This window comes from Perca fluviatilis, chromosome 16 (assembly GCF_010015445.1).
Source record: "Perca fluviatilis chromosome 16, GENO_Pfluv_1.0, whole genome shotgun sequence".
Lineage (NCBI taxonomy): Eukaryota > Metazoa > Chordata > Actinopteri > Perciformes > Percidae > Perca > Perca fluviatilis.
Window position 1 is genome coordinate 8,172,677 of NC_053127.1, and position 144,179 is coordinate 8,316,855.

General features: G+C 40.4%; 7 protein-coding genes and 1 non-coding gene across 9 annotated transcripts in view; 5 read left to right on the top strand and 3 right to left on the bottom strand.

The window, feature by feature from the left end:
* Positions 1–25,125: 25,125 nt before the first annotated feature.
* On the top strand, positions 25,126–27,436 carry LOC120544209 (mannose-specific lectin 2-like). The gene is made up of 3 exons (XM_039777824.1): positions 25,126–25,202; positions 26,794–26,887; positions 27,045–27,436. The coding sequence occupies exons 2-3, from the start codon at positions 26,798–26,800 to the stop codon at positions 27,306–27,308; spliced, it is 354 nt and encodes a 117-aa protein (XP_039633758.1). The 5' UTR covers positions 25,126–25,202; positions 26,794–26,797; the 3' UTR covers positions 27,309–27,436.
* A 13,102-nt stretch (positions 27,437–40,538) lies between these two features.
* nsd1b (nuclear receptor binding SET domain protein 1b) lies at positions 40,539–82,863 on the top strand. The gene is given in 25 exon segments (XM_039777297.1): positions 40,539–40,659; positions 41,347–42,260; positions 47,691–47,832; positions 50,108–50,280; positions 50,459–51,345; positions 51,348–54,628; positions 57,414–57,526; positions 58,952–59,207; positions 60,372–60,472; positions 60,685–60,727; positions 60,835–61,067; positions 62,209–62,346; positions 62,946–63,069; positions 64,472–64,672; positions 64,766–64,945; positions 65,965–66,121; positions 67,238–67,443; positions 67,568–67,680; positions 68,630–68,776; positions 68,887–69,009; positions 73,735–73,851; positions 76,318–76,459; positions 78,304–78,410; positions 79,417–79,618; positions 81,983–82,863. Coding segments are annotated over 25 exon segments (8,808 nt in total). The 5' UTR covers positions 40,539–40,649; the 3' UTR covers positions 82,681–82,863.
* Positions 82,864–87,110: 4,247 nt separating this feature from the next.
* Positions 87,111–105,413, bottom strand: rab24 (RAB24, member RAS oncogene family). Of its 2 annotated transcripts, none has more exons than XM_039776923.1 (9): positions 105,003–105,413; positions 103,547–103,779; positions 102,684–102,752; positions 101,429–101,507; positions 97,745–97,812; positions 96,685–96,784; positions 95,416–95,466; positions 92,557–92,616; positions 87,111–91,502 (listed from the first exon to the last, which is right to left on the bottom strand). In XM_039776923.1, the coding sequence occupies exons 2-9, from the start codon at positions 103,661–103,663 to the stop codon at positions 91,432–91,434; spliced, it is 615 nt and encodes a 204-aa protein (XP_039632857.1). In that variant the 5' UTR covers positions 103,664–103,779; positions 105,003–105,413; the 3' UTR covers positions 87,111–91,431. The 2 variants fall into 2 exon arrangements, with proteins under 2 accessions (XP_039632857.1, XP_039632858.1); XM_039776924.1 differs by having other exon boundaries at positions 103,547–103,668; positions 105,003–105,412.
* A 4,345-nt stretch (positions 105,414–109,758) lies between these two features.
* pgrmc1 (progesterone receptor membrane component 1) lies at positions 109,759–118,362 on the top strand. The gene is made up of 3 exons (XM_039776925.1): positions 109,759–110,096; positions 113,580–113,735; positions 115,634–118,362. The coding sequence occupies exons 1-3, from the start codon at positions 109,802–109,804 to the stop codon at positions 115,726–115,728; spliced, it is 546 nt and encodes a 181-aa protein (XP_039632859.1). The 5' UTR covers positions 109,759–109,801; the 3' UTR covers positions 115,729–118,362.
* Positions 118,363–119,730: 1,368 nt separating this feature from the next.
* On the bottom strand, positions 119,731–119,842 carry trnal-caa. The gene is made up of 2 exons: positions 119,805–119,842; positions 119,731–119,776 (listed from the first exon to the last, which is right to left on the bottom strand). It is a non-coding gene; the product is annotated as a tRNA-Leu (tRNA).
* A 190-nt stretch (positions 119,843–120,032) lies between these two features.
* LOC120575583 (cytochrome c oxidase subunit 7B, mitochondrial) lies at positions 120,033–122,604 on the top strand. Its single transcript, XM_039826376.1, has 3 exons — positions 120,033–120,174; positions 121,482–121,597; positions 122,398–122,604. Exons 1-3 carry the CDS (start codon positions 120,138–120,140, stop codon positions 122,479–122,481), a joined length of 237 nt encoding a protein of 78 aa, XP_039682310.1. The 5' UTR covers positions 120,033–120,137; the 3' UTR covers positions 122,482–122,604.
* A 694-nt stretch (positions 122,605–123,298) lies between these two features.
* pgk1 (phosphoglycerate kinase 1) lies at positions 123,299–143,048 on the top strand. The gene is made up of 11 exons (XM_039777504.1): positions 123,299–123,522; positions 126,733–126,783; positions 126,895–127,050; positions 128,160–128,304; positions 132,196–132,299; positions 132,397–132,516; positions 135,920–136,034; positions 139,985–140,164; positions 140,259–140,436; positions 142,144–142,242; positions 142,341–143,048. Exons 1-11 carry the CDS (start codon positions 123,458–123,460, stop codon positions 142,379–142,381), a joined length of 1,254 nt encoding a protein of 417 aa, XP_039633438.1. The 5' UTR covers positions 123,299–123,457; the 3' UTR covers positions 142,382–143,048.
* Positions 143,049–143,101: 53 nt separating this feature from the next.
* si:dkey-183i3.6 (LAT2 domain-containing protein) overlaps positions 143,102–144,179 on the bottom strand; it is a 17,293-nt gene continuing 16,215 nt past the window's right edge. The window contains exon 12 of the mRNA XM_039776700.1: positions 143,102–143,665. Coding sequence (XP_039632634.1) covers positions 143,634–143,665 — 32 coding nt within the window. The 3' untranslated portion in view covers positions 143,102–143,633. The remainder of the gene's footprint in view (positions 143,666–144,179) is intronic.

Below are 144,179 nucleotides of genomic sequence, written 5' to 3' on the forward strand. Positions count from 1 at the left end.
GCTTTTTTGGCCACTGGTCCCTGCAGCGAAAAAGCTGTTAGTGTTAGTAAACATTTGCTAATTTACACATACACAGACATGTTTGCACATCCTGCCCTAAACAATTCCGCCTTTTTTATCTTGTTTAAACAGTCATATTGAACATATTTTGCATTTATTGTTTATTTCCTTTTAATATGTTTGTGAATGCACCATGCACCCACCAAGGCAAATTATTTGTAAGTGTTACTTACTTGGCAATAAATCCTATTATGGTTCTGATTCTGATACAGCAGTGGTGTTTGTAAGTCCATTATTCCCTCTCTTTTAGCTCTGTATTTACATTATATTTTACTGTACAAACTGTACAATGCCCCATGCAAATCCTCCCTCTTCCTCCCTCCCTTCCTCTTCCTCCCTCCCTCTCTCTCTCCCTGTCTCTCTCTCTCCTTTCAGAAGCTCTCTTTAACTTTGAATCTCAAATTCTAAGCCTGAATTTTACATTTTAAACAAATGGAATTTACATGAAACCAGACACCAGGTTCAGTGAAAAGACATACAGAAGATCAATGGCGACCTAAAACAGAAACAAAATGTTTTTTTTATGGATATGCAGTGGTGGAGGAAGTACGCAGATCCTTTACTGCAGTAAAACTATTAATGCCACACTGTAAAAAGACTTTATTACAAGTTAAAGTCCTGCATTGAAAATGATCCTTCAGTATGGATTTGTAAGTGAAATCTACTTAAAGTAAAAGTATATTGTGACTATTATACTATTATATATGATATCTTTATATTAGTATTACTCATGCATGCATTTGTACATTTTGATATTTGTTACTTTTACTTAAGTAAAGGATCTGAGAACTTCTTCCACTACTGTTTATGTTCTGATATGTTGTTTTAGCACATCATTAGTATATTCGGTGGACCGGGCATAAAATTAACTTTAAAACAAGGAAGTTAATCTTACACCAAAATCACCTGGTAGACATTAGAAAGTTTTGCATGACATGATGCCGTTACACAACAACCATCTGGAGTTGAATCCCTGAGTGAATCTAAAAGTCTTTATCATGGTTGTCAAATCAGATTGACATGTAACCTTTGAAAGAGAATCTGTCAGGATGCCAGACTGTGCGTGCACGTCTTTGTGTCTGCGTCTCTGTGACAGACAGAGACGTCAAGTCATCACGCAGGACAATGCGTCTGGTCCAGAGAGTTGAATTCTGGGAGACGGAGGCAGACAAAGAGATGGTGTGATAGGTGGAAGGAGGTGACGGAGAGCTAAAGGCCAGTGGGTGAAGCTGATTGTGTCGCCACCTGCCCCCTCGCTGTCTGAAAAACATTTCTTAATAAAGATGCAATCAGAGAATTTTCTTTACTTGTTCTCTACCTCCTGTATTTCTTGAGTGTCCTCCAGTCTTCCACAGTGACCAGCGAGCAAGCGTCCAGTGTCCTGATTGGTTCCGACCCGTTTGCTGCCTTGGCGCCCCTGGGGGGGGGGCGTATAATGGGCCGATGGGGGTGTCACTCAAACCGGTCTGTGGAGAAAAGGGAGGGAGGTGATGTAGCATTAGGTCATCCCCATCCCTCCTGTTCTCTCCCTGACAGGTCTCATCATAAGGGAGACCTGCCGGGCGGATTGACAACTCAATGAGCCGACCAGCGCCGGGCTTTAACAAGCACCATTTCACGGCTTCAGTCTTTGTATGACAAACCCCCTTGCCCCACCCGATATCGCCTCCTCTACCACCCCCCACACTCTCCCTCTTTCCTTTCTTTAGACAACCCCTCCCTGTCCTACCGCTGTCCTGTCTCTGTTGTGCTGGTTTGAGATGGGACGCAGCAGCTCCCCTTATTATTAGTGAAAATAAAACAGAGAATCAATTAGGGCTTCATAAAAAGTTTATTTTCATTCATTGGCCAGAAAGCTTTTTGTCTCTGAGCTACCTCACTAAACACTAATCTGCAGATAAAACAAAGAGAATCCCACTTTCTTTAGTCTCTGCCACACACCCAGGATGAATATGGGAAACCCTTTTGGCAACCCTATTCTGCAAAACCCTGCTACTGTTCTGTAAGTACGTTTCCATCCACCATAACCTGAGTGGAATATAGTGGATATAGAGCTAATCAGATCGTCCCCATGGCCACAGGAGGAATAAAAAAAAAAAAACATTGACGATGGGATGTGTGACTGTATGATGAGGTGACAAAGTTTAATGTTGCAGCTAAAGGTGGAGCTCATTTGAATGACTTTATATACTGCTGGGCAGTTTAATCTATAATAATACATCTTATTATTAGCTCATAATATTTTGTATTAACTGAATCTGCAAAGTAACTACAGTTATAAAATAAATGTAGTGGAGTAAAAAGTACAATATTTGCCTCCAAAATGTAGTGGGGTGGAAGTATACAGTAGCATAAAATTGCAGTACAAATACATCAAAATTGTACTTAAGTAGCCTACAGTATTCAAATAAAATGTACTTAGTTACTTCCCACCACTGAGGTTAGGGAAAGATTATTGTTATGGTTAATAAAAAGGCAAACACAGGTCTGTGACAGGACGCATACTTCACTCTCCTTCATGCTCCTGCACACCTTCACTCTCTGCTAAAATCTGAGGTGCAGAATCGCCCGACGTGAACGTACTTCTTTAGGCATCCTGGGCTGAAGGATGGACGGAAACGTGGATGCAGAAAGAGAAGGTGGAGGAGAACGAAGGAAGAAATGAAGCAAGGAGGGGAGGAAAGGAAGGAAAGTGGGAGGCATGGCAGGGGAGGGGATAACGTCACGCTTTGGTGCCTCTCAATTGAAGTCTGAACACCGGCCACAAAACCCGGCTCGCTCCATATACCTCATCTTTGCATGTGAATGGAAGGCTCCATTGTCTGGGCCTAACTGCACATTTAACCTGTCTGGACTGAGAGAAAGGGAAAATTTCTCTCCCTGTCTCTCCCCTCACACCCTCTCTCGTCCTAACAAACCAATTAGCCGGACACTTCTCTTGCAAAGACGACTTCTTTACACTTGTGCTTAGATAGCGAACAGGCCACTCTCGGATGTTTCATTTTTAGCCGGAGGGAGAAAACAGAACTTCTTCAGCTTTTCTCTCTTGTGTGCTTTGGATTTGGGCCTCTGGGTTCTTTTAAATAGTGTGTTCGGGAATATTTAAAGCCTGTATTTGACGGTCACTGCGTCCGCAGAGCAGAAATAAATCTGATGGTTGTTGTTCAGCTTCACATCCAGACTTCCAGAGTCTGACAGCGATGCACAAATGAGACTCTACCAAAATCTTATGCCATGGCTGATTTTCTTGTAATTAGTCTTTTTGAATCTGCTCTTCATACAGTTTAGGGTTTTTTGTTTTTTTTGCTGTGGTGGAAAACTGTCCAATGCTTTATCTCTGCTAAAACCCAGTACCAAAACAAGTTGGTACTAGGTAAAGTTAACCCAGTGAGATGAAGGTGAAGTTCAGCCATTTCTGTCCTTAACAGCTAAGTGAAAGCGTTGTTTGGTGCACAATGACCCCAAAGCTTGAGTCCACAGACAGTCCGCTGCTCACACTGAGAGCCCGAGTGGAGATCACTTTTTCTGCCAAGGCCTCCGGCTGTGCTTTGGGTTCGTGTTTGGCTCTGAAATGGCTGTGTGTGTGTGTGTGTGTCAGTGCTAAGCTACTGTACTCTGCTTCCATTCTGGCAGAGTTGTTGTTTTGAAATTCAGATACCACGTTCAACACCTATTTAGGTGTTGAACATGGTATCGTGGCTTGTCATTAATCATCAATAAATCATCTATTAATCCTTAATCCATCAGTCAAAAGTTTGACTTTTTAGGTTTCCCAAAATATTTAGAGGCCAATTCCATTTGTTCTTCAATAATGATCAAGGGTCACTTACGCTTTTCTGGACTGGAAAACAAATTCATCATCCAAGTTCCAACAGTGTTCTCCCCTGCCATGCAACACTGTGGGACATCGACTAAATGTAAGTTTCAATCATTTAAAGATGCAATATGTAATACTGACAGCAAGTGTTTAAAATAGTTACTGCAGTACAAATTCAAAATACTGGACAGAGTCGTCTCGAAGTTCATGGAGGTTGCCAGGCTGAGACCGCAGCATCCACAACAATGTTGCTAGATGCTAGTCTCACATAGCCAGTCATTACTTCGCAGCACAGGGGAGTAGCTAACGTTAGATGCTGGCTATATTGACAGGTATAGAATTACGGTAGGATCCGCTAAAAGCACAACAATCTCGCCGTCTTCTCCACCTGATGGACAGACACACTTCCTAGGCTTAAAATTACAGTAGGAACCACTAAAAATACTTTGCTGTCCTCTCCCCCCGACTGAACACACTTTATTGGCTTAGAATTACGGCAACAACAGCTAAACACACTGCAAACTCACGGTCCTCTCTTCCCGGTTTACAGCCCCCCTCTCTTGGCTTAAAATAACTCACCGTTGTCGGCTACGTTCCTCTGGTAACGTTAGCAGTTAGCAGGGTTAGCATGGCGGCGTTAGCCAGGACCAGTCGAGATCACTTTACTGGCTGTGTCTCAACTGTTTTTGCGCGTAACCAACTTGGGTACTCTAGCTATTTAATTCAATGGGAGTACACAAATGTTGAATTGACATAAAATGCCCGTCCCTAGTAGCTGTGATAAATTAGCCTGAAGCTAATGCTTAGCTACCTGTTCAGGAGGAAATTACCCAACTCAGCGTCCTTTTGGGCTCTAAGCTGTCTCCATCTTTCAAATACATCTCCAATATTTACCAGGGGTTGTAATGTCTCTGGTCGCATAACTGTTAGAAACGTGCCCGTTTGTCAGAAAAGATAGTATTTCAGCTTAGCATGTTTCCTTAATATCTGATGACACATTGGGGTCATTTTTTTATTTATTACAGTATATAATATATTACATACTGGACCTTTAATTCTTCTTCTTTTGGGCCAAAACTATTTCAAATATAAATAAAACAATTGGCGTCTGTTGAATTAAACTGTTTTTATCTCTCTTAAAATAGTTATTTTAGAAGTAAAACAACATCAAGATAACAGCTGAATACAAACTTTTCAGTGGTAGTGTTGAAATTGACTTTGTGTTTTGCCTCGGCACAGGTCAGCCCAAGTGGAAACCTTCTGTAAGTCACCAGTGAGCACCAAATGCTGATGGGAATGCAGATAGCTTCGGTCCCCTGATGCTCCATCATGAATGCCGGCTTCCTGAGGAGTCGAGTCCTGGAGAGAGGACGCCGTTTCTCCACCTGTGAAGCTGTCAAAAAAACAACTGGAGGTTTGTTTGTGTCGGCAACCGAGTCGATCCTCAGCAAGAGTTCTCTTAACACAATGTCCGACGCCCCGGCCCCTCTGGCTCTGAAGCTCAGCCGAGGGGGGTGTCTCCAAAGGCCTGGTGCTGGGAGGCTCTGACAGGGGCAGCTGAATCTCAGCGGCCCCTCAATTCCCCGCTCATTCTTCTTATTAGACACTTGGAGAATTAACTCCCGCTAGGGAGAGATCTGCCTCCACTTCCCTGCAATCAGAGGAGAGTGAACAGTGTTCAGTTTTTAAATTTTGCATTTCACTGACAGAGCTAAAGTGGTTTACTGCCTTCGACCTGTTTTCCAAACCTGTATTTTCTCTGGTTAGAGCAGCACAAGTTGAATTTGTCTGGTTTGCAGATCGTTAAGTGACACATCCATTTGTTGAACTGTCTGGTCATGGTCAGTTTTTTTAAATTAATCTCTCTTCAATGCCCAGCAATAGGTTATCCATGTGGGTCAGGGTCAGGAGAGTAGCGTTGTGGCTAGCATTAGCTTGTTGCTAGTTGGCTTTTTCGTTGTCTTTCCCGTCTCAAATATTAAGTTGCACAAAGTTTCAATACATATCGCCAGATATTCTCAACAATTTAGTTAGAAGTTGTGATTTACTGTCTTCAAGTACAGATTATTTAAAATATTTTGTTGTTGCACAGCGTCATTATTCTACTTGTAAGATGTTAACTTGTTGAATTTCATTCCGACCTATCCCCAACTGAAAAATGTCTTCATCAAGCTTAATCTGAGCGTTTTTTTCAGGATTCTATGAAATCAGCATTTTGTCTGGTGATAAAGTTGAAAATATAAATTTTTTTTTCATTAATATTACCATAATTAAAAAAATTTTGTCAGCCGACACACAGTAGACCAACACGCAAGCAGCGTAGAAAGTAGAGAAAGGGAAGGATTTTTGTGAAGAAAGTTTACATTTACACTGTTTTTGTTGTTGTCAAAATGTGTATTAACCTTTAAAATTAAAGAAATGCTGTATTTTCATTTTGCGTTCAAGTATGATTTGCTTGTTTGTTAGCTTTGTTGTTGTATCTTCTTATACATTAGTTATTGATGCTGTGTTAAGTATGAAAGTATAATAAGTATATTGAGAGTCAGATTCCTCATATGTGTCAATTCTAATTTTCAAAGTTGTTTACATGTTATAATGATTTCGCCTGAGAGAATCTGAATGTTGGCACATGCCATTCATCAGTGTGAATGTACAGCATCTTAATTAGTGGGGCGGGGACACTCCTCCCTGCTGAAGCCCCACTTTGTGAAGGCAGGTGCAGCTTTAAATGACTTGACATTTTTTGCAGTGTGCAGGAGGTGGCAGGTTGTGATCCTACAACCCACATCTCATATACATAATCCAGCAGGCAGGCGGGCCCCTGCTCTTGTTGAATGGGGGGACTCTGCCTTCCTCTGGGGACGTTTCAGGGCTGAAAGAGAACCCTCACCACCCGGCTACCGGGGGCCCGTGGGCGCAGTGAGAAAATGAAGACCTCTGCGCCCCTCTAAATCCCCAGGAATTTCTCATTAAGCAAGGGTCCCGGGCTGCGGAGGGCCCTCTGGGCCCTCACCCACCCCCCGTGAGCAGTCTCCCTCTCTGGCGAATGGAGCTCTCCACTCCACTTTGTGCTGGCTGCCGGCTACCAGGGCTTGTTATTCACCTTCTCCTTTCGCAGCAGCACAAGAGCTTTCTCCCAATCATGCTTTCAAAGCCCTCAGGACTTCCTCTTCCTTTTATTCAGTTTTGTACATAAGGTGTGTGTGTGTGTGTGTGTGTGTGTGTGTGTGTGCGTACATGCGTGCATGCGTGCGTGCGTTTGGCGTGCGTGCATGTGATGTCTTATAAGACCCCAGAAAGAAAGAGAGAAAGACATAATTGAGTTTGACTTTTTTTTTTTTAACGGTGTCCTGAGATATTTTTGTCTGGAGGCGCCAAAGCTGAAACGAAGCGAGCTCTCATTTCAAAGAGTGTTTTTTTTCACACGTTGTTCGTGAGTACAAGTAGGATTAATGAGGATTATGTATATGAGGCGAAGTAATGAGTTTTGATGAGAGTAGAGAGGATATTTAGTGTAAGATTTCAAAACATCTCGACATCAAGCTGTTCCCGGACTTTTGAGTCGCTTTATCCTCATATTTTTATAAATATGTAAACGAGATACTTCAAAAAAAGACAACCTATGAAAGTGATATTGTTTTTTTTAGATTAAAAATGTACGATGAAGAGACAAGACACCCTGTTCATGTATTTGGTTCTTCTTAAAGAGATGCTGTTACCTCCCCTGTGTGGAGAAGAGCTGCTGCTACAACCCAACACATGTTTTCACCTGTTTATGAGTCAAAGGTTAATAAATTAGAAATTAGCCAGTATTCTAAACACTTACAGTATATCACCATTTCATTCATTATTTTAAAACATAACACATTAAAAATACATAATATATTGTAATGGAATATATTTACCGATGTGATATTACAACTTATAGTTCATTTTTATTTAAGTGAATATGTTTTTAATTTACTTATTTCAGCTAAATAAGTAAAATTCCACTTCTTAAAACACTTTCATCCTGTTCACATGTAGGTCTGTAGCCTGTCTTTATTGAGCTATAATTTTCTGTATATGTTGGTATGTTTATTCTTTACTCTTATTCCTTGTGAAGTTATTTAATTATGTTATTTACAGAATAACTCAAACCAAACCCAATCTGATGTGTTTGCAATCAAAGTTTTTTTGTTCACTGACCTCAATGACAGATATGATTATTCAGGCAACGATAAGAGGAGACTAATGAAAACATATACAGTACTACTCCACTACATCTCAGAGGTAAATATTGTACTCTTTACTCCGCTACATTTGTCTGACAGCTTTAGTTACTTCTCAGATGACAGTTTTTCCTCCCCTCCCTGTCCAGTGAAAACCACGTATCTCCAGATGTGTTGATGTTGAATGTTTGTGATAAACTGAAGGATGAAGTCTTCCTTCATGTGTTGAGAAGATTCTCCTACTTCTTAAGTTTATTAAAGTATTTAAAAAGCCTCTCGGATCAGCTGATAAAATGCATCGTCACAAAGCTGAAAACAGGGCTGTTATTCTGACACCATGAAAAGTTTAAAACTTTTTAGAGATATGTGGTTCTCACACGACAGCGACGCTACAAACATATGATGAGCTTATAGAATATGATGCATTGCTGTAGATAAAACTCTACCCAACAGTATACAAAGGAGTTTAAATAAACCTTAAACATCTACAGCAGTAAAATGCAACATACACATGAATGCATCAGGGATATTAATCCAGAAACATCAGATAGAAGAGGAACATTTAACTGCACTATCAATACTTATATTTTGATACTTTACTAAGTTCACTTTGCTTATAATACTACTACATCATTTTACACAATTAACATTTTGAAATCAAGACTTTTACTTGTAATGAAGTATTTTTAGACTGGTATTTCTACTTTTACTTAAGTAGAGGATGTGAGTATTTCTTCAGAAGACCAATAGCTTCAGTGGAACTGAAGAGGAATGAAACTGAGACAAAAAAACGTTGATAGAGAGAGAAAGCTGTCCCATGCAGGCCAGGACAGCTGACAGCTGGGTTCAGGGTCAGAGGTCATGGATTGGCAGCAGTGGGGGAGTGAAGCGGAATCTAAAACAACAGGAAGACACACACACACACACACACACACTCTTCCGGGAGAGGAGGAGAGCGCGGGCCTCCGGATCTCTAATGTGACAGTTGACTAAAACTTCATCAGTGTGGTGTGAACACTTCCTCCCACATATCTAATCCAGGAGCTTTGTGTGTGTGTGTGTGTGTGTGTGTGTGTGTGTGTGTGTGTGTGTGTGTGTGTGTGTGTGTGTGTGTGTGTGTGTGTGTGTGTGTGTGTGTTTCTAGTTTTAGACTTTGGACAGTGACCAAGTTTTAAGTAAAGTGAGGATATTTTTTGACTAAAAAAAACAAAAAACCCAAACACATAAAGACAACTGTGTATTTTATTTTATGGTTAAAGTTAAAAGCCTGGTGGCCATGTGATTAAAGGAATAGTTCGCCCAAAAACACAGTGTTTGTCGGACGTTTTATACTTTCTTTTGGACTCTCTCAAAGTCTATTTGCACTGATATGCTGGGGACCATTGAGAGCCTATGGTGAGTATCAGTGCCTGAAATGCATCAGTACTCAGCAATACTGAGTACCTGCACTTCTGATTTTTGTCCACATGAGTACCCTTACTTCAAATATTTATTACCAGCATTATTGAAAGGTGGATATTTATAGCAAAACAGGCATATCATAATTTATTGGGAAAAACCAAACAATTCTATGTAAAATCAGACATTCAGCACCCCCATAGCCTGAATGGAATGATCTTTCGTTTCAACAACATTTTTAAACACTGAGTTGATTCGGCTGTGAGATTGGCAGTTGATACAGGCTCCTTATTGTTGAATAGTCGACTATTCGTGTCCCCCTAGTATCGCATTGCCCAGACCTTCCTCCACAGCGCTGCGGAGGAGGTTCTGGCTCCACACAGCATTCTGGGATGGGAGAGAAACGGGCTCTGGTTTATTGGCATTTCTTTAAACCAATCACAATCGTCTTGGGCGGCACTTAGCACCAGATGGAGCAACGGTGCCGCTGCAAAATCCGGAACGTCATGGATATAGACTAGTGTCCCTCCTACAGATATATGTGTAAATATAAATATATCCAAGACACATGCAATGCTCATGTCATGCAACTGCTGAATTATGGTACTGGCACCTTTTTTAACCAATTCAGGCACTGTTTACTATACAATTTATATTGTTTTTAGGTGAACTAAAACACCCAAAATAAGTTCACGCAATTTTAATGTACACAGTGCCATAGTTTGCATTACTAAACTTCTGTCCTGATTGACTGGTCGGTGTGTAGCTACGCACCTAAAGCATCTCCTGCTGCTCTGTATGGTGATGAGGTAGGAGGTCAGAATTTATTTATTTATACAATCATACAAGTACTTAATAACTATAAATCAATGGTTCCACTGGGTCTTGAAGCCAGGACCTTGTGCGTGTAAAGCAGACGTGCTGACCACTTCAGTATGGAAACACATATATCAAGACTGCTGTTAATATTAAAGTATGATTTCAAAGATGTGCAGATGTGGAAAAAATATCATATTTTTGACCCTTATTTTCATTCATGTATTCATTAAACTACATGAACCCAGATGAAATATTGTGAAGTCATTGAAGCATGTAAAAGTAAAAAAGATCCCAGCTCACACGTATTAAGATATCTGCTTTAGTCAGATGGTTGTTACAGACCTCAATCTCATTTAATGTGCAGTGCTGCCCTCTAGTGGACATTACAAGTCTTTACAAGACAATGTGGCAGGGCAGTGGTGGAAGAAGTACTCAGATAGCTTACTTTAAAAGTAGAAATAGTCGTGAATTTAAAATGTTACTTGAGTAAAAGTACAGAAGTATTATTAACAAAATGCACTTAAAGTAGGCTATTAAAAGTAAAAGTACTCATTGTGCAGAATGACTCCTTTCAAAGTGTTATTGTTATAGAATATCATATTATTTTGTCTTGATCACTAATAAATACATGTACATGTAAGAGCATTATGTAGTTTGTCATCAACATGGAACCAATTTTAGATTTCTTTGTATACTTCTGGGTAAAACAGTAGTATTTGTAGACTACTGCATCATATCATATAAGTATATCATGTGTTATTTTTATGTAAAAGGTAACTAAGTTTGGTTTATATTTATGTATTTCTTTTTGTGACAAACTTTTTACTGAACACTTTGAACATTACATTACAAACATAGTGCCATTGCCTTGCCATTAAAAAATTACGGTAAATAGAAAGAGGAGAAATAGAGGACAGGGGCCACATTTATAAAACCTGTTACGCAAGAAAAAGTTGCGTGAAGCAGGGTGAAATTTGTCGTCGCATTCCTCGCAATAGTCGGGATTTATAAAGAATTTCCATGCGTAAAAAATGTTCCCAGTTTTCCGCAACCTCTTGACCACACGTGTGATCGTGCGTAATGCTCCCAAGGTTTTTGACTGCGTTTTAGTGAACTCCGATGGTATGCTCGTTTTCCGAACCTAACCCAGTTTTTGTTTTCCTGAACCCAACAATCCTGTTCTTGCTAAACCGACCCAGAGCCGGTCGCGGCGCCCGGCGAGGGGCTGCCAGCAACGGGGAGAGGCAGGGGATCCTCCCACACCGTACAGCGGAGGAAATGCGCTTTTCCGCTTTCCGCTGCTCTCCCCTGCCTCTCCCCGTGAAATGCGTTGTTTGTTTGATGTGTATCTCTGTGTGTGTGTGTGTGTGTGTGTGTGTGTGTGTGTGTGTGTGTGTGTGTGTGTGTGTGTGTGTGTGTGTGTGTGTGTGTGTGTGTGTGTGTGTGTGTGTGTGTGTGTGTGTGTCTTTATGTGGTCGGGTCTGATTGTAGGTGTCTGTGTGTGGGAATGTTGTCTTTCTGCACCTGCTATTCCCACACAAAGTTACCAAATTGTTACATTTCAAGCACTTTCACCTGTTTTGATTAAGTTCTAAGAAATAAGCACAAATAATGATCCAAAATCTTGTTTCTATGCTTTACCTTTTTAATAATTGAATTTCCTTTCTCACAAAAAACGAAAATGATCATATGATTGTAAATGTGATCTCACAGGGGTAAATGGCAAATATGAACCATAAATGATGTATGTATCATTGGTAATTGAGCTAAATCTGTTACATTACATTATTAAGTTTGTGTAACAAAAATATGAACACTACACAAGGGTTAAGGCTTCCAAACAGGATTGTGTTTCGATGTTCTACCTCTGTTAGGAGCACATCGATCTCACAATCACTGAATCGTGTTTTTTCCCCATTTTTCCGTTTTGTGATTGGTGATCCAGGGCTCCTTTCAAGGCTGGAATATTCATTGATTGATTAACATGGACCTTATTAGGACAAATATGGGACGACCTTGGGAGGAGCGTGAGGCTCGTGCAGGACCGCATAAGGTGCTATAAATCAGAATATTGTTTTTGCATACAAAAATCAAATTTTTTGCCTACAAAGATAAAGTAAACAAAACAAAAAAGCCAAAACATACATTTTCCAGACCCACCAGTGGGAACTTGTTGCATTGGACGACAGAGAGTCTTGCAGTTACACAGCATAATTCACAGTAACACCTTATATGTGTGCAAGCAATGTTATGTCAGAAAGAGAACTGATAAGAGCGTACGCCCCAGGCCTACACAGTAGATGCTGCAACTCCTCACTCCCTAACTATAAGCTTTATCAAAGAGGAGAGTTTTAAGTTTACTCTTAAAGTGATGGTTCGGAGTAATTTCACCCTAGGGTCCTTTGCACCATGAGCTCGAGCCAAACACTCCCCCAGAAGCTTTTTTCACCTGTGTCTAACATTGGGAGAGTTAGCGTAGCGTAGCGTTATCAGCTGAATAGCTTAGCGCAGGGGCTAATGGATCCGAAGTGTCTCTTAACATTACCCAACTAATAATGCCCGAAATGATACCAAACGTCTACAGTAGTACAAATAGGTTATGCACTCATAAAACGATGGATTGTAAAGTTTGTAAGTACACCAGAAGTTTATGTAAATAACACTTGCCTGCTGGCTTCTGCTCTCTGCTGCTGCTGTTACTACCGGGCAGTAAGAGTGCTTAAGGCCGTCTACAAATTACAACACCGAAAAGAGATGCAACAAAAATATTTATTAATTTAACGATTAAATAAGGTAATGTCTCCAAACGTACCTCAATTATAACTTGTCTCCTGCTAGTTATACTACAGCACTTACTTTAAAAAATAAGTTAAATTAAAAAATATTTTTGTTGCTTCTCTTTCGGTGTAATAATTGTAGACGCTCCTAAGCACCTCGTCTTACAGCAGCAACAACAACAGCAGAGAGCAGAAGCCAGCAGCGCAAGTGTTATTTACATAAACTTCTGGTGTACTTACAAACTTTATAAACCATCGTTTATGCGAGTGCATAACCTATTTGTACTACTGTAGACGTTGTTATCATTTCGGGCATTATTAGTGGGGTAATGTTAAGAGACACTTCGGATCCATTAGCCCCTGCGCTAAGCTATTCAGCTGATAACGCTACGCTACGCTAACTCGTCCAATGTTCGACCCAGGTGAAAAAAAGCTTCTGGGGGGGTGTTTGGCTCGAGGTCATGGTGCAAAGGACCCTAGGGTGAAACTACTCCGAACCATCACTTTAAATGTGGTGACGGTGTCTGCCGCCTGGACCCAGACTGGGTCCAGCAGCTAAAGGCTCTGGCTCCCATTCTACTTTTAGAGACTCTAGGAACCACAGGTAACTCTGAATTCTGGGAGCGCAGTGCTCTAGTGGGGCAATAAGGTACTAAGAGCTCTTCTAGATATGATGGTGCTGTGGAACGATGTGACAGTTATCTAGTCATGGTATCACTTTTTCATTTAAAGGAGAACTCCGGGCAATTTTTACATTAATCTTGATTGCTATATGTATACGAGTACTGTCGATAGCAAAAAAAACGAGCCGAATCGGTGCTAGCAACACGGAGCTGCTGCAGCTAATGCCGAGAGCTCCCACTCAGCTAAAACGGCAGTTATGGGGGCATAAGATAAAGAGTGCCTTTGTGCCTCTTAACAGACACAAAATGCAATTAAAATGTCTGTGCAACATGAACAGGGACCTTACATGACAACAAGATGCATTTAGCAACTTAGCCATTATTTAAATTCACCTACCCTCTTAGCTGCTAGCTGCCGTCTGGGATGAGTGAGTGTGTTCAGCCAGGCTCCGGTAATAATCATCACGCAGCAGTTCCATGTGTATTTGTAGCATATATATCCATTTTGTGTGCTGTCGTTGGTGAATATGAGTCTCTGCAGTGGCGAATTGTGTGGTAGTTTCCTTAGCCAGGCTAGCAACCCGGACCGGCATCCTTCTACTTCCTCCCCGCCTCCCTCGCCCGCTGAGGACGACAACAATCCAACAAGCGCCCGCTGGTCTGGTGGAGGTCTTCCAGAAGACCGTTCAAGCCTTTGCGGCGAAAAATTGTATTTTATTTCTCCCTCACAAACAGGTAATTGAGCACTGTAGTGGTTATGACCATATTAGTGACTATGTAACTACATGGAAACGTACCAAATTATGTTTATGCCCTGTACAGTAAAATAGTGTTTTAGACTGCTAGCTGTAGTCTCGCGCTGAAGTCCCGTGGGAATTCAGTTGTAGCGTGAAAAAGGTAAATAGCAGTGTGTAGTTTGGAGGAGCGTAGTGTGTGAAAAGTGACGATCGGAGGTGTTCACAAGGGAAGAAGCTTAGAGTTTGAAAAACAAGGGTTGATTTACTGTGGAAAAGAAATGGTTCACGTTTGTGCCTTTCCGAATTGTGGCAACAGAATTAGAAAATACAAGAACCTAAACTTTCATCGTCTTCCTTTCCATGACCATGATATTCTGCAGTTGTGGCTAGTTGTACTTCAACTTGATGTACAAACTCCCATACAACTACTACGCGCTAAAGATCACCGCATTTGCAGCGAACACTTTGAAAAGGATGACTACACAGACACACCACAGCGGGGCCGGCTGAAGAAAAATGCCATTCCGCGGACGAAGACGGGGGCAACCACTGTGGAGGTAATGCTAACTTCATTTATCCTTCTATTTGGGCAAACACGACTTGAGGAGAGATGTGCGATACATGTTTTTGTAGTCTAATCTGCAAAACTTTAATCATCTCACCAGCTTCCAGGTCTTCAATTATATTTGTGTTGTGTTAATTTTTATGAGAATACTATGGACTTGCTAGAGAGAATAAAGTGTGTTGGAGGGTGCAGTATGGGGGGAGGGGGAGGTGTGAGATGATCACACAGGCTACACCTCTCTGGGAAAATACTGTCCGAATAACCACACTAAATGATAGATATACATAAAAATAGCAAATGTTACGGTGTTATGTAGTTGAATAAAGCTATTATTTTCTTACTACTTCCTACTTATTCAGGAGACTGGTGCTACTGGTGTGCCCCTGCATGAATCACAATTAGCTGGAGTGCCACAGTCAACTCCAAAGAAAACTCTCCAAAGACGTAGTGAATCCGGATCAAGCCGGTCTGGTCTGTCCTCCTGCTTGACCCTACTTCTCTCTAGTCCAGAGACATCATCTATAAGACCTCGCACAAAGCCTTCACTAACTGGGACATATATAGCACGACCTCCTTCATGTGAATATTCAGTGGTAAGCCTAGCAATGATCAAAGCTTTTCAAAATTTTCAAATCACATTTGCCATCACTAGAGTGTAATATTATACATTTCTAATATCAAGGACCAGGGTGCCATGGCATCATATTTGGCTGTCCCCAACACAGCCAGTGGAGATGTGGCACAAGTGAGTTGAATGGCTTTTCTTTTATGTGTCTGTACGAATGTTATTTTTTGCGTGATAATGCTTATTGTGTACTAAACAACTACATTGTAAATTTCAAAAACAGGACGATGAACATTCTGCAACGTTGGATATGAGCACAAGCTTTGGGGAAATGCTTTTATCCGACACAAGTTTTTCGCCATTAGCGACACCCCAACATCAAGCTCTGGTTCAGGTTCTGGTTCAGGAAAAGAACAGGAACACGAAAGAAAGTGGATTGTGAATGAATCCAGACTATTAGAACTGTTCAACACATGCAAGATCTGCGGCTCAGCAGTGGAAAACGAAAGGATTATAACCCATCCATCCATCCATCCATCGTCAACCACTTATCCCGCGCACAGGGTCGTGGGGGGGCTGGAGCCAATCCCAGCATACGTCGGGCGAAAGGCGGGGTACACCCTGGACAGGTCGCCAGTCCATCGCAGAGGATTATAACCCATGGCAGCTAAATCCGAGTTCTTTGGACATGCTTGAATGATCACCCTGGAAGTTGGGCTTCATGTCCTGACATCAGAGGGATGGCAGAAAATAACCTGATCATCAGCGCATCCACGTTTTTCACAGGAACCACCCATACCACCATCTCGGACTGGGCTGAGCTTCTTCATACCCCAATTCCGAAGAAAACTCAATATTATTCAATGCAATCAGTTTACCTAATACCAGTCATCCAACAAGCATACAGAGAACAACACGAGAAATTAATGGAACGTCTCGTGCAACTTAGTGCCTCAGGACAGAAAGTTGAGCTCTGTGGTGATGCTAGAAGTGACAGTCCAGGTAAGCATTTTGCTGGAAATGTAAATCGTAACTCCAGGAGTTATGATATAAATAATTCTGATTATACTGTATGACACATGGTAACCCTACAACATAGTTACCAATTCATCCCTGTTTTTTTCTCACAACAGGTTTCAGTAGCAAATACTGTACATATTCATTTCAAGATGATGCCACAAAAGAGATCATTCATTTTGAATTGGTTCAGGTAAATTATGTTCAGGTAAATGTTACGTAACACCAAATTATGTAAGTGTTTTAAAAAACAAATGTAGACATGCTCTGTCTGATCGGTCAATATTATTCTCTAGGTTACAGAAACAACCAGCTCGGTTGCTATGGAGGTGTTGGGATTTCAGAGGACTGGATTATTTGCTTGACAGGGGAGTGGTTGTTGGTGTAGTGACCACTGACCGATCGCCATCCGTCCGCAAACTCATGAAGGACAACTACACTAGTATCCAACATGAATTTGATCCCTGGCATGTGAGCAAAAGTAAGTAATTTTGTGGAAAAGATACTGAATTGTTTGTACCTCACAAGACAACCATATTCAGTTTCATTTTATCACTAACTTTTTATACCTAATTTTTGGCTGTTTTGTACAGGTGTGAAGAAGAAACTTGTACTTATTTCTAATAAGAAGTACAACAAAGACTTGCAGCCATGGATAAAGTCCATAACTAACCATCTGTACTGGTCATGCAGCACAAGCAAAGGTGACAAAGAGGTAAGAATATAAAGTTGTACATAACATAGATACAGTATTATTGTTATAGAATATTTACTGTTTTACTAATGATAACAAAACATGTTCCTGTTGCTGTAATGACAGTGGTAGTAAATATTTTTAATAGTATTTACCTGGCAAATAATGTAATATTTGCACCAGGAAAGTATTTCAACAACTATGACTTCAATCTAATCATGAAGATGGAAGTCGCTTCTGCACCACATATGTGGCATTCACCGGTGGGAGGAGGATGGTGCTCAGTACACCTGCCATCACACAACCCTGACAGAGGATGAACAGAGGCGCAAAAGGTGGCTGAGACCAGATTCATCAGCTTTTGTGGAACTGAAGGGAGTGGTGTTGGACAAAAATCTCCTTAGAGACTTGAGGCAGATGTCACTCTTCAAGCATACTGGTATCTATTTACATTGATTCAAATATTTTTCCAGTCATGATGATTATTGTTGCAACATGTATACATATTTTTGAGAGAGTTTTGTGTCATTACTGCCTACAACGCAAAAATAACAGTTACACTGGGTCATTGAGTGTGTGATATTACATTTATACAGGATCTCTGGAGGTGTACCATCAGGTCATGCTGAAGTATGCTGAGAAGCGACTTGACTTCAGTTATGACAGCATGAGGGCTCGTACCCATCTTGCAATAGTTGACCATAATTGCAACGTTGGCAGACCACAGGCGAAGACACTACAAGGTATCATATAATATATGCTCATTTATATCAATATGTTTTACATGACAACATCACATTCATTGTAATACTACATATGTCTCTTCTGGTTTTCCATGGAGATGCTGGATTTAATTTGTAATTGCATGTATTTTAGGACAACCACGGTACAAAGCTGTATACTCCAGACAGAGTCAGCAATGGGTTGCAAAACCCATTTTTGACAACACCACACAGGCCTTTCGTCATGATCTTGTTGAGCGTGTGCTGAGGAGGAGAGAGGACGATACTGTCGTCTTCTCCAACACTTTACCCCCTCGTAAACCAGGACAAAGGAAATTGCTACAGAACATCGCTCCAATTCCAAGGCCGGACAAGGCTGATCTGGTCGCTCATACAAAATCTCGCTTTTGAGCTTCGCAACGACACTATTATCTGACTATGTTTACATTTTTCATATAAGGGATACACTGTTCTGTAATTTATTATTGTAAAATAAAGTTTTGTTTATAACTGTAATACTGTGTTCTTGTAGTTTGAGTAAAGACACAGGAGCACAACAACTTAGATTTACTATCTTTATTATAATGAATGACATCATGCAATCTTTTTGAACATACACAGTGTACAATTCAGATTAAACATTTAGAATATCTCCTCTGCCTCCTGGAATCCAATGTAAGTACCAGTGGGGGAGGGATACTTTCTTCTGATCACTGATACAACACAGCTAGGTAATGGTCTTCTACTGCCACGCCCAAGGCGCTCTCCTTTTAGTGCCCATTCTAGCACAACACGGTAGGCCACCCGTCTGCATTGGCTATAAGGGGTGGGGGCAGAGAGAGCAGACGTTTGGTCAGTTCACTAGCGAAATGGCTAATGTATTTACAGCAACAACAACAAAAAAAGTACAAATAAAAGTACTAAGGAAAAGGTATATGTCATGTAATAAATCAGATATTCAACTCACTCTATGGATAGCTGCCCATTTAGTCCGGTTTTGGACGTCTCTTCCAGTTTATTTTCGGAACAAAGAAGAAAGTGTCCAGGACTGCCTTGTGGATAAGAGCAGGAAATTCCTCTGTACAGGTGACACAGTTTTCGTTACCTGGCTGTATGAGATCCCACTCTTTACAGCACAGGCTTTCTTCATCGGTAGGCATTGGGTTACAACACCCACACAAACACCACCAGTTGCCCGAAATTCGTGTCCTTGAAGCAGATGCTTCATCTGCCAGTTGCCCCTCTGTCTGTCTCCTTTCCAAATCTTGTAAGGCTAGTTCTTCGTCTGTATACTCAGGTTTGAATAAATAAGGACGACCATCAAACTCAAAAGCCTCTTCCATGTCTTCAATATCTTCTGTATTCTCCATAATTACGTTACTCTAAGCTTCTTCCCTTGTGAACACCTCCGATCGTCACTTTTCACACACTACGCTCCTCCAAACTACACACTGCTATTTACCTTTTTCACGCTACAACTGAATTCCCACGGGACTTCAGCGCGAGACTACAGCTAGCAGTCTAAAACACTATTTTACTGTACAGGGCATAAACATAATTTGGTACGTTTCCATGTAGTTACATAGTCACTAATATGGTCATAACCACTACAGTGCTCAATTACCTATTTGTGAGGGAGAAATAAAATACAATTTTTCGCCGCAAAGGCTTGAACGGTCTTCTGGAAGACCTCCACCAGACCAGCGGGCGCTTGTTGGATTGTTGTCGGCCTCAGCGGGCGAGGGAGGCGGGGAGGAAGTAGAAGGATGCCGGTCCGGGTTGCTAGCCTGGCTAAGGAAACTACCACACAATTCGCCACTGCAGAGACTCATATTCACCAACGACAGCACACAAAATGGATATATATGCTACAAATACACATGGAACTGCTGCGTGATGATTATTACCGGAGCCTGGCTGAACACACTCACTCATCCCAGACGGCAGCTAGCAGCTAAGAGGGTAGGTGAATTTAAACAATGGCTAAGTTGCTAAATGCATCTTGTTGTCATGTAAGGTCCCTGTTCATGTTGCACAGACATTTTACTTGCATTTTGTGTCTGTTAAGAGGCACAAAGGCACTCTTTATCTTATGCCCCCATAACTGCCGTTTTAGCTGAGTGGGAGCTCTCGGCATTAGCTGCAGCAGCTCCGTGATGCTAGCACCGATTCGGCTCGTTTTTTTTGCTATCGACAGTACTCATATACATATAGCAATCAAGATTAACATAAAAATTGCCCGGAGTTCTCCTTTAAAGCCAACTCCCTTTCTCCCTCTAGATAACCCTCGCCCTCTAAGCCCTCTTCTGCCGTACAGCCGTTACAGATACTGTCAGCGGTGCGGATGGTTAAGCCTATATTAAAGGAGTTATTTCAGATACTTCCCTATATTTAATACTGTAGGTATTAAAACATTATAGGTTCAAATATTATAAATATTGTATTATAAATATTAAGAGGTTCAAAGGAATTAGTTTAGATACTTCCCTATGGTTTTTAGATTATTTTTAGAGAGACACACACACCCCCGCATTCGCGGGTTCTCGCTACAGTGGAAACCCGATGACGAGACAAGAGGCTCTTGATTGACAACCTAGATGTCCCCCGTATGTGAAATACACAGCACACAGAAGATCTTTATAACCAAAAAATTGATTACTCACACTCGGACAGCTGCCTCTGCCTTGGTCACAGAGGTTTCCGATCAGCTGGAGGATCAAAGGTCTGCTTGTCAGGTCGGTCCCCGGGGTTGCTGCAAACCGCACGGTTAAAGAGGAGGCCACCACTTCCTCTTTCGGGGTGTCCCCGCTCACACGAGTAAGTGGCAAAAAAGAAGAACAAGGAAAAAAGGGGGAAAAAGTCTTCTAAAAGAGCGAAAAAAGACTCAAGGCTTTTTGGGTCATCTTGCTCAAGACGAACACAGGCGGTTTTATTATTTTTTTTAAAAAGCAAAAAGTTAACAAGCAAACAAAATAAAGTGAAAAAACGAACAGAGTTCAATCACTCAAGAAATGCTCTAAGACACAGGAGGTCCCTACACATAGGGTTTTGGTCAAAAGAGCAGAAAACGAACCCAAGGGATATGGCAAAAAGCAGAGCGAGAGCTCTTTTTATTTTATTATTTTTTTTTTTTTCTTGGTCCCCCAGGGAGGTGCCTCTCGGCCCTTTTCCTGGCCATCCAGGGAGGTACTGAACCCCTGTGCTGAGAGCACAAGGAGTCTGGTGCTGCCCTAAAAAAGAGACCCTTTGACTTGCAAAGCTTCTCTTTTTATACACAATTCATCCCCCTCCCTTCATAGATGCAGCTTGGGGGTGATCAACCACTTTATATGACCTTACATGGTAATACAGTCTTAAAGCAAGCATCAGGTTGGATAAACGTAAAAACATCTCATATGACGATATTTCCTATATGCATATGCATTTTGCTATCTAACATACAATCTAACGGCTCGGTTCATCACTAGGTCAATGCAATAACCTCTTTCACCCCTCTGTGCATCCAGAGTCTAACCCCCAAGTGCATGTATACAAGGCCCCAACAGCACTTCCTCTTTCCAGCTGTGCAGGTTCAGACAGACAGTTACACAAAGCCACTTATGCATCTGAAGCCTCTTGCAGACACTTCCTCTTCACGACTGCGGGGTCAAATAGGCAGCTTTACACAGTAACTCACACTAAAATGTCTCAAAGCATGTTTATAGTAATATCAGTAACACAAAAACTTAGCATGATCATATTTCTAAAGGCACATCAGTACTCACAAACCAAAATCAAAGGCAGTATTATAGCTTCACAAGCAGAAATATATATTTAGCTGTTTTCTGGTTAAACTCATGTCACAAGCAGAAATACAGTCTCAACTGTTCTTGAGCTAGAACATGTCAAAAGCAGAAGTGTAGGTTTGGCTGTTTTTTGGATTAATACAGATACATTTCAAAAAGCAAGAATATTTCAACAAGCAGGAGTACAGTTTTTAATTGTATTTTGGATTTTCACATACTCTCGTTCAACAGTGCTTGACCATTTAGAGCTTTGTAGGTCAGGAGAAGGCTTTTAAATTCAATCCTGGATTTTACAGGAAGCCAATGCAGAGAAACTAATACAGGAGAAATATAATCTCTTTTCTTTGTTATTGTCAGAACACGCGCTGCAGCATTCTGGATCAGCTGGAGAGTCTTAAGGGTTTTATTTGAGCATCCTGATAGTAGGGAATTACAGTAGTCCAGCCTGGAAGTAACAAATGCATTGACTAGTTTTTCAGCATCGTTTTGAGATAGGATGTTCCTAATTTTGGCAATGTTACGAAGGTGAAAAAAGGTTGTTCTTGAGGTTTGTTTTAAGTGGGCGTTAAAGGATATATCCTGATCAAAAATAACTCCTAGATTTCTGACAGTAGTGCTGGAGGTCAGGGCAATACCATCCAGAGTAGCTATATCTTTGGATAATGAGTTTCGGAGGTGTTTAGGGCCCAGCACAATAACTTCAGTTTTGTCTGAGTTTAACATCAGAAAATTGTAGGTCATCCATGCTTTTATATCTTTGATGCATGCTTGGAGTTTAGTTAACTGGCTGGTTTCATCTGGCTTAATTGATAGGTATAATTGGGTGTCATCCGCATAACAATGAAAGTTAATTGAATGTTTCCTAATAATATTGCCTAGGGGAAGCATAGGAATAGAATTGGTCCAAGCACTGAGCCTTGAGGAACAGAAAAGTTTCGCCATGGCTAACTTTAGCCTTGGCGAAACTTTTGGAGGATTTATTGTTAACATTAACAAATTGATATCAATCAGATAAATAGGACCTAAACCAGCTTAGTGCGATTCCTTTAATGCCAACTAAGTGTTCCAGTCTCTGTAGCAGGATGGTATGGTCAATAGTGTTGAATGCAGCACTAAGATCTAGTAAAACAAGTATGGAGACAAGTCCTTTGTCTGCAGCAGTTAGAAGATTGTTAGTAATTTTCACCAGTGCCGTCTCTGTGCTATGATGCTTTCTAAATCCTGACTGAAAGTCCTCAAATAAGCTATTGCTATGTAGAAAATCACATAACTGATTGGCGACTACCTTCTCAAGGATTTTGGAGAGGAAGGGGAGATTAGATATAGGTCTATAATTGGCTAAGACCTCAGGATCGAGGGTGGGTTTTTTCAGAAGAGGTTTTATTACAGCTACTTTAAATGACTGCGGTACATAACCTGTTAATAAGGACATATTGATCATATCTAGTAATGAAGTGTTAACCATGGGTAGCGCTTCTTTAAGTAGCCTCGTTGGGATGGGGTCTAAAAGTGGTTACACACCAACCAGACGGCCAACCCTCGGCAGAAAAGCCAGTGGAAATGATCAGTCGCATCCCCGAGGTCCAAAAAACTGCCTCGGCACACACTGAGGTGACACCGACTTGAGAAACGTAATACGCCTTCATAGCAGCAGGCGGCGCTACTCTGTATTGTTGCCCAAGAAATGAAAACCGGCAGCTGATTGGATGAACATGTCACATGGGTTTGTTTTCTCCGTAAATTCAAAGCCAGACTGTCATGGCGGCCGTTCAGAATACGATCTCGTATTGTACTAAAATAGTTCACCGAAACATGTTTCTGAAAACATTTTAAGGCCGTGCAGTTCTTGAATCTGTCTTCATTTCAGCTCAACAAAGGTCAGTTTAAAAGATTTTCGTCAGATTTTGAGAGACTCTAGTCACCTCATTCCGCTCGCCATTTCCCGGTGAATCCTGACTGCCCTGTCCCCGACTGAACACATCAGGTCGGCCAAAATGAACGCTGACAGCCCCCCAAATGGACGACGGCACGGGACACACTGAACAGACTCAAGTCACTGACCTCGCCAGACTGTCCAACGGCCGATAATCGGCCCTGTGTGTCCCGGGCTTAAAAGACAGGTAGATGGCTTTGCTGAAGAGATCTTTAACAGTAGTTGTTGAAGGTTTATAGGGTAAAAGCAGTCTAAGTATATGTCAGGTCTTGTCGTTCTTTCTAGCAGTCCTGCATTTAAAGGTGAACCATTAGAAGTTGAGGGCAAAAGGTGATGAATTTTGTCTCTAATTGTAACAATTTTATCATTAAAGAAGCTCATGAAGTCGTCACTACTCAGAGCTATAGGAATAGATGGCTCAGTAGAGCTGTGGCTATCTGTCAGCCTGGCAGTGCTGAAAAGAAACCTTGGGTTGTTCTTATTTTCTTCTAATAAAATACAGCGGAAGTTTGACTTGGCAGCTAGCTTGTGAATTTCATCACTGGATCAATAAAGTCTCCTCTTTATCCACTTTAATACATCATAGATTATTCATAATAGTTTGTATAATTAATATGAATATGCAAAGTAACTAAAGCTATACACATAAATAAGTAAAACGTACAATAGGCAAGTAGGAGAAAATGAAAATACTCAATTAAAAGTACCTTCTTGAGGCCTCAAGATACGATCTCGTGGCCACGAGATAATTCTTCTTCATATTTTATAGCCTATATTTATACTTTTTACATGTATATTTGTCACAAAGTGGAGCCAGGCAGCCACAGTTTTCTTATGTTGTATATAGTGTGGTGTTTCGGGTGTTTTATTTTGAGGCCTCAAGATTATCTCGTGGCCACGAGATACTATCTTGAGGCCTCAAGATACTATCTCGTGGCCACAAGATAGTTATAATACATTTTTTTGACAAAGTGGGACCAGGGGGGCTCCGTACAAAACACAAGCAAATTAAGAAAACATCTTCATTAATTTGACAACACATTGCACATGCATTCAGCAAACGCGCTGCAAATACACACAACACAACCAAATACATAAACGCAGTGCAAATAAAAAACGATGCAAAAAGAAAAGCACACAAACCCCGAAAAAAGAAGCGATGCAAAAAGAAAAACAACTTCATTAATTAGACAACACATGCGCAGCATTCCGCAAACATGCTGCAAATACACACAACACAACCAAATACATAAACGCACTGCGAATAAAAAACGTGGAGTCGAAAATCCAGCTGTTCCACTTAAGCCTGGTTCACACGGGACGATTTTAAAATTTTCGGCCGATTTTCCAATCCCGTTTTCTGAAGTTGCAGGGCGTTTGCCCCTGTTGGCCACCGTACAGATCAGATGATGTAAAGAGGATGTGCATTTCACTTCCTTCACTTCTGCTCTCTGACTGACTGGTGTGACATTCAAGACTGTAAGTACTCTGATGGATTCATATGTAGATTACTGAGCAAGAGTAGTTTAACGCAGAGTTGTTGCACGATGCTGTTAAATCTGTTTATAATAGGTACATCCAGTGGTGTAGTCTACGTGATACGCAGGTACATACGCAGTAAACCCACTAAGAAATCTCCAGGATTTCCATATACCCACTTAAAAATGTGCAATGATACGCAACAACATAGTTTTGTGAGAGAACTTTCACTTCAGATATTTGTATTCACAAATATGGGGTTAAGTAACGTGACAGCAAACTAAACTTAACACTGCAGAACATGCAGAGAGACTTTTCTCATCTTTTATCGACCCGCTGTGCGCAGTGCGTAGTGTGTGCGTAGCGACCGCGCCCAAATGCCATACTTGTGCGCTGGTGAGTGCGTCAAGCCAGCATTTGTGTGTGTGGGGAGTGGGTGAAGTGAGAGAGTGACGGCGATTAGCTTCGGAGCGAGTAGCGACTCTACAGTCATAGTGAGAGAAACAAAGTGTCTCCTCTGTGTTTTCTGACCACGGTGGGAAATGATTTCACGTTGTTTATGGAGAAGGAGAACCAGGATTTTATGCACGACTATAAAATGGGCTTACACGCAGAGGGGTCTGCGGGGCTACGCCGTTGATTTTACGCACGACTATAAAATGGCGGTATCCTCCCTTCACCGCACATTTAAGACAAATATAAGAAGCGTATTTTATTTTGTCCTTGTTGCTTTGTGGTCAACTTTTGTGATCCAGGCTGAGGTCCCTGATGTGAAAGCCCCCTTATTGCTTTATATTCCATTATATTTTTCATATATTTTGAATTTCATCTGTGTTTTCCTTCTCATAGGATAAATAAAGGTATTCCCACCATACATTGGTGCATGAAAGTGTATCAGAACGCAGGAAATTAAGTCTTTGACGTTCAAAATAACCCTGGGGGAGAAATTACTCTTAGGACGTATCATCATCAGTTTTTCTGATTGGCCTTTATAGAGAACACAAACCAATGGTTTACTACACATGTATTGGATTTTAGATACTCATTTTTAAATTTAGTTTTTCAATTAACTTTATGGATTAATACAATTTGCAGGGCACCACCTCGTTTTAAGAGCCGAAGGAGCTCAGATTGAATGGATTAAATCTAAAGTATAACTTAATGTGATATCCCTTCAATTTCTTCAGCATTGTCCCATTAAAAGATATAATGAAATGTGAGGGGTATACTCACTTTTGTGAGATACTGTGTGTGTATATATATATATATATATATATATATATACATACATACATACATATGTGGTACAGTATACCCATTACAATACATTAGACTACACCACTGGGTACATCAATGGATGGATTCATACATTTCTGTGCAAGAGTAGTTTCATGCATGAAGGAGTTATTGCAGTTTGATGTTAAATATGTGCTGTTTACTTTAAGTTTATAATTGGTGCATAATACGTATTGTGGGTATAAACAAGGGGGGAAATAACTACTATTCATATTTGGAAACCAATGCACAAAACACGTTTTCAATGCATTTTCAGTGTTGGATAGACACAGCAAAGAATTTCTTTTTGTTTCAGAATCATGAGCAGGAACTTCTTGTCCAAAAACGATGAGCTTCGCAAGGGAGACTTTCTGATTTCCAACAACGGGGAGTATAAGGCTATCTTCCAGGTGAGTAACTCCGAATATTTGTGCACTCCAAACATTTACAGTATAAATATGCATTATACATATTCACTGGTCAGTGTAAAAAGTAAATGCAAAAGGGAGCAAGTGTTTGAAGATGTACACTCTGATAGTCATCAAATGTCTCTGTTTCTGCCTGCAGGGTGATGGTAACTTTGTCATCTACGGCTGGAAGCCTGTGTGGGCGTCTGACACTTGTGGTTCAGACGCTTTCCGCCTGTGCATGCAGGGTGACTGCAACCTGGTCATGTACAACAAGGTTGGCGGTGCCAACTGGCAAACAAACTCCCACAATCCAGGAGGTTGCAACATGTGCCGTCTTCATTTGACCGATGATGGCAAACTGGTGGTGTACAGGGAAAGTGATGAAATTTGGAGCTCTGCTAACTCCACAGGCAGGAAATGATGTCATGACATGCCTATTAAAATGGAAGGCTTTGCAAAGAAAAGTCATCTCTGGATGGCAGCTTGAATTACAATAAACCTGCCAGCCATGTAATCTGTAATCAAATAAAAACACATTTTCACAATGTATAAATGTGTTTCTCTTCTCTTTGTACTTGGTTCTTGGTACTTTGTACTGGCTATGTTAAACAGTTTTACTGTGATGCAGATGTCTTGGTAAAGAGCACTAGTAGTTTTTGGGGGTTTTGTGTCCAGAAAAAAAGGGAAAGTAGAAAAAGGATGAAGAGATAAATCGGAGAACTTGAGTGCACTTCACTCAAACAAAACTTGTACTACTTTATACCTAAATGTCTTACTTTAGAAACATTCTAATAAACTAAAATATAAACAGAAAACAAAACAAAGGCATCATCGCTTAAAAGGGTTTGGTGAGTTTCCCTTCAAGTGAAAAGTTTACTTTCTGTGGTCTGTGCTTTAGAGACAGACAGACATTCATTTATTTACTTATGCACAAAATACATACATTTGATTCACTTGTCCAGAATACAAAAATGTTCTTGTTGCATGTCAGTTGAACCACCATCTACAGCAACCATAAAGAAAGATGAGCTGAAGGTGTTTGCTTATCAAATGTATAATTATAATTATTCAAATTACTGTTTAGATTACCGCGCTCAAATGCTCCACCTACACTAACGCCGGTATCCTCCCTTCACCGCACATTTAAGACAAATATAAGTAGCCTATTTTACTTTGTCCTTGTTGCTTTGTGGTCAACTTTTGTGATCCAGGCTGAGGTCCCTGATGTGAAAGCCCCCTTACTGCTTTATATTCCATTATATTTTTGATATATTTTGAATGTTATCTGTGTTTTCCTTCTCATAGGATGAATAAAGGTATTCCCACCATACATTGGTGCATGAAAGTGTATCAGAACGCAGGAAATGAAGTCTTTGACGTTCAAAATAACCCTGGGGGAGAAATTACTCTTAGCGCTGCACGTCAGCACGTATCATCATCAGTTTTTCTAATTGGCCTTTATAGAGAACACGAATGTAGCGTGAACCAATGGTTTACTATACAAACTTTATTTTTTCAATTGACTTTATGGATTAATACAATTTGCACTCGTAAAATATAGGGCACCACCTCATTTTAAGAGGCGAAGGAGCTCAGATTGAATGGATTAAATTTAAAGTATAACTTCATGTAATCACACTTTACCCAAAAGGCCCATTCTGATCCAGAATTGTTTATATACTGTATATATATAAAAACAGGTGGTTGCCAAAAGGGGGCAACCAGACACCACGAAATGCTTGCCAATTGACTCAATCTGGTTGCCAAGGGCAACAGTTACTGTCAAGCCCTGGGGAGGGAGGGATGTTGGCAGATTCCTGGGAGAGGCTGTTACTGGGCGCCTGCAGCCTCCCTCCTATTTAAGGCTATTTTAGATTTTTAGGGAGGTTGAGGATGGGCAAAACATTTATTTTAGAGCTGAAACTAATGATTATTTTCATTGTCGATTCATTTGTCGTTTATTTTCTCAATTAATTGATTAATTATTAGATCTATAAAATGTCAGAAAAATGTGGATCAGTGTTTCCCAAAGCCCAAGATAACGTCCTCAAATGTCTTGTTTGGTCCATAACTCAAAGCTATTAAGTTTACTTTCACAGAGTGAAGAAACAGAGAATTTGAAATAGTTTTTTCATAAAACAATGACTCAAACCAATTAATTGATTATCAAAATAGTTGCAGATTAATTTAATAGTTGACAAGTAATTGTTTAATCTTTGCAGCTCTAATTTATTTTAAAGTGTTCAAATTATGCTCATTTTCAGGTTCATAATTGTATTTTTTTTTCGGTGTATATATATATATATATATATATATATATATATATATATATAAAATAAATAATACATTTCAAATTTCAAACAGTAGCTCGTACTCATGCAAGCCATTTGGCTACTGCGTCCGCTTCCACACACACGCGTTTGCCTTGAAAAGATACATGCAATGCAATTAACGGCTCATGTTAAAATCCGGTGACAATATGGTACCGGTGCCCGGTATCTAGCAGACGAAATAGCAACAGTGATTTCGGTGCCTCATTATGCTGCCACCTAAATGTCTGCGCTGCTCTCTGACGCTCCGAAACCCACGTTAGAGGCTATAGAAGAATCGCTGCATGTCACGCTACTTAACACTAATAACACATTACACAGAAGGTAACGTTAGCCTAGCATTAGCTACAGTAGTAACTGGATTAAACACGGTTAAAATTCTGACAGTTAAACGGTGTAAAAGTGTGTCTGTATTTCACTGTAGAGGATTCTAACACCGGCAGTAAAGCTATGAGCTAATAGACACACACTAGCACTTGGTCACTGCTGTTGTCTGAAAAACAACACAGACGGGACAAAATGTTGTGTTTACTGGTAAACTAAACCTGTTTGAGTGGTGATTCACTCGGATCTTTCACCCGACTCTTTAAATTAACTCATTAGTTGTGAGTCTCTGGTATCATTAACTGGGATCAGTTGAGTCCTACTACAATTCAATCTAAAATGATAACAGCGTTACAACATTATCTACTACTAGTCCTAGCCATCTTAGCCGCCAAAAGCTTTATAACTTACAATTTCCTAGGCAACCACAACTCCACAAGTCAACTCAAGCGACTGAGTGAGCAGAGAGACAGTCCGAGATAACAGGTTATAGGAACTTCCCGACCTGCAGACTCAGAGCCGGAAACATCGCAAGCTCACAGACCATGGGACTCACTCGAGACTCGTGAGTTGTCGATGAGTTCTCGCATGAGTCAGTCAATCGCGCGAATCAGCCGGCTACGTTGTCATGAGTGGATCTGTAGCAGACGAGTGAGTGAAGTCTCTCCTCAAGCTCAGGGTGAAGAGCAACTCAACAACAAAAGCCATTCTTTCACTTCTGAAATAACATACAATGTTCTGCACGTAGCCTAGCTAGGCCTACTGTAGGTTTGGTGTATAAATGCAATATGTTAAAATGCAATTAGGTCGAGCAGACAGGCAAAATCATTGCAAGCTCGCTTCGGCTTGCCTATAGATGTAGCATATCAAAATTAGGTCGATCGATTAAGAAAAATAATAATAATTTATTCACTGCTGGCATTTCTCCATTCCTGTTTCTATGTCTACATTGAAAGCCTATATATTGCTTAGGCTACACTAAGTTAAGACAATACATAAACAGTCTTTCTCAAAATGCTTTCTTTCCCATGACTAAATGGCTCTCCTATGAGCAGCTGCATGAGGTGGCGAGTAGGACTGAGTTTCCATGGCGATTTAGCAATACTGACTCAAGTGACTCGCACAACCCGGATCAGTTTAGTGAGTGACTCAGAATAACCAGAATCCTTAAAAGGAATCGAGTTTGCCAGGCCTATTGGTAAACTGGTACACCTCGTGGTGCATTTAAAGTTATTGTAAAATATGTACCCTTTTCTCATCTGTTTTTTTTCTTTTAACAGCAGTTTACTGGTGAAAAAAGTTATTATTGTTAAAAGTTATTATTACATTTTTAATAATCATTTAAATTCCACACTTTTTTGTGCTGATCCAAAAATTTATCCGATTCGTGACTCAAAACAGTGATCCGATCCGTGACTTTTGTGATCCTTTTCACCCCTATTTGAGAGGGATGGGAAATTATATTTTGAGCCATTTCTTAAGGTTGCAGGAGAATGGCGAACCCAAAATGCAGAGACAGAAACAGTGGTTCGTTTGAAGATTTAATATAACGGAAAAATACAAACAAAAGGAGTCCTGAAAATGCAGGCAAAAAGTAATCCAACATGAAGACTGAGACAAAATATAAAAACAAAGCAACCAGGAACACTAAGCATAATAGGGAGGACTAAAACTCACGCAAACCAAACAGGAACACAATACACAAGGATCTGACACAAGACAAGGGGAAACACAAGAATAAATACAGAGGGCAACGAGGTAACAAGAGGCAGGTGATACAAGGGCTGGGAAACAGGTGAAAAACAGGCAATCACAAGAGCAGGAAAACCAAAAGACAGGAAGTAAAACAAGACCCGACAAGACAGAAAACCAGACCGTCAAAATAAAACAGGAAACAGAGCAAATTACAAAACAGAAAAACACCAAAACCATAACACCATTCTCTTATTGTTACATTATTCAAATGTGTGGTATAGTTTCATAAGAAATGAATTGCTCTAAATATAGGCAGTTTAAAACATGGTAACCGTATTGTCAATTTCGGCAACCAAAAGCTGATGCCTGGTTGCCAAGCCGGCAACCACTTTATAAAGTTAGCGTTGAGCCCTGCTCCCTCCTCTGCACTCTGTTCCTCTCCAGCCTCCACAGGAAGAATAAAGCCTTGTTACCAGAGAAAATAAGCAAAGGAGGCTGTTTTCGTTCGGTATCCGTACACAAACACAACACTTCAACAAGATGCATGTTAGGACATTACATAAATGGCAGATCTTCTCCTAATGACTGAATTTATTTCCTTTTTTTGTGAATGATGGCACTAGTGAGTTCCTTCAAATGTCAAAGAAATACTTTGACATTTAGGGAAATAATTATATTCTTTTATGTGATTAATGTTTGATGCTGTACTGGTTTGATTTTTCTTTTTCTTCTTTAAATGTTTTTTATAAATTTTGTAAGGCGTCCTTGAGTGTCATGAAAGGCGCCTTTAAATAAAATGTATTATTATTATTATTATTATTATTATTATTCCTTTTATTGGGTTAGATGAGAAGATTGATACCACTATGCTGAGTATGGAGCCACAGCCAGAAAGGCAGTTAGCTTAGCTTAGCATAAAGACCGGAAACAGGTGTAAACAGCTAGCCTGGCTCTTCTCAAGCTCAATAATTAACTTGTTGCATCTCCATACAAAAAACCTCAGTCTGGATTAACACAAGTACATTTCCAGGATAACTGGCTCCTGTTGCTCTCTGTGTGTTGCCGTTCTCAAAATCCCTTCGCTACGAGAAACAACAACATACTTCAAGCTAGCAAGCTACACGCTGAAAATGGCAAGTTTTGAACAAAAAAAACACACGGTGATACACTGGTAAGAGATAATGAGGTTTAACCATGTATCTAGCTAATTTAAATAGCTCACGTTACTGTTTATTATGAACAGTTAATTTAATTTAATATTGTATGTGGCGTTTTCTTTTGCAGGGTGCAAATGTTCCAAAATAAGTTCCTTCTCAAAACTATTTTGCAGAGCCACCGTCTCTGCGTCCAGAGCTTAGCGCCGCCCAGGACGATTGTGATTGATTTAAAGCAACACTAAAGCACTTTTCCCGCTCCAGTCCCCCTACAGGTTGGAAGCGGAACTGTCCATTACCGCTGTCGTAATGTCTCATTATGTCTCATTCGAACTACAGATCTGCTACCTGATCTGGCAAAACGTGCACCAAAATAATGTACCTTAAAATAATGTTTCCAAAATCGTTTTCTTTGCTCATCAACTCATAACAGGGTCAATGGCACTTCTGCATTCGCTTTGCGCCCCTCTACCGGCTATAACCGCACTATGCAAGTTTGCCACATCAGGTAGTGGATCTGTAGTTCGAAGGAGACATAATGAGACATTACGACAGCGGTAATGGAAAATTCCGCTTTCAACCTATAGGGGGACCGAAGTGCTTTAGTGTTGCTTTAAAGTGCTCATATTATGCTTTTTGGCTTTTTCCCCTTTCCTTTATTGTGGTATATATAATTTTTTAGGTTTACAAAGTGAAAAAGCCCAAAGTCCCCCCCCCAAAGGGACTTACCATCTCCAACAGAAAACACTGTTCACCAACTGCTCCAAACAGCTCTATTGTAGTCCAGCCTTTACTTCAGAGACAAACCTGGTCACTTTGTAACACACGTTATAATGCTCACCTAGCTGCTAGCGTGACACGACCTCATACTCTGCTTCTGACTGGCTAGTAGTCCTTACCTAGGTACTGTCAGGGCACGCCCTCATACTCTGCTTCTGACTGGCTAGTAGTCCTTACCTAGCTACTGCGCATGTGCGACTCCCAAAAAAGATGGAACAGAAGTGTGATGCCTCACTCTGTAGCTAAAACAGAGAGCTCAACACACAGGGTGAAAAGAGGAGCTGCAGCAATGTGCAGTACAACAATAATTTGGTGTTTTCTGAAAATTAAACCATTTAAACCTATTCTGGTACAACCTCTAAATACAATTATGAACCTGAAAATGAGCATAATATGAGCACTTTAAAGAAATGCAAACAACCCAGAGTGTTTTTTTCTCCTATCCCATGATGTATTCGTGGTGTAGCCAGACGTTACTCTACAGCGCTGTGGAGCTTCAAAAACCTAAATGTAAAAACGATAAGTTGTTGTTTTACCAGTGTTGGAAAAAGTACTCAGATATTTTACTAAAGTAAAAATATCAATCCAACAGTGTACTAATACTCTGTAAGTAAGTAAAAGCATCAAAATATACTTAAAGTTCCAAAAATGAAAGTACTCATTTTGCAGAATGGCCCATTTCATAATAAAATATATGATAATTATTGATACATTAATGTGTTCACCACTTGAATGTTGCAGCTGGTAAAGGTGGAGCTCATTTTAATTACTTGATATACTGCTGGTTTAATCTGTAATAGTACATCATACTTTATTTGTTGATTATATTTTGTAGTAATAATCTGAATCTGCAAAAGAATGGAGTAAAAAGTACAAATATGTGGCATAACCCTTGCTTGCAATAACTGCCTCAAGCCTGCGACACATCGACATCACCATACTGTTGCATTCTTCATTTTATGATGCTATTCCAGGCTTTTACCGCAGCTTTCAGTTCTTGTTTGTTTCAAGGGGGTGTCTCCCTTTAGTCTCCTCTTCAGGAGGTGAAATGCATGCTCTATTGGGTTAAGGTCAGGTGATTGACTTGGCCAGTCTAAAACTTTGCACTTTTTCCCCCTGATGAAGTCCTTTGTTTTGTTGGCTTTGGGTCATTGTCCTGCTGCATGATAAACTTCCTCCCAATTAGTTTAAATGCATTTCTCCATAAATTGGCAGACAATTTTTCAGGACATTGCCCCTTCTTTTCTCAGCTTGAAAATGGCTTGCTTTTCTCCCATAGACAGCTCTCTGGTCTTCATGCTGGTTTATCCTCTTTAACAAGAAATGCAGTCTTTACACAGTACAGGCCAAAAGTTTGGACACACCTTCTCATTCAATGCGTTTTCTTTATGTTCATGACTATTTACATTGTAGATTCTCACTGAAGGCATCAAAACTATGAATGAACACATATGGAATTATGTACTTAACAAAAAAGTGTGAAATAACTGAAAACATGTCTTATATTTTAGATTCCTCAAAGTAGCCACCCATTGCTTTTTTGATAGCGCTGCAAACCCTTGGTGTTCTCTCAATGAGCTTCATGAGGTAGTCACCTGAAATGGTTTTCACTTCACAGGTGTGCCTTGTCAGGGTTAATTAGTGGAATTTTTTGCAGTCGCAAAAACCATCAAGCGCTACAACGAAACTGGCTCACATGAGGACTGCCCCAGGAAAGGAAGACCAAGAGTCACCTCTGCTGCTGAGGATAAGTTCATCCGAGTCACCAGCCTCAGAAATCACAAGTTAACAGCAGCTCAGATTAGAGACCAGATGAATGCCACACAGAGTTCTAGCAGCAGACACATCTCTAGAACAACTGTTAAGAGGAGACTGCACGAATCAGGCCTTCATGGTCAAGTAGCTGCTAGGAAACCACTGCTAAGGAGAGGCAACAAGCAGAAGAGATTTGTTTGGGCCAAGAAACACAAGGAATGGACATTAGACCAGTGGAAATCTGTGCTTTGGTCTGATGAGTCCAAATTTGAGATCTTTTGTTCCAACCCCCGTGTCTTTGTGCGACACAGAAAAGGTGAACGGATGGATTCTACATGCCTGGTTCCCACCGTGAGGCATGGAGGAGGAGCTGTGATGGTGTGGGGGTGCTTTGCTGGTGACACTGTTGGGGATTTATTCAAAATTGAATGCATACTGAACCAGCATGGCTACCACAGCATCCTGCAGCGACATGCCATCCCATCCAGTTTGCGTTTAGTTGGACCATAATTTATTTTTCAACAAGACAATGACCCCAAACACACCTCCAGGCTGTGTAAGGGCTATTTGACCAAGAAGGAGAGTGATGGAGTGCTGCGCCAGATGACCTGGCCTCCACAGTCACCGAACCTGAACCCAGTCGAGATGGTTTGGGGTGAGCTGGACCGCAGAGTGAAGGCAAAAGGGCCAACAAGTGCTAAGCATCTCTGGGAACTCCTTCAAGACTGTTGGAAAACCATTTCAAGTGACTACCTCTTGAAGCTCATCAAGAGAATGCCAAGAGTGTGCAAAGCAGTAATCAGAGCAAAGGGTGGCTACTTTGAAGAAACTAGAATATAAGACATGTTTTCAGTTATTTCACACTTTTTTAAGTACATAATTCCATATGTGTTCATTCATAGTTTTGATGCCTTCAGTGAGAATCTACAATGTAAATAGTCATGAAAATAAAGAAAACTCATTGAATGTCCAAATTTTTGGCCTGCACTGTATGTTTAAACCAAGGATAAAAACTTAGACCAGTCATGCAGAGCTATTTAATGCTTGAATAATCAACCTAAAAAGCAACTCCTGGGCAACAAGAAACATCTGTCAGTCACATGTTCCAATACTTTTGCTCACTTGAAAAATAGGTGGGTTCAAACAAACGGTGATGTGTCCTGAGTTGTTTAACACATCTAGATGTAAATACCAGGAAATAAAAGCTGACATTCTAAACTCTTTTCTCATACTCATCTTTTGATCTTAAACCCAAATGTCTTCAGTGAACAACAAAAAACAAAGGAATTTGCCTTGCTGTTCCAATACTTTTGGAGGGGACTGTACATTATTAGCAGTGGTGGAATGTAACTAAGTATATTTACACAAGTACTGTTCTAAAGTACAATTTTGAGGTACTCCTTTAGTATTTCCATTTTATGCTACTTTATACTTCTACTCCACTACATCTCAGAGGGGAAATCTGTATTAATACAAAATATAATCAACCAATAAATGATGATGTATTATTACAGATTAAACTACCAGTATATAAAGTATTTAAAATGAGCTCCACCTTTACCAGCATTAAAGTGATGATAATGCATCAATAATTATAATATAATAATATAATATATATTATTTTTCATTTTATTTCATAATTTTTTTTACACTGTAGGGCTACTTTTACTTAAGTAAATGATGTGAGTACTTCTTCCACCACTTGCGACATGCATTACATTAGATCAGGGGTGTCAAACTCAATTTCGCTAAGGGCCGCACTGGAAAAAGAGAATCACATCAAGGGCCAGACATGTATAGTTTATTGACATGCTTTTATTTAATTGAAAAAGTCAAATATCTTTGACTGTATTATTGCATGCCTCATTTAGTCTTCTCACTTACAGTTTTGTCCACATAAAGCCCTGAAAAAGTCAGCAAAAACGTTCCAAAGCCATCCTAGAATTTAGCAAATCAAGCAAAATAATGATTACATTTTCTAAGTAGGCTACCACACAGCTGACTCACAACAACCTCTTTCACAGCCGGAATATGCAAACTCTCTGATTCTGGGGGAATTTGCCAAATTTTGCTTTGAGTGTCACATAATTGCAAGTTGAAAAACCTTTTGCCGTGCTTTTGGTTTGGCGCACAACTAGGCGGGCCAAAATGTTTTGTGAACCTAAATTGATATGCGGGCCGGATCAGAATTTGCGAGGGACCGGAGTTTGACACATGTGCATTATATGATGTTTCCAGCAGTGTTTCAGCCCTGAATCAGTATAATACCCTACCTGTGTATGTTTACATAACACAGGCTCAAGCCTGTTAAACCAAAGTAGGTCTAGAAACCATGGCCTCATATTACCAGGAAATAAACCACGGCTCGGTTCAGCCGTGTGCCATGACATGTCATGTCATAGATGTGTCTAGAGCTGCACAATTAATCGCAATGTTATCGAAATCGCAATATGAACTAGCGCAATATCCAAATCGCAGGGGGGCATAATATTTGTTAAAGGCAAAATATATGTCAAACCATTATAAAATAAAGTATTGTGGTGCTGCAGAGACGTCCCAGCCTACAAACTGTATCCTACAGACTAAAGAACAAATGTTTGGTACAGATCCTCGCAAAAAAAAAATCCCACTTTTTTTTTTCAATGAAAATGAGAATAAGATACAAAAATGATCATTCCCTCCAATATCGTGAATCATATCGCAACATCAGTCAAAATAATCACAATCAGATATTTTCCTATTATCATGCAGCCCTAGATGGTGATTGGTCAGTAATGTGTGTGGCTTTAGTAACCTAATCGCTCATCATTTTGTAATAGCCTATTTTGCATTAATGAGTACTTTTACTTTTGGTACTTTAAATAGCCTACATGTTGATGCTGATACTTGTACTTTTACTTGAGTAAGATTTTAAATGCAGGACTTTTACTTGAAAAAATATGTTTACACAGTGGTATTACTATTTGTATTATTTTATACAAGTAAAATATCTTAGTCTTCCACCAATGCTCTTTGTATTTATGTTTGCATCTCATATGACAAATTCAATACCACTATGATGTTACTATTGAGACTTAAATGCGTATTAATGAGTCATTAACAAGCTACATTTGTGGTTCTCTGTGGTATCACATAAGGGGACTTACAGATGTGTTATAAGAATTTGTTTTTCCAGGTTCAGACTCATAAAGATGCTTCGTCAAATCAAAACCCGGTTTGATGCATCAGCGGAAAGTCCGGGACGGTGGAAACTCGGCTGACACGGTTGCTCTAAATGACAATGAAACCACGTTAATGGTAATAATGACGGCGGTTCTCCGGGAGTAGCGCGCTGCTGCCGGTCCGCGGCGCTGCTCTGCTCTGCGAGCTCAATGAACCCGCAGCAGGCCCTGTCCTGTCCTGTCCGTCTGTCTGCCTGTCTCGCTCTTTTTCTCGCCAAAACCTCGTCTGATAAATCGAGGCTTAAAAAGCCAAACGCATCCTAAATCATCCGTGTTCTCAGCTGAGTGTCCAAAAAAAACAGACAAAGTGAGGAGCTGATATTCAGCGAGAGGTTGCAGGAAACGTCAAATATTCACACGAACAGTCGTGCAGAGAGTCGTCTGTTTAGCTGTGGGCTCAGCAGTGACCCAGCAGAGGAGGTGTGGGGGGGGGGATTTACTGTTTTTTTTGTCGGCCGTGTCGATCATAACCGCCGTTTTCCACATCGCCTCCCGGTGACAAGTGTGTGTGGGGAGGGGGTATTTTTACACCTGGGGGGGGGGAAACAACAACCTCTACCCGCCCTCCCTGTTCTCACTGACATATCGTCTCCAAAATCTCACCCATAAAAAATCAACCACACCAAAAGCAGAAATCTCGCAGCTCAGCTCAGCCTCAGTCTCACCGGCCGAGAAGCTGCAGTTGTTTCCCAGCTTTTACCCCTTCGTTTCTGGACTAAATAAACCGTGTTTCCCACTTCACGTGCACAAACCCAGTAACCAAAAAACCAGCACAGTCGACGTTTAATGTGATAAATCTTTGAGTTTTATTTTTTTTGCTGTTAGACGTGCTTTTGCCACAGACATAGGCTACACACACACACACACGCACACATACACCAGAGGATAACTGTGCCTCAGTCGCCCCTTGTCGTGGCACAAACGCTCATAAGACAGTGACTTTGGGAGGCATAACGTGTAAAGAAAATGTTCCTGCCGTGGCATGGCTGATTCAACACTCAACAGCCTCCAGAAAAGACCTCCATGGCACAGAAAGAGGTACGCTTTGAGGCTCAGTTCCTCCGTGGCTGGGTGAACTTTATATCGGGCATATATTAACACTTTGTGGCCTGCTTTTTTTTTATTTTTTTTTTCCTCCTCTAAGGCTGGAGGACTCCATTTTGAAGGGACCGGGTGTGCAGCCAGAGACTACACAGCAACTCGTCTCAGAAAAAGGAAACCCGTCTGTGTTTTTTTTTTTTTAGCCTGCTGAACCATTTCACTGCTTCTCAGATGTGTTAGTGGTGGGCATTTTTGAATGACTTCTATTTCTTTATTTTCGACTCCTTGGGCGCATGTGTGTGCTGCCCAAGTGCGTGTCGTGGGGTGGGGGGTTGGGTGGGTAGGGGGGCGCGAAGAAGATGCCAGTTTGTTGCCACAAGTTTGGGCACGTGACATGTCATTGGTGACGGCAGCCTGGTCTAGGTTAATAATTGATGCTTGTAATTAATGGGAGGGGCGGGGCGGGTTATTGAAGGTGTCGTGTGGTCGCCCCGTGCGTTTCTTTTGGTGGCTTGTCAGTTCAGATTTTTGAGTTATTATTTTTTTTTCTAGGAAGAGAGATTTTACGGCCCCCTTCTGCGCTCCACGCTGTGGACCGGCTGGGGAGGGAGGCAGCGGTGACGACTGGCAGTGAGTGCGCACAGCAGAGAGAGCTAGACTGACTTTCAAGGGGCAGGCAGAGTCTTCAGGCAGGAAATAGCCATTCAACAGAGCAGGAATCTATCCATACACGGCGAATTATAAAGTTGTAGTTATCACAAAGCAGAGAGGGGGAGTGCCGTTGGAGGAGCCTGAATCTCTGTTCCAGGGGCCGCTGGACCAGGTTTTAGCGCATGTAGAGAGGAGGAGGAGGGAGAAGGAGGAGGAGGAGGGAGGTGGAGGGGGCAGTGAGTGAGTACGTTTCACAGGATCCAGGCCTAGTAGTATTGCCGCTGGGACTCTCCTCATCCGCTTTCAAAAAATTGGAAATTGGCACATTTAAACGCCAAAATGAGCGGGTTGAGGGTCACGTTAGTGGTGGCCGACACCGGAATGGTAAGATTCTCGCGACAGATCCCGTGTCATTTGGTGTTTTATCCGTGATTTTGCTGTTTGATGCACACATAGCCTGCATCTGTCGGGGGAGGGGGGTATCCTATGTGTGTGTGTGCGTCTCTGCGTGTGTGTGTCAGTGTGTGTTGGTGAACTTGTTTTGTGTCGTCTCGTGTTATGTGGCGTTTAGTGTTTCTGTCTCGTGCAAAGCATGGAAGCCACTGTAAGCCACGAGCGACACACAGACACACACACACATGCAGTTGCACACACCTATGCACACTCGCGTCATGCACACACACACGCGCGCGCGCACGAACGGGTCCATTTTCTTTCCAGTTTGTGGTTGCATTGCCGGCGTGTTTCACGTCGGCTTGATATCTAACATGACGTGCTGTAATTTATTGCCTTAATTGTGTGTGACTACTGTATGCACGAGCGTGAGTTTACAGGCTGCTGACCTTATCAGTTTCATCATATCGCGATCATTTACATCAAAGGCTTTACAGCTGGGGTTGCGGTGTTTTGCGCAGAAGCTCTCCCAAAAAAATGTCACATTAGGTCGATCTGCTCGTCGTCAGTGAGTCTGTTTACGTTTTATTTTTGACATCATGTGAAGGCGGATTGTGTTGTTTATCGCGGATTTGGTGTCTGAGCTGTGTCACTTTAAAAAAAAATGTCATCACAAGCTGCCTGGGATAACTTTAGATAAGCTGCAGCAATGTTATGACAGATTGTAGATACATGATGTGCAAAAAAAAACATGGATAAAGTGTAAAATCTAAACAAATATATGTAAAATGAATGCAAAGATTTATCTATTAGTTGTCCACTATTAAATTAATTGCCAACTATTTTAATCGTTTGAGTCGTGTTTTTATGAAGAAAAAGTGAGTTGTGGACCAAACAAGACATTTGAGGACGTCATCTTGGACTTTGGGAAACACTGATCCACATTTTTCTCAATTTTCTGACATTTTATAGACCAAACGAGTAATCGACAAAATAATCAACAGATTAATCGACAATTAAAATAATCGTTAGTTGGGCCCTAAAAGTCATCCCAACTTTAATGTTTATGATTTTCTGGTAAGCTCCACTCTGATCATTTTCTGTTCATGTTTTAGGGAGGAACCATGTCAGCATGAGCGGGCCTTACCCAGGCCCTGGCAGAGAAACTCATCAGTCCAGCTGCCCTTTGACCTCCAGCCGAGACCTCTCCGCCCACTCCTGCCCCTCCAGACACCATGACCGCAGGGTCGGGCTAACCATGTCTGCCGCCGCCTCCTCCCTCAAGCATGCCTCCGTCTATGGGTTTACACAAAGGGACCACTCCTCCTCCTCCTCCTCTTCTTCTTCCTCCTACAGTCCTCTCAGGAGGCTACAACATCTCACCACCATGGTGAGCCAGCCTGACCTGGTTCTGCCGGTGAGGGAGCCAGAGAGGAGCTGGGAGTGGGGGGTGAATAAAAAGGAGAGGGGGAAGGGGATGGAGAGGGAGAGGGACTCCTGGGCTGATTGCAATAACAGTGATTATTCTGGCACCGCGAACACAAGCAGGGAGGAGAGCTTTGGTGGCTCTTCTGCTGGACAAAAACAACCTGTGGTCCAAACTAGAAGTCGAGACGTGCCAGCAGCCAATCGCAGCGATCCTATGGTCTCCGAGAAAAAGACAGAAGGTTGTTTCTCAGGCCCGCCCAGCCCGGCCTTCTCTCTCGATAGCAACAGCCCCTTCGCTAACGGCTTCCTCCACTTTGAATCCTCTTTGTTTGAGGATGACGACAACGATGCAGAGCGCGACACAGTGTCACCTCTGGGAGTAGGCTTGCAGGGCAAACCGGAGAGGGCGGGGAATGATCTTCAGTCCACTCCTGGACACTTGAATTCGGACTGCAAAGATGCTACCCTGTCGTCCGCTAAGGTGGTCACCCGGTCCCAGTCTTCGGGTCAGCGCAGGAGATACTGGGACGGCTCGGATGACGAGTGGGAGAGCGACACCGAGCTGTTCCTGTTTGGAGATAGTCCCCCAAGGCATTCAATGGCAAGTTTTATCCTTATTACGCAAAGTAAATAAAAGAACGGCTTTCTTCTTTTTCACACGCAAACCCTGAGCATGACATAGCCTACTGAACACCTGCAGTGCCTTTCACCTGTTGTAACAGAATATCAGTCATTGTGAATAATGGTTGGGCTCAGGCGAGACACGGCTCCACAACTATAGCTCTGTCATTGACAAATATGGGTGTCCTCTTTTTTTACAAGGAACTAAAAGAAAACATTTAGCTTCTCCAGAGGTTTTCAGACTGTGAGGGGAGCTGAATGGGGGCTCATGGAGGTAATTTAGGTACTTAAAAAAAACCTTAGCGCCTGAATGCAAAAATTACACTCCTTCGCTGAGTCATAACTTGGTCAAATCTGAAGACGCAGACATGATACACACATGTTTAGATTCAGTGTGACTTACACATTCTGAGGATATCAGTATCTCTGATGTACATCACAAATAAATGTCCTTACATTTGCTTAGACGTCGTAGAAAAAGAAAGACGCTCCTTTTAACTCCACAACTTGCCTGAGAATCATCACTTTTTCGAGTTTTCTTCAGTATCAAAGTGATGCAGTGATAGCTGTCTGTGCATCCATGGGTATACTGCAAACAGGAGCTGCTAATAGCTAATTCTGCATACCTTTGACAAAATGTTAACTAATAGAGGCGAAAAGAAGGGGGCTTAAGTTGTAGATGTCTTAGAAGTCAGACGAAGAATTATAATTTTGAGTGACAAAATCCAATAATTTTTTTTTTGTGTTGCATGCCTCTAAATATTTTTTGACAGCAATGAGGATCAGAATGTCCCATCAACATGGTTTATGTATTGCTGGAACACAGACACTTTCATCTATCTCTTCATATACAGATATTTACTGTGTGTTGATAACCTGTGGACATACAGACAAAAACATATTTTAAGCAATTCAAACAATCAATTCTGTGATTGATTGAATTGTCAGACTTTGAAAACACCGGACCTACTTTATTATGGGGATGACATGCAAGTAGAAATGCAGACACGACCCATAACTTGTATTCATTGTCACAGGTTCTGCTTTTGTTTCCACTGTTTTCTGCCCACTTTGGGAACACTTATTCAAAGAAACTTTTGGCACAGCCAACAAAAGCCTTCATGTGCCCACATGTGGCAACAGCAACAGTAAGGACACAATTAGCAGATTTTGATTACATTCAAAAGCGCTGATGGCAAGGTCACAAAAACACCTAATTTGTTTAAAAAATCACAGTTTTTAGTGTCCTATAGTTTAAAGAATCTTACACCCCTCCCTGACCAACGCAACTACCTGGAAAAACCTGTGTTAAGAGGTAGTTACGAATGATGCTACTCTGAATCTGTAATGTGCCTCTAATCAGACTCTGCTCGGGGCCTCTGTGTACAGAAAACGACAGGTTGTGGTTTTATAGTTAGATCCTGGAGATTGTCGGCAATGTGAGGTTACCAGGCAACCAGTGGAGACCCCAGTTTTTGTATGGATTAAACAAACATAATCTAATGTGTTAATTAGTAAGCTTTAGAAGTGTTGCTAGGTGGATTGTTTTGACTGTGTGGACAGAGCCAGGCTAGCAGTTTCCCACTGTTTCCAGTGTTTCCCCCAGTGTATTGCAAGACTAGTGGCCCACCGGGCCTAAATTGCCCCCCACCAGGCCTAAGCCACTAGGAATATTTTTTTAACATATTTTAAGATGTTTTTAAAACGGTTGGAAACTTAGAAATAGTCATATTTTCAAATCTCCAGTCAGCTTGTAGCTCTGACTTAACGTAGGGCCCTATGGAATCTGTCTTATTCTCAATTTCGCGATTCCGTCCATGATTCTGGAAGCACTGAAACTATTGGGCTCTACATTAATGCTGCCATCAGTCTATTGGCGTTTTTCCATTACATGGTACCTGCTCGACTCTACTCTACTCGGCTCGACTCAGCCGCGGTGCCCCGTCCTCTATTTTCCATTGCAGATTTAGAACCGCCTCATGCCTGAGGCGAGCGTGGCTGGCCGTCATAGCGATGCCGCTTGGTAGTGTTGCATTTCCCCCGACTCATTTCCTGGTTCTCTCTCCATAAACAACATGAAATCAAGGAGAGAGTTCACTTTTCCTGCTACAGATTTCCCACCGTGGTCAGAAAGAACAGGGGAGACACTTTTTGTTTCTCTCACTATTATGACTCTAGAGTCGGTACTCGCTCCGAAGCTAATCACCGTCACTGTCTCACTTCTCCCTGCTTCACTTCTCCCTGCTTCACCACACACTCCCCCACACACACACACACACACACACACACACACACACACACACACACCGGCTCAACGCGCACAAGTATACACATCAGGCCACTTGCGTAGGCTACGGCTACTCTTGTTTCAAAAGAAGCTGGAGGCAGCAAAAAAACCACAGCTGGCTAAACTATTTAAAAATGCCGGGTTTGTTCAGGACACCCCCGTCTGTCGCTAGCAATGCGGATTATCTCCGACCAATCAGGAGTCTGCAGGTTTTCACGTCACTTTTTGGTATTGCCTCAGCTCGCTTGGAACCTCGCCTGAGGTGGTACTAAAAAAAGTACCTGTTAGCAGGTACCAGGTACTTTTTTCTGTAATGGAAAACCAAAAAAGGCGAGTCGAGCAGGTACCATGTAATGGAAAAGCGCCATATGACTGTCCCGAACCGGGCCCTCGTAAAAAAAAAGAAAAAAAAAAAAGACACTTGCCACTAGGCTAAACAACTTTTCTGGGGGAAACCCTGGTTTTCAGTCTTTATGCTAAGCTAAGCTAAGCTAACCAGCCGCTGGCTATAGCTTCATATTTACCATACAGATGTTTCTGTCTGGTCATGAAACTCAGCCTCAAAGTTAAGTAAGTATATTTGAAACATTTCCTTAAGAAATGTGTCCGTTCTGGAACTGGGGCACATATTTCAGTACCACCATATTAGTTAGCAGTTAGCTGTGTACAATTATAACATTCTTATGCAGGTTGATTTTTAACAATTTATTCTGGCTTTGTGACATACAATGGTCAAAAATATAAAGATAAAACTTTATTGAGCTCCAGCATGAAAAAATGCATAAAGACCAGCCAGTTTGTTGCCAGTTCAAGCGGTCACGTTCAGTTCAGTACAAAACTAGGCTAGATTATAAAGTTAATAGCTAAGCAGCCTACTATTTACTACAAATATTCAGTGTTAAAGATTAATTTGTACATGTACTAAATGCCTCTACAGGCTAGCTGTTTCCCCCCGCTTCCTGTTTTAATACCAAGCTAAGCTAATCATTTTGTGGTCGTAGCTTTAGAAAGACTTGAGATTAATATTGATTTTCTAATCACACTCTCGAAAAACTGAATAAGCATATTTTTCGAAATGTTGAACTATTCCTTTAAAATGCTCCAGCCAAGGTTACATCATAGCAGCAGCCAGTATCGGCCCTCTGGCCATTCCTGCTTCATGCTGGTCATTACTCAGGCCTGCTCATGTGCCCCGCTAGTCCTCTCAACCTGCTGCTGTGAGCACTTAGTACCATTAACACAAAGGATACAGTAGCCACTAGTGCAACCAGGTTGTGACATTCTTCTACTGTGATTTGTGTTGTTGTTTGAAACCTGTTGTGGAACAAGAGAGGACTAAAATTAGATCTCAGAAAAAAGCCTGTAGAGAACATTGTTGGTCAGAAGCTAATGCAGTGTTATATGTATAAAATAAGTTTTTTTTTTTTTATAAGATTGTATTCGGATTTCTCAATATACATTTCCCACCCCAAAAGACCCAGAATCTTAACGATTAAGCAAACCAAGATAGGAAAACAAAACCTACAGCACACATTTAACCCACACATCAAACAAACAAGCTGCACCTCAGTATCCTCATATCTGATTCACTTAAACAAATTATGTTAAATATAAATAAACATACACATTCATATATAATTCTTTGAATCCTGTTAATCTCTATTGAGTACCCACATCTTTTATCCTTCACCAACTGAAGGTTTGCACACCCCAAATGTTATGAAATATTAAATCTGGGACTACGTAATAATTTTAAGCAACCAACAGTTCATGTTTTGCATGTCTTTGCCTGTTCTTCGTCTACCTCATTTATGTTTTTCACTGTTCAGTCCAGTGAAAACATATAGATGAAAAGAAAGAAAAGATTGGAGCATGAATGTTAATTTTTGACCTTTGGGAACCGTATATGGTGAAGAGAATTTAAACAAAGGTTGTAGCTAAATAGCTTTCTTGTCACAGCCTTTATCTTTGATGTTTTAATGCTGGATTCAGACTACACAATATTAGTTATATATATATATATATATATATATATATATATATATATAGTCTGTTATAATGATCACTGTGTCAGATTAGACGATGTACTCATACATTCTTGTTGTAACTCGGTCAAGAGACACGACAGACTACATGTTGGTCTCTGACCAATCAAAGCTTTCCATCATTCACGACACATGTCATTTCATGATAAAGGAGGTGCTAGCAACCGACTTACAGGAACAAGAATGTAAACGAACCAGATGAGGTCATACTCTCATTCACATGCGTGATAGTGATCATTTGCATCACAGCCTGCTGCTCACGTTGCAAAAGGAGAGGGAGAGAGACCCCATCCTGTTGGTGAAGAGCCGTGAACTGTGATTACTGTGAGCAGCATGCACAGGAATTAATTACAATATAATATATCTCGCTTTGTCTGAAGTCGATAAGTTTCTCAAAAGTTGCTTTTTATTTATTTTTTTAAATAAAGTTGCTAAGAGGGTCTGAAAAGTCACTAAATCTAGCAAAGAAGTTGCCAAGTTGGTAACACTGGTAATGAGGCGTCCCAGATGGTTGTCGTGCACTATGACACATTACACGGGATAAAACGTCTGCCGGTTTGGGATATAATAGGGCTGGTATCGTGGAGTCTGAACCTAGCATAAGGTATGCACCTCACAGTTGGTTCACATTTCCTGCCACAACAGTTAAGGGAAAAACCCAGAGAAGCTGAGACATATCAAGCGAGGTCAGAAAAATCTTACAGGTAAACAAATCCCCAGCAGTCTCCTATTTTGGCCTCGGAGCTTTAAAAATAGACATGATCTTCTTACTGGTTAGCACTGTTAAAGTAGTTACTTCTTTGGTTGATTTTCATAAATGTAATATTTATGATTTTTTTAATACACAGTCTTGGAGGATCGGCAGGTGTTTGACATAGGCTGACATGTATGATCATCAGCGGTGAAATGTCACATTATGGGTTACGCAACATTTCTATATGCAGTGGGTCACGATGTTGAAATGACAAGAGCGGCCAACACGCATGTAGTTCTGATGCAGAACATTTGGTGAGAACACAAAACCTGTCTAATTTTTATTCGTCTGATTTTTCTTTCTTCATTGTCATGTTGTTGACAGCAGAGCAGCCTCAAGAAGAAGTCTTTGCCGCCTGTAAAGTTTTTAGAGGGTGAAGTTATTTGGGCAAAGTTCAACCGAAGACCATGGTGGCCCTGTGAGGTGACCGTTGACCCTGCACAGGGAATCTATCACAGAGTAAAAGGTGGGCCTGAGACATTGTTGACTTTATGTGATTACCTACATTCTATATGGGTTGTTTTAAATTGTGTGATATGCTCTATGAATTGTTTGGTAGCCAGTTAATTGACAACCCCAGCTTGAACAGTGATTAGCAATATCTGCACGTTATCTCTAGGTTAACTAAATTGGCCACAGTACTCGAGCGCACTCTAACTCAAAGCGTTGTGTGTCAACCAAAGCGTTTTTCCTTGGCCAGTTGACCAATTACAGGGAAGGAGAGGCAGGACAAATACCAAAAAGATCAACCGTCACATCCAACATTGGAGGCTGAACAACAATGCAGAAGAAATTAATACTGCTGGCTACATAGACCGGTGGGTCCGTCCTCTCTGCCGAAGTGCTTCGGCCTTCCCTTTATCCAGAGCAAGGGCCAGAGCAAGTACTCTACCTTGTGCCAACATTTTTACTTCGGCAGATATTCCGTATCAAAGCAACTAGACAAAACCAAAGTGTTTCAGCAACAACAACAAAAATGCTGCGCCTCCAAAGCACTCTCAAGCACTCCCAGCTGGTCGTTTTCAGAAGACCGCCTGCTGTTTACAGCTTGGAAAAAAACACTTTGGTAGACACACACTGCCTTATGAGCAAAGCCTTATAGCCACCAGCTATTGTCTGACCAATCAGAATTAGGTCGACCAAGAGCATTTCGACCAACCAACCGGAAGGTGCAGCCCCAACCAATACATCAAAAAGCTGATAAAATTGTATGGGATAATAATTTAGGACATAATAAAGGATGCATGTGGAAAACACATGCAGAAATGTGTAGTTATGAATGAATAATTTTTATTATTGTGTCATGCATACAATAAAATATGCCTAGCCCACACGGGCTTACAAGACACCATTACCTAGGACAAAGGACCAGATGCCAAAGTAACCACATACCCTAAACAAATAAACCCAACTTATAAATATTAAATTTAAACAACCACTCCAATTGGTCATCATCTGTGCACCAGAACATTTCAAGATTTTGGACAGACATTTCATGTAAGATCGGTGTTCTTAACCCATCATAATACGGACCATACAAAAGAAAATACAAAATGTAGTTATAATATATGAATTATATATAATGTATGTAGTTATAATATGAACTGTTCTATTTCCTACAGTTGGCATGTCAAATGCCATATACGGTCAGGTTACCAAGTGAAGAGAACCATGATGCTCGAAAGTTGTTTTTTAAATATCCTAAAATTAGATTGTAATTTAAGCCCAGTTCAGACCAAAGATTCGCGACGAGACGAGTTGGAACTTGCAACTACTTGCAACGCACCGGTCTGCAGCGTTCTTAAACCTGCCAGTTCACACCAATGAGACGAGACGGTGTATCATCTCCATAGCAACTACTCTTCTTACTTCTGTTCTAACTTCTGACTTCCAGGCCTTTTTGTAGCTGGACGTATCGTTTGTTGCGCCTAAATATGAATGTGGATAACGTTAGTGATAGTGAGATGCTTGCTACAGTTACATTTCTAGTGATGAATCGGCGAAAACACGTTTTATTTTTCTGATTCGTGGCTTTGTCCTAGGCGCTCCCTCTCTTCAGTCATTCTCTAGCTCGCACGACCGTCTTGACTGACTTCTCTATTGGCTGTTGAAACAGGAGACGTCCCTTACGTTCTAAAACCAGCCTCTGGAGACTGGACCAGCTGAGTCGCAGGCACCACCATCAGCTGGTTTGAATCGAGCTGAGACGGGCCGGTTCAGACCGCTGGAACATTTCTCTGCGACGTTCAAAATGGTTCCGTGTCTTAGAGAATTTTTGGTCTGAACTGGGCTTTAGAATAAAATTCTTACATTTTCTCACATTGCCATCTAAAACCACATTATACTTTCAACCAATGGATCTCATCCTTCCCTTTTTGAAAGCGGTTATTTCAAGCACTTGCATCCACTGACATGTACACTGACCAAATTATGCTTTCATGCTATAAATATTTAGACTTTTTTTCAGTTTAAGTGTAGTCACAAACTCCGAGGTATGCCACAAACTGCTGAAATTGTGGGTTTAAGTTTATTTTCACTGTCTAGTAAATCACGTAGACATTTAATACCTCAATATTTTGGCCATGTAACAATATGTCATGCTCAAAATTCTGACACTAGTATGCACATTTGATTGTGAAGCTCCCTTTGCTTAGTTGATGCACTTGTGTACTTCCTGTGCACGATGATGTAGTTTAATATGCGTCTCATGAGATTGAGGCTGATGTTTGTTATTGTCTTAGAACCCAGTGACCGGCCCTGTCGGCTCTACCATGTCAGGACCTTTGGGGAGCCTGTTGAGCTAACCTGGGTGGAGGAAAAAGCAACTCACAGTTTCCACGGAGGCTTTGAATTTGAACAGCTCACCCTACTGCGCCGGAGGGGGAAGCAAAGGGAGCAGAACTACAAATACACTGTAATTACTATTTTATGAATGATGAGTCTCTACTTGCATGCCTTAAAAAAAGTTGGTCTAAAGCATCATCATTGGTGGATGATCATCGTGTTAGACAAAAGAAAGTTTGCAGTTTTTTCTGTAAGCCGGTATGTTATGTGTGCAATGATTGAGCAGTGTGCCTTTTATCTTCCTGCAGATTGCGAAGCGTTTTCAGGACTCTTGGAAATTGAGTGTGGCGGAAGCTGAATTTGTTCTCCAAGAGCGATCCAAAATGGCTTCCTCCATTACTTCGTTGATAGATGATGCCTTCCACGACACTCCCACACCGGAAAGAGAGAACAAGGCACGTCCCATCTTTCCTCTCTCTACTTCACCCAACCTTCCTGAGACTTTGCACATGACCAATGGATCCATTTTATCCCCAGTTACAACTCCAGTAAAGCCAAGCACTTTAATGAAATATTCTGGCAAAAAGAAACCAAGTAAATCAAAGGACATAAGTACTAAACACTCTAAAAAGACGTTGCGTAATAGCCCTGACCAATCAGATAGAGACAATGGAGAGTGCCCATATTCTGACCTCGACTCAATCCCTAAGATTTTGTGTCCGAATGCACTTGAGCGTCAGTCTAAGCTAGTTCCAACACAGCCATCTGTTACAGTTGTCAAAGAGGTAAAGAAGCAGCCAGAGATTCAGAGTGGTCTTTGGTTCAGTAAATCGGGCAAAGACAGACGACCTAAAACAACTAGCCCAATGCCAGACCGCACTCTCTTTAGTAAGGTCCCCTGTAAGAAAAAAAACTCATCTGTTGTAAGTAAAAAGTCACCGGTTCCTAGTGCCTCCTCTTCCAGTGGTGCATCCAGTGACCAGTCAGGATTGTCAGACAAGCATAAGACTCTGGTACCTGCTGAAACAAATATTTCACCTGAACAGTCAGTACATTTAAAGTGTAAAAACACTGCAGTTGCTAATAGGCCTTTTGGTACAACTGGCAGTCCCCTGAGCAGTCAGAATTGTCGGACAAGCATAAGACTCTGCTACCTGCTGAAACAAATATTCCACTTAAAAAATCAAGACATTTGAAGCGTAAAAACACCCCGGGTGCTAAAAGGCATTTTGGTACAACTGGCAGTCCCACTGACCAGTCAGGATTGTCAGAGAAGCATACGACTATGGGACCTGCTGAAACAAATCTTTCACCTGAACAGTCAGGACATTTGAAGTGTAAAAACACCCCGGTTGCTAAAAGACCTTTTGGTACAACTGGCAGTCCCACTGACCAGTCAGAATTGTCGGACAAGGATAAGACTCTGGCACCTGCTGAAACAAATATTCCATCTGAACAATCAAGATATTTTAAGCGTAAAAACACCCCGGTTGCTAAAAGACCTTTTGGTACAACTGGCAGTTGCACTGACCAGTCAGGATTGTCAGAGAAGCAAAAGACTCTGGTACCTGCTGAAACAAATAGTCCACCTGAACAGTCAGGACATTTGAAGCATAAAAACACCCTGGTTGCTAAAAGGCCTTTTGGTACAACTGACAGTCGCACTGACCAGTCAGGATTGTCGGACAATGATAAGACTCTGGTACCCTCTGAAACAAATATTCCACCTGAACAATCAAGATATTTTAAGCGTAAAAACACCCCAGTTGCTAAAAGACCTTTTGGTACAACTGACAGTCCCACTGACCAGTCAGGATTGTCAGATAAGCATAAGACTCGGGTACCTGCTGAAACAAATAGTCCACCTGAACAGTCAGGACATTTGAAGTGTAAAAACACCCCGGTTGCTAATAGGCCTTTTGGTACAACTAGCAGTCCCACTGACCAGTTAGAATTGTCGGACAAGCATAAGACTCTGGTACCTGCTGTAACAAATATTCCACTTAAACAATCAAGACATTTGAAGTGTAAAAACACCCCGGTTGCTAAAAGACCTTTTGGTACAACTGACAGTCACACTGACCAGTCAGGATTGCCAGAGAAGCAAAATACTCTGGTACCTGCTGAAACAAATATTCCACCTGAACAGTCAGGACATTTGAAGCGTAAAAACACCCCGGTTGCTAAAAGGCCTTTTGGTACAACTGGCAGTCCCACTGACCAGTCAGGATTGCCAGACAAACGGCAGTCGCTGGTGTCTGTTGAGACTGGTTTGCTCTTTGACAAGTGTAAATTTTCAAAGAGCAGAAAGACAGTCAGTAATACAGTTGACACTGTGTCTGAATCATTGTCTGACCAATTAAGTAGCTCAGATGATAAAAAGGCCTTGGAGCCCAGTCCAATCAGTTTCAATGACTTATCCAGGTTGAGTGTAAAGAGAGTCAGTCGAACTCAACATTCAGACACGATGGAAGATAAAAAAGTCCATGTAATTGACAGGATTTCTGACCAAGCAGAAGAAAAAGAAAGAAACAAGACTCCTGCGTCCACTTTGAATGTTGACACTACTGACCCATTAGCAAGGCTAGAAAAGCAAACAATTATTGTCTCTAAGTGTAGGCTGCCCTTTGTCAAATTAATACGCAAGGACATCAAAGGTAAGAAGTTCCTAAATTCCAGTGTAACCATTTGTCCCAATGACCAACCTAGATGTGCAAAGAATGAAAAAACACCAGATACTAATGTGAGTAAAAAGTCCTCTAAACAATCAGATTGGGTGGGTGACAAGGCAAGTGTCTCCATAGATCAGGCAGTAAGTTCAGAATCCATAAAGGTCTCAGTTAAGAAGTTGAAAGCAAGTGGTGGGACTGGTATTCTTCGTCTCTCGTCAGAATCATCACACGGTAAAACTATCATTGCCTCAGATGTGGCAAGTGTGTCTGATGAGTTAGGTAGCCCAGAAACGGAAAGGGTACCAGGTTTAAATGTAAGCCCAACTAATGTGACTTACTCATCCTCTAACCAATCAGAACAGTCTAAAGTTAAGAAGCCCCCTGCATCCAATGTAACAAGCATGTCATCTGACCAGTTGGGCAGCTCGGAGAAAAAAAAATCATCTGCCACTAGTACAGCTTTTAATACAACTCCTCTACCTTCTCACCGGCATGGGGATTTAGTATGTAAGGAAGCTCATGTGCCCGAAGGCCTGTCTTCTGCGAAATTCAAGAAAGTTGTCCACAAATCAAAGCAAGACCCAGATGAAGTAAAAAAAGTCCATGAACCACCTGCCCACCTCCCAGCCAGCAGTCGGCTGATGACCAGAGCCCTGAAGGCCATGCAGGAGGCGGAGCAGAAAAAGCGTGAAAAAGCCAGAAAGGAGTCTGAGCAGAAAGAACTCTTGAATCCATACAGAAAAGCTGAGGACCTTGTATGCAACTCTGCACACAAGTCCAAAGTGGACCTTTGCACTAAAATAGAATCTGTGAAATCATATTATAATAACGATAAGTGTGATCAGGACACTATTTCTAGCTGTAGCAGCACCCCTTTGACGTTTACTGATTCAGTTGACTTTGAAGTTGATGTCAAGAGCGAAGATGAAGACCTCTCAATCTCCTCAACTCCACCAATGGACTTCATACCCCTTACTTCTAAGGTAAAGGCAAAGAAGGAAGATCATTCCTCTGACGTACACTCCTCGTCCTCACCTTCATCACCATTTTCTTTTATGAATGCCTTTAAAAACGTGGATGAGGTATCCTTCCAGTCCCTGACAAATGAGGGAGATGGTAAACCCATCTCTTTCAAACCAGACACAAACTACAAGTTCAGCACTTTTCTCATGATGTTGAAGGACTTGCATGACACTAGAGAGCGAGAGGGGACCCCCTTAGAACTGGAAATTGGGCCACCAAGTGCACATGTTAAGGAGGAACCTGTGGTGATGCCTGGGGAGGCTACACCTGCAGTCCAAGATCCACAAATTGAACATGTAAATACAAATTCAAATTCCATTCCAGACAAAATTGAAATCAAACACAATGAGGAGAGCACAAGTCAGACATCCAAGAGGCTCTATAACAGAAGGGGCAGCTCCACTGGGGTAAAAAAGAGAGCCAACCGCCAAGTGCCTTGTCGTCCTGCCAGGTCTGGACCTGGTATTCCAGGACTGGAGTCCTTGCCAGCAATGGACTTAACATCAGGAGTGGATTGCTCATCAAGAGTCCAGTCCCTGTTAGGCATACAGACCAGCAGCTGGAAGAGGCAGGCTGGAGGTGGTGAAGGAGTAGCTGGGGAGGAGAAACAGGGGGAAAGGTGGAGCAGAGTAAATGAGAATCTACAGAACATGGTGCCTTTGGAGCAGAGGGGATGCAACACTACGCTGTGTCTGGAACAGCCGAATGGCCTTGTTGCAGACTGCACTGAGACTAACACAAGCTTGATGCACAACGCTGGAGAAGGTGACAAAGCTCCAAAAGGTAAGGACAGTCTAGTTTACTGTCTGCCAAATGTAGTACACGTTGTGTAAGCACAATCTGACCCAAATCCCGGGTGCATTCTGTTGCTCTAAAAACAACTGGAAGTTGTAGTTATTGTAGTTTGGCCTACTGATATGGCAAGCAATTTGCGTCAAAAAAGGCACTCTTTCTCAGAGTCATAACTCAGTCAAGTCTTAACACAGAAATAATGAACATATCTTTAGATTTAGTGAGACATCCACTTTCCGAGGATATTATTATCTCAGATGTCCATTAGACAATTAATGTCCATCAATCCACTTAGAAATCATAGAAAAAAGATGCTCCTTATAACTCTAGAACTTGCCTGAGAATTAGAACTCAACGGTTAATCGGTTAACCATCAAAATTATTTTTGACTGGTTAGGCGTATCAATCTATAGGTTAAAATGAGAATAGTTGATCCACCTTAAAGGTCAGTCCATCTTAAAGTGAGCTTGTGCCAAAGTTGTTGCTAGCACTTAAATCAGGTGGTAAGCAAGACACGGGAACTTGGCTTGGGTCTTGGGGAGTTGTAGCATTTATTCACCAACAAATAATCTAAACTGTAAACATACTGCAACGTTTTACAGCTATAACGTAACTGCTTTAACTAACTTTATATCTTATCTTAATCTTGATCGCTATAAATATGTGAGTACAGTCAATAGCAAAAAAAACGAACAGAATCGGTCCTAGCAAACTGGAGTTGCTGCAGCTAATGCCCCTAGCTCCCAGTTAGCTAAAACGGCAGTTTTGGGGGCATATTCTAAAGAGTGACTTTGTGCCTCTTAACAGACACAAAATGCAATTTAAATGTCTGTGCAACATGAACAGGGCTCTCACTTGACAACAAGATGCATTTTCAATTCAGACATCCTGCCGCTAGCTTGCCCTGCTAGCTGCTAGCTGCCATCCGAGAGTCTGTTCAGCCAGGCTTCTGCAATAATAATCACGCAGCAGTTCCTTGTGTATTTGTAGCTCATCTATTGTGTGTGACATCGATCTGGCATTGGTGGTAGGAGTCTTGGCAGTGGCGATCTGTTTGGTAGTTTCCTTAGCCGGGCTAGCAGGCCCGACCAGCCTCCTTGTTTCACTCTCTAGAATATGCCCCCAAAACTGCCGTTGTAGCTAACTGGGAGCTATGGGCATTAGCTGCAGCAACTCCAGTTTGCTAAGACCGATTCTGTTCGTTTTTTTTGCTATCGACTGTACTCACATATTTATAGCGATCAAGATTAACGTAAAAATTGCCCGGAGTTCTCCTTTAATTCCCCTGGCAGGGAGTGACTTGGTGGGCTGTCGGGCTTGCAATTAAACATTTTCAGCACGGAGACCTTGAGGGCAAAACACACTGGGAACTCCATAGAGCTGACGCACAAATCTTCATCTTTTACAACCCACAAGTGTTTAGATCACTTCTCAAAATAGAAAAAACAATGATTTTTATACAAAGTGCAATTCTTAGGCACATGTGACCCATATACAGCCCCCACTACGGTGTTTGTCATTTAAATGTGTGTATTTCAACTAGATAGCGCGCTAGCTAGCTATGCTGCTCTTTAACTCCTCGTTCATAACATGATATCGTAACTTACCACTGCTCATTTGAAAAGGCTGCTGCAAGAAAATGTGTTGTTTATGTTATAAAATGTGTGTTTGAATTGCATGTTGTTATGCAATTCTGTCTGCCGTCGGACACGTTTCTTGAAGGATGGCTCGCTAATATGCTAATGTTACCTACGCTAGCTAACACTAGCGGTTAGAAACAAACATCTATGATCCATTGTCTGATAATCTCCATGTTTTCTTGCTGTGGCCTTTCTAAAATTAGAAGTGGTAGAAGTTACTATAATTATGATCAAGGAGTTAATCAGCAGACAGAGTTAGCTACCATAGATAAAAGCTGAGCTGACTCGTTTGCAGACAGTGGAGGGCAGCTTCTTTTTGCCCTCCAGGCGCGTTAACATACTGCCGTGACATCACGTGAAATCTATAAATACGCTGGCGGAAACCCTGCAGCTCTGACCACCAGCTGCTGGACAGCTTTCACAAACGAAAGCTACATCACAACTACACAACTCCGTGTGTTTTTAAGAAATTAATTAAGAATAGTAGAAATCAGCAGTCATTGGTAAAGGAAACTGGAACCTTAGCATTAAATGTGCGCAGATTTCAAATCAGTGCAAATACTGAGGACTTTGGCAAGCTCTTTCTCTTCTTGGTAATGTTTTTTTTTGTGTGTGATACACAAATGGTAAATGTTGCTTCCATCTGCTAAGCTATGTAACAGTGTTTATGTGTTTGCACAGGAGTATTTTCTCCAGTTTGGGGTTTATGCGGCACAAAGGAATCGCTACTCGAAGCTAATGACAGGAAACGACACCAAAATTCACAGTACTGTGGTTGTATACAGCAGGCTGTCAAGTTGGAGTGCAGAGCATAAGAAACAGGCAGTTGTCTAAAAGGGTCCAACGGGACACCTCAAACTGTCATTTAATCATCATACTAAATATGTGTGCAAGGTATATTAAACTGCAGGTATCCATTGCAACAGTTCTTTGTATGGTTCCAGCAAACTTTCACCAATTAAACTAACCAAGGGGTTAAACAAAAATAAATATTTTTGCCTGTGTTAAGTAGCCATGGTATTAGCGTGATAAGATAGAATACATTAAAGTCTTCTCGTTTATATTACTCCATGTTACACACTATAAACAACAGGGATTAAAAAAAGATAGTGTCCTTTCTTATATATCTTTTTCAGCACATAAGCGAATAAGAAAACCAAGCAAGAGGCTGATTGAATGGACTGAAGAGTATGATCAGATTTTCTCCACCAGGAAGAAAACCAAAAAGCCTCTCCAGTCGATCGGAAAGGTAAAAACTAAAAAGTCATAAAAAGTAAGTACGGTAATGCTTTATATTTAAAATCGGTAACGTTACGTTGCTTTGTTTTGAAGTAACATTTCGGTCATTATTGGACATAAGGAGCGTTATAGTAAAGAATTGAATAACAGGTGCTTGTTGTTTTTTATTAAAAAAAAAAAATTTTATATAAATGGGCCGAGTTTGCAGAACATGGCTTACCATGTTCCGCTCAGGGGTGATGGTCAGTCAGTGTTAAGTAGCTTCGCTGCTATAAAAACTAGAGATGGTCCAATACCAGTATCGGTATCGGCTCCGATACTGCGTAAAACGCTGGTATCGGTATCGGGTAGTACTGGAGTTTACGCACCGATCCGATACCACGTGATAAAGCCCTAAAGAAAATCTACGTTAAAGTAGTTTATTTATGTTCTTTTTCCATTATAACTGACTGTCAAACTGGAGAATAAAAGAAAGTTCTGTGGCATTCATTGTCTGTGTTTGTTCATGTTTCACAAAGAGTTTAACCTGAGCCAGACCGACAACAAAGATATCATATCATATCCATACAGGGATAGTAGTATACAGTTGTTAAAACATAATAAAATATATGACACACTGGTATTGGATCGGTACTCGGTATCGGCCGATACGCAAGTTCAGGTATCGGAATCGGTATCGGGAAGCAAAAAATGATATCGGACCATCTCTAAGAAAAAACACCAATGGCATTTGTTATTGCTTTGGCCCGATCTGAATTACCATCAAAAGTCTGTTTAAATGCCGAGGGGAGGTGTGTTTGCACTACGCTCGTTTGTTTCCTTGTAGCAGCGATATTCACGTTTGTGTGGTGCCGTTTTTAGTGAGTTAACAAGTTTGACGTGTTGTCAGAAACGTACCTGATCACTAATGAGCAATGTCGGCACACTACTTTCGTCTTATCCACGTGTTTTTGTCCGTTGTTGTATTTCACCGGGAAACCGGAGTTTTCCCAAATAGGAGTCTTTAACGATAACGCAGGGTGTTCAAGCTCTGGCTTCTCTACATTGGCCTTGACGCTAGCTAACAAGAGGCTTGGCTGGTATAAGCATACTGTGTGTAAGTGCTCAAAGTGCAGGGGGGAGGCTAAACTTTTGGTCTGCCACTTAATATGTTTGTGTGGGAACTCGGAATTGAAGTATGTTCCACACGCAAAGCGAGCCTAATAATTTCTGAAGATTGCATTCTGTGTACCGTTCCGAAAATCCTGTAGTCCTACCGTTTCGAAAGTCCTGTACCGAAACGGTCCAGTACGAGTACATGTACCGTTATGCTCCTAATAATTACATGTTGTTATATATGCATATGGCATTAAGCATCCAGTATCACTTGTTTTTCAGCCACACATGAAGCTTGTATCAATGATTGACAATGAAATCACGTCATTTGTTTTCTCAGGCCACTCAGCCCATTTCGTCCATGTCCGAACCCCCGGGATCGGACAACCGCACACACGACCACCAATCCTTGAGCTTGCTTCCTGAAATACAGACGCCACCTCCTGAGGAAAATGCTGCAACAACGCCCTCTGAACTGCAAATTCCCAGCACTGAAAACACAACCCCCCAAGATGCACCGGTGCTTTCCATCGACACACTAACCCCTCCTCCTGAAGCTGACCCCTCGCCGTCAGAAGGCCTCGTCAAAGGCAACGGTGAGGAAGTGTTTGTGTTTCTTTCTTTGCTATTTTATGCGTTCAAAGTTAGACTGGGAAGCCAAAGTGAAGCCTTCTGGGTAAATGTCAATACACTACATGGCCAAGCAAATGTGGACACCTGGTATCTAATCTGCTGCTATAAAAGCCTGCACTCTTTTCCGGGAAGGCTTTCAACAAGATTTTGTATGCTGGCTCTGGGGATTTGCTCCCATTCAGCCATAAGAGCATTAATTAGGCCGGCCACTGATGTCGGGCGATAAGTCCTGGTCCAAATCTTCCACACCAAACTGGAAAAAAAACATTTCTTTATCGTCCTCGCTTTATGCATGTATTGCCATGTTGAAACAGGAAATGGATTCATCTGCTGATTATTTATTTATTTATTTATAATAGTGAAAATATTAAGAAAAGGCATTTTACAATTACCCAGAGTTGAAGGTCCTTGATGTCCCGATTAGCGTTGAGCATGCTAGTGCAGCGAGTTCTCCTAATGATCCTGTGTCGGGAGCATGTGCTTCCTCTGTGCTAGAAAAACAGGGAGAAAGTTTTGTCCAACCAACAGTCCAAACCTCAACATTATTACTAATACATTAACATTATTCAAATTATATAAAAAGGAAAAGCAGCAAATCTTCACATTTGTGAAGTTGGAACAATAAAAGGTTTTACCTGCAAAAATGACTGAGGGGGTCGTAAGATTAACTGGAGAGCAAAGAAGAAAAAACTAAAACGGGGGCGGCCTCTGGCTCACCCAGTGGGAGCGTTCGCCCCACGTTGGCTGAGTCCTGCAGCGGCGCGGGTTTGAATCCGACCTGCTGCCCTTTGCTGCGTGTCATCCCCTCTCTCTCTCTTTCCCCCTTTCCTATCTATCCACTGTCACTCTATAATGAAGGGAAAAGCCCCCAAAACATTATCTGCACAAATGTGTTTTCATTTTTTGGGACTTTTCTGTAATCTTTGCTGTTTTTGTGAAAATATATGATTATTTCACCTCGTTATTTGAATGAAGCCATCAGAAGTTTAGGAGGGATTCCCTCTGATAATGCTAACAACAACTCACTGCAATCTGTCTCTCCAGAAACACAAGCCTAAAAGACTGGGAACCACTGGTTAAATATTCAACAATGCATTAAGTCTTTTAATGTGACATTAAATCCACAGGAAACGTTCCCATGCTGGAGAAGAAGCGAAAGAGGAAACCCACTCAGAAGATCCTGGAGTACTGTCTGGAGGCTGAGGCCTCAACAGCGCCCAAGAAGAAGGTCAATATATCGGTTGTGTGTACATTTCATGTGTGGTACATCTGTAATACTTGTATTTTACTTGAGTATTCACATCAAGTATTTAACCATTATATAATATATTTCTACTCAGAGGGAAATATTGTACTTTTTACTAAATTTAAAATGTTATTCACCACGATATCATGATTTAGAAAGTTTTCTTTGACATGATCACGTTTCTCTTGTCACAGGTCAAAACACTGAAGAACAATCCAAATCCTGCTCCTCAATCAGGTTAGTGAATCATCTTTCAACATTAAATATTTAAACCAATTATATAATATCGTAAACGATAAATAATAAATATTTGTGATGCACTAACACGTCTTTCTTACACCCAGATTCTGGACCGTCATCTTTAAAGTCAAAGAGTAAGCAGCTCGCAGCTTCCAGCTCCACGCCGGCACCCACAGATGCTTCCACGTGTACCCCCACAGATCCGCCTCCCAGCTCTCCTGCACCCTCCACTCAGACACCGGCACCGGCCCCGCCCGAACCGGCCCAGGTGGAGACGGTGTCCGCAGCCGTCGATGCTCCTCAAACAGAAGACAAAAAGGACACCGCAGAGTCAGAGGTCAGCCATCTTTCTTCTTCTCTTGATCATACTGTATGAAGGAACTGTTAGTTACAATAAAGTCATTTAATGATTGATTTACTGTAGTTGTGTTGTCTTTTACCATGCTGAATTTTATATCGGGACTAGGGCCGCAACTAAGGATTATTTTCATTGTCGATCAATCTGTTGATTATGTTCTCGATTTAATCAATTAGTTGTTTGGTCGATAAAATGGTGAAAAATGTTCATCAGTGTTTTCCAAAGCCCAAGACGACGTCCTCAAATGTCTTGTTTTGTCCACAACTCAAAGATATTCAGTTGACTGTGACAGAGGAGAGAAGAAACTGGAAAATATTCACATTTAAGGAGCTGGAATTTAGCTCCAACCGATTAATTGATTATCAAATTAGTTGGCGATTAATTTAATAGTTGACGACTAATCGATTAATCTTTGCAGCTCTAATCAGGACCCATATTTATCCGCGTCAGAGTCTTTAACTGTCAACTATCAACTTTCTTAATTTAGGAAATTAATCTTATCTCAGCCAGTATTTAGGAGAGCTCCAGTGGTGACCTTACCTGTTATGAGTCGCCAGGAGATGGTGTTCAAACAAAGATAAAGAGCGCGTTCTATGGGAGGAAAGACTTATTGATGACAATTAAAAGAGACCCTTTCAACAAAGATTAAAGGTGCTGTAGGTAGGATTGTGAAGATCCAGGACTTAGCCAAAAAATTTGAACATCGACAACTTCTCAGTCCCGCCCCCATTTCCACTAAAGCCCAAACAATCTCCTAAGCCCCTCCCACCACAAGGGAGAGCTGTGCACGATAGAGCGTGTGTGAAGAGGTGGGGAAGGGGAGGAAACCTATCTGCAGCTCGTGCACAGGGAATTGGGGCAGGACGCTATGAAATGCTGTGTGCATGAGCAGTGATTGACACGCAATTCTGTGACAACTAATAGTCTTTGCGGTAATAAATCAAACTTAAATCGCTCCTGCAGCTTTCCTATCAGTTCCCGACCACTCACAAAAGTTTGGCCTCTTTGCTATAAAAGCTTGATTGGGTCCATTCAGATCAGAACTAAATGCGGGCCCTGAATTTTTATTATTATTTATTATTTTATTATTGCTGTATGAATTTGTCCTTTGGCTCTTTAGGGTGAACCATCCAGCTTGGATCACAGCTTCTCCTCCATGAAGGACGACTTATCACTGTGTGACAATCCACTTTTACCTTCGAGGAAGATCATAGGGGACCGAGGAGGTCCTGCCTCCATGAAGGAGAACATATGTCAGGTGAGCTTTCCCGCCAAGGCCCAATTTACTGATGGAATGGACGGATGGTCTCAAGAGCTGCGTCTTCTTATTTTCTAGATGCAGTTTAAAATATGATGCAGTTTATCTTGATTGGGTTCAAGCTTTAAGTTTTGTAGTAAAGTTGGAACATGAGTCGGGTGACCCTACGTACAAGTCAGGCTTTGTCCCTTCCGCTCTGTGTGTGTTGCCTTTCTCAAAATCCCTTCAAGAGGATTCTAATAAAAAGACAAATAGAGCAGAAACTTTCGGCTGAACCCCAACATCCAGCAGCGTGTAGGGCTTGTGGGTCGGGCTCCATGGTTACACCGTGTGCACGGCATACGTAATGGCAGACCTAAGACCCTATAAAAGAAGAAATGGTACCTGGCAAATTATAAGTGGCACGCAAATCATAAAACATTCTAAAGCCTTTGTCATAAGATCTCTGATTTTTTTTTTTTTATTGTATCATTTGTATCATCAACTTTTAATTATTTTACTTCCCTTTTGGCACATAAAAAGTAATTGATAGTAAAACTTGGCTACTTTGAATCACTCATGTTATGTCAGGTCTTTTACAGTAGGTTTTTCTGTCTCAGGTGTGTGAAAAGACGGGGGAGCTGCTGCTCTGTGAGGGTCAGTGCTGTGGAGCCTTCCACCTGCCCTGCATCTCTCTGGCCGAGGCCCCTAAAGGGAAGTTTGTCTGCCCGGAGTGCAAATCAGGTAAAAAAGTGTACAAGTAATACAACTGAATTAAATAAATAGATACCAAGTGTCTATTGGGCCAAACGTCTGTGTTATTGACTGTGGAAGCAAAAGAAATCTCTTTATTTATGATCTTCCAGCATTCATCTGATTGTAAACAAATACCCTACTGAGCTTCTCCAATTGTAAAAAAGAATAGTACATTAAACACAATAGAGGACTAAAACGTCACAAATATATACAGTGTGTATCTATATATATATATATATATATATATATATATATATATATATATATATGTGTGTATATGTGTGTATATGTATATTATATGTATATATATATATATATATATATTATTTTGTATATATTGTATATATATATATATATATATTATATATGTATGTATGTATGTATATGTATGTAGTATGTATGTATATATATATATATATATATATATATATACATATATATATTATATACACATATAATATATATACATATAATATATATATAAACACATATATAATTATTATATATAGTGTGTATATTATGTATATATATGTGTGTGTATATATATATATGTGTGTGTGTATATATTATATATGTGTGTGTATATATATATATATGTGTGTGTGTGTGTGTATATATATATGTATGTGTGTGTATATATATATATATATATATATATATGTGTATGTATGTATATATATGTATATATATATATATATATCTGTGTGTGTGTATATGCCTTTCTTTTGTTTCACAATTTTCCACCTTTTACATTGTTGTAATGACAAAAAAAACTGGAAAAGTTTTCATTTCTGCTCATGCATATATGTGTGTGTGTATAGATATATATGTATATGTGTATATATGCTCATACAATGTGTTTGAAAATTGTAAATATATTTAAAGGTAAAATGTTGCGTAAAAGAGTTATAAAAGATGTAAATTTTATATTTCTCTGACGAACAAAAGATACATTTATATAATAACATAGCAACCTAGGTCGTATTCAGACTCTCAGGATGTAAGACTTGTTCTTGGACCGCATTAACAATAATAAAATAATATAGTGACAATGAACTTGTAGCATGCTCAACATGTATACTTTCTGTACCGGTGTGATAAATCCAACTCTCAATGTGTGCACATTATTATTCTTACTTCATTTTTTTTATGTATTTCTGTTTGATTGTATAATATTTTTTTATTGTTTGCTCGAGAACGGGTTTAGATAATGTATTATTATCATTTGTATTGTTTTATTTATGGAGGTTTAGCGGTTGAAAGTGTAGGGAGGATTTCTGTTGAAATGGATGTCTTGGTATAAATACAAAAAACATTTGATGTTAACATGGATCGTTAAACGTACAAAAGCTGATGATTTGTAAAAAACAAAAACAAAAATTCTCCCCAGGCATCCACACCTGCTTTGTATGTAAAAAGCGCAGTGAGGACGTGCGGCGCTGTATGATTCCTGTGTGTGGGAAGTTTTATCACGGCGAGTGTATCGCCAACTTCGCCCCGACCGCGCCTGTGAACCGAGGCTTCCGCTGCTCCATCCACGTCTGTCTCACCTGCTTCATCGCCAACCCCAACAGCTCGTCCATCTCCAAAGGTAAACCAGAGGACGCTCGGATGATTTACCCTAATTGCCTGTGTTGTTTGCTGCACCTTCCGAGCTCTTGACTGTACGTTTGTTGGTCTGTAGGTCGTCTGGTTCGGTGTGTGCGCTGCCCGGTAGCCTATCACGCTACGGACCTCTGCATGGCAGCGGGCAGCGTCGTCCTCTCCAACAACAGCATCATCTGTCCCAACCACTTCACCCCCCGCCGCGGCGTCAAGAACCACGAGCACGTCAACGTCAGCTGGTGCTTCGTCTGCACTGAAGGTACGGCTTTAAGGAGCATGTGGAGTCATTTCAGCCCGACGCGGCTCGATTGATGGAAAACACAGCCCGGGTCTTCTCACAGCCTTAATCTGGCCCAAAGCCAGTAGTTTAATGTAAAGTTTGACATTTTGGGGAGTACGCTTAGTCGCTTTCGGCTGGCTATGTAAGCTTACCAATAGCAGTAACCAGTTGCCTGAAGACTGTTCCTGGCCAAGAAATTATTAGGCAATAAACCTTTTTTTTTTAAATAGCATTTTGTTGTTTTTACACCTCACTTTTTGTACAGATTAAACAAACAAGATACAACGTGTTAATAAGTGAGCTTTAGAGGTGCTGGTAGGTGGATGTTGTTACCGTTGTCGATATAAAACTTACCTGATGAGGGTCTCAGGACCAAAAACTTGTAACTAGAGTGAGTACAACTAATTAACATGCAGTATTTTTTACTTGTTCTTTCAAAGTTGTAATATTTGTGGGGGAAAAGAAATAAAACTTCTGTTGTAATGAAATAGACTGGGACCAGGATCAATTGACAGTAAAATAAAGTGACTGTACATATGATTTTAAAAACAAAAAAAAATGGGTATTAGTAGTAGAGTTACTCCTTAAAGTACTTGATTTTCCTGGCCACTAGGGGGCAAAATAACATAGCAAGATGACAGAAACACAGAACTGACGTATTATTTTCTGTTACAGTTGTTACAGCTTACGTGTTAAACAGCAGCTACTTATTTACACATCCAGCAGTTACATAGAAACATTAAAATTCATTGGGACTTGTGTTGCTGTCTACCTGATGATTGTAAGTCCAATATTCTCTCTCATTTTAGCTCTGTTTTGGTCTCCACCAACTCCTGAGGGAAATGTCTGGCTTTTTAGCTGCTAAATGTTTCACTTTGTTGACCAGCTAGTCTCAAACTTTTGTCTGTCGGACCTTAATGTAGCTCTAGCCAACCTTCACCTACTCACACTATGACAATCAACGGTTAAACAATGCAGTTCGCCCTCTCGTCCTCCAGGAGGCAGTCTGCTGTGCTGCGAGTCGTGTCCTGCTGCGTTCCACCGGGAGTGTCTGAACATGGAAATGCCTAAAGGCAGCTGGTACTGCAACGACTGCAAGGCTGGGAAGAAACCTCACTACAAGGACATCCTCTGGGTGAAGGTTGGGCGGTATAGGTCAGTTTTTCTCTTTTTAACAAAATTCTTGTGAAGAAGGACAGAAGATATTTTTTTGTCAGTCTGTGACCCAACGTTTCCTGAGCGCCACCATGAGGGTGATGTTTGTGCTTTTAAGGGGAATTATCTCAACAACTATTGAATAGATTACCATGTAATTTGGTTCAGACGTTCATGTTCCTCTCAGGATGAGTTGGCACAACTTTGGTCATTGACTTTTTATCTAGTGCCACCGTAAGGTCAACATTTTAATTCGTCCATGCTTTGGTTTAGGCAAATTCCTAAAAAACTAATGCCATTTCTTACAGCATCAGCTTTACTTTGTAATTTGTCGGCTAATGTTAGCATGCTAACACGCTAAACTAACAGGGTTGAAGATGCAGTGGAAAGTGCAAATCGGCAGAATTTGAAGTTGTGAAACCTCTTCCTGCAGCTCTCCCTCTCTGCTCTCTGTCGCACGGGCAATGCATGCGCAGAACAGCCAATAGGAACGCTCTCTCTCTGGAATGACCTGTGATTGGCCAAAGTCTCCCGTCACGGGCTAGATTATTTAAAGTGTTAAAAATAAGGCCAAGAGAATTACAATACAGTATGCTGAAAGATTATTAATGATTTTTTGCCCAACAACGCCAAAGATAAACTGTCTCCCATAGCTTTAATATGGTAAATATACTTACCTAAACATCAGCATGTAAGCATTGTCATTGTGCGTTTGTTAGCATGGTGATGTTAGCATTTAGCTCAAAGCACCACTGTGGCTAAGAACAGCCTTACAGAGCTGCTAGCATGGTCTTAGTCTTGTTCATGTTAATGACATATCTTTGTCAATGTTTCTTTATACCAAATTATTTGATTTTACCAAGACACTTCTTGTTAACAAACACAAATATTTCTTATTATCACACAAACTCAAGGCATCAATTTATATTGTAGCTTTTTAAGAATGCTGCAACACGGGCCAACAAATCCAAGCTTTGCCTTATGCTACATATAGATATATATACCGTATATATAATATTATGTTGGCTAAACAGATAATTAGATCTCTGAAACAGTCCTGTCACTCTCAAAAGTCTTTTCAAACGTATTTGTTTTTTTCTCTCCTGCTCCATAAAGGTGGTGGCCAGCGGAGGTCAGCCATCCCAAAACGATCCCCGAGAACATCCAGCGGATGAGGCACGACGTCGGGGAGTTTCCTGTTCACTTCTTCGGCTCCAACGACTACTTGTGGACCTACCAGGCCAGGGTCTTCCCTTATATGGACGTGGACGCCAACAGCAAGGAGAAGATGGGGAAAGGTGTTGACGCCACCTACAAGAAAGGTATCCAGTGTGTTCAGCAAAATGGCTTCTTCGTCTTCTACAGTTTCTGAAAGTAAAAGTTGTCACTATGTTGTAGTTTGTACCTGCTATGACTGAGTGTCTGCCTGTTGATCTCCCTCTTTAGCTTTGGAGGAGGCGGCTGTTCGATTTCGTGAGCTGCAGGCGGAGAAGGAGCTTCGCCAGCTTCAGGAGGACAGGAAGAACGACAGGAAGCCTCCTCCGTACAAACATATAAAGGTCAGGGAGAAGTATCACCTGGATTTTCCACCAGGCGCGTCTGTGATGCGTTCCGGCTGCGCCACGGTTTTGTTCAGTCCTCCGCCACGCGCCATACCACACCGGGAGCGTCTCCGAAGCAGAGCAGCTTGCCTGGCCGACTCGAAGATTTTATTGTCCCTACAAGTATTTTACAGAACAATCCCATTTTTATTAAGCTAGTATCTACCTTCCACTCCTGCCTTCTCTTTTTTGGCGTGGATCTGTGGTGTCGTATTGTGTTTTTCCCCCTCTAAGAGGAATCTCTCGACGTCCATGGTGTTGTAAAGGAGACCTAAACGATATTGGGTGTTTTGGTAAATTGAGTGGATGCTCTCGCTGTTTCACTTCCTGCCCGGCTGTCCGAACGCCCTGTTGCTCGCGTGAAAATAGACCTGGCGCGTATCTTTAGCGGAGCGCCGCTTCACGCACGCTTCTGGGACGCGCCGTGGCGCGGGTGGTGGGATATCAAACATTGACTTGAATGGCCGCGACTGCTCACGGGGGCCATCGGCGCCTCCAGAACGCAGCGCAGACACACGTGGTGGAAAACGGGTTAGTCTATACGTAGTTTTTTAACGTTAGCATTGCATATCATACCTTTTTTAAGTGAAGAAATTAGCACTAAGGAATTAAGTCCTGTCTCTAATACAGTATAAACCTGTTCCATATAAATGGCTTTGTTCTTCGTACCATGAAGGTGAGTAAATTAGAGACTTTATGTATTATTTAGGTATTTATTTATTGATTATTATTCTGGTGCTGAACATTAGTACAGTTAAAACAAAATTATAAAATCATGCTAAATAATGCTGAGCTGTGACAGACTATATTGATTTGAATAGATTATTAACTTAGTAAAGAGCCTTAAATGTGATTTAGAAATACAAACAGACGTTCATGTGTCCTTCCAACTTTCTGACTTATTCAGGTGAATCGACCAATAGGAAAGGTTCAGATTTTCACGGCCGACCTATCAGAGATCCCGCGCTGTAACTGTAAGGAGACAGATGAGAGCCCGTGTGGGATGGACTCGGAGTGCATCAACCGCATGCTGCTGTACGAGTGTCACCCGCAGGTACAGGAACCCCTTCGTCACCCTCGCAACATGTCCAATATCTTATAGAAGTGCTCCACATTCAGTGATGTTTAAAAGAGAGTAAATCTGAAAGGCTGAAATGTTTGCAGGTTTGCCCGGCAGGTGAGCGCTGCCTCAACCAGGCGTTCACCAAGCGTCAGTACAGCCAGGTGGAGATCTTCAGGACGCTGTCCCGAGGCTGGGGGCTCCGCTGTGTCCACGACATCAAGAAGGTAACTTCTAGGGTTGCACGATGTTAACAAAATGTGATATTGCGATGTCGGTTATGAATATTGCAATGTTGATTATGAATATTGCGATATCGATATTCATTTTGATATTTTCAAACCTATATAAAATTACAAAAGTTACGGGAAAACGCATCAAAATAGATTCCTAACAAATTAAACAAGTTTTCTGACAACACAAGGTTTATTTCAACTGACTGTCATATTGGACTGGTCCAACATGAATAAATAAATACCAGTCCCTCCAGAAAAACGCGATTATGCGTGATAATTCAATGCATAATCAGCCAAAGTCCGCATATTATAAATATCCTGCATCTTCCATCGCATCTTTTTAAGAAAACGTGCCACATAATCAAGGATTTTTGCCCGCAACAATCACAAAAAAACTCCGCGTTTTTCTGGAAGGACTGAAATAAGGACCATGTCTACAGAACAGGACATGTTTTACTGGTTGGACAGTATAAAATATATAAAGAGAACAGGACATGTTCTACTGGTTGGACAGTATAAAATATATAAAGAGAACAGGACATGTTCTACTGGTTGGACAGTATAAAATATATAAAGAGAACAGGACATGTTCTACTGGTTGGACAGTATAAAATAAATCAATAAAGAGAACAGGACATGTTTTACTGGTTGGACAGTATAAAATATATAAAGAGAACAGGACATGTTCTACCTTTTGGACAGTATAAAATAAATCAATAAAGAGAACAGGACATGTTCTACTGGTTGGACAGTATAAAATATATAAAGAGAACAAGACATGTTCTACTGGTTGGACAGTATAAAATATATAAAGAGAACAGGACATGTTCTACTGGTTGGACAGTATGAAATATATAAAGAGAACAGGACATGTTCTACCTTTTGGACAGTATAAAATAAATCAATAAAGAGAACAGGACATGTTCTACGGTTGGACAGTATAAAAATATATAAAGAGAACAGGACATGTTTTACTGGTTGGACAGTATAAAATATATAAAGAGAACAGGACATGTTCTACTGGTTGGACATATAAAATATATAAAGAGAACAGGACATGTTCTACTGGTTGGACAGTATAAAATATATAAAGAGAACAGGACATGTCCTACTGGTTGGACAGTATGAAATATATAAAGAGAACAGGACATGTTCTACCTTTGGACAGTATAAAATAAATCAATAAAGAGAACAGGACATGTTCTACTGGTTGGACAGTATAAAATATATAAAGAGAACAGGACATGTTCTACTGGTTGGACAGTATAAAATATATAAAGAGAACAGGACATGTTCTACCTTTTGGACAGTATAAAATAAATCAATAAAGAGAACAGGACATGTTCCTACTGGTTGGACAGTATAAAATATATAAAGAGAACAGGACATGTTCTACTGGTTGGACAGTATAAAATATATAAAGAGAACAGGACATGTTCTACTGGTTGGACAGTATAAAATATATAAAGAGAACAGGACATGTTCTACTGGTTGGACAGTATAAAATATATAAAGAGAACAGGACATGTTCTACTGGTTGGACAGTATAAAATATATAAAGAGAACAGGACATGTTCTACTGGTTGGACAGTATAAAATATATAAAGAGAACAGGACATGTTCTACTTGTTGGACAGTATAAAATATATAAAGAGAACAGGACATGTTCTACTGGTTGGACAGTATAAAATATATAAAGAGAACAGGACATGTTCTACTGGTTGGACAGTATAAAATATATAAAGAAAAACAGGACATGTTCTCACTGGTTGGAGCATTTAAAAATAAAATATAATAAAGAGAACAGGACATGTTCTACTTGTTGGACAGTATAAAATATATAAAGAGAACAGGACATGTTCTACTGGTTGGACAGTATAAAATATATAAAGAGAACAGGACATGTTCTACTTGTTGGACAGTATAAAATATATAAAGAGAACAGGACATGTTCTACTGGTTGGACAGTATAAAATATATAAAGAGAACAGGACATGTTCTACTGGTTGGACAGTATAAAATATATAAAGAGAACAAGACATGTTCTACTGGTTGGACAGTATAAAATATATAAAGAGAACAGGACATGTTCTACTGGTTGGACAGTATAAAATATATAAAGAGAACAGGACATGTTTTACTGGTTGGACAGTATAAAATATATAAAGAGAAACGGACATGTTCTACTGGTTGGACAGATAAAAAATATATAAAGAGAACAGGACATGTTCTACTGGTTGGACAGTATAAAATAAATCAATAAAGAGAACAGGACATGTTCTAACGGTTGGGACAGTATAAAATATATAAAGAGAACAGGACATGTTCTACTGGTTGGACAGTATAAAATATATAAAGAGAACAGGACATGTTCTACTGGTTGGACAGTATAAAATATATAAAGAGAACAGGACATGTTCCTACTGGTTGGACAGTATAAAATATATAAAGAGAACAGGACATGTTCTACTGGTTGGACAGTATAAAATATATAAAGAGAACAGGACATGTTCTACTGGTTGGACAGTATAAAATATATAAAGAGAACAGGACATGTTTTACTGGTTGGACAGTATAAAATATATAAAGAGAACAGGACATGTTTTACTGGTTGGACAGTATAAAATATATAAAGAGAACAGGACATGTTCTACCTTTTGGACAGTATAAAATAAATCAATAAAGAGAACAGGACATGTTCTACTGGTTGGACAGTATAAAATATATAAAGAGAACAGGACATGTTCTACTGGTTGGACAGTATAAAATATATAAAGAGAACAGGACATGTTCCTACTGGTTGGACAGTATAAAATATATAAAGAGAACAGGACATGTTCTACTGGTTGGACAGTATAAAATATATAAAGAGAACAGGACATGTTCTACTGGTTGGACAGTATAAAATATATAAAGAGAACAGGACATGTTCCTACTGGTTGGACAGTATAAAATATATAAAGAGAACAGGACATGTTCTACTTGTTGGACAGTATAAAATATATAAAGAGAACAGGACATGTTCTACTGGTTGGACAGTATAAATATATAAAGAGAACAGGACATGTTCTACTTGTTGGACAGTATAAAATATATAAAGAGAACAGGACATGTTCTACTGGTTGGACAGTATAAAATATATAAAGAAAACAGGACATGTTCTACTGGTTGGACAGTATAAAATATATAAAGAGAACAGGACATGTTCTACTTGTTGGACAGTATAAAAATATATAAAGAGAACAGGACATGTTCTACTGGTTGGACAGTATAAAATATATAAAGAGAACAGGACATGTTCTACTTGTTGGACAGTATAAAATATATAAAGAGAACAGGACATGTTCTACTGGTTGGACAGTATAAAATATATAAAGAGAACAGGACATGTTCTACTTGTTGGACAGTATAAAATATATAAAGAGAACAAGACATGTTCTACTGGTTGGACAGTATAAAATATATAAAGAGAACAGGACATGTTCTACTGGTTGGACAGTATAAAATATATAAAGAGAACAGGACATGTTTTACTGGTTGGACAGTATAAAATATATAAAGAGAAACGGACATGTTCTACTGGTTGGACAGTATAAAATATATAAAGAGAACAGGACATGTTCTACTGGTTGGACAGTATAAAATAAATCAATAAAGAGAACAGGACATGTTCTACTGGTTGGACAGTATAAAATATATAAAGAGAACAGGACATGTTCTACTGGTTGGACAGTATAAAATATATAAAGAGAACAGGACATGTTCTACTGGTTGGACAGTATAAAATATATAAAGAGAACAGGACATGTTCTACTGGTTGGACAGTATAAAATATATAAAGAGAACAGGACATGTTCTACTGGTTGGACAGTATAAAATATATAAAGAGAACAGGACATGTTCTACTGGTTGGACAGTATAAAATATATAAAGAGAACAGGACATGTTTTACTGGTTGGACAGTATAAAATATATAAAGAGAACAGGACATGTTTTACTGGTTGGACAGTATAAAATATATAAAGAGAACAGGACATGTTCTACTGGTTGGACAGTATAAAATATATAAAGAGAACAGGACATGTTTTACTGGTTGGACAGTATAAAATATATAAAGAGAACAGGACATGTTTTACTGGTTGGACAGTATAAAATATATAAAGAGAACAGGACATGTTCTACTGGTTGGACAGTATAAAATAAATCAATAAAGAGAACAGGACACAACTTTTCTTTCTCTTCTCTGATTCGTTTCGTTTTGTTGTCTCTATCTATTTCTTCACTTACACTGTCACTCTGTCGAAATATGCACACACAGTGGTACGCTCCATAGGGTTGGTCACGTAGTGGACCCGTGCGCTGACGTGCACTAACATGTGCAAGTGGCACGGTAACTGGCCAATGAAACTTGATCATTACAGCGTTTCAAGCGGGCTCTAAACTACTGAACAACTAAGCCACACAGCCACCGGACGGGACGCAGCGCTCCACAGAATAAACAGAATATTGCATACTTATCGCGACACTTTCGATATAATATTGCGCAACATGATATCGCAATAACTATATTGAGTCGCTATATCATGCACGCCTAGTAACTTCACTACCCTCAATAATAGTACTGGCCCTTCTGTACCACTGTCGCCATCCGGAGGCGTGATGCTGTTCAGAGGGGCTGGGTCAGGGGGAATAATGTCGACGGTTTTGTTCTCTCAGGGTCAGTTTGTGAGCGAGTACGTCGGGGAGGTGATTGACGAGGAGGAGTGCAGGTCCAGGATCAGACACGCCCAGGAGAACGACATCTGCAACTTCTACATGCTCACTCTGGACAAGGTGTGTCTGTGTGTGTGTGTGTGTGTGTGTTTAAATATGTACTAATCATGTTGAGAGTTTGCTCTTTTGGCAGTGTGGGGACAAGAAAGGAATGATTCAGTTATAAATAACCGTACTATCGTGTCCTTTCAAAGCGTGGTGTAAAGCAGAAGTAGATGGCCGTCGGGTCCGTGTGTTTTTTCATTCATTCAATCTGGAAAACAGAAAGATCCAAATTTTAGTTTCTTGCAAAATTGCAAAGTCTGGAAAATACCAAAACCCTCCAACATGAAAATAGTGCCTTTTTAAAAGTTTACTGAAGTACAGTACTTAAGTACAATTTTGAGGTACTTTACTTGAGTCGTTCCATGTTCTGCAGCTTTATACTTGCACTCCACTACATCTCAGAGGTAAATATTGTACTTTTTACTCCACTATATTTGTCTGACAGCTTTAGTTACTTTTCAGATTCCTGTTCAGTAAAAACCATGCGTCTCCAGATGTCTTGATGTTTAATGTTTGGGATAAACTGAAGGAAGAAGTGTTCCTTTAAGCCCAGTTCAGACCAAAGATTTGCGACGAGACAAAACCGGTTTAGACCGTCTCAGGGAAAAGTTTCAGCGGTCTGAACCGGCCCGTCTCAGCTCGACTCAAACCAGCTGATGGTTTCGCTGCGACTCAGCTGGTCCAGTCTCCAGAGGCTGGTTTTAGAACGTAAGAGACGTCTCCTGTTTCAACAGCCGATAGAGAAGTCAGCTGGTCAAGTCGGCTACAAACTATAGAAATTTATGTTACAAACAGCTGGTCGAAATGGCAGAGTTTTAGACGGAGCCTCAACAACCGCCCGAAAGCACGGTAACGTTATCTGGTGGAGAGAGAGAGAAGAGAGAGAGAGAGAGAGATAGAGACTGAAGAGGGAGAGAGCCCAGCAACGTTAGAACAAACAGTAATTTAGAGAACCTTTTTTGCCGATTCATCTCTAGAAATGCAAGGCAAGGCAAGGCAGCTTTATTTGTATAGCACATTTCAGCAACAGGGCAATTCAAAGTGCTTTACATAAAACATTAAAGAGCAGTAAGAAAACAATTTAAAAACATTAATAAACAAATTAAAAACATTAAAAGACAAGAATAAAATCGATAGTGCAGTATAAGAATAAAAGTTACAGTGCAGTATAAGAAATTAAAGTTAATAAAATAGATTATTTAAAGAAAAGCAACATCAAAAAGATAGGTCTTTAGCTTAGATTTAAAAGAACTGAGAGTTGCAGCGGACCTGCAGGTTTCTCGGAGTTTGTTCCAAATATGTGGAGCATAAAAACTGAACGCTGCTTCCCCCTGTTTAGTTCTGACTCTGGGGACAACAAGTAGACCTGTCCCAGACGACCTGAGAGGTCTGGGTGGGTCATAGTGTAGTAGCAGATCAGAAATGTATTTTGGCCCTAAGCCGTTTAGTGATTTATAAACCAGTAAAAGTATTTTGAAATCAATTCTCTGAGGCACTGGAAGCCAGTGTAGAGACTTCAGAACTGGAGTGATGTGATCCACTTTCTTGGTCTTAGTGAGGACTCGGGCAGCAGCGTTCTGAATCAGCTGCAGCTGTCTGATTGATTTTTTGGGGAGACCTGTAAAGACACCGTTACAGTAGTCAAGTCTACTGAAGATAAAAGCATGGACAAGTTTTTCCAGATCCTGCTGAGACATAAGTCCTTTATGAATGTAGGTAACGCAGTGATAGTGAGATGCAACTGCAGCAAGCATCTCACTATCACTGCGTTACCCACATTCATACTTAGACGAAACAAATGATATATCCAGCTACAAAAAAAGCCGGGAAGTCGGAGATTAGAACGGAAGTACAAAGAGGCGTTGCTATGGAGATGATACACCGTCTCATCTCGTCTCATTGGTGTGAACTAGCAGGATTCAGAACGCTGCAGACCGGCTCGTTTGCAAGAAGTTGCAAGTTTCAACTCGTCTCGTCGCGAATCTTTGGTCTGAACCGGTCTTCATGTGTTGAGGAGATTCTCCTACTTCTTAAGATAAATAAAGTCTTTAAAAAGCCTCTCGGATCAGCTGATAAAATGCATCGTCACAAAGCTGTTTTTCTGACACCACGAAAGAGATACGTGGTTCTCACAGGACAGCGACGCTACAAAGATATGATGATCTTATAGAATATGATGCATTGCTGTAGATTAAACTATCCCACAGTCTACAGCAGTAAAATGCAACACACACATGAATGCAGCAGGGATAGTAATCCAGAAACATCAGATAGAAGAGGAACACACTGACAGGGAACACTTTACTGCACAATATAGTAGTTTTACTTGAATTGCATTTTGATGATAAAACTTACACACTTTTACTTCAGTAAGGTTTTGAATGCAGGACTTTTACTTGTAGGGAAGTATTTTCAGTGTGGTAGAAGTACTTTTACTTCAGTAAAGGATCTGAATACTTCTTCCACCTCCGTGTGTGTTAGGATCGAATCATCGATGCCGGGCCGAAGGGGAACGAGGCTCGCTTCATGAACCACTGCTGTCAGCCCAACTGTGAGACGCAGAAGTGGACGGTGAGCGGAGACACCCGCGTGGGACTGTTTGCTCTCGTTGACGTCGCTGCAGGTAAACCAGATATAACCGCTGTAATCTGGGGGCTTGTTTTAGTCAAAGCACCAACCGCTTCAGGAGTCCGATTTTAAGCGTCCAGTTTTTTGAAGATCACACGCACAAGCTCCATTAAATCTTATCGTTGGTCAACAGGGAAAAAGTTAAATGGAGAAAACGTGTAAAGATTTTTATGTGGAGACATTTCATTGTTTTTAGAGATGCACCGATTGACCGGCTGGTGACCGGAATTGGCCGATTTTCACGTGATCGTCTGTGACCGGCGACCGGCCGGTCAGTCTGACATATGCCGGTTTTATGCCGGTCAAATGCTGTAAATAAATAACATTGTAAAGGCTACCATACACAATGCATATGAATTATATATATAGGCTAGCAAATAATATCAATAAACCCACTATTAATTACATTATTTTAATGCAGTGTAACTACTGTAGCATGTAAATAATGCACATAATATACTAACGTGAGCAAGGGCGTTCACCAATCGCCATTATATCGAATCATCAACAGCCACGTGCAACCTAGCTAGGTGAAGAACACAAACAACAAAATCACCAGCTAACAATGAACTGACAAAATCGGTTATACGACTTATAGTTCTCAAAGACACACACATGCAATCTCCACTGGCTAGTTATCCCCCGACAGCGGCGGTCTCTTTTTTTCTTTCCCTCCCTTTTCTGGCGGGTGGCGTGCGTGCCCGATCGTGACCGGAAGGCTTGTATCACGCGGACGCCCCAATAGTTGTGTTGTCATTACTTAGAATTCATCATGGGGGAGGCAGAAATTAATTCTTAGTCGACTAACGCATTTAATCGACAGATCTGTAAAACTCTCCACAAATAATCATCCAAAAGCACCACGTTAAATCTTGTGTTTACCAGAGATGGGCTCATAGGTTTCTTGGAAAATAGGTAATTGGGAAATGACTAATCAGCTAAAGAAATCTTAGTCGACTAAGACCAAAACGACCAATTAGTCAACTAATCGACTAAGAGGGGCAGCCCTTGATTGATGGCAAAAAAATATATATACAGTGCTGCTCATAAGTATTCATACCCATGCTAAAGTTGACTAAAAAGAGAAATAAAAATATCATCTTTTGGAAATTGATGTTAATGCCTTAATTAAAAAAATTAGGAAAAATCCAACCTTTAAGGACACCAATTTTCTTTGTGAATGAATAATGTATCGTAAATAAATAAATGTTCTTCCTTCAAATACAGGGGGCATAAGTCAGTCCACCCCTATGTTAAATTCCCATAGAGGCAGACAGATGTTTATTTTTAAAGGCCAGTTATTTCATGGATCCAGGATACTATGCATCCTGATAAAGTTCCCTTGGTCTTTGGAATTAAAATAGCCCCACATCATCACACCATGTACTTGACCATACCTAGAGATTATCTCAGTTATCTCAATTATTCATTCACAAAACAAAATTGGTGTCCTTAAAGGTTGGATTTTTCCTCATTTTTTAATTAAGGCATTAAGATCAATTTCCAAAAGATGATTTTTTTATTCCTCTTTTTAGTCAACTTTAGCATGGGTATGAATACTTATGAGCAGCACTGTATATATTTGAATTTAAAGGATCGGTTTGCATTTTCAAGTCTGTTTTAAAACAATACTCACATGCTGATATGTGCATTTGAAGAGTTATGGGTCACTGTAATGTCCCTCTTGTCCATACCGATCCCTTCCTCTTGTGATTTAAATGTAAGTGATGAAGAACAAAATCTAAAGTCCCTGAAGCAGGTTTTTCAACCATCTGATGGAGCATCCTGTCCAAACGGTTGACTATATCTTCCAAAAGTTGTTTGTGTGTTTCTGTTCAGGCACAGAGCTCACCTTCAACTACAACCTGGAGTGTTTGGGGAACGGGAAGACGGTCTGTAAATGTGGAGCGCCAAACTGCAGCGGCTTCCTGGGCGTCAGGCCAAAGGTGAGGGGCGGGACACACATAAAACACGACTCATATATTGAATATAAGTTATTCTGAAGTGCTGAATTCAGTCCATGATTGAGTACGTTTACATGCACACTAATATTTCACTAATTTTCCGAATATGACAATATTCTGAATTTGATTCAGGTCATATAAACAGTATATTTTGAATAAGGCCTTTTTCAGAATTTAACATTTTCTGATTAAGACATGTGGGATATTCTGGTATTATTCTGGTTTTAAAAGCATTCTTTGGACGTGTATACAAAGCATTCGGAATATGTGTCTCAATCAGGGCTTTTACTGCAGTTTGTAACAGTTTACGGTGCGTTGCTATGGTTGTATACACAAACCAACCAGCCAACAGTTTGCAGGGCTGCAGTAGACATGCATGCCCAAAAGAAAAGGAGGAGAAACACAGCGACTTTTAAACATTATCAAAGACTTGGATATCAACAGGTTTTTGGATATGAGCACACATTGCTACGCTGACCTTTTCAAGAAGCCGGTTGAAGGAATGAGAGAGGGACGCTGCGTTCACACGCTCCAACACGTCCTCCACCGCTGGAAAACTTTGAATAAATCGTAATTTGCACGGCTACATGTAAACAGCTGACATGGAATATTGGATATATTACTTTACTTGAAGGTATCTACATAAGAGTGACATGACACTGTCATGAACGTGTCATGAACATTATAAACAAGTCATAAACATTTATGACATAACACTTCTTTTAGTAAGTGTCATTCAGTTTTTGTCACGACAAGTTCAGGTTAGGGTTAGAGTTCATGCGTCATGACTGTGTCCATGACAGTGTCATGTGTTCCCGACAGTGTCATGTCACTATTATGTAGATACCTTCAAGTAAAGTGTTACCAAATATTGTCTTTTTTCGGAATAAAGGCAAAAACCGGAATATTATGTGCATGTAAACGTAGTGACTGAGACGTGACAATGTAAAGTGGGCTCAATTAAAACCTTCTCTCCCCTCCAAACCAGAACAACCCTCCGTCTGAAGACAAAGGCCGTAAGATGAAGAGGAGGGGCCACGGCAGGAGGAAGAAGAAGGTGGTGGTGACCAAAGAACGAGAGGACGAGTGTTTCAGCTGCGGAGACGGAGGACAAATGGTTTCCTGTAAGAGACCCGGCTGTCCCAAAGTTTACCACGCCGACTGCCTCAACCTCACCAGGAGGCCTGCCGGTCAGTCACATTTCCAACATGTTTTCTACATTTTCTTCAACCTTTTTTGAAGTTTTGAGTTGGAGCTCTTTTTAATGACCTCATCTCGACGTGTCCTCTTCTTCTGCGATGGTTGAATGGCACCTGATTGGAGAATCAGCGCCACCTAGAGCTAAACTCCTGATGTTCAAATAACAGTAGGGGTAGGAAACATACATGTATTAGTACACATTTTGATTTGCAGATAACCTGAAAATTCTGTACAATATTTGTGCTACAGTTGGATGGAAACCTGGCTAGAGAGGTAGAGAGAGAAGCGCAAAACACCAGTTTTTGTTAATCTTATTTTGTTAAATGTAACACATTAAACACAGAAGACTAGCGAAGACAGAAATACAGATGGATTTTAATGGGAGAAACTGTTTTTGTTTTTAGTAAGTATGTTTATTGGATTTATCATATATGACCACAAACAGAACAGCTCAGACAAGACCTGACCAAATGAGAGGGTAACAGTAGAAAATACAAATTTAAGATTACTGGCTCCCGACCCAGCATATAATATACGTCATCGTTCATCACCAGACGAATAGTAAGGCAGGGTGGTGATGGCGCAGTGGATATGACACATGCCTTTGGTGTGGGAGACCCGGGTTCCATTTCCACTACGATACATCAACCAATGTGTCCCTGAGCAAGACACTTAACCCCTAGTTCGCACATCTGATATGTACTTATATGGGTGTCTTAATGTGATGTTTTTGTATATGTGTTATATGTTTTATGTGTTCTATATGTGGTGCTGTGCTATGGAAAGAAGAGGAAGATGTGTGGAAATGATTATCCCTATGGGACAATAAAGACTATCTATCTATCTATCCATCCATCCATCTATCCATCCATCTATCTAGTTGCTCCAGAGGCGTGTGACCTCTGACATCTATAGCAATTGTAAGTCGTTTTGGATAAAAGCATCAGCTAAATTACATGTAATGTAATGCAATGCTACAAGATCACTCATTTTTACGTACAAACATAGGCTAGACTGTATTAGGAAACCCTTGTAATATGGAAGATTACAGAGAGCGTCCAATACTTTCCAAGTAACTTTATAGAATGTCTTCAGTGAAGAGTAAAGCATACATGTAATGTATTCATTGGGAATACACTCCATTACAGGATTGTGCCATGTGACTTTATTGTTGGATTGATGTCCTTGATCCCAAAAAAAGCCAAACGTTCTGCCTAGTGGCAAAAGTCAGTAGACTGGATAGCCTTTTGTTGTTGACCTTTGTGATGGGGCCATTTTTCTGCATTGAGTATTTTTACTTTTGATACTTTTAAGTACATTTACCTACTTTACTTAACATTTTGCTTGACTTTTACTTGTAACAGACTTTTTCTTTTCTTTTTCTTTTTTACAGTGTGGTTGTAGTACCGCCAAGGGGTCATTTTTACCTCCCTCACGTTTTCAAATGCATGTAGAAATGGTGGAAGAACACTGTTCACTTCTGAAATGTAGTGGAGCTGAAGCACAGTACTTGAGTAAATACTTGAGTTGCTTTTTCACCACTGGCTTTATGTGCTTTAAAGTGCCCATATTATGAAAAGAAATCACTTTTTCTGGGATTTGGGCTGTTATTTTGTGTCTCTGGTGATTTCACACTCATACAAACTTGGAAAAAAAAAACATCCATGCTGTTTTGAGTGAGATACGGTTTCTGAAAGTAACCTGCATTCAGTCTCCGGGTGAGCTGGTCAAAATCGGCAGGTTTTTCTACGTCACTAGCCGAAATGAGGTGGCTAACCGTAGCATGCTAGCTTGTTCTGAATTGCAAAACACCGCTACAACACACACAAGTTAATCTACAAAAGAACTACTTCCATGTCCCTGTTCTGCAGGTATTCCACGCAAAGTTGGAGGTGCGCCCTCGTTTAGAAGAAGTCTCCCGGCTAATCCTGCCTTGTACTGACTGCAGTTAGAGAAACAGCTAGCTAGCTGATGTCATCCTTACCTAGCTACTGCGCATGTGCGACTCCCAACAAAGATGGAACAGAAGTGAGATGCCTCACTCTGTAGCTAAAACAGAGAGCTCAACACACAGGGTGAAAAGAGGAGCTGCAGCAATGTGCAGTACAACAAAAATATGGTGTTCTTTGAAAGTGAAACCATGTAAACCTATTCTGGTACAACCTCTAAATACAATTATGAACCTGAAAATTAGCATAATATGAGCACTTTAAATATGTTTAAATACATTCTAGAGTGTTTTGATATTCTATAATCTAATATTAAGGTCATTTTTTACAGATTCCAAATCCCGTCCATGAAAACAAAGTTTCTTTAGACTTTCCTTGACGTTCCTGTCTGTATATTGATTGCAGGTCGTTGGGAGTGTCCGTGGCACCAGTGCGACATCTGTAATAAGGAGGCGGCGTCCTTCTGCGAGATGTGCCCCAGCTCCTACTGCAACCAGCACCGCGACGGCCTGCTCTTCATCTCCAAGCTGGACGGCAAGCTGTGCTGCAGCGAACACGACCCCTGCGGGCCCGAACCGCTGGAGCCGGGGGAGATCCGCGAGTACACGGCCGAGCCCAGAGCCCTGACCTCGGGGCTGGGCATGGCCGTCATCCCCCCTGCTGCTGCTGCTGCTGATGCTAACGGCACCGCCGCCGGTCACAACCCGAGCGCCGCCGGGAAGCTCCCGGAGGTCAGCGCTGGCGCTGGGGCGCCTGCCTCCGAGCCGCTTCCTGCTTTTTCCATCCCGGTAGCCATCAGGATTCCCGTGGCAGCGCCTGCCTCCTCGCCTCCGCCCAGCAGCTCTGACGCTCCCAGCAGCCCGCTGGCGTACGACCTCCCGCACTACTCGCCCATCTCCTCGTATGAGGAGGAGAGGGATGTCGAAGAGGAGGAGGACGAAGAAGAAGAGGAGGAGGAGCTGGAGGAAGTGGAGGAAGAGTCAGAGGAAGAGGGTGAGGTGGGGAGGCAGAAATCGGGTCCTCACGAAGAGGATGGAGAGACGGTGATGGAATACCTGGAAGAGGAAGAGGAGGAAGAGGAAGAGGACGAAGAAGAGGAGTGACGCACAGTGGATTATTATTACAATTGAAGGCAACGAGGCCTCGCAGTCACTACAGCGGTAATCTACTGTATGTCCAGGATGTTCCACTTCTGGGATTGCTCCGGTCCTGCCGGAAATTTTGCCGGATGTCCCTCTTTTCAGATGTCCGTCACCTTCCTCTTCCTTGTTGTTGGCGTTCTAACCTCCGGTGGATTTGTGAGGACTCTGGTTAACTGCTCCTCAGATCTCTGCAGGGTAAATCCAGACAGCTAGCTAGACTATCTGTCCAATCTGAGTTTTCTCTCGCACGACTAAAACTACTTTTAAACGCACACATGTTCCACCAAAACCATTTCCTTCCCGAGACTATTTTGCAGCGGCCCGGTTGCTCCGTTCGGAGCTCAGCGCCGCCCATGACGATTGTGATTGGTTTAAAGAAAAGCCAATAAACCAGAGCACGTTTTTTCTCCCATCCCAGAATGCTGTGTGGACTAGCCAGACCCTCCTGGAGGAAGGCCTGGCAGTGAGAAACTCAAAGAAGATGAACCGAACACGAGTAGCCCAGTCTGTCACTGTTTGGATGGACGGAGAAATGTATGGGACAGAACTAAATCAACACATAAATAAACTGTTCATAGATCAAATAAACAAACAGCATACAAACTGTATAGAGCCATATTTATACACAGAAGACCGATATAGACAGTATTTATTTAGTTTTGTCCTAGCACGCTAGGTTTACGACACAGTGACGTTGCACACACTGGCGCTGACTCTACCTTCATACTGTACGAGAGATCTGACAAAGACAAGTATCTGGAACTTGTACGCACAGTGGAACTTGGGATTTGTGAAACCTATTTCACTCCGTTATACTTGTTTTCTCACTGATTTTCCCCCTGCTGGTTTGTTTTGGTATCTGTTCTCGGTAGTATTTCAGCTAATCAAACTGCAAAAACGTATCTGTGTACTTGGAAGACAGTTGTTGTATCTGCGGAGCCAGCGTGTACTGTAGGTGTTTTGTGCTAGAAAAAGACTGCTCTGTAGCTTTCCTGTCAAGGCAAGGGGGGGGGGGGGACTCTTCGGCCTTCCGCCCACGTATATGACGTCCACTTGGTTACATTTGAATGAAAAGGTGGTCACGTTTTTTAAAAGAACCAGAACAACCACAAAAACCATGAATTTCCCCGTAAATAAACCAGTTCTCTGCTGTCAAACATGAACATCGCTACGAATGAAACACAACCAGCTCCAAAGTGGACGGAAAGTTGTTCCTTGTGGTCCGAGGACTTTAAAAAAAAAAATAAAATAAAAAAAATAAAATCAGTTCAATGATGTATAATGAGGATTTTACTCCCCTGCGTCTCCAGTTTCTTCTTGACGCCTCAGATCGTTTCTTTTGCCTCGAGATCAGACGATCTACGATAAAATGTGAAAGTGCCACGTGATCGGCTGCCTGGTGGAGCCTCAACATTAGTTCACACGACGAGAAGATACTGCTAGTTTTGGACCGAAGCTGCCAACAGCGAGTGTCCAGGAATTCCCTTCATTAGAAAAACTTCAAGCCAAAAGCAAAATGGATCCCAAACTGACGAGGATTCAGCGTTTTGACTGAGAGTAGTCATCACGCCTCGGCGAAAGTGTTTATACCGCCACGGGATGCAAAAGCCGTCTCGCAGGTTATTAAGCGGATCCACAGAGAGACGAGTGGACCCTCCTCAAGCTCTCGCCCTCCATCACACTCCTGTCGTGGCGGTCTGAATGCAGAGATAGCACTAGGTTTGCTCCGGTGTGTACGCGGTGCTCTGTAGTCTTTATTTATATCCTGTTCTGTGACGCGCAAATGATGAGGACAAAGAGAGTGGGGGGGGGGGGTGTTAACTCCTCTTTTCCTCCTCGTCTTGACTCTCTGTCGAGGGGAAACGAAAAGTATTCGATCAGACGCTACTACCGTGACGCTTGCACTTCAGTATGTGTTCTTGCTACATGTGTTTTCGCTCTGTCTTCAAGCTTAATATTGTCTCTGTGTTATCTGCCAATGCCTTAGAGTGTATTTCTTTGGAGATATTTTTAAGGAATGGTTTGATGCCCGTGAAAGCCACTTGTCCCTAACTAATGCCTTTTTACAGTTGCCAGACAAGCAATGTTTCATTCCAGTGTAATTATGACCTGTTAGATCTCATCGACCTGTTAAAACAACTGCTATATATATAAATATATAAATATAAATATATAAGAAAAGAAGTTATGAAATAAGCTTTGTACTGGCCTCGTTCTTTCATTTCTTGGTTCAACATAAAGCTACGTAGCAAACGTAGATCTGTGAGCGTCTCGTCAATTATTTTGATGACAAGTCAGACTTTTTTAAAATCCGTATGTGGCTTTAAAGGTGCTGTAAGCTACGTTGGGTGACGGCACTTCTCGTTGACGGTGGAAGTATTTTTATACAAAACGAGGCTAGCTTGCCCCTTCCTCCTCCTCATCCTGTCCCGTCTGCCTCCCTTCCGTGCACCCAACCCCCCACCCCCAAATCCTTCTTGTCGGATATTGGCTGGAACGCTGGAAGACTGTTTGTTACGTTTGGTGGTGCAGGTTGGCCAGTTTGTTTATGTTGCTGTTTGTGGAGACTGAGCTGTTTTTTTCCAGTGTGTTCAGGGGACAGGCAGCTCGCAGATAGTGAGGAGATGTTTGCTGTATGTGACAAAAAAATGTTGTAGCCTAAAAAACATGACATCGCTTAGAGCACCTTTAATAAGATCAAAATTCAACATAACAGGAAATAATTTCACCATCAAAGTGCTTTAAAGGGTAATTTCTGTATTTTTCCAACCCCCATTTTCCCATGCATTTGTGTCTAAGTGACTAATATGAACAAAAATATTTCCATCCACTAAAAGTGCTCGTTTTTGCCACTGACAGGCTCAGATTCTTCTTCAAAGTGTCTGACAACATTATGGAGTCTGAGTATGAGTAAGATCCTTTTAGTTTAACATTAAACATCCCAGAAAACGCTATTGCCTATCATCCCACCAGACTCCATTTAAATAAACACTTCTTTTAGTGTATAAAGAGCCAGCATTTTTTCACATGGAAATTGTAAGTTACAGTCTCTAAAAAAAAAACACAAATAAAATAAAAAAAAAAAAAAAAATAATAATAATGCCGATACAGCTGTAAGTGGCTTGGGTATTCTACGTTTTACATCGAACACATTTTCATTTCTTGCAAAACACTGACATGAGGTTGATGACTTAACAGCATCTCACAGATTCCGATTGATTCGGTCTGACTTTGACTTGGCATTCTAACACCTGGATATGTTTATTTTAACCAGTCCATTGTAGATTTTGCTATTTTGGATCATTGTTTGTTGGAAGACAAATCTCCTATCTGTCTTTAGACTCCATCATTTTCTCAAATGGTTTATTTGGCTCCATCCATCTTCCCATCAATTTTAACATTTTTCCTGCTGAAAAAAGCAGAAACATGATCTAATTTACAGTGGGATGTGCGTTCGTATATGTTTCCAAACATACGTTATTTAAAAGTTTTTACTACCACATTCATTTTTTCGGTGGCTTTGGCAAACTTTAAACACACATATACTTTAAAAATGCTCTTGACTCTAACAGATTTGTGAGTACTGATTTCCTATCAATACCTCACTGTAATCTCTGCATTCATAGAGTATCATGGGCTTTGGCTATCTTGATCATCTTCTATGTATAGCTGAAAGTTTAGAGGCGGGTCTTATTGTAGTGTCTATACCTCCCAATATTCCTACGTGCTTGGATGTAAAGCTTGGGAAATTTTGTATAATGGCTTAAACTTCTCCACACAGTACCATCTGTGTGTCTTTCATTTTGCTATCTCTAAAAAAAACTAAAATAACATTAACAACTGGAGAGTTTGTACTAACTGAATATTTGACCAGTTTATTGTTAAAAATAATAAATTTGTTCATAATGACCAAATTATTTATACTTATTTTAAAATAAAAGTGAACGTGGCGAATACTTAAGGCACTGTATGTTTATTTTGACCAAACTAGAGTGGTGATTGTTGGAACAATATAAAGACCAACCAAGATAGCTTTTGAGTTTCTGTCGACTTTGAATGAAGTGTGTTTTACAATGATAAAATGATAAGTTTATTTACATGGAGCGTGGTGGGTTTGGCGATAGTGTTTTCATGGATGTATTAATGTTAAACTAAAAGGATCTTACTCTTTAACTAAAATGTCTATCTCTGTAGGGATCCTTTCCATAATGTTGTCAGACATTTAGAATAATAATCTGAGCCTGTCAGTGGCAAAATAAAAAATAGCACTTTTGTTTGAGTATGTTATCAAGCACACTCAAACACAATACCAGACCTATTTTAATTGCTGAACAAATCTGAGATGTGAGCGACAATCTCTCATTATCAAATAACCAAACACCAGCAGGAAGTGGAGATGCTGTGGTAAACTTTATTATTCACTTTGCACAGCTTTAAGTTGTTGCCGGAGACGGCGTGCAATACCGTTTGGATTCAGCCATGAGAAAGAAGAAGGTCCCGTTTGTTCAGAGGCCAGAGAAGAGGTCTAACCAGCCACAATACGTAGAAACACCTGTGTGGGTTAGCCACAGGTGAGTAAAACAACAAAAGTAAAAGAAAAATAAGCCAGAGATTTAGTGTTGGTGAATCAACAGTGGAAAAGAAAAGGCAGCGTTGGCACTCCGAAACCCTCAGGTGTCCCTGTATTAAAGATTTAAATTAAGCTTTGCAAAGAAAATGGTCATAGTCACAAGCCAGACTGTGAAAATGAGTGCAAACATGTAGCAATACATTCACAATACATACATAGCACTCCAAAATAATGGTATTCAATAAATAGATCTGCCTTTATAACAGGAACATTGTGAATGAGCTCTCCGGTGTAAATCAGCTTGTGTAGTCATCGGTTTAGAGTCCAGAAAGTTCTTCACACCGCACCAGAACCAAGTAAGTTTTACTTCTCATTTTATCTCCTTGTTTTAAAGTTGACGTACGGTAAATCACGTGATGTACTTTTTTTTTTTTTTTTCGCAGCATCGTGAAGATGGAGAAGGTGAGACCAACACTGCTGAAAACAAAACAAAGGTGAGTTTCCACACACTTCTTTTCCCACTTATGTCACATATGTATTCTACATTTTCCAAAGCATATTTTAGGTTTATGGATTTCTAGTTTCATTATTCTTGATACACTGTTTCTGCAGTGTTCACTTCACTTAGCTTATTTTTAGACCACAGACTGCAGTCTAATACCTATTTCGCAGTCATACTGGTCAAAGAATGACGTAATACCAGTAGGGATAATAAGGCTTACAATCATTAAGAAAATTTATTAACATTTAGATCACACCTTTTTTCTATAGTTCCCAGCTGTATATAACCATCATTTCTAATATTATAATGAATCAATTCAAAAGTGATGAGCAGCAGCAAAACATAATGATTCAATTAGTTTTTTGTGAATTAAATGTCAGACTTTTTAAAAACCTAAGGCCTTTTTTAGAGGCCTTAAATGAATGCTTTTTAATATGTTAAGACCTGCAGATACTCTGTAATAAGACTGTTTTATTGGCTAATGATAATTCTAACATCAAAGCGTCCCTCAACGCACCACCGAGGACAGTTTAGAAAATGCCCACAACCTTGAAGGAAGCTGAAAAACAGATGTTCTTTCGCAATATAAAGTACAGGTGATAGGCTAAACCATTCGTGGGTTTGTTCTGTTCCCGGGGACAGTTTCGCTTTATTTGGCTTATTATAACGTCCCTTTTTGAGGCACAAGCTTTTTTTTCCTTCTTTCAGGGTGGGGAGAGATAAAACTATCTGCAAGTGGAATAAGAAAAAAACCGTCTGGAAACCCCAAACTCTGGTAGAAAGACATGTATTTCTGTTCGCCACAGATTCAGATCTGTAGGCGATGATGCATTAATGTTATGGTCTGTGATGATTTTCAATACGTTTTACAGTTTTACAAACAGTATATCGCCATTATTTTTCACTTGAATGCATAAAAAGCTCAGATTACACACAAAGGCAAAGAAATTGTAGATCAATCACTATAAAATCTATCAGAGCCTTCAGACATTAAGCTTTTATAGTGCGTTCCATTTACCGCGATGACGTCACACCCGAGTTAAATGCGTTCCACTTACAAGTCAGGTTTTCATCGTTTCCATTAGCTCTAGCCACTGTTAGCCACTGTTAGCAGTGCCAGTGGATAACAACGCATTACGCTGTTTGTTTTCACAAAAAGCACAGATAGAAGTTGGACAGGACTGTGTGAACGATTGATTTAGTGAGACACAAATAAGACAGAAGTGTTAATAACGGTATGTTACCGCAGCTTTCACAACTCTCGATGCACGGGGCAGCCATGTTGGAGTTTTAGCTCGGGGTACTCGGTGGTTGCCCGAGGTCAGGGGGGGCGCGTTTCCCACTTTGACCTCGGAAAATCCGACTGCCGAGTACAAATGAAACGCACTATAATTAACAGAAAACACATTTGTAGTTGACACTGGACAGCCCTCGTTAAATACGGTGCATCGAAACATCAACACGTGAAACATCAACACGTCAAAGCAGCAACACGGAGGAAACGGATAGTGTCTTTTTCTTTTCTTTTTTTTTTATTTCCGCACATCTTCCTGGCAGCACAACTTAAAAGGCAATAAATTAGAGTCTCATGTTAAATACAGCTGTAGATATTGTTCTGAGGACACTGAAATGACAGTCTGAGCCGTGTTCACCCACAACGTTGTCTTTTTCTGTGTTGGGAAGCAGTTTGTCACCACAGTGGGAGGGGGGGGGACTTTGATCATCTTTCTGTAGAAGAGTTTCTTAAAAAGGAACATTTCACTGCCACAAGACACCGAAAGAAAATCTGACAGTCACATTTCCACGTGTGTACTGTGCATTTAAATGTAGAAAAGTTAACGGTTGTTAAAATGTTCTTCCAGTCACCTCAGCCCATGCAATTTAATTACAGGGCGTTTTAGGAACCTTAAAATCAGAACGGTAGCTTATGCTGAAAAAGATAACGTATCAGATACATGTTGTGCTCTCTGTCACTATGGATACATTACAGCATACTCGATACCAAACTCCAAAAGATGTCCGCCATTCATTTTTGCTCGCTGGGAAAACGTTTCCCAGCTTCTACCTGCTGGCCCCTTTAAGAGGTTTTAAAGGGGTCTCTTTTAGGATGGTCGTCTATGTGGAAAAGAATTTGTGTTTTTATTGCAACTAACGATTATTTTCATTGTCTATTAATCTGTTGATTATTCGATTAGTTGTTTGGTTTATAAAATCTCCGAAACTGTTGACAAATGTCAATCGCTGCTTTCCAAAGCCCAACAGGACGTCCTCAAATGTCTCGTTTTGTCCACAACTCAAAGATATTAATTTAAAGATGCAGTAGGTGAGCCTTATAAAACTAACTTTCTGTCAGCCTATGTTCCAGTAGAACTACATGAAGCGGGTCATTTAAAAATAAACCCAGCTCCTCTGACACCACCTCCAGCCTGTAGTGCGATTTGCAAAAATCCACCGCTCCCTGTTCAGATGCACCAATCAGGGCCAGGGGGGGTGTCTACCTGCGTGTCAATCACTGCTCATGCACACACATTAATTCTCTCTTGTGGGGGGAGGGGCTTAGGAGACTGTTTTGGGCTTTAGCGGAAAGGGGGGAGAGACTGAGAAGTTGTCGATGTTCACATTTTTTGGCTAAGTCCTGGACCTTCACAATCCTTCCTACAGCACCTTCAACTGTCAGGAGAGAAGAAACTAGAACATATTCACATTTGAGGAGCTGGAATCAGAATTTCTTTTCAATAAAAATTACTCAAACCGATTAATCAATTATCAAAATAGTTGGCGATTCATTTATTAGTTGACAACTAATCGAATAATCTTTGCAGCTCTAAGTTGCAGTACCGTGAGTGGCCACTGGCTGCGTGGTGGCGCTGTATCCAGTAGCTGTATTACATCCATAATGTGGTGGTAAACGCTGAAGAGCCAACGCTCTGGGAAGTTGAATTTTGGACACACACACACACATTCCTACTGCGAGTATTAAGGCCTTTATAAAGATAATTGGTATCACTCCATTATACTAGATTTGCAAAAAAAAAAGGGAATTTATTTGAATTAAGTATGACTGGAAACACCGGAGTGTTTTGTTTTTTATATATCGTAGTTGGCTTCACTCCGTTGGCGTCATTCGTGCAGGTGTAACAGACGGGTTTCCACAGCAAGGTTAAATACGTAAACAAAAACCCAGCGCTGTAAACAAAGCATTCACCCTCCTGAGGCACTGCCCTCGCTACAACAACCAGGTTGTCTCTGCCAGTCCGTGTTCGGCGGGATCCCTCTTTTTAACTTCAGATTGATGAACTCCGCAGCTTCAGAGATAGGTTTACTTCCAGGGGCCAGCTCAGAAGAAGCTGAAGAAGAAAAGGGAGTTAACTGGGTGAGAGTTTAGGGTTTTAGGTCCCTCTCCCACCCAGGAACAGTTGCAGCAGTAGATCCTCTTCCGTGGTCTTGCAGCCGGCAGTTCTTTATGGCACTAAAGTAATGAACGTGTACAGTAAGGTATAAACAGTAAGCAGTACTGAGGTCTTCTTCCTCTCGGGAGTTGGATCCCAGCTCCAGAGCCGAGTTATCCGGCCGTCCGTCCAGGCATATCCAGGTTTTTGCTCCGGCCGAGGGAAGGTGATCCCCTTCCTGTTGCTCGGCATCAGTTGTTATGACAACAGGAGTAGAAATATGAGTCTTTCTTCTGGCCCAAGTCCACGCCTGTTTCCTCCGCTGAAACCCAGTGAGACACTCAGTTATTTCTATTTTAGGACTTCTGGTACGGATTAAACAAACAAGATATTAGGTATAGTTGTATTACTTTTGTCTTTCATTGCTCTCGTATAGTTCATTTACTTTTACTGGATGTATATACCTCTTATTTTATTTATTCATATTTTTATTCTATTTTGTATGGTGGCCAACAGGGGCAAACGCACTGCAACTCAATGAAACACACGCAAATAGACAAAACGCGAGCAAATTAAGAAAACCTCTTCATAAATTTGGCAACTAGGGTTGGGTACCGAAACGCGGTGCCAATAGGGCGCCGGTTCAGACGTAAACGGTAGTAACGAGACCGAATAAGAACGAACATTTCAGTACCTCATTTCGGTGCCTGACTTTTTATTTCAGAAGTATCGCTGCACGGGACGCTACATTACCGTTAGCTAGTAGCTGGATTAAACACAATGGTTAAAATGCTGACAGCTTACGTTAAGCGGAGTAAAGTGTGACTATTTCCCTGTAGAGGGACCTAACAGTCAGCAGCTGACGTGGTCGGAAAATCAACACAGATGGTGAGTTTACTTGAAACTCGCCAGCCTTGTGGTGCTCTTTAAGTTATTGTAAAATACCCTTTTCCCATCTGGTAGTTGTTTTTGTCGTTTACCAGCAATTTACTGGTGAAATAAGTTATTGTCATTACATGATTGATTAATCATTTAATTTTGACCATACGGCCTTAGCAATAAACAAGCAGTTCTTTAATGTCGCCAACTGTTTTTTTATATTTTATTATAAAAATATAATTAAAATCTCTCTCTCACTCTCACTCTCTCTCTCTCTCTCTGAAAGAAAACTCAAACGATTCCCAACCCTATTGGCAACACATGCGCTGCAAATACACAAACGCACTGTAAAAACAGAAACGATGCAAAAGAAAAGCACACAATCCCCGAAAACAAATGCAACAACAACAAAAAAACACTGCATATTACACAACGACAGTTCTCCAGGCCTCTAGGGGGCGCGCTGAGTGGAACAGCTTGATTTTGGAAAGACTCACCGGTCATATACTGGAGGGCAGTGCTGTTGTAATCCTCAGCAACTCTCTGGAACAACTCGTCTGTCAAGCAGAGGAAGAAGATGATGTGATTAAAACAGGCCCAGTCACATTCATAATACCTGGTTTAGAAGCAGTTTGTTCAGAGAGGCCCCATTAACCTTCGTTAGCGCTGCTCGATTATGGAAGAAATCACAATCACGATTATTTAACACGATTACAGATTGGCCTTAATACTTTTCCCGTTTGAACTATTATTATTATTTTTTTTTTTTATTCAGAACAAGACAAAATCAAAGTTAACTTGCAAAACGTAATGTGCAAAATAAGTTTTTCTCGATCATTGTTTTTGTGATCGTTAGGAGCTGAAATCGTGATCAAAATTTGATTAATTGCACAGCCCTAACCTTAGTGTACTTTAACCATTACACTATCCCAGAATACAGAGGTCAGGGACTACATTTACATGTACATAATATTACTATATTCCAACTGTTTACATGGCTAATGAAAGTGAATATTCTACTAATATTCCTGTTTACATGTAGCCGTGCAAAACAGGATTTTTTTCAGTTTTCCAACGGTGGAGGACGTGTTGGAGCGTGTGAACGCAGCTTCCCTCTCTCATTCCTTCAACTGGCTTCTTGAAAAGGTCAGCGTAGCGATGTGTGCGCATATCCAAAAACCTGTTGATGTCAAAGTCTTTGATAATGTTTAAAAGTAGCTGAGTGTCTCCTTCTTATCGGGTCTGCAGCAAACTGTTGGCTGGTTGGTTTGTGTACAGCAACCATAGCAACGCACAGAGCTGACCACAAGCCAGCGGTGAAAACCCTGATTGAGACACATATTCCGAATGCGCTGTATACACGTCCAAAGAAAGCCTCTAAAACCAGGATAATACCGGAATATCCCACATGTCTTAATCGGAAAATGATATATTTGGAAAAAGGCCTTATTCAGAATATCCATCCAGAATATGCCGTTTACATGACCTGAATCAAATTCGGAATATTGTCATATTCGGAATATTAGTGTAATATAGGTGCATGTAAACATACTAATTGTCTCAATCTGACTCATGTCTTACATTCATATACACTTCCCTTTTTTCACAATCATTCACGGGACACAGCAATATTACCGTCCTTAAAAATAGTTTAATCGAACCATTTTGTCATTTAGTTCTCTCTAATCTACTGCTGAGAAATATCTTTACTGCAAATATAAAAACGTATAGAAGTTTTAAAGCGGATTTGAATTTGTTTCAATTGGCCGACAGCAGCAGCTTCTCCGGCTCTTTTCAGACAGTGAATAAGTAACATCTGTCAAAGTAAATGTTTTGTTATCACACACAGCTGTCATAAAGTCAATATTCTTTATGGCTTCATGCAAAGTCAAAGTCAAGTTTATTTCATCCATAAAATGGAAATTAGACATGCAGACATGACTGGACCGTTAAGGAAAGAGCCTCATGCTTGCATGATATTCGGCATCTGGTGTTTGAGAGGACGGATTTTGCAGTTAAAGATGCCAAATGTTGCTCTGTACAGCACTGTGTAACCATGGTTTTGAACGGTGCTTTATAAATAAAGTTTACTTAAGTTACTTATTGGGCTGCACGGTATGAGGAAAATATCTAATTGGGATTATTTTAACTGATATTGCGATTGCGATATGATTCACGATATTGGAGGGAATTATTTTTTTTGTATCCCTCATTTTCATTGAAAATTATTAAAATTAAAATAAATTAAAATGATTAGTGTGTGATTTTTGCAAGTAACTAACTATTTTTTTTGGGGGGGGGCTTTTCAGCCTTTAATGTACAGGACAGGTGAGAGAGGAGAGAGAGAGGGGGAACACATGCAGGAAATCGTCACAGGTCGGAGTCGAACCCTGGACCTCTGCTTCGAAGGCATAAACCTCCAAATATGTGCGCCTGCGCTACCCACTGAGCCAACCCGGCCACGCGAGTAACTGTACCAAACAAAGATGTTTTCTATAGTCTGTAGGATAGGATTTGTAGGTCGGGACATCTTCAGCACCACAATACTTCATTCAGAATGGTTTGACACATATTTTGCTATTAACAAATATTGCGCCCTACCTGTGATTTGGATATTGCACTAGTCCATATTGCGATTTTCGATACAATGGCGATTAATTGTGCAGCCCAATTACTTACTCACTAATGCCCACTGTGAGCGTGAGGGACACTCATCCTCATAATGTTACTGGGACATTTTCTCACCAGTTTCGGAGCCAGGCGGCAGCGCAGGCATTTAGGTGGCACCGAAATCTGCGTTGTCCGATTGGGTCCGATAGATACCGGTCATTTAGGAACCAGTGCCATATTGATCCGAATCAGAAAGAAGTTTATTGCCACAGTAGTTACCCTATGAATTTGCCTTGGTGATGGGTGTATACATACAAAGACATATTAAAACATAAATAAACAATACTGAAACAAATAAGCACTGGTTTTCGGTACCCAACCGTACGCTCGACAGTAGAATGAAAAGATGTTAACTCAGCATGAATGAAGTTCGAAAATATACAGAGGAAGTAGTGGTCTGATTATTTTGAGGTTGTAAGAGCGGTTTTTCCCTCTACACCGTGAGGTTCTGAAGAATCTCAACTATCTGGTCTTTTTAAAACCGTGTCTTCCCTGAAGAACTATCTGCCATGTTGGGTTGGATGTTCTCTTACAATATAGTGCGTTTACGTACGTGAAAAGGTGCCCAGATTTGTCAATATCAGAGTTCCAAAGGGAAACCCACTTCCTCAATTGACAGATTGTGAAAGAATACAGCGGTGATCGTAGTAAATGTGTTCTGCAGGATGACTGAAGGTGTGACTCACCCACGTTGTTTCCTGTTTTACTGGAGGTCTCAAAATGCAGCGCACCGATCTCTGTGAAAGCAAACCACACAGACACACTCTAATTATTCCTCAGTTTGGGCAGTAAATGATCTCAGAAATGTCTGTGTAGGTAGGAAACTTGGTTTCCCTTTTTTCTGCAGGTTCACCAGTTTAAATCTGAGACTTTTTAACACCACAAGGAATGCAATTGTATACCTGTAGGGACAATTTGGCCAAGTATTAGGCCTTTTCAGTCAAGTTAAATTAGATCTGGACCCCGATAAGTGGCATACAATTATTAAATTAATTGACCATTTAAAAAAAAAAGAAAATTATTTATTAAGATTCACAGTCTGATGAAACTTAAACTCCACAAAAAAAAAGGATTAAACGGCCTCCTGCTGCACAAGCCACTGTCACACCAGTCTCCCTTTCAGTTTACAGGCGAATAACGTCTCATGGCAGCTGGCAAACAGGCACGAAAACATTTCATAACCAACATTACCGCCCATGGCAGGCATCTACTTTTGTAAATCAAATTAAAGACTCCTAAAATTTCATTTAAAAAGACTTCTGACGAGGGCATCTGTGTCCCAACTACAGCTGAAACCGTCAGCGTAAACAAACTCTCCTCTCAGTCTGGAAAACTCTAAACTGATTTGCCCTCTACAGACCCTGTTTATCCACTTCATACAAGAAGCATACAAGTGCCAGCTAAATGTACAAATAAACAAAGTTTAGAGAGTCGATAGACTAATTTTTTTTTAAGCACAAATGCCAAAACTTCCCTGATCCCAGCTTCCGTCCAACAAAACGAGCAATTTGGGACATTTTATAGAGTACACAATTAATTAAATGAATAAGAAAATACAAATTAATCAATGAAAATTCCCAGTTGCAGCTATGATAAATTCTTTTCTTTTAACTAACTAAAAGATTGTGAAAATGTTAGCATAACATCACCGAACAGATTTCTTACATAGTGTATAAACAAAAGACAAAAACGACGCCAAAATATGCACACTGATCGGTTGTGTTCGGCTGGTCAGACATCTTAATGAAGGCAGCACGACAGTAGAGCATTAAAACTATTACTGTGATCAGAAACCACTGACTTTTTACATAAAACTGACCTGAGACCAGGCTGCAACATCAACACATTCCAAGGGAGTGATTATATTTACATGTAAATCATAAATCTAACCGGTGAAAGTATCAGTACAGGGACCAGTAAGAGTGGCAGGTTTATAACAGGGAGACTGTAATTACCGTCAGCAAAGTCCTGAGTATCGTGGTAGTCGATTTGCCGCAGGCTCCGGTCTCCTCCAATCAGGTCGCTCTTAGTGCCACACAGGTAGATCTTACAGTGCTGGAGTACACAGCACAGATAAAAACACGTTACTGAGTGCAGTATTGAGAGTAAGTATTTCAGAACTTCAACGAGCGGACCACGGATTGTGTATTTATACCGTGACCATAAAGAGAGCCAGACGACACGGATTCCATTTAGACAACTCTGTACAAGGCGAAATTTAAAAAGAATTTCTCCATTTCTCAAAAGAAGGAATAAAATTCTGGTATCAGTGCTCAAAACTTAGGTCTCCAATCGACAACACAACAGACTTTTCCCGCTCCTGTATGGTTTACTATAGCTTCATGAACTGGTAAGAAGCTCTGTAATGATAACTGTCCTGTAAAACCTAAAACCATTCAGCTGCTGAAAAAACAACAACCATGTCCAGGCACAGAACCGACCTAGAGTGCCTGGACATGGTTGTTTTAAAAGGAACATGCCGACTTATTGGGACTTTGTCTTATTCACCGTAACCCCCAGAGTTAGATAAGTCCATACATACCCTTCTCATCTCAGTGCGTGTTGTAACTCTGTCTGACGGCTCCACCGGTAGCTTAGCCTAGCACAGATCCTGGAGGTAACCGGCTCCATCTAGTCTACTGCTCCCAATAAGTGACAAAATAACACCAACATGTTCCTATTTACATGTTGTGATTTGTAGAGTCACAGCGTGTACAAAAAACAAGCTGGAACCGCTTACCTCCAGGATCTGTGCTAGGCTAAGCTACCGGTGGAGCCATCGGACAGAGTTACAACACACATGGAGATGAGAAGGGTATATATGGACTTATGTAACTCTGGGGGTTACGGTGAATAAGACAAAGTCCCAATAAGTCGACGTGTTCCTTTTAATGACGTACTTTATTCCCTTATATGAGCACCGGTGGTTAAAAGGATACCCGGAGCGCTCCTGCCACTTTGTTTCCTATACATTCAGCTGCTACATTTAACTTTCGACTAGAAACGCTCACTTACTTCCTCGCAGTTCTGCAGCTCCTTCACCCAGAACCGAGCTCGCTGGAAGCTGCTGCTGTCGGTCAGGTCTGAAAGTCCAAAAGTAAGAAACGTATATAAACACAACTCTGCATACAGCGATGTTAAAACTAGAATCCACAACTAGTCTACCAGTTCTTATTATTATTATTTCACAGATTTTTCACAATGGAGAGTAAAATGAAAGGAATATAAAAGAAACTGAAGTAAAGGGTTAACAGTCAAACAACAGAAACAAGGTGGAGGGTAAAGAAGAAGCAGATTTGATGGAAGATGTTAAATAAAACATGACAGCAGTGTGACTAATCCGCTGGGACATGCCATCAGCTGTTTTCTAAAAAGAGACAAAGTTCCTCTATGTGAAACAGAGTAGGCATGGGCCGGTATGATAACCTTCAGCAAAAATATCACGGTATTGCAATTACAACTTTGAAATGTATTATTTTTTAAATGCCTGAAAAAATATGAAAAATTGAAATAATGTCCCTTCTAGTGCTGCAGCCAACGATTGTCATTGTCGATTAATCGGTCAAATATTTTCTCGATTAATCGATTACTTTTGTAGTCTTTAAAATGTCAGAAAATGGTGAAAAATGTCCATCAGTGTTTCCCGAAGCCCAAGATGACCAGTGGTGGGAAAGTTCAGTTCACAAATTTTAAAATGAACTAGTTCAGTTCATACTTCAACATTTTGAACTAAGTTCACACTTCCAAAAATGAACTTAGTTCATAGTTATTTTTTTCCATATGTTGCTTCAGTTCAGCGTGCAGTTTCAGGTTCGCTGTGGATGTGACTGAAGGGCGGATTTTCTTTTTGAAAGCCAGCGGGCAAAGTTTGCACAGAAATGTCAGATTATTCCCATCCTCACCGCCCTTGTCCTAAAACTCGTTTAAATGATCACACGAAGCCTCCTTGCTGCTTCGTCTCCTCCACGCTGCTTTCTGTTTTGATGACTCATGCGGCGGTGAGACACTGGTGGCTGGTGTTGCCAGATTGGGTGTTTTTTCCGCTACATATGAAGGCCTGTTTACGGTGTGTTTTAGCCGGGTTTTGGCCTGGAAGGCTCTATAGAAATCTGTCACCCTATTGGACAAAGTTAAACTGAGAGCGTGGCGTTCACAGACACCAGAATGAAGGAGTTCAGAGTAACGTTCATCAGGCAGTAATACGGTACGTTCAGAGTTCATGAACTATCGTTCAACACTGAAGACGACGTCCTCAAATGTCTTGTTTTGTCCACAATAGGGCTGCATGATATGAGGAAAATATCTCATTGTGATTAGTTTGAATGATATTGCGATTGCGATATGATTCACGATATTGGACGGAATGATGGTTTTTGTATCATTATTCTCACATCCACTGAAAATTATTAACATTGAAAGAAATTAAAATGATTTATACTGTGATTTTTGCGCAGATCTGTACCAAACAAAGAGGTTTTCTTTAGTCTGTAGGATAGGATTTGTAGGCCGGGATGTCTCTGCAGCACCACAATACTTTATTCAGAATGGTTTGATACATATTTTGCCATTAACAAATATTGCGATTTGGATATTGCACTAGTCCATATTGCGATTTCGATACAATTGCGATTAATTGTGCAGCCCAAGTCCACAACTCAAAGAAATTCAGTTTACTGTCACAGAGGAGAGAAGAAACTAGAAAATATTCACATTTAAGAAGCTGGAATCAGAGACGTTTGACTCAAAACGATTAATCGATTATCGAACTAGTTGGCGATTGATTTATTAATTTACAACTAATCGATTCATCTTTGGAGCTCTGGGGCCTATACCATGAAGCTGGTTTAGGTGGCTAGCCAGCTATGTTTCAGTTTAGTTTCCACCAACCCTGGGTTTTAGGTACTATGAAAGTAGCTCGGCTTTAATCGGTGTTCGTTGCCATGGTATCTTACGCTGCACGGCTAACCTGCTCCGGGGCAGGTTATGTTCTGGATTTGAGATCTCAGTCTGAAGTTTGACCAATCAGCGGTGAGCAAAGAAAAATATAGGTGACGTAATTAATTCCCAGCTGCTGTTCTCTGTTGCAATCATTGCAATGGCTTCACCTTTTGCTGCAAAGAAGTGTTTGTGATAAAATATTCACAAAAATAATAAAAGGTTGTGATAAATACTCACCACTTTGAATTATATTTTTATATTTTGTCTTGATCTGCTGCCAAGAACGTTTGGAGTTGGGGTTGCATCTAAAAATCAATTAATATTAATCTTTCTTAGGATGTCAAAGCTAATACATTCACATTTTACAAACTATATATATATATATATATATATATATATATATATATATATATACACACACATTTTCATTTTATTTAATACATTTTTAATATGATTAGCCTATATTCATAATTTCACATTAATGGCCTATAGAATGTATTTCTTTAACCTCGCGTACGCAATCAGCAATCTTCCTCCAAGATTGTTCTCTTGCTTTGGCAGCAGAGACGGTATTACTGCGTTGCGAAAAACATTTTTATATTCTAAAATAATTTCTTGCTCCTTCGCAAGAAAATATATTGCTCTCGCTCTATCCATATTGAACGTGATTGGTTGTTTCGGTGCCGACGTCACTCTTTTATGTGCACGGCCGGAGTAATCAGAGTTTAAGGATCAAAGCCTGAGTTAACAGAGAAAGTTGATAAGCTGCGTCATGGTACCAATAAAGCCTGATTGCATCGGTTTGGTTTTGTCAACTCTAAACCAATCCTGCAACCCTGAGTTTGTTCAACTACCATCATGGTACAGGCCCCTGGTCCCTTCAAGTGTAAATATTGGGTTTCTGAATGTTGTGGCGGTATTTCTGGCCTTATCTTTAAAAGGCCTTGCATTATCGCTTCTGTTATAGCATGCAAAGTTGAAGCAAGATGCACTTTTGCACTGATCTAGAGGAAACGCTGTACAGCGTAGCTACAGTGGCTGTTAGCATGAGGGAACAGAATAAAGGGTTTAACCTGCTATCACCAACTATTTTGATATTGATCCATTTTTAAATGGGGCGGGAAAAAAGTAAAAATTCTCTGATTCCAGTTTCCTAAATGTGAATATTTTCTAGTTTCTTCCCTCCTCTGTGACAGTAAACTGTAAACTCAAATCGACTGTGAAAATAATCGTTAGTTGCAGCCCTAAAGCTGCGGACACTGAGTGGAGTCCAGCATCTCGGCACTAACAGATGTATCTTGAGAAGTCAGCTAAAATGTAATGTAGAGCTACAAACCAAAACCAAGACAAATTCCCTGGGTATATTTGGTATCAGTGGCACAATGCTCAGTTCCCCATTGAAAACACCACAAAAAGTAGCCTGGTGCATTCAGTTCTCTATGCTGTGAAGTTAATTTAGAAATGCATCCAGCTGTTGCAGCCCAAATACTAGCAGACCTCCCGTACTGCCACCAGAGGTTGTGGAGTAATAGTCTAAATCTTTTTGCTCCGTGCGGCGCTTAGCAACACCCAAGATGATTGTGATTGGTTTAAAGAAATGCCAATAAACCAGAGCACGTTTCTCTCCCATCCCAGAATGCTGGGCGGACTCGCCAGACCTTCCTCCGCAATGCTGTGGTGCAAGGTCTGGTAATGAGAGACTAGTGTAGTAATGACACCCGAAAGCTCTCCTTCAGATGACTAGCAAGCGAGTAGATTTACCATAGCAGACTATGGCTGCCCGGGCTCCTCTGTAGTAGATTCGGCTCATGGCTTCGTAGCGCTCGGATCCAGCTGTGTCCTGAGTGAGACAAAGAGAAAAAGAAAGAAACTGAGATCAAGCTTCCTGTTGACGTGCATGAAATGCTTCAGCCTTTGTATATCTCAGAGCTGATGTTACATAGTCGACATTCCTACAACCCCCATGCAGGCTTAAAATGCTGAGTAATCCCCAGTGTGACACGCCCTGCAGCTCCGAGCCAATTTCCCCTCAATGCTATTAAAGTTGTGGAATCACCTAAAAATCAGCTGTTTCTTTTGGCAAAAAGACGATTGTGATTGGTTTAAAGAAGTCCAAACAACCCAGAGCATTTATGTGTCCGATCCTAGAATATGTGTGTGGTGTAGCCAGACCTTAGTCCACAGCGCTGTGAAGATAGGTCTGGCAATGAGAGACTGCATTGTGGGTAAGGCTGTACCATATGAGGGAAAAATCTAATTGCGATTGCGGTATGATTGACACTATTGTAGGGAATGATCACTTTTCTATCATTATTCTCATTTTTATTGAAAAAAAAAAATTTATAGAAAATACTATTATTTATATATATATATATATATATATATATATATATATATATATATTTATATTTATATTTATATTTATATTTATATTTATATATATATATATATATATATATATATATATATAGTCTGTAGGATACGATTTGTAGACCGGGACATCTCTGCAGCACCACAATACTTCATTCAGAATAGTTTGACACATATTTTGCTTCAAACAAATATTGCGCCCTACCTGCGATCTGGATATTGCACCAGTCCATATTGCGATTTCAGAAAAATTGGGATTAATTGTGCAGCCCTAATTGTGGGTAATGTAGGCACCAGGTTTTAAAAAGGAAAAATGCGGGGAATAAAAAAAGACTTTCTGGTTCTGCTGCATCAATTTTGATATTGTTTTTAACTGTTCATCATGAGTTTAGGCTGAGTTAGTCTAGGCTGTTATTGTGGCACTGATGTAGTACAAATACTCAAATTCATATCAGGAAGCCTCTAAGATAAGTTAAGACACATTTTTATTTAACCCCAGCAGAGCAGCAGTACGACAAAGTATAGAAAGTAACAGAAATAAATAATAAGACGTACATAAACTAGAATAGAATAAAACGTAGAAACTATAAACCATACAGAGCATTTGGAGACATGATGAAGTGACAGTGGTGTAACTCTAACTCACCCATATTCCCAGGGTGATCACTTTCTCTCCCACCTGGATTGGTTTGGCAACAAAAGCAGCACCGATAGTCTGTCAGGAAGAGAAAACAAGCACCAGAAACTCAAATGAGTCCCTGTAGACTGTGGGTACTCTCAGTCAGAATATTCTTCCTTGTCCTACGTTAACATGGAGCTTCTGCTCCAAACCAGCAGTTAAGTTGTTGTTATTCACATTTTTATTGCAGTTGGCCGTGAATTGGCAGATTGGCAAAAAGTAAAAGCTGTAACGGTTAATGTATTTGTGCACGTGGAATACACAGTGCATAGATTGATGCACATAATGCTGAACTAAAGCAGATTTAACTCGCCGGTCCTCATCGGTATAGTTTCATGAGTCACGTAGCTCTCCACAAGCAGAAAAAAAGAAGAGCTTAAAACGCAACTTGCTGGTTCAAAGTTAGGACTAACAAGTTAATTAGCAGTTAAGATTGATTGTATAGCCTATTTACATTTTTATCACGCAAAAGACATTTTTCAAAACTTTATAAAAAAAAATTTAAATGCAGTGTTCGTCGTCGAATCACAAAAAAATGTAATTATTGTTATTGAGGTAAAATGTGCATTTAATCATTATTTTGATTTGAGGTCATATTGTGCAGCCCTACGAGAGAGGCATGTCTGAATAACTTCCACGTGACGTTAATATGAACGGCCCGCAAAATGCTTGTCTAATATAACATCTGCTTAAAGAAACATACCGAAACATTACTGCATCAGTTACTTTGAAGCTTAAAGATGATCACAGATTTGAGCCTGATTACCAGAACCTCTGTGTGGGCCTTTCATCGTTGACATGGAAATTAAAGCAGAGCAGCTGACACTCACGTTCTGGTACGGTCCGACCAAGAAGCGATGATGAACGTATCTCTCCACCAGGCTGGTCTTGCCCACGCTCTCCTTCCCCAGCATCACCACTTTGGCGTCCACACGCATTGCACTCATAGTTACTGGAGTGGAAAAGCACAGGATGGGACCGCAGCAGAGCAAACAGGAGGGAGGGAGGTAGGGAGGGGGGAGAGTTGAGGGATGGTGGTTAATGTACACGGCTGCTCAGTGTGCTGTGTGGTGAAAAGACAGGATACAACAATACAGGAACAAATGAGTGGCAATACTAATGATGTCATGTATACAATTTGCATGCATTTTAAACAATAAAACATGTTTTTATTTGGAGAAAAAGATCACGAAACTCCATGATAACCAAATTCTAAACGTTTGTTTGATTTAGAACTTTTTTTTTTTCACTTCCTCTTATCTTCTGTTGTTTCTGCAAAGAATCTCTTCATAATTTTGTCTTTCCAGCCAAACTGTAATAAGGACTGCCCCTAAAGAATATGTCAAATGACAATAGTAGTAGTGAAGAAGAAGTATAAAAGTAGCAGAAAAATAAAGTAAAACTACCTCAAAATTGTACTGTACAGTAAGTGAATCAATATACTTAGTTACTTTCCATCACTGGATGTGGATATGAAAAGTTTGTTCTATAATCTGTATTTCTAAATGACATGACTAAAATATTACTTATGACACTTTGATCATGGTTAATACATATTGTAATGAAATAGACCGAGGCTTTAATTGACTAAGTTTCGTTTCAGCTCTACTGTAAATGAATGAATTACACACAAAGCATTAGCTTTCGCTGTATTACCAGACGTTACACTGATTTTAAATGAAAAAATGAAATGTTAAATGTACTTCATTCCTGCTTGACTTTTTACCATGTCGCCCCTTAAGGTTAAAACTTTCATTTTCAAGATGTGATAGCTAACATGTAGCTAGCTAGCTAGCAAAGTGACTGTTGTATCTGCAATTTATCTAAAACAACTTCATAAAAACAAACATGACGTTTTATTAAATTATATAAAAACGTATTCGTCTTCAATTCACCTCACCTTTCAAGTACTGTACTTAAAGAATAAAATGTTTAGGTAATTGTACTTTACTTGAGTATTTCAATTGTCTTCTACTTTATACTTGTAACGTTACTCTATTACCCAAGTTAGTTAGCTAGCTACACCTCTGAGGTATAGCTATATTTTACGTTATCTGCATAAAGAGTAGCTAGCTAACTTACTTTTAGTAGCTATATTTTGATGCTAATGCCTTTGTACTTTTACTGAGCGCAGGACGAGTATTTCTACACTGTGGTATTACTACTTTTACTCAAGTAACGTTAGGAGGTCTGAGTAGTTGTCCCATCACTGCCTCACCGGGACAAACATGACATAGCAGCCGTTAACGTTAACGTTAGCTAAACTAGCTAACGCCAAACACTCACCTGGTAACTAGCTTGACTCAACAAATTTTCTTCAACATCTGATCTTCTCCAAGCAGGAGCCGAACCGGGGCTGTCATCCGTGCTTGTCAAACCCGTTTTAAAGTACAGCCTGTAACCGACAAACGGCTTGTCATCTCTCCTGCTGCTGCTGTTTGGAGGCTCGCAGCTAGCTAGGTTAACGTTAGTGTTGCGCAACGGCTGGAATTACAAACCGTCAGTTAAATACCGTTACAGAAAGATATCGTAACCGGCTAACAGGAGCTTGATTTTCTGATAACAAGTCCAGCTAACTGACGGGGTCAGCTGTCCGGGACACAGAGCTGTTTCTGAGGGGGGAGAAATCTCCATGAGCTTTGTTTGTTTGGGTGGGAACCAAAGAGGCGACACACGGCGGTTTCCAGGAGGCGGAAGTGCCCGGATTAAGTGAGGCAATCGCCGGATGTGTGGAACCAGTGTTTGTTTAATTGCTGTAATGGAATCAATTACATAATTTAAACATGTAAATGTCTGTCAAATAAACACTGTATATACTGTCATATCCACCTACCTAAGATATATAAGCAACATGTTATATTAATAATTCCTTCCAGAAATAATTTGTTCCAGCACCATTTTGGACTTTTGCATAGAGCTGTTTGTTTACATGTGTCGTCTATGTACATATGTGTAGGCGTATGTATGTGTATATTTATATATACACTTGTACATATATATACTCCGCTCCGCAGCATGTGGTTGGTCTGGCAAAGTGAGACTATTTATATACAAACTTACATAGTAGTCTGTACATAGTGTTTATGTTTACCATGTTCAGCTTTGTTGTCCTTGTTTTAGCCGGATGTCTATTTCTGTGTATGTACTGTGAGAGCAAAAAGCCGGAGTTAAATTCCCTGTATGCAAATTCTTAATCTGAACTGATGAAATATTATAAATGTATTTAATAACTATGCATTTAAAAAAAATGATTTGCCAATTAATGTTCATGTTCTAATTCTGTCTTTGAATGATCAATTAGTCATCAAGCATTAATACTACTTTTTACTCCACTACATTTATTTGATCACTTTAGTTACTACCTACTTTGCAGATTCAGATCATTTATACCAAATATAGTTATATTTACAACTACTGTACTACAACAGGGCTATATTTTATATTTTATTCTATTTATCATGTATTATATTTCAAGAAGAGTGGGTGCAAACTACGGGGGAGCAAGGGGGAGCTCGGCTCCCCTTAATAAGACATGGGCAATAAGATGTTTAAAATGGTTATCTGGTGTAAAGATAAATAAAATAATATATATTTGGAAATTAAATATCACAGGCACTGCACTTTTTCCACACAGAACCTGCCTGTTTTGGGAAGATGAATTTAATGAACCTATTTTGTGGAAAGATTACTTTAAAACAATCTATAGAACTACAATTGATTCATATTCCAGAATATTTCAACTTAAAATATTTTATAAAATTATTGCAACAAAAAAAGTCTCTGGTTAAATGGCAGATAGAAAAAGACCCTTGTTGCAGGTTCTGTGGGGATGAGGAGGAGGACCTGATGCATTTGTTTTATTTTTGCCCGCATGTGGCAAAATTTTGGGCCAATATACAGATATGGTTAAGGTCTATGGATATTGTTTTGCGAATCACACCTCAGAATATTTTGTTATGTGTGTTTGAGGGTAAATGCAAACACTTTTTGAATATGATTATTTTGATAGGTAAAATGTTTATTTTTAAAGCGAAAACTATATCAAATTTATGTATAAAACACTTTAAGAATTGAGTTTATCATCAGCATATGATAGAAACAATTATAGCAACAAATAACAACAGAATAACGGAGCATGAAAAGAAATGGAATGTCTGTTTACTTGATTTAGAGATATAAATATTAGGTGTACTCTCTTAAAGCTTGAAAATTGAAAAAAAATAATTGAATTAAAGGAGTACCATGTGTAATAGTATAAATGTTTTGTTAATTGTATTGTGTTTTGTCTATTTTTTGTGTATTTTAAAATTTTTTTTAGTAGTATTGATTTATGTTATTTTTTATTCTCTTTGTTATTAATTTTGTTTGCTTTGTGCTTCTTTTTATTTATAGTTTGCTTTCTTGTCAAAACACTATGAATGTGGGGTTGATTGTGGTTGTGATTGTGGTATGAATGAATGGGGGAGTGGTAGGGGCGGGTGGGGGGTTTGAAGCTTGTTTTGTGTTTTTTTGGTAATTCCTAATTTGCTGTACGTATTAGATTCTAAATAAAGTTAAAAAAAAAAATAAATAAGACATGGGCTCCCCTGAAAACGTGATTTGTGAAATTTTGGGGGGGAGGGGTCTCTAAGAATATTAACAGTGTGTCATTTTGATGTGCAATTTCTGTTTTTTGTAATGTGATCATCGTGGATTATTATGTGTAAAATTGCAAAAATAGCATTCATTCCTGCATGATGGTGATATAAACCTAATTCACCTCAGTAAAGATAACTATACATGCTATTCTTGTCATGAGCATCAAGGCGTGGCGGCGCTGCAGTGCAAATTCAACTCATGTTTAGTACATGTTAAAGTGCTCATGTTATGCTCATTTTCAGGTTCATAATTGTATTTAGAGGTTATATCAGAACAGGTTTACATGGTTTAATTTTCAAAAAACACCATATATTTGTTGTACTGCACATTGCTGCAGCTCCTCTTTTCACCCTGTGTGTTGAGCTCTCTGTTTTAGCTACAGAGTGAGGCATCACACTTCTGTTCCATCTTAGTTGGGAGTCACACATGCGCGGTAGCTAGGTAAGGACTACTAGCCAGTCAGAAGCAGAGTATGATGGCGTGCCGTGCTAGCAGTTGGGCGAGCATTATAACGTGTGTTACAAAGTCATGCAAAGGAAGTAAAGGCTGGACTACAATAGAGCTGTTTGGAGCAGTTTGTGAACAGTGTTTTCTGTTGGAGATGGGAAGTCCCTTTGGGGTGGACTTTGGGCTTTTTCACTTTGTTAACCTATAACATGCACAAAAAAGATATATAACACAATAAAGGAAAGGGAAAAGCCAAAAAGCATAATATGAGCACTTTAACTCAAAGATTTGTAGAAAAAATATAAAGGTTGGAGGCCATTCATCAGCACACAAAGTCCTTGAAATCCATTCTGCAGTTAGCATCATATAGCCATGGCAAAAAAAAAACAGGCAGTTTAATTCATTTTGGTTTTACTAAGAAATTGTGTAGCAATGATGTTAATAGCATGACTGATTCACCTGCTGCAAGCCCTGTTGGCCCACCTCCCGTCGGGGTGACAACGCAAGAAGAAGCTGAAGAAATAATGTCCTCTCTGGCTGAAGATGGAGGTGATAACCGCTCGTCAGAGGCCGGGCACGATCCTAACCCCTCTTGCTCCTCTCCCCCGTTAAATTGGAACAGCCAGCAGTGGAGAGACTGGAAGAGCCGATATACATGGCTGTTTGTTAACCCTTGTGTCGTCTTTAGAGAGATTATCTATTGATTGATGGAATAGCTGACAGTGTAACGCCTTTGCATCTTGAGCAAAGTCACACTTGGCCATTGGCTGCATCCTTTGGTTTCATTCAGAATAGATGCAAGTAACAGCTGCATGTTTTTCACTTCACCTTCTCACATTTTAATAGCAAAGTTCTAGTTGTTTATTTTCAGGCTGGAGGAAATTCCAGGTGCAACTCATAATACACTTTTTTTTGCAGAGTAAAGTTGAAGCTCAAACGGAACATGTGAGAGGCTGTTTCCCCTGCAGGGAGATCACAAACTAAAACCTAAGTGTTACTCCTCCAAAAGGCCTCAGGCAATACTGTAATTACAGTCTGCACACACTGGACACACAGCCACTTTGTTCCAATGCCAACACGCTGCAGGCAAAAAGGTTAAGGATGGAAGCTTGGGGTGCATTGCTTAGGTCTAATTGAACGGAGGAATTATGCTATTCTTCAGTAGCCTGAGTAACTCTAACCGTTGTTGGTGTGAAATCTCAAAGACAGCCTGATGCTTTGTTTATAGACTATTTGTGGTTGGCTGTTTGCTGTCCTGTCGATAAAGTTTAATAAATCCTGTATAGTGCATACACTTGTAGCTATTTTGTATCTTTGTAAGTCATCCCCCCACCCCAGTGAAAAACAAAGTGGGATCCCCAAAAGGCCACACTGAAGAAGACTGAAGAAACCAGAAGCTGGAACCAGAACATTTTGATGTTTTTTCTTTCAAATGACTCGATTAGTTGATTATGAAAATAGATATAATCGACTTATCGTTAAAGCTTCAATATAAAGTACAAGTAGGCTACATATTGCTTAGAGAACATTTAGTAATTTGGGGATTGTGCAAAAGATGAGAAAAACTGTTAGATAAGTTGTCACATTCAGTCAGCTACATATGGTTTATTTACATCAAAATACAATTAATACAGGAGGGATTTCATGTGTTTAAGTTGTTTCAGTTAGTTATATGTTTGACTATTTTCTGACACGAATAATCAACGATATATAAAACAATTTATATAGCCTACACAATCGACAATTATAATTGCAGCCCTAAATTAAGAATAGAAACAGAAATAGAAGTAGCGTATATTGTGATAGTTTAAATATAATACAATATCTGGATCTAGCTCTATCTGGATGTCGATCACTTTTTTTGGCACGCAGCGAACCTGATTGGTTTAAACCGTTACCAGACGCCTCTCAGGCTGCAGCTGTGATTGGTTTAGGATCCATGAGCTCTACCAGTCCCACCCAACACACACACACACACACGGACAGAGAGAGGACTCAACATGGCTGAAGTAGAGGGAAGCGAAATAACTTCTGGTGGTATTTTTCAGGAGATATTCACCTCCCCGCTCAACCTGACCCTGCTCAGCCTCTGTTTGTTCCTCTTGTACAAAATCTTCCGCGGGGACAAACCACAGGACTTCGGCGAGGTGGAAAAGCCGCTTCCTAAACTGAAAAAGAAAGATTTTACCCTCGCAGAGTTGAAGCCCTACGATGGTATCCAGGATCCGAGGATCCTCATGGCTGTCAACGGGAAAGTGTTCGACGTGACCAGAGGGAAGAAGTTTTACGGGCCAGGTAACTTTTACCCGAGCAGTCCGAAAATAACGGAGCAGTCACCGTTAAGGTGGTATGACCGGTTATGTCGTCACCCTCTGGTGTTTTTAACGTTACGTCAACAACGGCCCGTGACATGGCCGTTGGCTTTGATGTGGTATTTAATTGATACATTTATATTAATTCGCTGACATTATTACCGAATGTAACTCGAGTTTTTGTAACTGTCTGGAAGTTAAAGCCACACCCCCTTCAGTAAGCTAGCTGGCCCCGGTTTCACAACAGAGGAGCTGCTGTGGCCTGGAACCATAGATCGTCTATAGAGAGAAGTTGAGTTACTGCGTAGTAAACAAAATAAAATAAAAAACCGCCGCCGCCATGTTTGCAAAAGTGCAGAGGGGAAGGGTCCAGGCAAGACTACCGGAGTAGGGATTCTTCACACGCTAGCTAGGTTTATGGTGGCAGTGGTCGATGGTCGACCTTTTATCATATAAATTGCACATGAGAATGTAACTTTTTTACAATTTATAATTTATAACAATTTTTTTTATGACAGTGTTGGTCAGTTTGTCGCCTTGACAATCCCATGTTGCAGCAGTAAATATTGAAGTGAGATGAACAAACAGAGAAATTGATCTTTTCTGGTGAAACAGATCTTTGGGGACATAATTTGAAGTTCAAATAAAAGGTATTGAATTGCAATATATCGCAGAATATCGCAATATGTTTAAAATCGCATTAACATGGTATTATGCCATAAGTATCGTGATAATACCGTATCGTGGGGCCTCTGGTGATTCCCACCCCTAGTAGCACCCCTAGTTGCATGTTCAGTGGAGTTGCTGGCCTGGCACAAATGGCAAAAACGTTTCTAAGCTCTATGATATGCGGCCCACTGAATATGCGCAGTCGACTAAAGGGACGTTTTGAAAATATAAAAAGTCCATGGTTAAAAATCCAGACTAGGAAGAGTCATATTCTACCTTGTTTGCAGTTCGAGGTGTCCGGTCACCAGTTTTACAGGCGCCTCTTGCACAACGGTGGCCTATGGGGAAAATCCCTTTTGGACCACAAGGGTAACTTTTCGTTGCAACACCGCAAGTGGCCACTGGAATAAAATTGGCTGCAAGGCTAAGCGCATTTGCTGGGGGGTGCCTGGGTCAGCTGTGCAAACATCTGTATGATTATGTACAGACCACAGGGAGTCAAAAGGCCCTTTTATTCTTGGTAAGAAAGAGACACCACACTGAGAAGAGAAGAGGCATTTAGCCGAAGGGTGTGGAAAACATGAGACATCGCTTTGTCAAAGCTAAACAACGGTCTCATGGAAAGAGTGTTCGTAACATCGAGAGGCAGACAGAAATTTCAACATGAAGAAACGCGCGTCTTTCTATTAAATTTTGAATAGGGGTAGTGCGTTTATGCTGGGGAAAAATGCAGCGGCCTGCGGGGAAAAGTTGAGACGGATTCAACTTTTAGAGAGATGCAACCCGATGTCATCCTGCGGTGGCCAATCATGTAACCGCCAATCAGTCCGTCCAACCAGTAATGTCAGTCCGTTTTGAGGCGGTGTGAGAGTCCCGTACAGTAAACGGGAAACATCGCTGCCTCTTTCGCTGCCACAAGAAGGTTTTAAAGCACTATGAGGGTAAAAAATGAAACCGTCCGGGAGTTTGTGTAACAGCTGACTGTTTGCGTCTCTTTCTTTTCTCTCTTTTCCTGAAATGAAGCTTCCTTCAAGTGCGCTCGGAAATGTCAAGATCTAAAAACGATCTGACGGAACAATAATTGGGAAAATATCAACAAAAAATATAAATATATAAACTCTACGTGTGCTACATTGAGAGGTTAAAGAACATAACAGGATGTCACACAAAAAGGCCATTTAGAGACACTACTGCAGGGGATCGCTTGGCCATGTGTTGTCTGAAATACAAAAATGCACTATCATGCTTCATAGTTTCTGTAGTCTCGCATTGCCAGACCCTCCTCCAAAGCGCGCTGGAGGAGGGTCTGGCTACTCCACACAGCATTCGGGGATGGGAGGAAAACATGCCCTGGTTTATTGGCATTTCTTTAAACCAATCACAATCGTCTTGGGCGGCGCTAAGCACCGGAGAAAAGCCGTGGTGCCTCTGCAAAATAGCCTCTGGAAGGAACTTGTTTTGGTGGAACGTGTGTACGTTTAAAAGTAGTTTTAGTCGTGCAACAGAAAACTCCGATTGGACAGATAGTCTAGCTAGCTGTCTGGATTTACCCTGCAGAGATCTGAGGAGCAGTTAACCATAGTCACACAAAGGAAGCCCAAGGCAAGGGATATTCGGCCTGAGTGAGTGAAATCCAGCGGATTTTTCGGCGCCAACGAAGCAATCCCTGAATTCGAACGTCGTAGATGTAGACTCCAGTTTCTGTAACCTGGAAACAGACGCAGAGTGTGGCCTCTTTGTTTTTTTTATCTTATCTCAGAGATTGTTGTAACCTCTGTTGCCTGTAACCTCTGACCAACATATCTTACTATCATGCAAACTTTTTCAGCGCACTGCACGCCCAGTCCTCAAGCCTGAAATCCTGCTTTTGGTTTTTGGTTAATGAAAAGAATTCTACATCATTCAAAATGTGTCCATGGGAAACAGCTTTGGTGCTCAAGGACACTTTATTTTTTATTTATTTTTTTGGGGCATTTAAGGCCTTTATTGACAGGACAGCTGATGACATGAAAGGGGAGAGAGAGGGGGAATGACATGCAGCAAAGGGCCGCAGGTCGGAGTCTAACCCGGGCACGCTGCGTCGAGGAATAAACTTCTGTATATGGGCGCCTGCTCTACCAGGTGAGCTACCCGGGCACCCAAGGACACTTTAATAGCACTCATGTGCTGTTGAACCCTTTAGGACTGGCTGTTCTCCTGGTACGTGCATATAAAAGGACACAGTGATCTCACACAGTGAAGCCAAATGCCTCAAATGTTAAATACCATCTTAACACAAGCAACCATACAAGAACTTTAATTAAAATACAATCTAAAAATGTCAAAATATTTATTTAAAATCAGGAAATATTTGATCAAAGAATTTAATTTATTAAATGTAAAAAAAAAATTCAGCTTTCTATCATTTTGTGGAGTAAATGGTTATCAATAAATTGATCAAAGTAAATATTCACTGCTGCATGGTTTCTAAAAGGGTCATTATCAATTATAGATATGTGTATATTATGTAGATTTGATGCAAAAATCAAGCAGTTGTTTAGTCTAAGGCTGTGTTCATACTTGGCATCTTTTTTGACAAGAAAAAGTTTGGCTTTTTTGGTAGCGTTTTGGTTCCAAAACCAGCCAAGAGTGTCTTTTGTTGCCATAACAACAACAGCCAGCCTTATTCTTTAAATTACCTGTGTTCAGTATGCTTTTTTCAATGAAACAAGTTCATAATGATCACTTTTCAGCAGTTTTGCCTGCTGCCATTGTTGCTGCTGCAGTCGCCTCACCGTGTAGCTTTACTGTGTTGCAGACGGGCCGTATGGAGTGTTTGCAGGCAGAGATGCGTCCAGAGGTCTGGCTACGTTCTGCCTGGAGAAGGAGGCCCTGAAAGACGAACACGACGACCTGTCGGACCTGAACGCCATGCAGCAGGAGGGCCTCTCTGAGTGGGAGTCTCAGTTCACCGGTGAGTACAGACGGCGTCGTAGTAAATTATAGATCCGACGCCAAGGCCAGATTAATGGCTCGGACCCAAACACCAACTGCCCTTTTTCAAATGCTTTTCCTGTTTCTCTTCAAAGTATGACAACATCCCAAAAAGTCTGAGAAAAATCCACAAAAGTAAAAAAAAAAGAGAGAGTTTAATGTGCTTGAAAAGAGTTAAACACATAAAAAAACAGAGTAAATTCTGGAAGGCTTACCGGAGATTTCTTTGTCTAGTTCTGCCTTATATCTGCCAAAGACTTTCCCCCAAAGAAATCCTCCAATAACCATTTTCGGGACATGCTGCTTAAGAATCCAATTGGCTTCTTTGTAGTCTAAGAACCTCCTCCTTAGGAAAGTCCTCTGTTGATGTCATATTGCTGACTATGATCTTTTTTTTTTAATCGAATTCACGTTTCCCAGGCCAACCCCTGAGGCTGTTGGTCCTGTTCCAGTCTCTGAGTCTGGAGCTGTGCGGAGGTGTGACTAGGAGGAGGAAACCCTGGGGTTTCTCTCTGGCAGTGACAAAACGTCACCGGGTCTATATACCTCAGAGGCACACAGCATATATTTGCCCTCAATTTAATCATAAACCAGATTTTATCACATTTTCACACAACAACGTGACTGTAGCACAGTTAAACACTGCAGTTATTGTGGCCCAAAAAAATCACGAGAAGCGGTAATCTCACCAAAGTGTATCGCACCGTAGTAAAATGACTTCAGTCCATGTTTGCCTTGGGTTAGATCAAAGCTGAACATCCACCGAAGAGCTGAACTCATCAGATCACCTTCGTCACATCCATACCACCATGTTTCCCACATGGTTTCCTTTGACTGGCACTCTTTTAATGACCTCATTCTTCTGCGATGGTTTAATGGCGTCACCCCCTGCTGAACCAACTCCTAGTATTTGCGTAACAGCAGTGGATGGAAATGCACACAAATTCACATTTTCTATTGCAGATCTTTTTGAAAATTCAGTTGAAGTTTGGATGAATACTTGGCTAACGTCTCCAATTATCCACTTCCATTAATGTTTTCATACATGTTCTGATTTCTTGTTAAGTGTTAATGTTTAAAATTATTATTTTTGTAAAGCACTAAGATGATGTGATGGCCCACGCTCTCTCTGTTTTATTTGACATTTTGTAGACTCAATAATAATAATAAATAATATTAAAGAAGATATTAACTCCCTTTAGATCTAGTTCCAACAAATGAGGTTTCCCGGAGGACTCTTGATGGTTAACAGACATTTTGTGACTTTTTACTGGGGTTGGGCATCATTTGGATTTTAATGAGTCTGATTCTGATTCTGATTCTGATTCTTCCTTTTGATTCTGATTCTTCCTTTTGATTCTGATTCTTCCTTCTGATTCCGGTTCTTATCGATTCTCGATTCCGATTCTTTGAGCGGTGGAGTTGAAACGGGTCACATGCCTATTTCACAAATAAGAAGAAAGTTTTATTTTGATTCAGTGTTGGTTTGTAGTTTACCGGGCTTTTTCCACGTAAACTAAAGCCACACTAGAGCGCCGCTTACTGCACTCCACGGCTGCAACACAACAAGCGCCTGGCCGCTACGGAAAAACCAAAACCTGCGCATGTTGAATTTGGAACCCGTGATCAGATTTGAAACTAAATCCTGCAAAGGATCCCAATAAAGAAACGGTTCTACTGGAATCGTAATTTTTGAACCGATTCCAGAGTAGGAATCGGTTCTCGATGCCCAAGCCTTCTTTTTACTTGAAGCATACATATATACATATACAAATTCCAAAAACAATGAGAAAGCTACAAAACCTAATGCAGTGTCTCTGCCTGAGAATTTGTCATCATTGAGAGCGTAAATCCTTTTCTTTTTCTCCTCTACTGCAGTGAAGTACGACTACATCGGCAAGCTCCTGAAACCAGGAGAGGAGCCAGCCGAGTACACAGACGACGAGGAGGGAAAAGACAAAAAGACCGACTAGAAAAAACGGAGGGGAAATGATCAATGCCTTACTGTTTCCATTTATTATTCCATTTATCTCCCATTTATCTCACGGCATTAACAGTTAAAGGTGCTGCGTTCTGTTGTAGAGCTGTAGCGTTGTTAGTTTATCAGTTAACTTCCAATGGTTTTGAAGGTTGTTGTGGAGAGTCAAGAACTTGGACTAATCCAAACTGACGGTTCTCCATTACCGGTTGGTTGGGACTAGTCGGTCGTCTGAAGGAGAGGGAGATCCACAGCTCTGTCGTACACTTTGTTGTTAAATATCGCTGCTGACGTTCTGCAGGTTGTACACATTCCTTTCTTCCAAAGTTCGGCTCAGCTCACGTTGAAATAAGTGATCTCAGGAAGTAGTTTGACTCAAAATTAAAACATATGGAGCGTCTGGAGCCAGAGGGCAGATTTCAAGTATTTCTTTTTTATTTTATTTTTTTTAACCTGGGTCTTTTCCAAATAAACTTCAGAAATCATTTCAAACGCTAGTTTTTGGTTTAGCAAGTTCCACTGAAGTTAGATCTCTGTCCAGGGGACTAATATCCGTGTTTACTTTGGGTCCAACTCAGAGACAAGCGTTTGAAATGATTCATGTAAAATGGAAGTTTATTTGGAAAGCTTTAGTAGGCTTGCATTGCCTTGCCACAAATATATGTTTTGTGTAGCCTGGGAAAACCCCGACAAACTTCCGGCAAATTTGAGATTTTCTCTCTCCGTTACAACCGAGAAGCGTCTGGTGTCAACCAGGCTCTGTTTTATGGAGAATAAGACTCCATTCACACCAAATAAGGTGTTGCGGTGAAAACGCCAGTCCTCCCATCCATTTGAATGTGGCTGGCGCATTTGGCCGATGCTGAAAAGTTGAAACCAAATCAACTTTTGAGGAAAAGCAACTTGACGCGGCCAAAACGGGTAACCTGCGAACAAAACCCAAATGGCTGGCGTCTGATTTGGTGCGAATGCAGCCTGAACACCCAGGCTGAAATATCCAGGAAAATATCTTTTTAAGAGGGATGCTGATGTAAAGATTAAAGATGTCAACACATAAACACTGCTAAACAGATCTCTTTTGAGCACTTTTTCTTGATAAACATTGACTTTATTTACCGTTTATATATAAGGTGTGAACTGTCCCCAATCAAGCCAAGAGGATGACGACGTACGGATGGTTTTGTAAACCCATCCAATCTTAGGGCTGCTCGATTATGGGGAAAAAATGTAATCGATTATTTCGGTCAATATTGAAATCACGATAATTTAACACGGTTACTCGTTGACTTCTGGAAAGATGTTGCAATTATTGAACTTAAAAACCGTGGAAAAAGTTAAATAAATCAACAGTAAAAAAAACAAAACATACACAACTGTGAAAATTGCCTTAATACTTATTCTTTGTAAACTTTATTATTTCATTCAGAACACGAGACAATAAGAGTTTACTCGCAAATGTAACATGCATAATGAGCTAAATAATTGTTTTTCTCGATTATTCTGTTTTTGTGATCATTGGCAGCCGAAATCATAATCACGATTACATTTTGATTAATTGCACAGCCCTACCCCATCTGTCTGCTGTTGTAAAATCTCCTGTTTGTTGATACGTCCGTCTGATTTGATAAGTGTGGATTTCTTTTGAGCCACTTCACCACTTCTTTAATTAATACTGGGATTTGGTTTTTTTTGGCAGATTTTCTGAGTGTAATACAATGACAATCCAGGTTGTTTGCTGCAGATCCTAACTGTGTAATCCATTAACCGTTGAAGTCATTTTATCAAGCAAAAAATATTTACCATTCTCTGGTTTAAGCTTCTCAAATAATAGAATGTTTTGCATTTCTTTGCTTTACACATTTATAATGTGAATTCCTTTCAGATGTTTTTTCGAACACATAATGTGCAATGGTTTCTTGGATGCAGAAAATGATAAAATATGAAGTCCTCACTGTTTGTGCAGTACTGTTTGTAGTGCTCACAACTGTAGTTCATTACATGGTGCAAAAGGAAATGTGTCCAAAAGTTCAAAGTACAACTCCCTACACACTACAAAGGCTTAGCTGCTGCCACTTAAGGTGAATTTTAGAAGTGTGATTCTCAAAATAATAATTTCATTAAGTCCTCATTCAGTTATTGGTTTGTTCACTTTTTTTTCTTTTTTTTTACACTAAAATTATGGAAAAGAATAATTTATTATGAGGCCTCTGTTGCTTTCAAATTCTTGTCTTCAAATTCTTGTCAACTAGATAATAATTAAAAACAGAGATTGCTCTCCAGAGCATTTCTTTCAGCAATATTTTACAGTCCGTGTTCCTAGGCTGCAAATAATAATAAACCAGGAACTTATTTTTTTCCACCGATGTGTCTATGAAGTGCTGCAGAAACTTTGTTCGCAAAATAAAATATTGTTAATTTGTAATCCTTAAAGTTATATGGAAGAAGTTAGTTTTAATATTAAATGTGTTTTAATTGTCTGTTCATATTTTTTTCTTTCCCATCATCGTCCACCAGATCCACTGGAAACTTTCCATTAAAAACACATTCAATGAGGGAATATTTTCAGTATGCATGTACATACATGAACTAAATGTCAATTTTGATTAAATAAAGAAAACTCCAAAATGAAGTCAGTCTGTTTTATTTGAATACTTTTATAAGATTTGTATTATATATGTATAATGTAAGGACAGAAATTGAATGAAATAATATGACCTGTTGATGCAACTAACATACAATATTCTGGCTTGATTGGACTGACTCAAAGTACTCATACTTTATGTTGACTAATACTTTTAACTTTTACTTAAGTACAATTTTAAATTCGGGGCATTTAGTTGTAACAGAGTGTTTTTACTGGTATTACTACTTTTACTTTTTACTAAAAGATCAGAGACTTCTTCCACCGCTGTGTAATTGATGTTAGTTGTAGTTAATAACTAGTTTTGGGTTTTTTCTTTTCACCTAAATTGCATTTAGGAAATCCTTCAAAATATAAGAAATAGTCGTAAAAACTTTTCTTTACACAATTCAAATCAGATATGACCTTTGACATTTAAAGAAGTAATATTTGGTGCTTTGCATAAATGACTAGTTTTGTAATATATAATTTTTTATATTATATGATATAACATTGAACATTTGATATTCTGTGTTATACTGCTGTACTGTATTATTATTATAACGTTGCACTTCATGCATGTTAGGATAATTATTTATTAAAGAATGGACAAAATCACTGGAGTTCTCTTGAAAGTTTGTTTACTTGCAGCAAGTCGAGTCAGTTTACAGCACTTCACAGAAAACGACTGAAGATTGTTTGCAACAGTGTCTTTTTTTTAAAGGAGTTGGGAGTCAAGTTCAAGTCATTCGGTTCATGCAATCAGTAGCTTTTCTTCTTATCTCTGGTCAGGCCCGGCATCTCCTCCACATGATGCGCTCTGCCCCCAGGGATACATGTCATGTGCTCTTTGCGAGGTCACTCAGCTTTCATGATTAACACATGCAAGAAAGACAGAAATACTAAAACAACAGTTCGGATTGAAATGGTTTAACAAAGAAACTGAAGCAAAACCATTCTGAGCACAATTTTTCTAACAATGCTGTATCTTATATACCATACTATACTGTTCTAGATCATATTGTGTTAATATGTTATAGGTCTATCTTATCACATTATAGTAATATTATGTTGCATATTATGTTGCTATATTAATGCAGGCATCAGTAAGTATCATTACACATTATATATTATTCTCCCGTATGCTAACCACTGTCACTTTACCTCTTAAGTTTGTCTTTTATTATGTCTCTGTTTAGTTTTTTATTTTGCACTAGTTGTATGCCTCTTATTGTTTTTGCTTCCCTCTGTACCTGTACTTATTTCTGTCGTTGTGATGCTAAAACATATAATTTGTCCTCTGCGGATCAGTAAAGGTTTATTTTATTGCTGTTGTTATTTTTAACCATACGCGAAAACAATTTAAAAAAAAGTATGTGTCAGAAGTGGGATTCGAACCCACGCCTCCATTCGGAGACCAGAAGTCCCGTTTCAGCGGAAGGAGCTTAATCCTTGAGTCTGGCGCCTTAGACCACTCGGCCATCCTGACACGGTGCTCGTCAGGGTTATCTGTAAGCTTTTATCCACTATACAACAACAGTTAGTCATTATATATGTTGATGATTTTGTAACAGCAATGACTACGAATTACGTTATGTATGTGTTTCTTTTGTATAATGTCTGAAAGTGCGTATTTCACTTTCCTTTTCACTTTTTTCAATGTAAATTTTAGGTCGGCGGATGCTCACACTGGCAATCGTAATTTCCGCTAACGTTACGTGTGGCGGCCATATTTATTACACTTCCGTTCTTCAAGGGTATCTGAAGGCACCAAGCAAGACAACATGTACAGGTTTGCTAAAGCTGCAGTCAACATCAGCGGTAAGAAAAGTAGTGTTTATATAAATGTATGTTATCTGTGTAAATGTATGACGCTCGACAGTTTAAATATCAGGCGACTACAAGTTTTACCGGCTTTTGTTTGATGGGTGACCGAGGTCAGGCTGCTAAAGTTGCTAACCAAGCTAACATTAGCAACTCCCGCAATAGTCGTGATATGTCTTAAAAACAGTTATTTGTCTAATTAATTACCCCGAACTATCAAGTGAATCAAACGGAGTGTTTTGCACTTTAGTTTTGAGTTAAACTATCATTCGTAAAATGTAAACTAAAGGTAACAATTACATATGTTTTTAAATAAATAAAATACATAATAGAAGGAAAAACGCAAAACACTTAAAGCATACACATGCGTGTTATTATTATTATTATTATTATTATTATTATTATTATTATTATTCACATAAGTTGTGAACGCACCAGACACAAAACTGTGTGAAAGCAGTGGACATACTGCATCGGATAACAGAAATCATTTTGAAAGGATTTGGACTAATTGTCTTGCAGCGTTTTCAGCTTTGCCATTCATAATGTTAAGAAAGGGTCTAATAACAATTATGGGACATTTCACTCACTGCCCTGATTGGATATGTTTATCGCAATCCATAAATTCATACAATATTTAAATTCAGGCCCCAAAACGTGTTGCATTTACATTCTCCACATCTACGCACATCTTTTGAATTATCATCTCTGTACATTGACCATATTCATTCTTTATGCTTCACGATGTGCACCTTTGCACAAGGTTGATTGTGCAAAGGTGGTCAATGTTTTGAACATTCCTGCACAAAACGGTACAGCTTTCGTTTAAAAAAAAAAAAAATTGTACGTATTTTTACTGTTTATTTTTCTTCTTGCTGCTTGACTTTTGTAGTACTCTCTTTTTATCTGATGGTTTATGAAAACCTACTTGGCAATAAACCTGATTATGATTCCATCCTGTGTCCTTTATTATGATTTACTGTGTAACTATGTGTCTCCCAGTTTTAATTTCCACAGGACATTATTGCACTTTTTATTAATAATATATCTTGAGTTTATCAAACAGATCAGCCATTGCACAGCAGGTAAATACATATGAAAAGTAAGCATATAGCAGATACACATCAAGAGAAAATGGACTCTTTCGAGATTCTTTGTCTTTAAAAGAAAGGGGCAAGGCATTCGTAGTCAGTGTGTTGTAAAATGTTTTATTTTACCGAAAAATCATATAGTTAATACTTGTGATTGCTGTGATGTGCAGAAGGGGCGGAGGACTAATGCCACTGTGTTTTGTTGTCGTCCAGGTCAGGCCGCCAGGCAGGTGAGGCATGGATCCTCCGCCCCCCAGGACTTCCACGCCAAGTACGGCAACGGTGTGATGGCTGGTGGCGCTGTCTTCTGCGTTGCTGTGTGGTCATACGTAAGTAGTGCTGTCCCGTTAGGTCACATTCATTTATATGTATGATCTGAACACACAGCTTGCTCACAAAGTTTTACATAGAGCATCACAAGTGCAGTTTTTTTTATGTAACTTTATTTTCATTTTTGTTGGTTAACATACAGTATAAATGACAGATATTCAAATAGCACAAAGCTGCACAACCAAACAACAATAATATCCTCTATGGCAATTGTAGTTATTTGATGGAAAAATAAATGTTACTGTAAAGAACGTAATATGGCAATGAGAATAAGAAATATAAGTAATATAGTATACCTCCAGGGTTTAAGTGGTGGTGGAAAAAGAAGTTTGGAGTTCTTTAATTCAAATAAAATGCGTGGAAAATTGCAAATATTACAGCTTTTTAATGATCAAAACCTCCTTGAATTATGATGTGCTTCATAAACTACAAAATCCCCCACCAGTTACCCTACCTGAGTTGCTGCGTCCGGCGCTTATCGCTGCCCAAGACGATTGTGATTGGTTTAAAGAAATGCCAATAAACCAGAGCATGTTTTTCTCCCATCCAGAAATGTTGTGCAGATTAGCCAGACCTTCCTCCGCAGCGCTGTGGAGGAAGGTCTGGCAATGCAGGACTAGTTTGCAGTGTACTTCTGGGGACATTTCGGTTGGATACTGTTTCTTTAGTCTTTATCTTAACTTTGATGTGAACTTGGATTTATAGTTGAATTTCTTTGCAATAACAAGGTCTTTTTAAGAGTCCAGAAAGTGTGTCATTGCCCTTGGAAAAAACAATGTTCCTTCCTGTCTTTGTGCAGGTGCTGACTCAGACTGGCATCACCTGGAATCTGTCACCTGTTGGGAAGGTCATGCCCAAAGCGTGGAGAGAGGCCGAGGAGTAAAGAGCCACCATGACAGACCTGCATCCCACCTAATAAACCTTCTGGTTGTACAGATGAATAACAGTGAATGCCTGTGTTTATTCCAACATGTTACTTTGTCCAAATAAATTAAGTGTAATTCTACTGGTCATTGTTTCTTTTCTTTTTTCAAGCTGTGTGAATTCTCGGCATACAGAAGCTACCATTATCTATCACAGCTCTAAACTCAAACTCTCAGTAGGTTTTTGGTTCCCTAAGTTGACATGTTAAGATGATGATAAGAGTTGAATTCACATCTTACAAGGAAAAGCCATGCATTCAAGATTTTACCTAAATGACAGTACAGAGGTATGATCAGCCAAATGTATATAATATTATAATTCTAATGAATTATTAACACATTTAAGAGCATTTTTTGTGATTAACATTTAAGAGTTTAATGTAGTTCATTAATGTGGAACCAATTTAAGATACTTTCCAAATCCCATCGTCTTGTCGGTCTCGTCAGGTGACGAGTGAAAAGTAGTATAGTAAACTGCATCATATATAAACATGTTTTTTATGATAAAAGTAAAAGTCAAATATAATGGAGTGAAAAGTACAATTTTTGTCTCTGAGATGTAGTGAAGTAGAAGTATAAAGTAGAAGAAAATAGAAACACTCAAGTAAAGTACAAGTACTTAAGGAAAAGTACTTGTAGTCTTTAGGGGTGCAACCCCAATCCAATCTAAATTGTTATAACAGCAAAATGTCTACGTCAGAGAACAGACAGAAACCACATCCAATCGAATACAAGGCTGTCATCCCGCTGTAGCCAATCAGCAGCGGGGTGGGGGGCGTGCTCTGTGACTCGCCGCCCTGCCGCTGTTCCGCTGCGCATTAAAGGTCACTGCTGCCACTCGGTAGCTAACCACCGAAGGAAGCGGAGGATCCCCAGCAAAGGAAGGTGCAGGAAAGAACCGGCAAAAACAAGCAACAACAAACAACAACAAGCAACATGTCTCTGTCTACGAAACTCACCCTGGACAAGGTGGACGTCAAGGGGAAGCGGGTCGTTATGAGGTAAGCGGATATCGCCTAGCTGCCCTGAACCAACGCGGAAATTGGATTATTCACCGTCTGCTAAACTAGCTAAACGGTATCTGACATGTGGGAGATTCTCCGCTCTGCAAACCTTTAAATCATGTGGTGACAGACTGCGTGGTATTCCCACGGTGACCTAAAACTGATGGTTAACGGTGTTAACGTGTTGGCCGTCACGTTTGTTTGTCCTTCCCTGTTACAGTACGTGCCTGTGGGGAGATGCTGCATGGATGCAACCGCCTGCATCCGGCACGTAACGGTAGTTAGTCAATCTTTTGAGTTGCAGCCATAGACTGTTAATATTATATAATATATATATATATTACAGTCTATGGGTGCAGTAACATCATTGTAATAATCTAAATAATCCATGTAATATATTTGTGACACACAGTGCATTGATCATCTGAGGGATTTCAGTAGTAATCCAACTATTGTCTTTTTGATTAATGTGTAATGTATGTTATTTGTTAGTCTATAAAAACCTCTTAAAGTATTGACCTTTACAAATGTTACGTTACAGTACTTGAGTAGTGAGTTCTACTCTCATTACGGAGTATCTCAACATTGTATTTTAGTCAGTGGTGGAATGTAACTAAGTAAAATACTTAAGTACAAATTTGAGGTAGTTTACTTGAGTATTTCCATTTTATGCACCAGCGTTATACTTAGGTTTTCTTGCGGGATATTTCTACTAGAGCTGCTCCCTCTTAGTTGATTAGTTGACTAATCGGTCGTTTTGGTCTTAGTCAACTTAGATTTCTTTAGTCTGTTAGTCATGTTTTATGCTTTTTTCATGCTGAATGACTTATTTCCAAGAACCGTACGAGCACATCTCTGGTAAACACAAGAATTAAAGTGGTGCTTTTGCACGGCTCTTTGCGGTGAAACTCAGATTTACAGATCTGTCGATTAAATCAACTAATCGATTAGTCGATACAACTGAATGAGTGTTAGTCGACTAAGAATTTCTTCAATCGAGCACAGCCCTAGTTTCTACAGAGTGCGATGGCCATTGACGATGGAAGTGCACTTGAAACCGACACCCTGTGGAAATGTCAGAGGGCCATTTTGGTTGGCTCAGTTTGGTGTTGCAATGACAGGCAGCATAGGACAAGGTTCACCGGCAGCAGCAGCGGCCTCCAGGTCCCACCGCTCAGTGTTAAAAGGTCACATTCTCTCCATGTTGAGTTAGTCTCAGCGTAGAGCTGAACAATAATGCGATAAGTTACTTCATATCACACCCAGGGCCTGTCGCAGCATGCTGTGTATGTGTTTTATGAACTTGGAGCTGTAGATGGGGAGGCGTTTTTCTCAGCTGCTGGTCCAGATTTAAAAGGAAGAAGGCGGGACGTTGCTGTAGCGACCCGGCAGTGGCTGACAGAAATCTGTTCAGACGCCAAATCCAATAGAGGCAATGAACTGACTTCCTGGAGAAGCATCACGCCTGCTCAGCCTTCACTGTAGCAGCATTAATTTCATGTTTGTTGTTTATTTTATTTATTTTTTTTTTTTTTTGCAGCACATCAGGATTAAAGTTGTAAAAACAGAAATGATCTTATTGCTTGAGTTAATCACAAAAAATGGAGCCGAAACAGGTTTTATTTTTCTGTCCAAAGCCCAGACACATTGTTTTAAAGCCTACCATTCTGCTGCCAATAAAAAAAGTTAGGTTTTTAGTTACTTTAGTAAACAAGCAGACATGGTGAGTTCCAACTAGCCGTCCTACCCAATAGCTGCCTACGTCAGAAGGAACAAATCATCTAAAGTTTTTCCTTTTTTATTGGGATCTTAGATTTGCCATTAACTAAGCTAGGGCTGCAAAGAGTAATCAATTTTATATAACTATTAAATTAATCTGTTTTTTGGGGAGAGAGTAAAACTGATTTTCTGATTCCAGCTCCTTTTTTTTAAATGTGACTATTTTCTAGTTCCTTCACTCCTCTGTGACAGTAAACTGAATATCTTTTGAGTTGTGGACAAAACCAGACATTTGAGGACGTCATCGTGGGCTTTAGGAAACACTGATTCACATTTTAGAGACTAGACAACCGATCAATTAATCGAGAAAGTAATCGACAGATTAATCGACTATGAAAATAATCGTTAGTTGCATCCCTGAAGTTATTTCAAGGTTTAAATCATCCACTGAGCTTATTTGTGCAGCGCTCCCTCTGCCAAATATGTGAGTCGAGTGTGTGCTCGTTCAAACGATGCAGCAACAGATGGAACGATGTAAGAGTGGAAAACTACTGCAGTTGTTAGCTGGCACGGGAGCTGTTGAGCCACTGAATTGCTGACCGTCGGGATTCAGGCTAAAGACAATGAGTTGGTGTGTGTGTGTGCGTGTGTGTGTGCTGATCATGTGTCTCAGTGCATCAGGTCCTCCGACAGAGGGAGGAAGGAGGTGCCGATTATGTAACTGCCTGGAGTACGAGGGACGCAGCATGTTCTCGTGAGCTGCCAGCGTGCAGCGCTGCATGTGCAACCAGCTGAGTGGTCAGAGCAACGCTACCAGCCAAAAAGGCATTTTGGATAAAAGTATCTGAACGTGTCTGTGTTGACTGCCTTTTTGTACGGATACCCAATAATCCTACAGATACCAGAATGCAATGCAATGCAATGCAGCAACAAAACAAGCTGTGTAGTGTAAAGATTGCAGGGGTGTTTTTTTTTTTTTTTTTTGAAATGGACGCGTACAGTTGGATGCACTTGCTCAGAAATGAGTGGTAAAATGCTCTTTAACGTGGTACTCAATTTCCGTCTACTCAAAGATTTTATACTTTTTATTTTTTTTGCAGAGTTCCCGTTGTAAAAACTCCCTCCTTGATACCTTTCCTCTAATAAAGAAGTATTTCCCCTATCTTTGGATTTATAGTTTTGCTTGTGGGGGAGGGTTATTTTATTCAATGAACTGCTAACTAAACTGTTTTGGAGTAGTCTGAATACGTATTTTTATTTTTTTTAAGTAGACCTTGGATTTGATTTACATTTCTTCTTGTCAAAAAAAGCCTGGCTCTTCGCTGATTGTGTTTGACTACATGTTTACTTACTACAGCTGGAGAACACCAGATGTGCGTTGTAGAAATATGGGAAATCACAAAGACAAATAATGTCCCTAATGCATCGAACAGTATCTCAGTAGGCCGTTTCTTTCTGGTAATTAAGTCAAGTTTTCTTGTCTTTCAGGGTGGACTTCAACGTTCCAATGAAGGACAAGCAGATCACAAACAACCAGAGGTAAAGTCCTTTTTAATTTCTAAAGCATCTGTTCTCAAAATAACAATGAACAATTTATATTTGCAGCAGAGCAAACCGTTTCTTTAAGGGAAGAGTTTGTTGATTTTTCAGGATCAAGGCGGCCGTCCCCACCATCCAACACTGCCTGGACCACGGAGCCAAGTCCGTTGTGCTGATGAGCCACCTGGGCCGCCCTGACGGAAACTTTGTGCCTGAGAAATACTCGCTGCAGCCCGTCGCTGCCGAGCTCAAGACCCTGCTGGGGAGGTTAGTTGATGGTCTTAATAACACGTTTCCTTCTTTTAATTGCTTAAACTAGGGATAAATTATACATCAATTCATAATTAGAATATTCATATTTTTTTTTGTGTGTTTTAAGAAATGAAAGTTATAAAGCACTATAATAAAGTAATTATACACTGACAAAGCCCTGGGAATTAGGATTGTCTTGCTTTGTAGTGGGGATGCCACGGTGATGAAATGTGCCCCTCTGACTTTCTGGTCGAGCTTTCGCTGCGCTGCACATTTCGGCAGCCGCTGGGTTGAGACCAGAGGTGAAAGCACCGAGAAGAATATGATAACATAGATATAAAATGGGTGTTAACCAGTTGGTTTGTTCAAACCATAGGCTCGCTGTGTATTTTCCCATCCTTTTTCAAGTCCGCGAGTGAATCTGGCAACAAAATACACTGATAAGTTATTATAAATAATACAAATATGTTCTTTATTGTGTAAATCGCCTGATTCTGCACTTTGCTTTTCACTTTGACACCAAATCCTCCACCATCATCTCGTCAGGGGATGAGTGAAATCTGACTCCTGCTTGCAAAAATAATCTAAATGGGTTCAGTTTTAGAAAAGAAAAAAGCAAGCGATGGTAGGAGCAGGCATGTGAGCAAGTAAAGTAATCGGTGTATGAGTAGACACTGTAACGCCGATTACACCCACCACCACGGCAAGCCTACTTTGTGATCACTTATTTTTTTTTTTTTTTTTTTTGTGAGCAATAACCAGTAAATGCTAACATCTGTGACCAAACCATTGCATTTCCTGTGGCCTCTTCACAATAAAAGCCACCCTGTTGGTTAAAAGTTGGAACGCTTTTAATGTGAAGCAGCAGAAATTTGGGAATGTTCAGTTTGCGTTGGCAGCATGGCTGTAGTAGAGGTACCGTATCTCTCTTGAGCTTCTATCAATGAGATATAACTACAACAGCACACTGGATCCATCATCCACCAAACGCATCACACGTTGTTGGAGCAGAATGACTCATCAGAAATCGAGAGAGAGACACACACACACACACACACACACACACACACACACACACACACACACACACACACACGTCCTGAGCGTTTCCTCTGACTGTGCAGGGACGTTACCTTCCTGAAGGACTGCGTGGGTCCGGAGGTGGAGGCTGCCTGCGCCGACCCCGCCACCGGGTCCGTCATCCTGCTGGAGAACCTTCGCTTCCACGTCGCCGAGGAGGGAAAAGGCAAGGACGCCTCCGGAAACAAGGTGAGCTGTCCCCCAGCCTGTTCTGATTCTTGTATCCTGTAATATTACATCTTATTCAGTGTCCGAACAATAAATGATCATATCAGCTGTGGGTGGTTTTCCAGTCTGCTTGGGACACATCGACCCAACGCTGTTGTTGGCAGCCCGGTCTCTCAATCATCAATCTGTGTGGAGACAGTCGTTTCACACGAAGTGGTTGTGGTGCTCTGTTTTGTCAGATTGGGCCATATTCTATGCACATTTTATCAAGCCTTCATTGAGAGCTTTTTAACATTTTCTTGTTGGTTTAATGGACTATCTGTGAAAGACAAAATGAGCTTGAGCGACCTTGTTAAGGTATGCTCAAAAATTACTGGTACCCAGTTAAAAGATTTCTCTTCTTTCTGGAAAACATGAGTTGTCCAGAAAGCAGACAGAATATTGTGCCAACCTAATCATGTACTTAGTAATGGATTGGTTATCATGCAGTCAGGTCGGCGGTACCATGTGCCGATATTAAAAGCTAACCGCTATGCCAACTCATTCATTCCTTCTGCTATATACAAGACTGTCAAGTGTCTGTGTGTGGATGGGTTGGCTGTAAAACTGAATTGCCCCCTTGGGAACTAAAAGTTATTTGAAACTGAATTTTCTGCTCCATTGACCAACTTTGTATTGGATTTGTCAGGTCAAAATGGTTTTGGGCAACTTGTGATAATTCAGGTGCCTTTACTAACCCAAAGAAAAGTTAAAGGATACCTCCCAATAGATCAGCTCCTTCGGTCCTCTAGTTAGTATAGAGCAGAGATCTTCAACAGGGGGTCTGGGGCCCCTAGGGGGTCCTCAGAGTCACTGCAGGGGGGCCTTCAAATTATTGTCATTTTTTTTTTTTCTCTCTCTCTCAAATGTCTTAATAATTCCAACATATGATTAGCAAATATACGTAAATCCCCAGTGATGATAGGCTTACTGGCCTATATGTAAGGTAGTCCCTAAGATGGCTACACAATCTATTTAATCCTAAAAATTCACTGCCACATGGATGTGTAACATTAAAAGATGATTTATAAAATCATGCCAACAATTAATAATAGCTTAGTATTCTATGCAAAAAAAAAGGTATAAAGGCTTTAGGCTGCCCACATGTTATTGTAGGCCCAGTTTAATATGCAACTTCATTTTCTACAATATATGTAGTAGGGGGTCCCTGCTCAGTCCTTCTTTTAGTTAAGGGGTCCTTGGCTTAAAACAAATGTTGAAGACCACTGGTATAAAGATTGACAAAGGCACTGTCACTGTGTCTGCTACAACTTTAAGAATAGGAAGAAAAGATTGACAGGGCACTCAACTCACAATGATGATCACAGTTGACTGATTGACAAAAACGTTCCAGCTTTGTAATGGAAGCCTATTAAAGGTTACGATTTGTTCATAAAAGTAAAGATCTGTTTGATGTGAGACTTTCAATTCAGTAACATAACTGGTTTGGGATGCTTAAACGTATAGCCCTAAAGACCAGAGGTACATCTTCTGAACACCGTATTTTATTTTAGTTTTCATATTCAGCCACAGATCATAACAAAGGCTCTGAGGGGCCAAACTTGTTCACGGGACAAAACCAATAATGTTGTCAAGATGCAGACAAAGCTGCATGTGTGTTATTTTAACAAAAATATCATATTTCATTTCACACTTTGAAAAAATACAATTATTTCATACTTCATACAAAAAAAATACAATTCGAAGCACAAAAATTAGGCTGCTTTTATGTACTATGGGCAGTTTTTGGTGTTAAATCTGGTCACACTGGTTGTGCTTCTCTTTCTGCTGTGTCGCCTGGAGGAAAACGCAAAGTCACTCCAGCTGCAGCGTCCTTCTGAAATAGCTGCGTCACTGTCTGATGACATAGTGGGGAGTGGTGCAGAGACTCTGGCTGTGTCCGAAACCACTAGAGCTGTGCTCAATTGAAGAAATTCTTAGTCGACTAACACTCATTCAGTTGTATTGATTAGTTGATTTAAATCGACAGATCTGTAAATCTGAGTTTCTCCACAAGAGTCATGCAAAAGCACCACTTTAATTCTTGTGTTCAACAGAGATGTCATCTCTCAGCATGAGAAAAGCATCAAACATGACTAATGGACTAAAGAAATCTAAGTTGACTATGACCAAAACGACCCATTAGTCGACTAATCCACTAAGGGTGAGCAGCCCTAGAAACCACCTTTTTAATTCACAACCTGTTTTCTGTAACATGTTTGATTTACATTGTTTTATTTGTAAAATACATCTCAAATGGAACAAAATAGGTTGTGTCTATAGCATGTAAACTACTTTATTTTCTTTATTAGATGTATAATTTTGATGTGATTCTGCACCTGTCAATGATGCTGATTCGTAAGTGTCTGAAGTCTCAATTTACCGCTCACTATAGAGGAAACGAGTGAATGATGGAGTGATATCAGACACATTTGTGAACAAAAGATTTCAGAAGATTAACTCAAAAGAAGAACAGAGAATTTTAAACCAGGCACAGTGTTAAAATGAAATTTATTTTGTAAGGCTGCCCGCTAAGCATTGATGACTCACACCATCAATGATGCTCCATGGTGCTCTAGGATTTTATTACTTCCTAATGGATTGCTGACCTTTTTCCCCCCCTGAGGGTAAGTGTGCGTATTCAGGCTGTAGAGGATTCAGTGGTTCTGCTATGATCTTGAGAGTCTTTCTCATACATTAAGCTGAGATTCAGATGGTCTGATTAATAACTACAGATCCAGGCTCAGGACGGTCTGCGACGGATCAGCAGCTCTGACCTGCTGACATTTACCCTGAAGGTCCTGGCTGGACGTGTTACTTTTCCTGGCCTGAGCGGCCTGCTTGGTATGCGTGGGTTGGTTTCTACTGTACTGCTGTACTGTATCAGACTTTATTTTTAGTTCATTATACAAAGCTTTCTTAGAGACAGAGAGAGAGAGGCTGAAACTATCTCAGAAGAATCCCAAAGTGTCCCATCTCCATACGTACTATACGATACTATAAAGTGCATAATGCTAAGAATGCAAGCGTGGTGCCCTTTCCCTTTCGTGAAAATGGAAAAACACAGCCGTTGATTTTTAAGTGTAAAATCTGAAGGCGGGAACTGTTGCGTGCAGTACTCGTCTGACATTTGAACGACACCGAAGAGATCTCTTGACCTTTCTCTCCCCTCCAGTCACACAGTCACGACCTTAACTGTTAAAGTGCAGCAGGAACCTGATCCACAATGACCCCTACTGCCTCTCATACAGACCCACCTCGGTGGTGGCGGTAAGCCGGAGACATTTGCTGGCTCAAATTTTCCCAAAATTGTGATTTGCTTTGATAAATTAACAGGGGTCTCACGATTTTTATTTATTTTTTACTTTAAATCTAAACTTTAACAAAAGGAGCTTTTTGCTTTCGACTGTGGAATTTTCAGAGTACGATCGGTTTATTCCCGGTGGCACTATTTCACCATAAATCTGAATTAAAGTGGGAGTTAACGCACAATAATTAAGATTTTCTTTTGCCGTTAAATCAGTAGTCCCGTTAGCAACTGTTGTGATGCGAGTATGGACATTAGATATTGGTTTAGTGAAAAACAAACTCATTGCAGGCATGCTTTGGATCTTTCAGCATGATAATGCAACAGGTGCAGCAGCTGCTCACAACTATGAAATTAAAACCTGAATTAGTGCCTGAATTTCAATGTTCAACAGTGTTGTTGAAATAAAATGGAAATATAACTTTCTTTACAAAGAATAAAAAAGACAACCTCCTATACCCTTTTCATTTGTTTCCATCTGCCACTGCTTAACAGTTGCACTCATCCTCCCCTTCTTCTCTCACTTTTTGTATTAATTTTTTTTCTCTCTCGTTTTTGTCCCTCAGACGAAGGCCTCCCAGGCAGATATTGACTCCTTCAGGGCATCTCTGTCCAAACTCGGAGACGTCTACGTCAATGACGCCTTCGGCACGGCACACAGAGCCCACAGGTGAGCAGGATGGTGGTCAATGGAGGACTGCAGAAGTGATATCTGTGACGATGTGATGGTGATGTCTCCCGCTCCTCTTCCTCCTCCTCTCTCCCAGCTCCATGGTGGGAGTCAATCTGTCGCAGAAGGCGGCTGGCTTCCTGATGAAGAAGGAGCTGGACTACTTTGCCATGGCTCTGGAGAAACCTCAGAGGCCCTTCCTGGCCATCCTTGGAGGGTGAGAACGGTTAATTTAAGTTTGGATGTGTTGCCAGGAGTTCAGACTTTAAACAGACCTGCGTTAAAGAAACTATGCAAGGACATGAAACATGAAATACGATCTAGGAAGTCCAGTTGTAGCATCAGATCCATGAATTTAAAGACTTATCAGACTCCTTACCACTGCACAGAGGTTTATAATATTTTTTCCTTTTGATCAAGGTCTGTTTATTAAAGATTTTTGGTGTATTCAAGATATCCAACCCACCTACCAGACCAATGCCTCTAAATTAAAGCTGGTCACTTTGATATATTTTACCTGAAAGGAGAGAGGAATAAATTGATAAAAAAAAAAAAAAGACAAATCTTCCTGAAATTTACATAACCTTGGTAGCCATAGTTGGCACCCACTGGATTGGCTTGAAATGAGTAAGAGGGCTGCATTTATTTTATTTTATTTTGAACGCAGCCTCACAGGAACCTTTTCAACCCCAGCAGAAGCTGTATATTTTCAACCTCCTACGCTGTGTTTGACATTGTACCGGCTGGTTGTTTTCCTCCAAACCAAACCAGGCTGCAAACGTTAAACACTTCCTGTCTGGACCATTTGATTAAAAAAGAAAAAGTAAAAACCTCTTTGCCAGGGTCTTTCTTTCTTTCTTTCTCTCTTTCCCCCCCCCCCTCCTCCTCCCTCCCTGCGGTTTAGATATCATTACACTGCAGCCTCTTTTTATTTTTTCCTCAAATACCCAGGTGACCGTCCAGGAATAGAGACTATAAGCACATTATGTAATCTGGGGTGTCACGGTACTACTGCTCTCTTTAATACACGATCACGGAGTGTGCAGATGGCGAGCAGCAGACATGAGTCATACGCAGTGTTGTGTATTTTAGTTTATTGGTTAACACTTGCATTGTTATGCCAGAGATATTTTCAGGGCTGTTTGGTTGATGATCTAGTTTAAAGTTACTCTCGATAAAAGAAGCAGATGAGCTGAACTTTCTCAAATTTCTCACTTGTTTGGGGATACTGAAGGGCACTTTAGTTTGATCTAAAATACAAATATTGTGCATCTACACTAGGGCTGGGCGATATGGAGAAAATCAAATATCACTATTTTTGACCAAATACCTCCCAATATCGATACAGATTTTTGATTAATAATCATCAGTAATGTGGATACAATGACTAAGTGGGTAAAGGCAAATAACAGAAGAGCTAGACCAGTCTGGTAAGTTCAGAAAAGTAGCTACATCACTTTACTGTAATGTAGCCTTTAACACCAGGAAAAGACCACACTTATATCATATTACGATATCAAAAATCTAAGACTATATTGAGTCTTGTATCACGATATCGATATAATGCCCAGCTCTAATATACTCAGTCATAAAACTACAGCCAATGTTTATCATCAACCAAGACTTTAGTAATAAGAGCATATTCACCCCAAACTGACTGATGCATGGCATTAGGCAATGCATTACGTATTTAATTATCTATTTATTCATATTTGTACTGTATCTGAATTGTCCTTTTTTATGTGCTAATTTGTGCCTGTTTTAATAGCCCATTGGGGGCAAATAAAGTTACTTGAATTGAAATTCAATTTCTCTCTAACAATTTAGCTGAAACCATCGTATCTTGTCAGATGTTACGCAGGTTCAGTGACAGAAACTACAATATCTTAGAATTTACAATCCTGAATATATCTGTAATCAATGAGGTCAGAGGGTATAACAAAATCTTTACTTTATAATGCAATAAAAGAAACGAAATGCTGCCACCTTATACAACTTCCTGTGGTTTTATGCGTCTGTGCTGCTGCAGGTGGTTTTAGATTTGTTTTCCTGTGTTGGTCCGAGTTGTGGCGTCCCAGTTGGGTGAGTTCAGAGGCAACCGCGGGCGAAGCTGCTGCTTCAGACGCTCCGTTTAACCGAGCTGCCGGTGGCCACATGTGGGTTTTGGCCTTGTGTCAGAGTCCATTTTAAAGTGCATTGTGTAACGGTCGCTCCTGCTCGGCGTCGAGCAGCGCAACCAATCCCCTTTTTCCAGGACACCGACAGAGGACATTGATCATTAGTGTGTAATGATCAGCCAGCGAAGAGTTCGGTTCATTAGGCTGCAGAGAAACTGATATATCATGTTTGATGGCTCTAATTCAGGTCAAAGATGTTTTCATCAATGATTAGTTGATGCGCAGTTAAGAGTTGGATTGTTTTTGGGTGGACTCGTATGTGTCCGTATTTATGATCCCAAGAACATTGTTATTAATAACTGAAAGACCTGATGTTGTTCGACCCAGGAAGTCAGTTTAAGTAACAGTTTAATTCATCTGAAGGCTTATTAGAGATCAAAACCCAACTACACAACAGTTTGTAATACCATGAGACAGCATTTTACGACTTGTATCTTTTTGTTGCGACGATTGCGAGCTGAACAGCAAACGTTCATGCTACAAAGAGAAATCAATTAATCGATGAGGCTTGCCCAATCTTTTTAAATCACTTCTATTTTTGTAAAAAAAGCGCTTTTCATTATTACCACGCAATTTAATTTCCAACATATCTTTTCTGTTTTATTGTTTTAGTCGTATATCATTGTTAGGTATGCCATTTTATTATTATATTTTGTTGTAACTGATTTTATTCGCCTCATTACAATCCAGAAATGTTTTTATCCTGGTTCATCCATGTCTGAAGCACTTTGACTGTATATGATAAAGTGTTATGTGAATGTAATGAATTATGTAAAGCATTTAATAACTTTATTTTGAAAAGTGCTGAATGAAGTACAGTAGCTATTATTAATCAACGGAAAATGAATGTTTCATTAATCGCTAGATTGTTTGAGTCATTTTCAAGCAAAAATGCCAAAAACTTCATGAGTTCAAGCTCTTTATTTGTTACATTTTCTGCTTTTCTTTGTTTTATATGACAGTCAACTAAATATCTTTTGTGTTTTGGACTGTCGATCATACAAAACGATTTCAAAAGGTTACCTCTGGCTTTAGGAAACTGATGTTATTTTTCACTATTTATTAACATTTAAAATAATTATTACACCCAGACCAAAAGATTTCTCAAGCAATCGAGAAAGTAATCGGCAGAATAATCAATAACGAAATTAATTGTTGATTTCAGGTCTAAGGTCTGTCTTAGCACAGCTTTAGAGCATCACAGGAGACCCAAATATAAAGTTTAATAAGCTATTTAAGCCCAGGTCAGATTTTATTAGAAGTGTTTAAACCAGTTTAGTACTGTGTCTACGGATCAGTTTGTACAAAACACATGCCTATCTTGTCGGAACATAAATCCAACTCTGTCTATTGTTTTTACCTTGTTTTATGTTGCTCTCTCTCTATAGGTGTGTGTTTCTTATCTATACTGATGTGTGCTGCCTCTGTCCGTCTGTGTTTCAGAGCGAAGGTGAAAGATAAGATCCAGCTGATCAACAACATGTTGGATAAGGTTGACGAGATGATCATTGGCGGCGGCATGGCCTTCACCTTCCTCAAAGTCCTCAACAACATGGAGGTGAGGGGGGGGTGAGGGGGGGAACCTAGTATAAAGAGGGACAATGCTGTGCGTGTTCAGGCTGAACAACAAACGTGTAACTGAAAAACACTTAAAGTCTAGCCTCCATTTCAAGTGTTTAGAGCGCATCAATACATTAATTTGTTATCATAGTATATTTATTTTAGGAATTATGCATACAAAAATCTCACGTACGCCCCTGCAGTATTACGGAGTACCCCTAGGAGTACCCCCATTTGAGAAACTCTGCATTAAAGCTATAGTGCGTAGTTTCTGTCGGCCCCCATGAGGAATTCGAAGTAATGAAAACAACACTGTCGGCATGTCCACATGACACAAGCCTTCAGTGACACACCTCGCTTAGCATCTCCTCTCTCCACACAGCTGCTAGTAGCCAAGGAGGACACCGAGGATTAAAAAAACATGATGGAGGTCATTATCTTCACTTGAGTTGCTGCGTGGGGAGGTCACCGGACGCTACAATCGTCTGAACATAGTCATGCTGAGAAATCCAGAGAGAGTTGCAGCAACTCATTTGGCGATGGCTTGAATGTAACTGACGTTCATTAATATCAAAAAGGTACGCACCAAAGCTTTAACTTACCACCTTAAGTCCTATTCGCGTGAATCGGCCATGTCTGTCATTTGTAAAGGAAAAATTCGCCCGCAAATGACCTATCATATTTCACCAAACACCCAGCTCCTGTGATTATATTAGTTAGCTGCACATGCTACATTAAGATCACAAGGTTTATTTATTTGTCATTTTACAACACAGGATTGCACAATGGGGTTTGGAAACAAAAACAAACTATGAGCTTGCACGCTACATGCTGAAAATTATACGTTTTTTTTTTGAAGAAAATTTGGATCACACAACATGGCAGGCCTGCTTGGTCATTTCGGTGAATGATTGTTTCCTGTGCGCATTTTGTCCCTTGTCAGGAACGACTGGGCGACGGAGGATGCCAGAACCATCCGACGCTAAGCCAACGTGCTTCTCTAATAGAGCTGCTGGGCTCACTGTTGACTGTTTCTGGTGTTCAAACAGTCTTGTGAAACTGCTTTCTTTTGTTAGTTTCACAGCAGAGATTGAGAATCCCGTTCATGACCTGAATTTGACCTCCGACGAAATGATTTGAAAAGACAAGCTTTTGTTTAAAAAAAGGGTCCGTTCACTCAAATAACAAAAGAGCATATTTTCTCACTTCTCAAGCGGTATCTAGCCATGGAAATCATTTTGGTTTTATTTTTACAGATTTTGAGATATCCTCATCCACAACCGCTCCAATATAATGCTCCCAGCACTGAAACACAGGCAGCTGTTGGAGGAGCAGCAGTGTCCCAGTGAGGTACTTTAAAACCTTTAGCGCCAAGAATCGTACTCCTTCTCCGGCACATAACTCTCATACAAAAAAACATATAGACATGATGCATATATTTTTAGATTGAGTGCGACTTACACTTCCTGAGGATGTCATTATCTCTGATATACACCATGAATAAATGTTGATAGATTTGCTTAGAAATCACAAGAAAAAGATGCTCCATATACCTCAAGAAATGTATCTTCATTTTTAGGTTTTCATTACAATCAAAGTAATAGAGTGATGGCTGTCTATACACTGCAAACAGGAACTCCTAATAGCCCATTCGGAATACTTTTGACTGACTCCATGGCGACCTTATACTTCCCGTTTACATCCCCCAAAAGCTGGATCTACCCCAAAGGTCTGGAACTGTAGACTACCACAGACAAGGAAGAATAAGAATAGGAGTGACACTATCCTTTAATATCATCTTTTTGTTGGTGTGTAGGGTTGCACTATAAATATGTGGAGACATTGCTGAGGCTCAGAATGGTTTTGTCTGAAGAGTGGCCCAAAGTGTCAGACTTTGAAAACCCCCACTCTGAATAATCCACTTTTTTTTTTTTTTTTTTGTAGAAAATAGTCCCAAAAGCTAATTTTAAGTTCCTCCTAAATCGTTTCTAGAAGTTCCTTATTTTTTTTTATTTAATTTAATTTTTTTTTAAATCAAATGTCACCAAAAACTATATTCCATTCTCCTCCATTGTAGTGAGCTGGAGGCAGACATCTCAAGAGACGGCTATCTCAAAAAAATGGGACAAATTCATATTTGTATGGCTAGATAACGCTACGGTGAAGTGTGGAAATGTGTTCTTTTGTAATTTGGGTGAACTGACCCTTTTTATAAAAAGCCTATCTCTTTAAATCTTGTTTGGAGATCAAATTTAGGTCATGAACGTGACCCCAACAAAAGTACTTTTTATCTCTCCTGGGGGAGTCGAAATGTGATTGGTTAGTTTTATTGTCACCCCAGAATGTAGCTTCTTTTAGTTGAATCAGCAATGCGTTCTAGAATGTTAGAAAGACGGCCAATCGCTGAGCTTCCCAGCATGTTCCTTACCTAGCAACTGGTCAAATGAACATTCTGATTGGAGGGGACACGGGTGGTTTTGTTTCCTGGGACTTGATTTCTTTTCCTTCCATACAGATGATTTGCAAACCAAAAATGAATATAAAAAATGAAGCTGCGCTAGTCAAATGTTTTATGTAAAAATATGCCGCTTTTCTTTCTTTCTGTCTGGTTGTTGTAGCGACATTCTCATCCCCACAAACTTGTAGACCTTTTAGTACCAGAACTACAGCAAGGGCGTTTTCACACATGAAAGTTCTCTCTGTCTCTCTGTGTGTCAGCACCTTAAAAGACCTTCCCTGGTCTTGTAACACGAGGAGAGCCTGCCAGAGCTTCTTGTATTTGGTCCGAAAGTCCGAACCATCCAAAAAAATGTTTCACACTATAAACGAACCGGACCATGGTTCAGTTTGGTCCGGACCGAGACCACCTCTTTATTGGACCAAAAGTTGGTCTTTTGATCCGGTCCGGGGGAGGTTTCACACTTGTAATTTTGGTTCGGATCAAACTAAAAAGTCCGAAAGTCCGGACCAAACAAGGTATGTGTGAAAACACCCTAAGTCACTAACCGATCTCCAGGCCTTTTTTTTTAGGTTGCTTTCACACCTGCCTTGTTTGGGCTGGTGCGAAAGCTCATCTGAATGAACTCTGGTCCGCTTAAAAACAGGGGTCTCGGTTCACTTCCAAGGGAACTAGAGTTCGGTTCACTTTAGAACGCGATCCAACCCAAATACAGGTGAACCAAAAACGGAGCATTTACTAGCCTGCAATTTCAACCTTGCACACAATTTATGGACTTCTATATGATGATTTAAGGTATAACTTTCATATCCATAAGCTGTTCTGAGCACAAATCACTGGTCGTCTGTATGACATCATCATCATCTCACTCTCCTTCTCTGGCTGTCAACTGCTCATTGTTCACCTTCTTCTAAAATATTACAAACCCTAAAGCAAAACCAGGAAACCCGAGACGTTATAAATGTGGTGTTGCTCCATTATTTCTGAGACCAGAAGTGTCGGGTGAGTCTGGGATATTCTGTCCAATAAACAAACGACCGCGTCACGTGTGTTTACAGTGTTTGGTGCGTTTTAACGAAGAGCCATGTGAAACCAAACGAAAAATGCAACGATGTTGCAACTTCCAGTCCACCGAACTACAGGTGTGAAAGCACCCTTACTGTCTACAACGAACTTCATACGTCACTGCTGGAGTAATCCAAGTCTATGCTAACTATTAATCCATTATTCCTAACCCTTCCAAGCTTTAAAGACAAAATTAAACAACCATTCAGTTTGTTTGATCATCTAAACACCAGAATATTAAATATATAGAACTATCTGTTTTTCTCCTGAATATCTTTTGAATCTGCCAACCTCTAAACTCTCAACTGAAGATGTTTGCTACAAGATATAAAGAGATGATAGATACTCTCTCTCTCTCTCTCTCTCTCTCTCTCTCTCTCTCTCTCTCTCTCTCTCTCTCTCTCTCTCTCTCTCTCTCGTGTCAGATCGGTACCTCCCTGTACGATGAGGAGGGGGCTGCCATCGTCAAGGACCTGATGGCCAAAGCAGAGAAGAACGGCGTCAAGATCACGCTGCCCGTCGACTTCATCACCGCCGACAAGTTTGACGAGAAAGCGGCCACCGGCACGGCAACCGTCGCTGCCGGCATCCCCGCCGGCTGGATGGTGAGAAAACCCAAGATGTAGCTCGTTTTTTTTTTTTTCTTCTTTTCACCGTTTTCTTTGCTTCTGTTTGGGTAATGATTTCTTTCCTCTGCAGGGTTTGGACTGTGGACCAGAGAGCTGCAAGGCCAACGCGGAGGTGGTGGGCCGGGCCAAGCAGATCGTGTGGAACGGCCCGGTAGGCGTGTTCGAGTGGGACAACTTTGCCAAAGGGACGAAGAGCATGATGGACAAAGTGGTCGAGGTGACCAAATCAGGCTGCATCACAATCATCGGTAAGGAAGACGAAGCTATATTCTCGCCTGGCTGGCACGGTCAAAAACCTTGTCCTTAAAGGTCCAGTCTGTAACGTGTGTAGTTGTTCATTATCAAAATCTGAATATTTTACCACCACCATCAATTCCAAGTATTCCTATTTGCTTGGAATTTTACATTTGCATGAACTGGGGTAGACGCTCCATGTTCATGCTCCATCTTGAAATACGTTAGCCGGTAAGGGACATACAGAACATACTGCTCTCCTTTCACGTTTTTGCTGTCACATGATAAACTCCCAGGTGCTGCTAATGCTCAGATTTCAGGAACAGGAGTCTTCCTCTTCTTCGCCCAGAAAAAGAATATTGAAAAGAGCAAGAGACGGGCGTCGTCAGAAAAATGCGGAGGCTACCGGAGCTGTAATGTTTAACTTTAAACTGCGTGGCGCGAGAGAGTTGATTGCGATATATGATCTCAACGCTAGATGGGAGAAATTCCCACACATTGGCAGTGTTTCCTCTGTTGATTTTGTAGTGGCGGCCCACCATGGCAAAATTCCTGCCGCCACGGTATCAGAAATAGGGCTGTATGAAAAATGTAGTCGCGGTTGCCCTCACATTGCAATTTAACAACAAGTAGAACTATTCAGAGGTTATTAGGCCCGTCCAGTTTAACTCCACATACTGTTGTGTCGATGTAGTTTATCGTCAAAACGTTCGCTTTCTTCAGAGTCGACTATTAAACCAACAGCTCCACCAAAAACATCACCGCGGTGGGTCCGTTCTAAGTGTAGCTTGTTCGGACAGACCTGCCCCCACTGCTAAAAAAACAAAATAAATAAATCCTAAGGGAATAATGCATTGGACTTTTTAAACACTGAAATGTCCTCAAAAGTTATGCATCTCTAAATGAACAAATCACGTTATCAAATCAAGGTAAACAAAATGTCTGCTATTATTATAGATAGATAAAATAGTATTTTATTGAGCTGCAGTGGAGGGACAATAACTAACTTTTTATTTTCCAAAAACATTAGAGGTGGGAATCACCAGAGGCCTCATGATACGATATCATCACGATACTTCGTGATACGAAGATACGATCATTGCGATTTTAAACATATTTCAATGTTCTGCGATATATATTGCAATTTATTTTCCAACTTCTAATTTTTCCCAATTTTAAATGATGTCCCTAAAAGGAAACTGTTAACATTTGTTTTATCTAAAAAGATACATTTCTCTTTGTTCATCTCACTTCAGTTTTATTGCTGCAAAATGGGATTGTCAAGCAGACAAACTGACCAACACATACTGTATATAATAAAAGATCGATAAAAAATCGCGATACTATGCTGTATCGATTTTTATTTTAAAACAAACAAATATTAGCTTTTGCTGAGCTTTAAAATGCACAACGCTGTGGAGGTTTTCAGTACGTTGCTTAAAGAAGGGAACAAAATGTATTTTTAAATCAACACTTTTCAGACTGTATGTTGTACCCTGAAACACATTAGTCAGGTTTTTTTATTTTGAAGGATTTAGTTTGACGTTGGGATTTGTATTGTGACAGACTTGCTCCGACTGACGACGGCACACCGAACGGACTCGAGTCGCCGACCTCGCCAGACTCTCCGACGGCCGATTATCGGCTCGGTGTGTCTCGGGTCTTACAAGATGTTGTAATTTAACCTTTTTAAGTGGTGTATGATTTGTGTTTGTGTCCAGGCGGGGGCGACACCGCCACCTGCTGCGCCAAGTGGAACACAGAAGACAAGGTCAGCCATGTTAGCACAGGAGGCGGCGCCAGCCTGGAGCTGCTGGAGGGTGAGGCACCGAAACGCCAACATGAACCCTAACTCACCACAGTGTTTGTGTTCTTAAAGCGTGATGCTGACTGTATGTTTGCTCTCTCTCTCTTTCAGGTAAAGTCCTGCCAGGTGTGGACGCACTGAGCAGCGCCTAAACTTCCCATCAGCCCGCTGGCGTTTGTGTGAATGTGTGCGTGGAAGTGTGTGTGCGCGAGAGGTGTGTATCTACTCCGGTTTACTCCTGAAACCTTAACAACAAACACAGCTGCTTTACCAGTCATTTAATCATTTATTCAGTGATGGTTTTTAAAGTAAAACCAGAGAATAATTCACTGTCGATGCTGTCTGTAACGAGTTCTACGAGCCCTACTTCAACACGCAGAGGAAACTCTAAAAGTCAAACTGCTGCATATAGAAACCATTAGATCAAATGGTTTGTTAAGGTGGATGTTGTTGTTTGCTCAGATGATATATTTTTCTGTTGACCTGCTAAATTAAACGTCTGAAAACACATGTTACTGTCCCCTGAATCTGGGTTTATTCCAACCGTTTACCCCTTAGGCACTTAAACACCGGCTCCTGTGTGAATGTGAGTAATTGCTGTGTCACTTTTGCATACTTACCCTTTGGAAACGTCACTGCACCACCCTCCATGTGTATACATACAGGATATATATAAAGAAACGTTTGTCTTTTGTGTGTGTACGTAGACATTATGTCTTTAAATCTGGTCGTTGGTTTCTGAGCTGCTTCAGACGGACACGTGGTGTAGATCTCACCTGATCTGTTCAGATTAATAAAACCGTCTCTGTAAAAACTTAACTGTCACTGTTTCCTCATTTCAAGTCTTAATCAGAGGGTAACTCATGATACAATGGTGTCATAACACAGTTTATTATTCAAACAATCATCCGTCAACTCACTGAAAAAACTAACTGTATAATATGTAACGGATTTCATAAACAATGCATAGACTCTTATAAAAGTAACTTCACTCATTCATCACATATGACCCACTAGGAGCAGTGGTGTCTGTATCTGGGTGTCAACAAAGATTTTAAAGCTCTTACTTTTAGTTTTAGTAGGAATTAGCCACTAAAGTTCTAAATGTCACTTTTAGGAGTACTTAATACTCAGTTTCACAACTAATCCTTTGAGAAACCATAGTATTCAGTGTTCACGGTTTGTTGTAATGTATTTATCACCACTAGATGGCAGCCTCAGTTTTCACACACACAATCGAGATCATGAGCATTTTATTCACAAATCCGTCCACATCATTGGCACATGACATGGGGCAGGAATAAAAAATTTAAATTAAACAACTAAAGTTCAGTTTAACACAGCAGAACGTTCAGAGTGCAGGTTGATGTTTTCTGCCGGCGTCCACATCAGTCAGTCATGCAGTCAGCCGTTTTCATTCACATAATCCGGCTCATCTGTTACAAAAGAGTGTGGATGAATGTTTAATATTTGAGCCATGAGATACAGAACATGTCAGAAGTGTTATTGAAAGCTTATGTAATACATTGGTGTAACAGCTAGCTAGTCTCGATCAACGGAAGTACATTTTCTAGATAATTGTTTGGCTTCGGGAAACCACAAACTTCGTGCTACAAGCTTAAAATTGCATGTTTTGAAAAAAATTTGGATCAAGGAGACTAGAAAATAGGGAGGTCATCACACACTCCAAATCGACGATTCGATTCAATTTTCAGCAGTGACGGCAATGCCACAATAAGAGCCACTAGATGGCAGAAGGGTACTTTACAACAAAAGTATTTCAGTTTCTCATAATTAACGCAGTGCTGTTGAATGCACCATTAGTTTACAACCTGTACCTGAAGGCATCATGGAGTCCCGTTGGAGCACCCGTGCTTTTAACCTTCACGGTTTGTTTCCATAACTCTCACGGGAAAGGCAAAATGTTGCTACACCGGTGATCCCAGGGAA

Excerpts from the sequence above, each read along its gene's own strand:
- LOC120544209 (XM_039777824.1), top strand. The coding sequence starts at position 26,798 with ATGAGCAGGAACTTCTTGTCCAAAAACGATGAGCTTCGCAAGGGAGAC. Across the intron at positions 26,888-27,044 it reads AGTATAAGGCTATCTTCCAG|GGTGATGGTAACTTTGTCAT; the intron begins GTGAGTAACTCC and ends TTCTGCCTGCAG.
- rab24 (XM_039776923.1), bottom strand. The coding sequence starts at position 103,663 with ATGAGTGCAATGCGTGTGGACGCCAAAGTGGTGATGCTGGGGAAGGAG. Across the intron at positions 102,753-103,546 it reads TGGTCGGACCGTACCAGAAC|ACTATCGGTGCTGCTTTTGT; the intron begins GTGAGTGTCAGC and ends TCTTCCTGACAG. Across the intron at positions 101,508-102,683 it reads TGATCACCCTGGGAATATGG|GACACAGCTGGATCCGAGCG; the intron begins GTGAGTTAGAGT and ends TGTCTCACTCAG.
- pgrmc1 (XM_039776925.1), top strand. The coding sequence starts at position 109,802 with ATGGCTGAAGTAGAGGGAAGCGAAATAACTTCTGGTGGTATTTTTCAG. Across the intron at positions 110,097-113,579 it reads GAAGAAGTTTTACGGGCCAG|ACGGGCCGTATGGAGTGTTT; the intron begins GTAACTTTTACC and ends ACTGTGTTGCAG. Across the intron at positions 113,736-115,633 it reads GTGGGAGTCTCAGTTCACCG|TGAAGTACGACTACATCGGC; the intron begins GTGAGTACAGAC and ends CCTCTACTGCAG.
- LOC120575583 (XM_039826376.1), top strand. The coding sequence starts at position 120,138 with ATGTACAGGTTTGCTAAAGCTGCAGTCAACATCAGCG. Across the intron at positions 120,175-121,481 it reads AGCTGCAGTCAACATCAGCG|GTCAGGCCGCCAGGCAGGTG; the intron begins GTAAGAAAAGTA and ends GTTGTCGTCCAG. Across the intron at positions 121,598-122,397 it reads GCGTTGCTGTGTGGTCATAC|GTGCTGACTCAGACTGGCAT; the intron begins GTAAGTAGTGCT and ends GTCTTTGTGCAG.
- pgk1 (XM_039777504.1), top strand. The coding sequence starts at position 123,458 with ATGTCTCTGTCTACGAAACTCACCCTGGACAAGGTGGACGTCAAGGGG. Across the intron at positions 126,784-126,894 it reads CAGATCACAAACAACCAGAG|GATCAAGGCGGCCGTCCCCA; the intron begins GTAAAGTCCTTT and ends TTGATTTTTCAG. Across the intron at positions 140,165-140,258 it reads GCATCCCCGCCGGCTGGATG|GGTTTGGACTGTGGACCAGA; the intron begins GTGAGAAAACCC and ends TTTCCTCTGCAG.